The sequence below is a fragment of the Crinia signifera genome, chromosome 8 (assembly GCF_055691185.1).
Source record: "Crinia signifera chromosome 8, ASM5569118v1, whole genome shotgun sequence".
Lineage (NCBI taxonomy): Eukaryota > Metazoa > Chordata > Amphibia > Anura > Myobatrachidae > Crinia > Crinia signifera.
In genome coordinates this window covers 125,143,629-125,287,807 of record NC_139224.1, presented here as the reverse complement: position 1 = coordinate 125,287,807, position 144,179 = coordinate 125,143,629, and the positions used below count along the sequence as shown (strand labels likewise).

Sequence of the window (144,179 nt, the reverse complement as noted above, 5' to 3'; positions counted from 1 at the left end):
GATCACTTTTCAAGGCTTAGTACATCTCACCCTAAATGTGATGTCTGATGAATTACATACACTGCACTGCATTGCACTGAATAGAAGACCTTTTCCCATTTTTCTGGGTGGCAGGGAGTGCTGTCCAATTTTCAGTAGGCTTGCTAATTGTGCCCTTTTTTTGGCCTGGTCATTCTAAAGCCAGGCATCTGGAAACCCCCACTAGAAATCCAGCATTTGCCCCTGCCCATGATTCCTATTACAAAACTTGCTCACAACTTCACCCACCAGCAGTAAATCAGCCTTGTACCAGACTAAAAATATCGATCAGTCCAAGTACTTATTATTATTATTATGTCAGTGTCAGTGTGTAATGATCTCTTACTGTAAAAATACAAAGTACTCAGGACAACAGTATTTTTTGTTTCCAAGACTACTTATTATATGTGTTACCGGAAGACTGCTCAGATTAGATAGCTGTTAATATGACATTTCTGGTGCTTTGCTTGTAGAACTTGGAAACTACTGAAGCATTAAAAACATGCTTGCGTAATGCTATTCTTTGACCCAGAGTAATCTGTAATAGGTAACACATGGATATTCTTATGCCACAGGAAACCGTAATTATTTTCAATAAACTCATGATAAAGACATATGATAACCATTTCCTGTGACTATTCCAATTATAGGCTGTTCTCAAGCATTGTATTTGTTATCTACTGATCTGAGTGCCCCCGTCAAATTGTCAGATTGCCAGATCGGGCCGGTTTGAACAAAAATCTGGTAGTATCTGAATGACAGTTTTTGGCAGCTTTTCAGCATTTCAAAGCAAAGGGTCAACTGCCATCTGCTCTCACCCATTACCAGGTTTTTGCTCCAACCATCCAGATCTAACAATTAATCTGTAGAAGTATGGCCATCTTAAGTCTATAATTACTTTTGTCCTGGATGCAGATGTCCTAAATGGGGGCGGGCACTGACGTCATGTGATGTCAGCCGCCTGTCCCCAGGATGTATGGGCACTCCCAGCATTTCCATATGCACGCTGAGAAAACGCTGGGTGGTCTCCGGCATGTGCTCAATGCCCTCCTCCTTCCCACTAATCCTGGTATGAACACCCCGATGAATGTGGAACTCGCCAAAGGCATTCACTCCCAGGGGATTGCACATCCACATATTCGCGCATGCCTAAACCTCAAACATCGGCCGGGGTAGCGAATTCGGGCCAGAATCGCCCCTCCAATACCTGGTACCCTTGAATGTCCTAGCAAACCAAGGGGGTTATTCTGGTTCACTTGCAAAAGCAAATTCTCTTTCTAATGGACAAAGCCATGTGCACTGCAGGGCTGATGTAACATGTGCAGAGAGAGTTAGATTTGGATACTTCAAACTGATATCTATATTGCAGTGTAAAAATAAAGCAGCCAGTATTTACCTTGCACAGAAACAAAATAACTCACCCAAATCTAACTCTCTCTGCACATGTTACATCAGCCCAACCTGCAGTGCACATGGTTTTGCCCATCTAAGAAGGATTTTGTCAGAAAGAATGATCCAAAATAAGGCCCATGGTTTTGTCCATTAGAGAGTGATTGTGCCTTTCCGAGTGAACCAGAATAACCCCCCAAACCTCTTTAGGCATAAGCTAAAACTACCTGTATAGTCAGCCGTTATGTAATTTTCTTATGTAGCTTCAGTGATGGAAGCTTGGAGACATTATTCAACTGTACCTTAACCATCTGAAATTGAGTTTCCTCTTGGAACATGAGATAGCCGACAAAAGATAATAAATTTACCTCAAATCACAATTGAATTTCTTCTCTCCAGATTGCTTTGTCTGGTCTCCGCTTGCAAATTATTGTCTTCTACTCAATGTTTGTTTTTATTTCTGTTTTTCCGTGTTACCTGGCAGAACCCTCAGCATTTGTTTTGTGTGTGCTTTAATCAACCTATTTTCCTTGAGGGACGAGGCCCTCGCATACAGTGTCGCAGATGTATACAAATAATCTGGACATTTTGTTCCCAGACAAATAGATGCAGCTACAGTATGTGAGCATTTTATAGCAGCCTCACCCACAAACACAACATTTCTAACAGTCCATGTCATGCACAATTAATATGGCTCCATTTCCATCTTCACACTGTCTTCCAACACGGCACAGTTCTCTTGTGTTTACTGTAAATTACTATGCATTCGCTCTGATCTATGGAACAAAAGTAAGTATAAATCTCATATTGCTGCGCAGTAACTAAGATCTAAGAATAGTAGAGCTAGAATTGTTATTGAGCTCTTGACTAAATCTATTATAACTCAAAATATTCCATGGCGCCTATAAAAATAAATGACTGTCTTACAGAGCACTATAAAGGCACTATGAGGCTTTGGGACTGTCTTTTGTCTTATTAGGGTATTTATTTATTTTTTCAAAAACTTTTTTATTGAAAGGTTATAGCAAACAATTCCAAATTATACACACATCATGTACAATCTCCAAAATATAAAATTTGAACAGAGGGTGAGATTTTATTGGATGAGAGATTCAGAAAGTGAGAGATTTAAAGCGGCAATCATTTACACTTCAACATCAAACTGGTTTTGCAGTGTAATGATTGCCACTTTAAAAAACTGGAGATTTCTTACCAAATCTCTCACTTTCTGAATCTCTCATCCTATTAATTCTCACCCAGAGGCCTTTCTTCAGATCTGATCGCAGTACAAATTTGTTTAGAAAATGGTCAAAACCATGTGCACTGCAGGTGGGGCAGATGTAACATGTGCAGAGAGAGTTAGATTTGTGTGAGTTATTTTGTTTCTGTGCAGGGTAAATACTGGCTGCATTATTTTTACACTGCAATTTAGAGTTCAGTTTCAACACACCCCACCCAAATTTAACTCTCTCTGCACATGTTACATCTGCCCTACCTGCAGTGCACATGGTTTTGCTCATTTTCCAAACAAATTTGTACTGCGATCAGAATAAGGGCCAGAGAGTGAGACAAGTTAGATAACAATTCAATTCACTGTATATAGTTGTATGATAGTGCCTTTTAAATTGGATTAAACTTCCTGATCTAAACCACCTATTTTATTTTTTGTCAGTTATGTCAGGTAAATATTTATAAGAAAAGATCATATTAGAAAAAGATTAAAATGGAGCATTGGCATTTAGCACTTCCAGATTATACCATTTTGTGGATTAGAAACATTTCCAGAGGGCTTCTTCATTAAGGTTGATACATACCTGCCGACTTTTCTTAAAAGGTGCCGACATGACGCGATTCATGTCATTTTAGCCCCACCCCCTCCCCGCGGACATGCAAAATTTGGACTTTTATACTGAGTGGAAGGAGGGAGCAGAAGCTGTGCCAAAAATGCGGGAGACTTGCCCACCTTTTCGGTGGGCCGGGAAGGGGATCCAATTTGCGGGACCCTCCCGGCCATTCCGGAAGGGTAGGCAAGTATTGGTTTATAGTGTTAGGACATATGAGAGCCAAACATCAAAAAATTTTCCTTTTAATTTTTCTATCTGTATTGTGGTATTGCGAGTCCACCAAACCCCGCCCAATGAATGGAGGCCCACCCACCGCCCCCTCGAAGTGCGGGTTCGCCCGCACAGGCTGCGAATGGATGTTTTGCATAAACATCCATTCGCATGCCTCGGGTAACCGCCCACATCTTTCGATGGTCTCCGACCATCGAATGATGTGTTGCGTGCACGCATATATAAGTAACTTTTAAGTTACTTACATATGCGTGCACGCTGGTGTGGATATGGCCGGCCAGCTGACATCTGGTGATGTCAGCTACCCGCCCCCCCGCACCAGCGTCACTGCCTCATTACCATGAGAACGCCCAACGTTCCCATATGGTAATGGGGCAGGCCGGCGCCCCACGCCCATCTCCGCCCCTCCCGCATGCCGCCATGGGTGTGTGCACCTGGCGAACCGAAAGTTTCCCGTGGGTGCACGCACCATATGTCTGCACATGCGCAGACGCGCAACATCGGTCCTGCGTGAATAACCCCCTATATTTGCGTTAGGGGATCCACATTTGTAGCAGTCAGAGGTTATTTGTCTGGTGGAAGTAGCGCTAGGGTCATAGTTATTGGGCCTTCTTTATCCTAGTGACTCTTGTTTTAATTGTGTGCTACTAGTAGTACTGATGATGAGGAATTGACTACGATTGATGAGACTGCATAAGAGGTCAGAGGCTGAGAGGCTTGTACTGAGCTCTGATTGGTGGAGCTCATCACATGCTTCTCAGGCCCATGGAGGACAGCAGCAGCGGCTTCATCATGGGAGGGTTTTAAATCAGAGGCAGTGCTGAGCCTGCGAGGTCTCCTACAGAATAAGGTACAGAGGGACAAGCACAGGCTTTTCATGTTGTATATACTGTCTGTGTGTGTGTATATATATATATATATATATCAATCCCCCCTCCCCTGCAGTTACCCATTGACCAAGTTTATACGGCCTTTACTCTGTGTTTTGACAGTGTAATATTCTCCTGTGAAGTTTGCAGCCAGTAATGACAAGTGGGAGGGGCCCCCTTGTCTAAAATGACCCGGGCCCCCTGAAGGCTTAATCCGGCCCTGTTTGGGCCCTCTATAGTCCAGTGACTTGGTTTTGTAGCATGCTACTAGTAGTGCTAGGGGTGTAGTAATTGTGCCCTCTAAATCCTAAGGACTGTTGGTTTTGGTGCGTGTTACTAGTAGTGCTAGGGCCCTCTATATTCTGTTGACTGTTGATAATGTTGGTTACTAGTAGTAGTGCTAGGGGTGTAGTTAATGGACCATCTATATTCTGTTGACTCTTGGTTATGTTGGTTGCCAATAGTAGTGCTAGGGGTGGAGTAATTTGGCCCTCTATTGTAATTGCCATATATGTATTCTGGATAGACTGGGGCCTGTGGTAAATGCTGTGGTTGCTGCACAAAACCATAAGCAAATGTGTGCTTATAAATGGCCATTTGTCTGTTCGACATTATCTGGCGCAGAAATTACTGCTGAATTTGTCCCTCTGATTCCAAAAAACTCTCCATTCGAGAATCCTCCTTGACTCAGAGCCCAATTCACTGAGATGTTCAACTGTTACAGACATCGTTGCTCTAGCTGCTTGCTCGGGACAGCTTTTTCTATTTCTTCCTGGCACGTTGTTACACTTTTCTTGTGATTATGATCATGCACTTTACGGAATTGCTTACTCAAGCCATTTAATTTGTTACCGACCTGTTGATGTGCCTGGTGTATTACTAGGGACGCCAGCCTTTGAAAAAGCTGAGAGACCCTCAGCGAAACACGTCAGGCGTTTTCGCACCCCCTTCCTCCATTGTATGTGGACTACAAACACCACCTTGATTTGGATACCTGAACCAGGACTCGGTTTTGGACTACACCCCTGTCCAGGTGGGATTGAAGCCACCACAGTAAGAACAACAGTTTTGCTACACTCCTAAGGGGACATTTCCATCTGCTGCAAGCCATACAGCAACAATACCCAGCCACACGGGGTGTGGTACAGGGGTCCGACAGTCGGGATCCCGACAGTCATTATCCCGACGTCGGGATCCCGACTGGCCGGACCCAGGCAGCATGGCGAGCGCAACAAAGCCCCTTGCAGGCTCGCTGCGCTCGCCATGCTGCATGCACGGTGGCTTGCTATGCGAGCCACCTATTCTATTCTCCCTCTATGGGGGTTGTGGACCCCCACGAGGGAAAATAGCAGACGGCCATCGGGAACCCGGCTGTCTGTGTTTTGACAGTCGGGATCCTGACGTAGGGTGAATGCCTGTCAGGATCCCGACTGTCAGGACCCCGTCCGGCACCCGCCGCACGTGAGTGACTTATCAATAACTGTCCTATGCAGCTTCACCATCGCAATACCATCTGAGCCCAATAGGAACAGGATCCGCTTTAAGGAAGATAAGATGGGTTCTATTCCCTTAATCAAAAATGCATCTTTCATTTACTGAATTGCACCATTTTTAGAGGTCTTATTCATTGAAGTTTATTAACTCATGTTTTTTAAGTGTGTATTATTAGTATTAAATTAATTTTTACATCATACTGGTTGGTAAATTATTCCTCAAAGCGCAGTTTTTATTTTCTTTTTATCTAGGGACGCCAGTGGCTGGGAAATATTCAGGTACACAACCGCATCTTTTACATTGCTAGCGATCTGATGTCTAATTTCTTCCTCCCCCTAATGAGCAGTAGATCTTTGATCTCTGCATCAGTCCAGTTGGTGGTACCAGATCCTTTGGGTCAAAATTTTGCTAAAGGGACTGGCTGAGGATCACTCTGCGCGTCTGCCTGCGATTATTAGCTGTAGATTAGGCTGTGCTGCAGTTCTGACGGTGTCTGTAGGTCAGATAGATCTAAATGTGGCTGCGGGTAAGTATGGGTGTCATTTAAAGAAATTGTAGGGAAAAAACTTTTTCTGCGCAAATGCGCTGCCTATATTCGAGTGAGATTTAGGGTACCACCCTGACACCCTCCAATTCAAAGCTATAGAAAAAAGTTTATCTCACTATGAGAATATGGGCGCTTATAGGTAAAACACTGTTACTCCTCTGATTATCTCCTTCCAGGATGCTCTTCCCAGGTAGATATATGCAATGATAAGAAAGGAGAGACAGAGGACAAATATCCTCGTGTAATACAACTTAAATGAAATCGTCACCACAGTTGATATAATGTGGGTGGTGTAAACAGAATTCTCAATGAGTAGTGGGGTATTCACCCCCCTTCAAGAAACACTCACAAGATATTAAATCAATAAGTGCGTATCCCGAACCAAAAGTGTATTCAATAGGATATGATGGGGTCAGAACCTCTAAACCAATTACTCCAATACAAGTGTGTCATAAACAGCATATCGGGTGGGTCTTTATCCTCCCATATATTCCTCCGCTTTCAATTGTTTGTGCTGCCCATATAGGGAAAACAACAAATAATGCAATGGGATACTTTATTATTCTAAAGACAAGTATCCTTTTTATAAAAAAAAACATATAAAAAGGTCAAAGCGTGGTCACTTAACTGGAGGACGTTGAAATGGAACTGGATGTTGTGGTGTTTAAAACGAGGAACAAAGGAATGGGGCCCCATTTCCTAGTCCAAGTTCAGATCCAGACTGGGAAAACAGGCTGGGGCTGTGGAACAGGCTCAACACATTTTGGCACTTGGACCGCCAATTAGTGTACCACATGCCTCCACGTGGCTCTCACTTTCCAAGCTTCAGGCCTGTGCATCATTCACTACTGTGGCGATTTACACACTTTACTGTTTCCGATTGTAGTCCACGGAAATGGTAAAATATGAAAAATAAAAAAGTGACAGCGGGGAAGAGAGCGGTTCGTGTGCTTGGGGTCCAGCAGCCAATCGGGAGCCACCACTGATGCAGCACATACTTTTTGAGCTGTGTGATGGGATGTGTGCAGGAGCGCGCATCTTATTGCACCCAGGGCCAGCGCCACCACTAGGCAGCTCTAGGCATTTGCCTAGGGCGCAGGGCGGTAGTTTGGAGCAGGTGTCCCCCTTCCTGGATGGAGGTGAGTGGCGGCGTCAGCGTCCCCGGATCCCCCGTTCCCCCTTCCCTGGCAACCCCCAACCCCCCCACCAGTGGAACATCGCGGCACAATGCCCGGCACCCCCCCTCCCCTGTAGAGAGAGTGAGGCGTGGAGCGGACGGCCTCCTACCGCCGCAATACCCGCGTGCCCTCCCCCCCGTACCTGGGGCACTCCGGTGCCTGATTGGACCCAGCAATTGTACCGTGTATGGGCACCTTTACTGTAATCTATATAGCAGTGATTGCTAGCAGTGGAAGAATTGTATGTCAAAAAGAAGAATTGTCAAAAAGATCACACAAATAACCGATCACCACCATACATTAGCAGTTTCAAGTCTACATACCTCCCAACATGACCCATGCCAGAAGGGATAAACTACTCTGCTGCTAGACTTTCCTCTTAATGTATGATTGCCGTCACCTGTTTTTGAACAGGTTAACTAATAAGAAAGGTGTTTCTCCACACGTGATGGAAATCCAAATTAAGAGGGAAGTCCAGGAGCAGAGCATCGTGTCCCTCCTGGAGAGGTTCTGAGCATCAGGAGCGAAGGCACACTGACTGCACAAGTGTTGCACTGGGAATTGAATTAGTCCCATGAGACTTTGCACAAGAGGTCAAAGGCTGAGAGGCTTGTGCTGTGCTCTGATTGGTGGAGCTCATCATATGCATCTCAGTCCCATGAAGGATAACAGCAGCAGCAGCGGCCTTGTCATGGGAAGGGTTTTAATAAATTTTTCAATTCAGTCTGGTTTAAATGTTTAAATTAATTGTAGGTTTTTTTTATTCAAAAAATGGTCAACATTGAATGGTGAATGATGTTAATGTTCCTATTTTAAAGTGGCTCACCATTGGATCTGCTACTAGCGCTAGGGCTGTTGAACCTGACTAGACGTTGGACCTGAAAGGGTTAAGTATAGATCAGGTGAACACTGGCAGAGCAGCAGAATAGTTAAACAGTAACACAGATGATTTGTCTGACTGCATTTGACCAGAGTAGGATACACACAAGTGAAGTCAGTTAATGAATACACGTACAGTATATGTTGGATATATGAGATTTATTATAATTCACTGCACAAGGTGCCCACACATGTCACAATTTTATGAACAATCTAATCTATCACCCAATTTCCCTTGAAATCCAGAACAATACTGGCCAAACAATATTATACACACACAACAGAACGATTGTGTAAACAATCAGAGGATTTGATGGGTCCTTTAATGACTGCAAAAAATCATTAACACATACTAGGCACATGGTTCATCATGACCACACACAACTATGTATGCCAAATCCTACAAGACAGGCCATTATCTTTCTGCATGCTGAAGGGATCAGCAAGCAAGATGAAATAGCACCGGGTACATGCAGTGCATCGTTATCACGCCCACACCCTGGCAGTTTTTAAACAATAGGTTGTTCTAATTGGTTGAATACGGCCATATCGTTTATAAAATCTATATGGATGTGGGCACCTTTAGTCTATTACTGCTTTTACACCCAAATCTATGGTCAGACCCAGTATTTGGAACACTGTATCAATCAGACCAGGGATTCATCCCATTTACACTGCGGTGCAAACCAGGGATAGTCCCGGGTTCATAATGCACATGGGTTCAGTGCCTTGAAGGCGAGCGCTTGGAAATTACATACATTTCCAGTGCCAGGAAATCTGCCAGCCGGGACCCCTGCGGTTCCTACATCATAGCAATGCAGACAGCAGTGGAGGGGGAGGGGGGGGGGGCAGGGACGTGCAGTCAGGGGAGGCAGGGGAGGCAGTGCCTCCCCTGTCATTAATGATTAATATAATAATACAATTCAAAGAAAATACTTATGACACATATTATGTGTCATAAGTATATGCTTTGTATTATTATAATCATTTTTACTCTTTTTCTTTTTTCTTTTTTATTAGATTAGGAGGCATCATGAGCGATGCCTCCCGCTGTCTATATTAAAGCAGCAGACACAGGGGCGGGCAGTGGGCAGGGCTGAGCTCCGGGGCTGTAAAAGCGCATTTAAAAAAGTCATATAGGCGGCACCTATAGCGGTGCCTCGGTGACAGGGAAGTGCTTGCTGCCTATGTGAAAGCACACCCCTGTCACTGAGACAGATGTGATTGGGCACAGTGGTGTTGTCTCAGTGACAGGGGCGTGCTTTCATATAGGCAGAAAGCACGTCCCTGATGTCCATCACCGTGGCACTGCTATAGGTGGGGTGCCTGCCATGTATAGCACAGTGCCGATTTTAAAGGTGAGCGGCTCGTTCGCTCACCTGTATTGCCGGGGGGAGCGGGCAGAGCTGGGCACGGCTCCCAGCTCCTGCTGTTACTGTATCTGGTCTCCGGCGCACGCTACAGGAAGAGATTCTGCTCCAAGGCTGAGCAGGCAGGCGGCGCGGAGGAGCGACTCCAGACAGCCGAGGTAAGTAAACTTAAGGGGGGACTGGGGGCACATTATAAAAACGGGGAATGGGGCCACACTGCACCGCTAAATCATTTTTCAATATGGGGGGGGGGGGGGGGCTGCCGTAAAAAGATAAAAAGATGGGGCACAGAAAAGTACGTATTTGTTTATATTAATAAATACCTCCATTCCCCCTGCACATTTCTGTGAAATATATATATATATATATATATATATATAGGCACCAGGCCAGGGCCTACAGACACTAGCTGAGGGGGTGACAAGCCGCATCCACTATATATATACACACATACTGTAGGACGTGGCCAGGCACTCCCTCAGCCAGTGTCTATAGGCCCTGGTTCATATATAAATATATATATATATATATATATATATATATATATATATAATTTTATTTTTTTTCACAGAAATGTACAGGGAATGTGGTGTTATTTATTAATATATATAAACATATATATTAATATTATATATATATATATATATATAATAGAGGAAGAACCGGCACTCGCATCCAGCAAAGCCTCAGCAACCGGGGTGCCTTCCAAGTCCAGAGTATGGAGGATAATAGCGGGGAGTAGCGGAGGCACTCGGCGGATTTCACAGCAAATGAACAGCCCACACCAAGGGTCAGTAAATTTAAGCTTTCGGATTTATTTCAATCCTTCATCAGAAAAGTGCAAAATAAATAACAGTGCTTACCTATATACCATCTTAGGATGCGTCTCTCCTCCCATAGCTCGCGCCGGGTTCAGCACGCTGACAGTGCTTCCGGTCACGCCGGGACTTCACAGTGCTTCCGGTCACGACGGAACACCTACGTTGCCGCCCGCCCACGTTGCTAGGGAGACAAAAGTACACAATAACAAATATTAAATTCCGTGCATAATAACATACAGTTAAGTGCATTTAAAAAGCATGAATAACAGAGTATCAGTCTATCGGGATTTTCTATGCCATTATACATAAGTTCCATCTGTGGGAAAAAAATAATTATTTAAAGTACAATAAAGCCTGCTCATAATATCTTTTAAGAGGGACAGCGTACTTATACATTCTCAACTTAAGAAATTACCAGTTAGTGAACCCTATAATTAATGTACAAACATTATATGAAGTTTACAAAAAACAATTCAAGGGCAAATTCTCATTTAAGCCATATGGCTGTACTGAATTCAGTGTATGGATCCATTTTGTCTCCAAACGGAGTAACGCACGATCCCTATCCCCTCCCCTATTGGACTGGACAACCTGATCAATCATTTTATATCTGATTGTTGCCAGTGGATGTTTAAAAGCCTTAAAATGTCTGGCCACTGGTTGTTCACATGCCTTGCCCTCCAATGCCAACCTGATGTTTGATCTATGGGCATTCATTCTTTCTTTGAAGGTTCGGGTCGTTTTGCCCACATAGATAAGGCCACAAGGGCATCTTATCATGTAGACAATATACCGGCTTGTACATGTGAGACTTTGTTTGATGTTGTAAATTTTTCCTGACCGGGGATGGGAAAACGTGCTACCTATCTCCAGGAAACCACAGGTTGCACACCCGGTACACCGGTAGTTTCCTGGTTTTTTTCTCAAAAAATGACTGGGTTGAGTGATTTTTAATTTTGTTAGATCTGTCTTCACTACCAGGTCACGAATGCTTTTACCCCGCCTGAAACAAGGCATGGGTTTAATCTTGGACAAGGATTTTAAATTGGGATCACCACTAACGATAGGCCAGAATTTTTTTACTGCTTGCATTATGTCCCCACTCGCTGTAGAGTAAGTGTTGACATAAGGTATTCTGTCCAAGTTCTTTCTTTCTTTGTTGGTTTTGATCAGGGTATCTGCTCTTGAAATCTTCAGGACTTTCTCCTTAGCTTGTTGTAGGAGTTTCTTATCGTATCCCCGAGTGATGAATTTCAAGATCATATTGTCCATCTGCTTAATGGCATCCTCCTTGTCACTGCAAATTCGATATGCCCTGAGGAGTTGTGAGAAGGGGAGACTTCTCTTCAGTGCCTCAGGATGATGGCTCTTAGCTTCTAGGAACGTGTTCCTGTCGGTTTTTTTGTGGAATAAGGATGTTTTCAATGTCCCATTCACATGGCTAATGCTTACGTCCAGGTAATTGATCTCTTTCGGACTGCAGCAGGATGTAAATTTGATGTCCTCATCCTGCAAATTAATGTCTTGTAACATTTTTTGAAGCAAGTCCTCTGGTCCCGTCCATAACAACAGGACATCATCGATGTATCGAAGATACAATTTGATGAAGCCCGATGTGGATGGGTTTGTAAAAAATAAATCTTGTTCCACCTGGAACATATAGCAATTAGCATAGGTAGGTGCTACACATGATCCCATGGCACAGCCTTTCTCTTGAAGGTAGTACTGTCCATCGAATGTAAAATAATTTCGAGTGAGGCATAACTCGAGCAGCTGCAGATAAAGCATAACATCTGGCCCCTCATAGCTCGTGCTGGACATAATTAGCCTTCTAGTCGCCTCCAAACCCTTCGAGTGGGGTATATTCGTGTAAAGACTAATAACGTCCATAGTACACAATATCAGGGTTGTTGGTATATCTTTAAGATTCTGTAATTTCAGGATGAGGCTTGTAGTGTCCTTCAGGTATGTTTGTTGCCCTTGGACAACCGGCTGCAAGAAATGGTCCAGGTACTTTGAGATGTTATAATATAAAGATCCACGGGCCGAGATTATCGGACGGCCTGGTGGTCTAGCTGCGTCTTTGTGTAACTTGGGCAATGTGTAGAGTAATGGTACTCTTGGGTGTTCCACCCGTAACGAATCTGCACATTTTTGCGTGATTTGATTGTTGAAAACTGCATTCTCAAGGATCCCATCAATCTCTTTCTTGAAGCAGGCTGTAGGGTCTCCTTGGAGCTTACGGTAGACAGATTCATCTTTGAGCTGTTTGTAGATATCATGTTTATAAAAGTCCACATCCATAACGACTATCCCCCCGCCTTTGTCAGCGGGGCGGATGATGATATCATTGTAATCTTGGAGATTTTTCAATGCCACTCTGTGTTCTTCAGACAGGTTATGGTGGCTGTTATGTGGGACTTTTTGCTCAATTGTCGCATTAATCAACCTGCTATAACATTTGATGGAAGTATTTTGTGATACTGGATCGAAAAATGAGGGTGCCTTGATTGGTTGCTTAGTAGCAAGTGGTACAGGGGGAGAGCTTTCAAAAAATTCTTTCAGACGTAGAGTGCGCTCAAATTTATATAGGTCAACTTTACTGTTGAAAACATCATGGAAGTTTGTTGGTACAAATGTCAGTCCATGGTTTAGTACGTCAATCTCCACATCTGTTAAGGCCCTGGACGAAATATTGAAGACTACGTTCTCTTGCCTTTGCCGCCTCTGATCACCCCTTTTGTATTGGCCCCCGCGGCGGGTTTGGCACCTTTTGGGCTGTCTGTGCGGGACCGGGTATTGACCCCTAAAGGGGGCTTTGTGAATTTTGCGCCCCTGGAGCTTGTTGATGGTTCCTGCTCTGTGGCTGATGAGCCCTCTGCACTAGAGGAATCTGTCTCCAGGTTTCTCCGGCCCCTGGGGTTATATCTCCTGCGGCTTCTTCCCACCTGTCTGCGTCCGCCAGCTGAATTTGCCCATTCATACACGCGATTCTCAGCATAATCTTTGTTGACAGTAAGGACTTTGTCTCTTTTAAATTTAATTAAGTCCCTGCGATAAGACTCAATTTGCTCATCCAGTTTCTTGATCCAATCCTGGGATTTATCCTCAGCAAGAGGCTTCAGATGGTCACTTTCAAACTGGGAAATTTTGGTCATTGTGGTCTTTAATTCACGTGTTGCCTCCTCTATGACCAATAATATTAGGTCAAATGAGGCTTTATTTAATATAGCCGCCCACTTGCGGCAGAATTCTGGGCTATGGCGTCCTATCGTGGGGATATTGCGGATTCTGAATCCCCACGGAATTCTCCTGTCACGGAAATAATCCGATAGGGATACTCCGTGCAAAAAATAGTCCACCTCACGTTTTTTCAAACGGAGTAGTTGGGCAAAGATTTGATCTGAGGAATATTCTCCCCCTGTAGTTTTAAGATTTTCAGTGAATAAAATATGATCCACATCTGTATCCGAGTATGAATGCAAGTCTCCTTCTGGCAGGTGTACTTGATTAAATCCCTCAATGACTTCTGGTTCCATACTGGGAAGTGGTGAAAGTGACCAGTGTCCTTAAGTGAGAAAAAAACGTGTACCAGACGTCTCCTGATGATAAAGAGAATAATGGTGAATGTGGCCGTATGCCACAATCACTAGCGGTGCCCTGATAAGTCCACAGCCGGAGGTAACCACAAACGGGGGACCCCAGAACCAGGGAAATATAATAGAGGAAGAACCGGCACTCGCATCCAGCAAAGCCTCAGCAACCGGGGTGCCTTCCAAGTCCAGAGTATGGAGGATAATAGCGGGGAGTAGCGGAGGCACTCGGCGGATTTCACAGCAAATGAACAGCCCACACCAAGGGTCAGTAAATTTAAGCTTTCGGATTTATTTCAATCCTTCATCAGAAAAGTGCAAAATAAATAACAGTGCTTACCTATATACCATCTTAGGATGCGTCTCTCCTCCCATAGCTCGCGCCGGGTTCAGCACGCTGACAGTGCTTCCGGTCACGCCGGGACTTCACAGTGCTTCCGGTCACGACGGAACACCTACGTTGCCGCCCGCCCACGTTGCTAGGGAGACAAAAGTACACAATAACAAATATTAAATTCCGTGCATAATAACATACAGTTAAGTGCATTTAAAAAGCATGAATAACAGAGTATCAGTCTATCGGGATTTTCTATGCCATTATACATAAGTTCCATCTGTGGGAAAAAAATAATTATTTAAAGTACAATAAAGCCTGCTCATAATATCTTTTAAGAGGGACAGCGTACTTATACATTCTCAACTTAAGAAATTACCAGTTAGTGAACCCTATAATTAATGTACAAACATTATATGAAGTTTACAAAAAACAATTCAAGGGCAAATTCTCATTTAAGCCATATGGCTGTACTGAATTCAGTGTATGGATCCATTTTGTCTCCAAACGGAGTAACGCACGATCCCTATCCCCTCCCCTATTGGACTGGACAACCTGATCAATCATTTTATATCTGATTGTTGCCAGTGGATGTTTAAAAGCCTTAAAATGTCTGGCCACTGGTTGTTCACATGCCTTGCCCTCCAATGCCAACCTGATGTTTGATCTATGGGCATTCATTCTTTCTTTGAAGGTTCGGGTCGTTTTGCCCACATAGATAAGGCCACAAGGGCATCTTATCATGTAGACAATATACCGGCTTGTACATGTGAGACTTTGTTTGATGTTGTAAATTTTTCCTGACCGGGGATGGGAAAACGTGCTACCTATCTCCAGGAAACCACAGGTTGCACACCCGGTACACCGGTAGTTTCCTGGTTTTTTTCTCAAAAAATGACTGGGTTGAGTGATTTTTAATTTTGTTAGATCTGTCTTCACTACCAGGTCACGAATGCTTTTACCCCGCCTGAAACAAGGCATGGGTTTAATCTTGGACAAGGATTTTAAATTGGGATCACCACTAACGATAGGCCAGAATTTTTTTACTGCTTGCATTATGTCCCCACTCGCTGTAGAGTAAGTGTTGACATAAGGTATTCTGTCCAAGTTCTTTCTTTCTTTGTTGGTTTTGATCAGGGTATCTGCTCTTGAAATCTTCAGGACTTTCTCCTTAGCTTGTTGTAGGAGTTTCTTATCGTATCCCCGAGTGATGAATTTCAAGATCATATTGTCCATCTGCTTAATGGCATCCTCCTTGTCACTGCAAATTCGATATGCCCTGAGGAGTTGTGAGAAGGGGAGACTTCTCTTCAGTGCCTCAGGATGATGGCTCTTAGCTTCTAGGAACGTGTTCCTGTCGGTTTTTTTGTGGAATAAGGATGTTTTCAATGTCCCATTCACATGGCTAATGCTTACGTCCAGGTAATTGATCTCTTTCGGACTGCAGCAGGATGTAAATTTGATGTCCTCATCCTGCAAATTAATGTCTTGTAACATTTTTTGAAGCAAGTCCTCTGGTCCCGTCCATAACAACAGGACATCATCGATGTATCGAAGATACAATTTGATGAAGCCCGATGTGGATGGGTTTGTAAAAAATAAATCTTGTTCCACCTGGAACATATAGCAATTAGCATAGGTAGGTGCTACACATGATCCCATGGCACAGCCTTTCTCTTGAAGGTAGTACTGTCCATCGAATGTAAAATAATTTCGAGTGAGGCATAACTCGAGCAGCTGCAGATAAAGCATAACATCTGGCCCCTCATAGCTCGTGCTGGACATAATTAGCCTTCTAGTCGCCTCCAAACCCTTCGAGTGGGGTATATTCGTGTAAAGACTAATAACGTCCATAGTACACAATATCAGGGTTGTTGGTATATCTTTAAGATTCTGTAATTTCAGGATGAGGCTTGTAGTGTCCTTCAGAAACCTGGAGACAGATTCCTCTAGTGCAGAGGGCTCATCAGCCACAGAGCAGGAACCATCAACAAGCTCCAGGGGCGCAAAATTCACAAAGCCCCCTTTAGGGGTCAATACCCGGTCCCGCACAGACAGCCCAAAAGGTGCCAAACCCGCCGCGGGGGCCAATACAAAAGGGGTGATCAGAGGCGGCAAAGGCAAGAGAACGTAGTCTTCAATATTTCGTCCAGGGCCTTAACAGATGTGGAGATTGACGTACTAAACCATGGACTGACATTTGTACCAACAAACTTCCATGATGTTTTCAACAGTAAAGTTGACCTATATAAATTTGAGCGCACTCTACGTCTGAAAGAATTTTTTGAAAGCTCTCCCCCTGTACCACTTGCTACTAAGCAACCAATCAAGGCACCCTCATTTTTCGATCCAGTATCACAAAATACTTCCATCAAATGTTATAGCAGGTTGATTAATGCGACAATTGAGCAAAAAGTCCCACATAACAGCCACCATAACCTGTCTGAAGAACACAGAGTGGCATTGAAAAATCTCCAAGATTACAATGATATCATCATCCGCCCCGCTGACAAAGGCGGGGGGATAGTCGTTATGGATGTGGACTTTTATAAACATGATATCTACAAACAGTTTAAAGATGAATCTGTCTACCGTAAGCTCCAAGGAGACCCTACAGCCTGCTTCAAGAAAGAGATTGATGGGATCCTTGAGAATGCAGTTTTCAACAATCAAATCACGCAAAAATGTGCAGATTCGTTACGGGTGGAACACCCAAGAGTACCATTACTCTACACATTGCCCAAGTTACACAAAGACGCAGCTAGACCACCAGGCCGTCCGATAATCTCGGCCCGTGGATCTTTATATTATAACATCTCGAAGTACCTGGACCATTTCTTGCAGCCGGTTGTCCAAGGGCAACAAACATACCTGAAGGACACTACAAGCCTCATCCTGAAATTACAGAATCTTAAAGATATACCAACAACCCTGATATTGTGTACTATGGACGTTATTAGTCTTTACACGAATATACCCCACTCGAAGGGTTTGGAGGCGACTAGAAGGCTAATTATGTCCAGCACGAGCTATGAGGGGCCAGATGTTATGCTTTATCTGCAGCTGCTCGAGTTATGCCTCACTCGAAATTATTTTACATTCGATGGACAGTACTACCTTCAAGAGAAAGGCTGTGCCATGGGATCATGTGTAGCACCTACCTATGCTAATTGCTATATGTTCCAGGTGGAACAAGATTTATTTTTTACAAACCCATCCACATCGGGCTTCATCAAATTGTATCTTCGATACATCGATGATGTCCTGTTGTTATGGACGGGACCAGAGGACTTGCTTCAAAAAATGTTACAAGACATTAATTTGCAGGATGAGGACATCAAATTTACATCCTGCTGCAGTCCGAAAGAGATCAATTACCTGGACGTAAGCATTAGCCATGTGAATGGGACATTGAAAACATCCTTATTCCACAAAAAAACCGACAGGAACACGTTCCTAGAAGCTAAGAGCCATCATCCTGAGGCACTGAAGAGAAGTCTCCCCTTCTCACAACTCCTCAGGGCATATCGAATTTGCAGTGACAAGGAGGATGCCATTAAGCAGATGGACAATATGATCTTGAAATTCATCACTCGGGGATACGATAAGAAACTCCTACAACAAGCTAAGGAGAAAGTCCTGAAGATTTCAAGAGCAGATACCCTGATCAAAACCAACAAAGAAAGAAAGAACTTGGACAGAATACCTTATGTCAACACTTACTCTACAGCGAGTGGGGACATAATGCAAGCAGTAAAAAAATTCTGGCCTATCGTTAGTGGTGATCCCAATTTAAAATCCTTGTCCAAGATTAAACCCATGCCTTGTTTCAGGCGGGGTAAAAGCATTCGTGACCTGGTAGTGAAGACAGATCTAACAAAATTAAAAATCACTCAACCCAGTCATTTTTTGAGAAAAAAACCAGGAAACTACCGGTGTACCGGGTGTGCAACCTGTGGTTTCCTGGAGATAGGTAGCACGTTTTCCCATCCCCGGTCAGGAAAAATTTACAACATCAAACAAAGTCTCACATGTACAAGCCGGTATATTGTCTACATGATAAGATGCCCTTGTGGCCTTATCTATGTGGGCAAAACGACCCGAACCTTCAAAGAAAGAATGAATGCCCATAGATCAAACATCAGGTTGGCATTGGAGGGCAAGGCATGTGAACAACCAGTGGCCAGACATTTTAAGGCTTTTAAACATCCACTGGCAACAATCAGATATAAAATGATTGATCAGGTTGTCCAGTCCAATAGGGGAGGGGATAGGGATCGTGCGTTACTCCGTTTGGAGACAAAATGGATCCATACACTGAATTCAGTACAGCCATATGGCTTAAATGAGAATTTGCCCTTGAATTGTTTTTTGTAAACTTCATATAATGTTTGTACATTAATTATAGGGTTCACTAACTGGTAATTTCTTAAGTTGAGAATGTATAAGTACGCTGTCCCTCTTAAAAGATATTATGAGCAGGCTTTATTGTACTTTAAATAATTATTTTTTTCCCACAGATGGAACTTATGTATAATGGCATAGAAAATCCCGATAGACTGATACTCTGTTATTCATGCTTTTTAAATGCACTTAACTGTATGTTATTATGCACGGAATTTAATATTTGTTATTGTGTACTTTTGTCTCCCTAGCAACGTGGGCGGGCGGCAACGTAGGTGTTCCGTCGTGACCGGAAGCACTGTGAAGTCCCGGCGTGACCGGAAGCACTGTCAGCGTGCTGAACCCGGCGCGAGCTATGGGAGGAGAGACGCATCCTAAGATGGTATATAGGTAAGCACTGTTATTTATTTTGCACTTTTCTGATGAAGGATTGAAATAAATCCGAAAGCTTAAATTTACTGACCCTTGGTGTGGGCTGTTCATTTGCTGTGAAATCCGCCGAGTGCCTCCGCTACTCCCCGCTATTATCCTCCATACTCTGGACTTGGAAGGCACCCCGGTTGCTGAGGCTTTGCTGGATGCGAGTGCCGGTTCTTCCTCTATTATATTTCCCTGGTTCTGGGGTCCCCCGTTTGTGGTTACCTCCGGCTGTGGACTTATCAGGGCACCGCTAGTGATTGTGGCATACGGCCACATTCACCATTATTCTCTTTATCATCAGGAGACGTCTGGTACACGTTTTTTTCTCACTTAAGGACACTGGTCACTTTCACCACTTCCCAGTATGGAACCAGAAGTCATTGAGGGATTTAATCAAGTACACCTGCCAGAAGGAGACTTGCATTCATACTCGGATACAGATGTGGATCATATTTTATTCACTGAAAATCTTAAAACTACAGGGGGAGAATATTCCTCAGATCAAATCTTTGCCCAACTACTCCGTTTGAAAAAACGTGAGGTGGACTATTTTTTGCACGGAGTATCCCTATCGGATTATTTCCGTGACAGGAGAATTCCGCGGGGATTCAGAATCCGCAATATCCCCACGATAGGACGCCATAGCCCAGAATTCTGCCGCAAGTGGGCGGCTATATTAAATAAAGCCTCATTTGACCTAATATTATTGGTCATAGAGGAGGCAACACGTGAATTAAAGACCACAAGGACCAAAATTTCCCAGTTTGAAAGTGACCATCTGAAGCCTCTTGCTGAGGATAAATCCCAGGATTGGATCAAGAAACTGGATGAGCAAATTGAGTCTTATCGCAGGGACTTAATTAAATTTAAAAGAGACAAAGTCCTTACTGTCAACAAAGATTATGCTGAGAATCGCGTGTATGAATGGGCAAATTCAGCTGGCGGACGCAGACAGGTGGGAAGAAGCCGCAGGAGATATAACCCCAGGGGCCGGAGAAACCTGGAGACAGATTCCTCTAGTGCAGAGGGCTCATCAGCCACAGAGCAGGAACCATCAACAAGCTCCAGGGGCGCAAAATTCACAAAGCCCCCTTTAGGGGTCAATACCCGGTCCCGCACAGACAGCCCAAAAGGTGCCAAACCCGCCGCGGGGGCCAATACAAAAGGGGTGATCAGAGGCGGCAAAGGCAAGAGAACGTAGTCTTCAATATTTCGTCCAGGGCCTTAACAGATGTGGAGATTGACGTACTAAACCATGGACTGACATTTGTACCAACAAACTTCCATGATGTTTTCAACAGTAAAGTTGACCTATATAAATTTGAGCGCACTCTACGTCTGAAAGAATTTTTTGAAAGCTCTCCCCCTGTACCACTTGCTACTAAGCAACCAATCAAGGCACCCTCATTTTTCGATCCAGTATCACAAAATACTTCCATCAAATGTTATAGCAGGTTGATTAATGCGACAATTGAGCAAAAAGTCCCACATAACAGCCACCATAACCTGTCTGAAGAACACAGAGTGGCATTGAAAAATCTCCAAGATTACAATGATATCATCATCCGCCCCGCTGACAAAGGCGGGGGGATAGTCGTTATGGATGTGGACTTTTATAAACATGATATCTACAAACAGCTCAAAGATGAATCTGTCTACCGTAAGCTCCAAGGAGACCCTACAGCCTGCTTCAAGAAAGAGATTGATGGGATCCTTGAGAATGCAGTTTTCAACAATCAAATCACGCAAAAATGTGCAGATTCGTTACGGGTGGAACACCCAAGAGTACCATTACTCTACACATTGCCCAAGTTACACAAAGACGCAGCTAGACCACCAGGCCGTCCGATAATCTCGGCCCGTGGATCTTTATATTATAACATCTCGAAGTACCTGGACCATTTCTTGCAGCCGGTTGTCCAAGGGCAACAAACATACCTGAAGGACACTACAAGCCTCATCCTGAAATTACAGAATCTTAAAGATATACCAACAACCCTGATATTGTGTACTATGGACGTTATTAGTCTTTACACGAATATACCCCACTCGAAGGGTTTGGAGGCGACTAGAAGGCTAATTATGTCCAGCACGAGCTATGAGGGGCCAGATGTTATGCTTTATCTGCAGCTGCTCGAGTTATGCCTCACTCGAAATTATTTTACATTCGATGGACAGTACTACCTTCAAGAGAAAGGCTGTGCCATGGGATCATGTGTAGCACCTACCTATGCTAATTGCTATATGTTCCAGGTGGAACAAGATTTATTTTTTACAAACCCATCCACATCGGGCTTCATCAAATTGTATCTTCGATACATCGATGATGTCCTGTTGTTATGGACGGGACCAGAGGACTTGCTTCAAAAAATGTTACAAGACATTAATTTGCAGGATGAGGACATCAAATTTACATCCTGCTGCAGTCCGAAAGAGATCAATTACCTGGACGTAAGCATTAGCCATGTGAATGGGACATTGAAAACATCCTTATTCCACAAAAAAACCGACAGGAACACGTTCCTAGAAGCTAAGAGCCATCATCCTGAGGCACTGAAGAGAAGTCTCCCCTTCTCACAACTCCTCAGGGCATATCGAATTTGCAGTGACAAGGAGGATGCCATTAAGCAGATGGACAATATGATCTTGAAATTCATCACTCGGGGATACGATAAGAAACTCCTACAACAAGCTAAGGAGAAAGTCCTGAAGATTTCAAGAGCAGATACCCTGATCAAAACCAACAAAGAAAGAAAGAACTTGGACAGAATACCTTATGTCAACACTTACTCTACAGCGAGTGGGGACATAATGCAAGCAGTAAAAAAATTCTGGCCTATCGTTAGTGGTGATCCCAATTTAAAATCCTTGTCCAAGATTAAACCCATGCCTTGTTTCAGGCGGGGTAAAAGCATTCGTGACCTGGTAGTGAAGACAGATCTAACAAAATTAAAAATCACTCAACCCAGTCATGTTTTGAGAAAAAAACCAGGAAACTACCGGTGTACCGGGTGTGCAACCTGTGGTTTCCTGGAGATAGGTAGCACGTTTTCCCATCCCCGGTCAGGAAAAATTTACAACATCAAACAAAGTCTCACATGTACAAGCCGGTATATTGTCTACATGATAAGATGCCCTTGTGGCCTTATCTATGTGGGCAAAACGACCCGAACCTTCAAAGAAAGAATGAATGCCCATAGATCAAACATCAGGTTGGCATTGGAGGGCAAGGCATGTGAACAACCAGTGGCCAGACATTTTAAGGCTTTTAAACATCCACTGGCAACAATCAGATATAAAATGATTGATCAGGTTGTCCAGTCCAATAGGGGAGGGGATAGGGATCGTGCGTTACTCCGTTTGGAGACAAAATGGATCCATACACTGAATTCAGTACAGCCATATGGCTTAAATGAGAATTTGCCCTTGAATTGTTTTTTGTAAACTTCATATAATGTTTGTACATTAATTATAGGGTTCACTAACTGGTAATTTCTTAAGTTGAGAATGTATAAGTACGCTGTCCCTCTTAAAAGATATTATGAGCAGGCTTTATTGTACTTTAAATAATTATTTTTTTCCCACAGATGGAACTTATGTATAATGGCATAGAAAATCCCGATAGACTGATACTCTGTTATTCATGCTTTTTAAATGCACTTAACTGTATGTTATTATGCACGGAATTTAATATTTGTTATTGTGTACTTTTGTCTCCCTAGCAACGTGGGCGGGCGGCAACGTAGGTGTTCCGTCGTGACCGGAAGCACTGTGAAGTCCCGGCGTGACCGGAAGCACTGTCAGCGTGCTGAACCCGGCGCGAGCTATGGGAGGAGAGACGCATCCTAAGATGGTATATAGGTAAGCACTGTTATTTATTTTGCACTTTTCTGATGAAGGATTGAAATAAATCCAAAAGCTTAAATTTACTGACCCTTGGTGTGGGCTGTTCATTTGCTGTGAAATCCGCCGAGTGCCTCCGCTACTCCCCGCTATATATATATATAACTATTTTTCTGTGCCCCATCTGATATTTTTACAGCGAACGCCCCCCCCCCCCCCCCCCCATATTGAAAAATGATTGTGCAGGGGGGCCCAGAGCATTTTTTGCACCTGGGCCCATGGTTCGCCAGTTTCGCCACTGGTCCAGGTGCCTGTCCCTGGACGCTTGGGAATCCATGCAGTGCCTGACCCTGAGCCAAACGGTAATGTGTGTCTGGGGGCTGTTTTTTTTTTTTTAAAGTGGCACATGTGTTTGTGTGTGTGTTTGTGTTAAGTGACAGACTTGTTTGTGTCGTGACAGAGGTGTGTATCTGTGTATTTGTGTAAAGTGACAGAGGTGTGTGTTTGTGTAAAGTGATAGAGGTGGAGGTGTGTACTGTCTCTGTGTGTTTGTGTAAAATGAGTGTTTTTAAATGAAGTATATTTGCCCAATGTACTAGCCTCAGAGGTTCTTTTAAAAAGTATTGGGCCAATATACTTCATTTAAAATGACACTTATTTTACACAATCACACAGAAACACCTCTGTCACTTTACAAAACACACACCTCTGTCACTTTACACAAATATACAGATACACAACTCTGTCAGAACACAAACACAGACAAGTCTGCCCCTTAAGAGGCTATTACATTTGGCCACATTTTTTTTAAATTAAAAAATGTATGTGGGCAGACGCCATGGCGGCTTGGTGGAGCCAGCGATGGCAAACGCTGGGTACAGGTTGCTTCTTTCAGCGCTGACAGGTAGGAGCTGTTCTGCTTATGCAGGGGGCAGCTACCGTACCTGCCTGTCAGCGCAGGAGCAACCGGTACCCAATGCTCCCCACAGAGCCTGTCGGCGCTGGTTCCACCAAACCAGTGCCTCACCAACCACAAACCTCACCGCACGTCCCTGGGGGGGGGGGGGGGGTTTGCAGGTACTTTTTACCCAGACCTGGGTCAGATCGAGGGGTCTAGGGGTCCTCCCTCTTTCCAGTGAGCCGGGCAGTGGGGAGAGAGAGGACAGGCTGAAGTTGCAGCACAGCCTCTTGGGGAGGGAGACAGCTGCAGCAGTAGCCTGTCATCTCTCTACCCCGTGTTTATGTTTGTCTCACGAGGATGTGGCCACTCCCTTCTGGTAACCACGCCCCCTCAATTTCCCCAGGGTCCGGCAGACCTCTCGGCACCCCTGGCTGCCTGCACCCTCTCTTAACCGCTGGACTCTGTGCTGTGGTTGGTGGAAGGTATAGGCTTTTCCATTGCTGTAAACAGGTCCTGGGTCGGATGATCTGACAGATTACCTGGTCTTTGAATCCTGGTTATTTTTAAGGGACCATTTACGCTGAGACCCGACCCAAGATGAAAATAGTGTGGTGTAACATGGGCATAATAATAAGAGTTTAATAAATTGATATTGACAGCAGTAACAAAATAATCTGCTTATCACAAACATGTTCTGACAACGCCCCCCCCCCTCCATGCAGCAGAGGCATAGCGACGGCTGGTGGCTGCTGGACCGCGAGCGCCTATTGGCTAGCGGTCCAGCGCGGAAGATATGAATTTTACATAGCAGCAGTGCACGTCTCTCTCCGTCTCCCGGACACAGCGGGGAGCGGGGGACAGGACACAGGACATGACAGGACGCACACTGGCAGGGGGGAGGTGAGCGGCTGGCTATGTAGGTGTACCCCCCCCCCTCCCGCAACTGAACCCACCCTCATGCAGTCACCCACCCTCCTGCAATCTCCCACCCTCCTGTAGTCAAACCCACCTGCAGCCACCCACCCACCCGCAGTCAAACCCACCCTCCTGCAGTCAAACCCACCTGCAGTCACCCACCCTCCTGCAGTCACCCACCCACCCTACTGCAGTCACCCACCCTCCTTACTAAAACTGCACCCACCCTCCCTACTGCAATACTGCACCCACCCACCCTGCTGCACACTACTGCAGTCCACCCTGCTGCACACTACTGCACCCACACTACTGCACCCACCCTCCCACACCCTACTGCCATCACCCCCCACCCTGCTGCACCCTACTGCCCCCACCCTGCTGCACCCTACTGCACCCACCCTGCTGCACCCACCCACCCTGCTGCACACTACCGCTCCCACCCTCCCTGCTCCACACTACCGCTCCCACCCTCCCTCCCTGCTGCACACTACCGCTCCCTCCCTCCCTGCTGCACACTACTGGCGGTGCATTGAATTGAAAATAGCGGCGGGGAGTGGGCCGCTGCACAGTTCTGTCCCCCTTGGCAATGAGCAAATTCAGTCCCCCTTGGCATTGAGCATGAAGCCCCTTGGCATCGAGCATGAAGCCCCTTGGCATCGAGCATGAAGCCCCTTGGCATCGAGCATGTAGGTAAGTGGCACTTTTGTGTCAAATGTGTAATGGGCATTATGGTGTTTTATATAGTATGTAGTGGACATTGCGGAGTGTTATATAGTATGTGATGGGCATTGCGGAGTGTTATATAGTATGTCATGGGCATTGCGGAGTGTTATATAGTATGTCTTGGGCATTGCGGAGTGTTGTATAGTATGCAATGGGCATCATGTGTGGGCTTTTGTGTAATTGGAATTACAAAGTTCACTAAAATGTGTACGGTGTGTGGTATAATGTTGGTCCGTGTCCACTTTTCACTGCGCAGGAGCCTCACAAATTGGGGGGGGGGATGAAACATGCCCTTGCTCCGGGCGCCGTGGCACCTAGCTACACCACTGCCATGCAGCACCCGGGGCGCGTGACACCCCCCCCCCCCCCTAGTTACGGCCCTGTTTAAATACATAATATATAGGGATACATGTGTGCTCGAAAAATCACAGGAGCTGATTGGTTGGTACTTTATCTCTCACAACTTTATCTCGAGACTATGTAAAAACCGGACCCGGACTACACTCCGGACCGCCGGACAGGACATCAAAATCTGCAGTCCGGAGCTTGTAGGGTCCGGTTCGGGGGATGTCCTGTCCGGGACAGGGATAGCTATCACCAGGGACATGGGGGAGGGGAGATTACAGCCTCCCCGGGCGGTCCGGACCTTCCGGTTTTTGCTACATGCCCGAACCATACAGGGAGGCTTTATTCTACCCCTTCTCCTCTACCTGGTGACAGGCAGCCCCCCGAACAGGACACCCCCCAGACCGGACGCTACAAAATGCGGAGTTTGATGTCCGGTCCGGCGTTTTTGTCCTGGTCTGGTTTTCACCCATACCCCTTTATCTCTTTCCGAGCATTGATCAATACCCTTAGCTTTCAGATTAAACAGGTATCAAATATAAGATTTAAAACTATGCAGAGGATCTAGGGATAGGATGGCAGAGTGTCCTATCTACGCCCTGCAGCAAGGATGTGTCTGCATATTTGTGTGGAGGGTTAGGTCATATATTGTATAACTTTGGGGATTGGTATTGTGGTTTCTCATCTCCTTGAGTACAATGTACCCGAGGAAGAATGATTCTGGTATATTAATAGCCCAGACTCTTCCTCTTATTGTTGTCTATTTATATCAGCCCCCACACCCTGCACCTTCATGGCACATGTGTTCGGATGAATGCCAGCCAGGGGAAGGTCTAACTAAGGTCTTGTCTTGTGTGGCTTGCTCATGTCCTGAGCAAGGACCCCCTCTCGCCCCCTCCTGCCTGGTGGCAGCAGCAGCAGCAGCAGCAGCACCGGGGTGGGTGAGGGCGTATGTGCGTCACTACTGGGATGTGCATCTGCGCCGGCGTAATGCAGGAGGAAGGCAGGAGGAGAAGAAGCTGCTGCTGGAGGAGTTACTGGAGACTGGAGAGAGGCAACAGCACGGGCACAGAGAGGCATCCCGCGAGCAGCTCTGTCCCTGCCATAGGGTCACACAGGGAGAGATGAGGACAAGCTAATTGAACGGATTCTTCTGCAGCCTGGATCAGGGTGAGTGAGGGCAGCTGAAGCTCTGGAAACTTTCCCGGGTGTGTAATGCGGGCTGCAGAGCTGTGGTACCCTGCACAATGATTGCACTCCATGTATACTTACAGCAGCATGCCATGCTGGTCCCTGTAGTGCCTGCCCCGCCCAGGGACTGCACCGTTATATCATGTGTGAAGGAATCTGGGGAGTTCCAGGATTACCTAGATACAATGCAGAGTGTGCGCTGAGCTGAGGGGAATGCACAGACCCACGTGTGGGAATGTCCTTCCAGAGAGCTGATCTGATGGTCACCTAGTCACTAGTTCTTCATGTCTTCTCTGGGACCTGTGGCCCTACGCAGCAGGATAAGACCGTGCTGCATACACATAGCAAGCAATAGTATAAAGTCATTTCCAGCGACACTGCTGCTACAGACACTTCTTTCATTTACCCTGAGGTGTGAGATACTTGGTGTGACTTGATACTCCGCAACAGGTAGTGAGTGATTCACATTCTTGTACCACTTTCATTCCTAAAGGATGTTCTTATTCACATAGCAGCTACACAAAGTCTTGCAGAGTGTACAAGTCACATTAGAGTGGTACTTATGTAGCAAAAGCCTTGGTATGATGTCACAGTTTAGGGATAACAATGCGTAGTGGGTGGTTCGACGTGAGCCATTATCTGTGTTTTTTGCTGTTTGTACTCAGTTTAGCGACTTAGTTGCACACAGTACAGTACATTCAGTACATTCAGTGCCAGTAGCTGTAGATAGTGTACACCTGCATTGTACTGTTGTAGTGGCGAAGCAACGTGGACTCTATTAAAAAAAAAAGTTTTTGATAGGACCCTTGGAGTGGCTAAAACGGGGTTCACTCTTATTGGGACCCCTGCTGATTGGATAACGCCCCCGATCAGTTGGCCACTCTTTGACTTCTGTGAGATGGGGCAGCAGGAGGTAGCGGCTTCTCTATAGGAATTGGACCCTACCATTGTAGGAGCTTTATAAACCATTTATCAGCTAACACTCCTGCATCGGCACTGCATTACCCTATATTATGGGAATAGGCCTGCTATTGAATAAAGGCCCCCCCATACACTTCTGCAATTTTGGCTGATTTCATCTGATTCCGAGGGATCGGGCTGAGAAATTGGGTGAAAACTGGCTAAATCGCATGTACAGTATTTGACATCCCATCTGATACGATACGGTGCCCTGTGTAGATTTAACCTCTGCACATAGATATATCGGATGTAGTGTGCATTCTAGCACCCTGCACCTTGTAAAATCCTTGCAGTTGATCCTTCCTGCCTGGGGTGTCCCTGTCTGCTCTGGTGCTTCTAGCACAGTCTGGTTTCGTATCTTAATGCTGAGATACAAACCAGACTGTCATAGAAACAACACAGCAGAGAGTGACACTCCAGGTTGAAAGGAGGAACTGCAAGGATTTTACAAGTTGCAGGGTGCTAGAATGAACAGTAGGGTGTTTGGCCGTTAGGCACCGGCAGCTCCCTGGGAGTCCTTTTTTACATGCAATAAATTGCATGTAAAAATAGCTTATCAAGTTCCAAATCAGATGTAAGGATTCCTGGGGAGCTGCCAGGGGAGTTCAAGAGAAATGAGGTCCGACTTGTGCTTTAAGCAAGTCGGACTAGTGTATGGGGGCATTTAACACCTCCATACAGTACAGCGATTTGGGCTGATTTCACCCGTTCCTGACCGCTAAAGCTGAATTTGCTGTCCCATGGAGTCCGATGCACGGTCCGATGCACGGTCCCGTGCGCACCTGACCTTATTCGGATGTCGGACCTGCATGCAGATCTGACTTCCGACTCGGACCCCCTTCCCGGGGGCGGGTAACAGTGATTGCATGCGATACATCACATGTGATCCTGCTGGCGTCTTGCGGGGGGGATCGGATGGCCATGCACTGCTGTGATCCATCGCAGTAGTGTATAGGTGCGTACACACGTACAGATTTTCTGTCTGATCTATCTGGTGGGAACAAAAACCTAGAAATGTATTTGAGCATATGACAATCAAAATTTCCAAACAAATGCAGGAAAACAGAAAAAAAATATATGCTTTGATAAATTTCTTATATCAGAACGATTAAACAATTTGTCTGACTGACCACTGTCTGTTTTCAAGTGTTTGGAAACAATTTTTTGATTGTCAGTTGCTCCCATACATTTCCAGGTTTTTGTTCCCACCAGATAGATCAGACAGAAAATCTGTACGTGTGTGCGCACCTTTAGTCCCGCTTTAGTCACAGTCTGTGGCTTGCCAGTGTCTGAGCAAAACTGTATGTAGTCACATCTGTAAATAGAGGATCTCAGCATAATAGGGTGCGTATGGATCTAATGTGCTACAATCTCGCTCCTGATATTTTCACTGTGCTTCATTATAATGTATTTTCCATTTTAAACACTCCATTAAATGTTCAGTAGAATAGAGTATAGTGCTAATGGTAAGAGATTTCAAAGAGTTGTACTGTGCATAGAGAATAGTAGAGATATTCAGATTGTACTGTGCATTTGCTTAGTATTTCCAAGGGCAGCATGTTTCAAGGGCAATTCTTTAAAACCTGGGTCTGTGACTGAAACTTAGGGACAGTAACTTGGCAACTATGTAATATATCAACCTAATTACAAAGTCCTGTCCTTGTGCAAGGACAGTGTGCTCGCAGTGTGGAGCCTGTGTAACAACAATGTATTGCCTGTCCGCAGGTAGATTCTGTCGTTGTCAAGGAATTAGAATTACAAGCGGAACAGATGTCCGAGAGTAATAACGATCTAGTGTGTCTCTGCATCTGCTGTGTTTGCATGGTGTATTCTTTTTTTAAACGAATGCCTTGCTATAGAATGGCATGCTATGGGATGGTATACAGTTACCTGTGCAGTAATGTTTACTAGTGTATATCATATTTTATGAGGGGAATTTTCTCTGCTCTACTGGCTCAGCACATTTACTAAGATGGAAGTTCTATTGAAGATGAGATGTTATCCCTAGCAACCAATCAGATTCTATCTATTATCTTCTAGAACAGGGCTGGGCAACACCGGACCTCCAGATGTTGATGAACTACACATCACAGCATGTCTTGCATCAGTTTCAGCATGGCCACATAGCAAAACTAATGCAAAGCATCCTGGGATGTGTAGTTCATCAACATCTGGAGGGCTGGTGTTGCCCAGCCCTGTTCTAGAAGTAGAATCTGGTTGCCATGGACAACATGTCATCTTCAATAGAACTCCCATCTTAGTAAATTTACCCCATTGGCAGGTATTCAATGCGGCCGGCGAGGGGGTTAAACAGCGAGGATTGCAGAAAACCAGCGATCCCCGCTGTTTAACCCCCGCGCCGGCCGTTCGCTCTATTCAACGTTCTGGGGAAATCCTCGCTGTCACAGGACGGTGAGAATTCCCCAAAACAGCGAGACCCGCGGCTAATGCAGAAAACTCACTGTATTTAGCCGCGAGTCTCGCTGGTTCAGGAGCCGCATACGCCAATCCCCCCTTGCTCAAAAAATGGAGCGAGGGGAAATAGGCGTATGAGAGGGCTGCGTTGAATACTGACAGGGTGAGTGGTGACAGCGAGCAGGAAGTCCTGCTCGCCCACAGCATTGAATACCTGCCAATGACTTTTATTATAATTTCAGTTTCAGCAGAATGTGGAAGAACTACATGGAGATTGATCTTTTCCTTAACTGAATTGTTTATGATGTGGCTTTGTATAGTCGTTGGGAAACCACAAGTCCCAATGTGATCAATTTATATGTATGTTTGGATTTGTAGTCCTAGTTAAGCTATAAAGATGCCAGTGGTTTACCTATTGCTGAGAGAAGAAAGAAACACATGAGCAAATGAATATCATTATTAATATAAAGTAGATATTGTTCCCCTGGGCACAATATTACCAGGGGCGAATTTTAAAGTCTGAGAGTGGATTTGGCCTCTTTTCCATCAAAAGCACGTGGATCCGTGGCTATTCTGCCAGTCCACGTGGTTTGCGGAAGGTCGGAGCATTCCTACGTGTCGGAGAAAAAAAAATCAGACCTTACTATATAAGTCGGAACCCCTTCTAACCTATTCAACTAGGAAACTGACATCTTTCCGACAAGACGGCAATTTCGACTACAATTTAATATACACCATAGTGTGTGTCCATCCTTACTCCCTGATTGTACAGATCTTTTAACTATAATACTGTATGTGTTAAATAAAGAAGAATTTACTACATTTTACTGATGTCAATGTCAAATCCTACTTTTCATAAAGATTAAGGGGTTATTAGTCAAAGCTTGGAGATAAAGTACCAGCCAATTAGCTTTACATTGTACAGGCTGTGCTTGAACAATGACAGTTAGGGGCAGCTTGGGTGAGACTTTATATTCAAAATGTATCTCTTTGCCAGACTTTGAGAAATACCCCCTTAATATCTAGGTATTACTTAAAGGTGTGTACACACGGCAGGATATGCTGTGAGATGCGAGTCCCGATACGATCGGATCGCATCGGGACTCGCATCTCACGACATGCTAGTGGGGCACAATTTACACTATATCTGGCTGCCGATTTGCGCTCACATGGGAACATGCGATTTGCATGCGATTTGGCTTCCGATGTTCCCTATATCTGGAACATCGGAAGCCAAATCTTACCGTGTGTACACACTATAAGACAGATGTAGGTTTTTACTATTGATCAGAAACGTGCTTTTTTATCTATTGATAGCGGTGCCATAGTATTGTTATAGTGCATATGCACACAGTTCAATCTCGTTTTTGATTCGATTTAGATTTGGCCTATTCATCCTGTGCTGAAGTTTTGTTTTTACTTGTTTTTGATTTTCACTATTTTCCATTTGGTTTGCGATTAGTTTTCAATTCGATTTCAATGTTCCTGATCCTTCAGGCAGGAGATTGAAATCAAATCTGGATCGAATGGAATGCAGCAGTGAACACATTAGATTTGCACTATCTACTATTAGATTTCTACTATATAGTCTTGCCTGCCAAGACTTTTTTTTCTGTTACATTTTCGGCACACGGGAGCGCTCATTGGGATTGAATCTGCATCGAATGCTATGAAAAGCATTTGACGTGCATTAGGTTTCGATTCCATTTTGCTTCTAGGACTGACTGTTGTTTTCACCATTACCCTTTAAAATGTGGTTCTCGTTCCAAAATGTGAGAACACCGTGCGGGATGTTTCTCATACATTAATGTGCTGGTAGTGCAGTAGGTTGCTTTTTATTACCGCTCAACCTGTGAAAAGCCTACTTGAAGCGAGGTTATGATCTCTAAATTGTGTTTTCAAGCACTGTAATCCACTCTCCCAACACTTGTGCTGTAATAGTATAAGTATTGCAGCTACTGTTAGTCCAATTAGAGAATTATGGCGGTGCTGAATATACTGTCGTTTTGTGTATCCAGAAACCTAAGTCCCACACAATCCAAGCATATCATCCTGCAGCTGTGTGTTCAGACACAACAAGCAGTGATGTCGGGAAGTGACATTCAGAAAACCCTCCTAGCCTATCCGTTTTCCTCTCAGTCCCGTCTTCACTATTTCCCAAACCACGTTCATGCTGATTCACAAAATGAGTCCTTTGCAGTTGCCATGGAAACTAAGCTGTGCACCCTTGGACGTATCCGCAGGTCAGCACTGTTCCTGCAGTCCAGGGCATGATCATTAGGAGCGTAAAAGGACTGTGTGCCTGGATGTGATGAAGCGCAATCAACAACTTTCCCAGGTGACATTTAAAAGTTCTTTAACAATCTCAGATAGACTCCTTTAAAACAACTTTCACTGGGTTTTAGTTACCTTTATGGGAAAAATGAGCATTGGGAATTGTAAAGATCTCACCAAAACTCAAGGTAGGTATATGTTTAACCTCTAACAAGTCTGTCTGTTACCCAGTTTGTTTTATCACTGTCTACTATTGTAAATCGCAACGGAATCTGCTGCGCTATATAAGACACTGTAAATAAATAAATAAACTAGGGCAAGGCAATCCCGGTGATATGTTATTCCTGCTTGAACTTTACATATTATAGTCTAGTGTGTATAGATTACCTGTATATACCAAGCATCCTAAACTTGAGCTGTTTACACTTGGTGTGATTTGGGCTATCGATTTTGACTATTCCAAATTCGATCCCAACACACAGCTCCACGGCATCATACTCAAAAATAGAAATATACTGTGCAGCAGAGTCTATTTCTACTATCTTAGAACGAGGGCCATGCAGCTCAGTGCAGCATAGCCTCTGCTGCACACCCCCCGCCCCCCGCTGTTGCTCCCTCCCAGCTGATGCTGGCACTTTGCCACGTCCTGGCGGCTGCTGATTTTGGTCTCTGCCAGATCGCATCGTGTGTGTGGCACAACAGACTCCAGCAGTGCTATATCAACCCTGAAAGCCTGCAATGTCTGTAAAGGCCTGCCTGCTCTCCCTTTACACCTTTCCTAACTACCTCATCTTTGTGGGCCTAAAAAAGGCCATTTTCAATGAGAGTCTCATAGTAATGTAGGGTCATCCCGGGTTCAATGTGAAAGGTGCTGACCCGGGTTGTCCCTGCTTCAAAAGCATGTGTGAATGTGTTCCAACCCGAGAATTTCCCTGCATGTCATTCCTGGGTTGGTCTCTGCATTTTTGGTGTGAAAGGGGTATTAACCTGTGCTGGATGCAGGAGCAACCCTGCTACCCAGCAGGGTTGAAATCCCGGCAAATTTACCCAGGCATTTGGCCCGGGAACCTTTCACACCAGCGCTAGTCATGGGTTGTTCCCAGACCCAACCCGGGAACTTAGGCTGGTGTGAAAGGGGTATTAGTGTGCTTTGAGGACCCTGTTCAGGAACCCCAGACCTACACCAGTCAATATTACTAACCTGGCACTGCTGGCGATGTGGGAGTTGTAGTTCTGCTCTAGAAAAGGGAGTATCATGGTATATACATCCTTTCATGCTATTTAAGATACTGCTTTTATTCAGTAGAGCAGTGGTTCCCAACCCTGGTCCTCAAGTACCCCCAACAGTGCACGTTTTCCAGGGCTCAACACAGAATCACAAGTGACATAATTAGCTCCACCTATGGATCTTGTAAAATGTGTCTGAATAATGAGTGCACCTGCCGCGTGACCTGGAAAACGTGCACTGTTGGGGGTACTTGAGATACAGGATTGGGAACCACTGCACTAGAGTAATATACAGAAGTGGTTCCCAAATGTGGTCCTCAAGGCACCCCAACAGCCCTAGATTTAGTGATATCCTTGATTGTATGGTAAAATCAAATTGACTGAGGTACTAATTAAGTCGCTTGTGCTTACAGATGGGTACACACCTAAAGATTTATCTGTCTAATCCAGTGGTATCAAACTTGTGGCCCTCCAGCTGTTGTCGAACTACACGTCCCAGCATGCCCTGCCAGTTTTAGCAATCCATTATATAAAATCTGTGGCAGGGCATTCCACAACAGCTGGGGGGCCATGCGTTTGAAACCACTGGTCTAATCCATCTGGTAGGATCAAAAATCTGGTAATGTATTGGATCCTATAAAAATCGAATATTTACTAACAGACAATGGACTTTGTTCCAATTGGTTAATTTGTCTAAATGATTATTTTTGGCCATTTTCCAGCATCGAGAGCAAATGATTGATTGTCATATGCTTTCATTCATTACCAGATGTTTGTTCACATCAGACAGATACATCCAGGGCTATTTTTCAGTAGGCTCCAGCAGGAACTGAGGCCATTATTCTAGTTCACTCTTTCTGACAAAATATTTCTTATGCTGTGAACACACGGGGGAGATAGGTGCTATAATCGCTGGGAATATGGTCGCAGGCGACCATATTGCCAGTGATTGGGAGTTTGCCCCGGAGATAAATCTCCGGGTGCGCGCGCCCGTTTTCTGCCCCATTGTAATCGCTGGTCGCAGGAGCTTGCTCCTGCGACCAGCTAATTACCTCTGCGGCACCCCCAGCAGAGGTTCGTTTTCAACAGCGACCATCTCTGGTCGCTTGTTGAAAAAGAGACACTGAGCAATATATTGCTCAGCAATATATTGCAAGCAATATATTGCTAGCAATATATCTCCCCCGTGTGTACGCACCTTCAGATGGACAAAACCATGTGCTCTGCCGGTGAGGCAGGTGTTACTTGTGAAGAGATAATTAGATTTGGGTGGGGTTTTACACCTGCCTCACCTGCAGTGCACATGGTTTTGTCCATCTAAAGGAGCCCATACACGGTCTGTTGTGTATGGCTCCGTTCTGTACTATGCGATGCGCGCTCCCGTGCATCACATAGTACGGTACAAAAAGTATGTGCTGCACATTCTTTTTGTACTAGGTACACATCGGATCAGATCGCAGTGCATGCACACTGCATGCACTAGGGATGCGATCCGATCCGATGTGTGCTGTTTCAGCATAGAACGGATCCGTTAAACGGACTGTGTATGGGGGGCTTTAGAAATATTTTGTCAGAAAGAGTGAACTAGAATAAGGGCCTCAGTTTCTGCTGGAGCCTGCTGAAAAATAGCCCTGGATACATCTATAATTTTGTACCCAGCTAATTAATGGAAACCTGGACTGTTGTGGTGCTTTGAGGACTGTATTTGGGAACCACTGGCTTACAGGGAAATGTATCCTCTCTTTGAAGATGTTCTGCAGGGACTGGCGTGAGACCTCGCCTGCCTTGTTTATGCTCAAAACAGAAGTTTAATTTGGATTTAGAACCCGGATAAACTGGAGTCTGCTAATGAGAAACAGAAGATTCCTTTGTTGAGCCTCTTTTAGAAGTTTTAGTTAAAGTAAACAATATGTCTGGTTTATGTTTTTAGTTTATATACATCATCATCTCTGCAATAATCTCTTTGGAAGAATGAAGAGCAGATATTCTCAAGGGAAGAGCCTATTACTTTACTGCATTCATTTATATCAGAGGAAGTGTTCTATCTGCAGCGCATGCATTAGGCCATTATGGCTTTCCAATATATTTACTTACTTGTTTACTTCTGCCAAAATATTTCTGGCATGTGGAGTGTTGCAGATTTATGAAGCGAGTCCAGGGTTCCAGATAAAAGATGAGAATAAAAGTAAACAGTAGCATTTCCAATCATTATCCAATGCTAAAGCATTATCGGTAAATGATTTTCAACAAAAAGTAAAAAAAAAAAAAAAAAAAGATTTTTAATGTATATTATTAGATTATTGACATTTCTGTTTAACTCCCTAAATCAGCCATTTCCAAACTATGGCCCACTAGCTGTTGTGAAACTACACATCCCAGCATACCTTGCCATAGTTTTAGCACTCCCTATAAGAAAAACTGTGACAAGGCATGATGGGACTTGTAGTTTCACAACAGCTGGAGGGCCATAGTTTAGACATGCATGCCTGCCCTAAATGCATTGCTTGCTATATCAACCTAGGAGCTACTAATTATGCTCATTGAGCAGATCCAATTAATTCTCAGTTGCAGCGTTTACTAATAACCTGCCGGACCAGTCTAGCAACTGAAGGTTTAAGGCTGGGTACAAATTATGCCATATATCGTTCCTACAGCTGACCATCAATGTATATTACATTGGCAGGCCTGTACAGCCAATATGTCGACATATCAACATGTTGACACATCAAGTTGACTCTGCAGCACGGATGATGTCGATTTATCATGCAGGCGTAACAGTAAACCTACCTGTGGTATGGGCAACCTGTTAATTCACCTGTTGTGTGGCCACGGGAACCACAGACACTGGGCGAGATGCAGGAAATTTAAAAACTTGGCTAAACCTCCGAAAATGCACCAAGCCCAGAATGCGGTACATTCCGTGCTTGGATGTGGTGGGCAATGCATTTGTTTTTTTTTAAACCAGCATTGCCCATATAAGCATATGGGCTTCTTTTGCAGTTTTCTGCTGTGTGGGATCCAACCAGGTCCCTCTCTATATCCCTGCAGAGCACGCATCACTTGGTGCATGCACAGATAGGACTTCCAGATTTTGCATGCACCTATCATCACAGGGAAGGTTTCTTACCACAAGAGCCGTCTTTAGGCAAATTCTTCATGCATACGGCGTTTCTAAATGCTGGTATGCATGCAGAGACTGGCGGCAAGCTGCTTGTGATGCTTTCTGCATTTCGCCCAATGACATGACAACTGGGCAAATATGAAAGTCCACCTTGATGTGCATGGCCAGACATACTGCATCAGACTGATGATTGGTAAGTGTAAAGCTGGGTACACATATGTACAATCGTTGGGCCGTTTTTCCAATCTGGGGGCAAACGGTCGTTCGATTGTATAGGTGTGTACGCTGTCCCAATTGCTGCTGTGCGATCGATAAACGGCCAAAAACGCTCTTGGCCGTCCACGGTCGGTCGGTCGAAGGTTCTTTGCTGCTTAATATTTCATCCGACAGGACGGCTCCATATCGGAACAAAAGTGAAGTGTGTACGCACGTTCGATCGATATGCTTGACAGTTTGACAAAGCACGGTGGTATGCTGCATTATGAGAGACCCTGTAACCCTTTGCCTGCTGTTTTAACTAATGTGTGTTTAATGCCTCACTGCCCAACACTTTAGAGGCATCACTTTAAGACATTAATCAATGTTGAAGTTTTAATAGAGTGTGCTGGAAGCTCTTTGCAGAGCACCATAACACACTATTAAAACTTCAACATTGATTAATGTCTTAAAGTGATGCCTCTAAAGTGTTGGGCAGTGAGGCATTAAACACACATTAGTTAAAACAGCAGGCAAAGGGTTACAGGGTCTCTCATATACTTCTTCTTGTGATTGTTTGGACGGGAGTACATCGGACGTCGCAAGTAAAATTGTACATATGTGTACGCGCAGAACGGTCGTATGTTTTGGACGGCCGAACGTGTATTCGGTCGATCGAACGGTCACAAGAAAAATGAAATTGTACATATGTGTACCCAGCTTAAGCTTGACAGTTGGTCAGCTAGGGTGACTCTGGGGTGTACCAAGCATAAGACACATGTTACAACATTCTCAGATTAAACGATGCCCCACAAAAACAATTAAACCTACTAAATGTGTTCTGATGTGTTGTCAAAATACAAATTGTAAAAGTTTACCAACTTACTATTTTTTTATTATAAACTCACATGTTAAGCACAAACCCATTAATTTACATTTAGTTTTCTCCTAAAAAAATAAAAATAATAATTATCCTATACATCTTTGCTGCAGTCACACCAAACAGCCCCCCTTGGCACGCCAGGTCGCATTAGAATCTTCTTGCTGCTTTTTTGCCAAAACAAAAAAAAATGATTCTTAATTGCAGTACAGGATGACTAGGATGTACAAGGAGACTGCGATAATTTTATAAATGCTTGTATATTTGTGTGCAACTGAGTTTTGGAATCTGTGTACAAAGTGCTCCAATGTAGAAGCTGCAGCTTTATTTTGCAATACAAGTTTTGTTCTTCTCCATCGTACACCGATGTATATATCGGTGTAGCATATATATATATATATATATATATATAAGTGCCATATATCAAATCTGCCCATTCTCCTTGTGCATCCGTTACCTCATGGTTTACATGCATTTCGGTAATCAAAAGACACCTGAAGATAGCAGAGTTGCACGGAACCTGGTGGCTTACTACTACCAGGCATCTCTCACTGCATGGCATATATGAAGACACATCTATATATATGTTGGCACCCCAATACTAAGGGGCATTTCATAATATTAAAATAGCTGCTGTTCTTCTTTTGAATAGAATGCCACAGTCTTTGGGGATGGGACACAAGTAAGAAATAAGGAAAAATAAGGTACTTGTGTATTTTGGCGGCGCCCCCGATGTCCGTCCTACGATGAACGCATCGCATGCCATGTACCCGATGGCATGCGATGCGACGCGAGTTTGACCCCCTATACGATAAAAAATCATATAAGCACCCTAAAGGGTGCTTTTGAGCACCCTAATGGGTGCTTACAATGTTAAATGCACCCCCATGCCACCCCCCTACTATAAACGTGAACCCGAAGCGTGGCGAGCGGTGACGGTACGCGTCCTACGACCTTTTCATACCCCCACTATCCACGTCGGCGTGGAGTTGAGAATAGACTAGTGTGGCGAGCGCAGCGAGCCACCGAGCCCGAAGCGTGGCGAGCGCACGCGGATACCTTCACAGGTAAACGCGTCCCTTCGCGGGCTTCACAGGTATGCGCGTTCCCTCACGGGGCTCGCTGCGCTCGCCACGCTTCGGGCTCGGTGGCTCGCTGTGCTTGCCACACTATTCTATTCTCAACTCCACGCCGACGTGGATAGTGGGGGTACGAAAAGGTCGTAGGACGCGTACCGCCGCCCCTCGCGGGCTCGCTGCGCTCGCCACGCTTCGGGTTCACGTTTATAGTGAGGGTGTGGCGTGGGGATGCATTTAACATTGTAAGCACCCATTAGGGTGCTTATACAATGTTTAATCGCATCGCATGGTATGCCATGTACAATGGCATACAATTTCAAAATTGTATGCCATCGTGCACTATCGTACGATATCGCATCGCATCGCATACCATCGTATGCGTTATGGTATGCGATGCGATGGGCGTCGCCAAAATACACAAGTACCAAAAATAAATATAGAAATCACTTCTGTCCGATGCCAGCAGCCGGGAAAACAATTGTGTGTACCTCATGGTAGGCACAGGGATGGGGGTGAGAGGTGTGGATGGAGCACTGTTGGCACTTGTGGTGCATGCTGTCAGAACAATAGCCAATTCCTTACAAATAATTTAGAGTTCTTGTAGGAACTTTGATGTTGAAAATCCAGGGTGTGAAAAAGGAAACAATGGGTGAAATTTAATTGGGTGATAAAATCAGAAAGTGAAAGATTTGGTAACTATTTTTTTTTAAGCGGCAATCATTTACACTGCAAGAGCAAACTGGTTTTGCAGTGTAAATGATTGCCGCTTTAAAATTTTTTTTACCAAATCTTTCACCCAATGTGTCACATCTCTGATCCATATATGCATTTTATTCTGGTTATATATTAGCAAATATTTGTTATTCTCTGATATAGTTGCATATATATAGCAATGCCTAAACGAAGTGTGGTATAGCTTTATGAAGCACACCTTCCATTCAGTCTATATACCTTACTCTACTGCCAGCAGTGACTCCTGTGGGAGACTGGTCATCATTGGATCGGCAAACTAGGTAATCAGTTGATGGAATCCTACAATACAGGTATTGGGAACTGTGAAGCAAAAGCATGTTGGATACAGCTTCCTCCTCGTACTGACAGAGTTATAGCTACAGATCTGCTCAGATCTGTGTAAGGAAATGGAACAATTAGCAACTGTGGCAAAATCTAAAACTTTGCACCATTTATTTTCCATAGGCTAGCACAGACTACTGTTTTCCTGCATGGATTAGGTCATATTCCTGACAATGATGTGTCTGACCAAAATTACAATATGTCAAATGACTTCACACTGATTTCCCAATAGGACATTCCCCCTTCCACCAGAGACTAGTCACAAGTATGCTTAATTTCATATCTTTTCTTTCCCTGAGAATTCGGCAGTAACATGCTGGGTGACCTTACTTCACCAGCTAGCACAGATTGCAGGAGGGTACTTTGTTGCTGGGAAAGCTGAGTGCAGTTACTATGCCAGTCCTGGGGTATGAGGAATCCCATTCGTACTCGGTAGCTGTGTGTTACTGATTCCTCCTTCGAGCACAATAGGAAGGTAACTCCCTACCACCACCTGGCTCCTGCACAGCCCCTGAAATCACTTCTGGGTATATGTGGTCACACCGCTGCAACACCATCTAGTTGGTGATGCCTTACATCTTACTGGCCACTTGATATGGACCAGTGCTTCACTTGGTAGAAGGCAGTAGGCACCAGGGGGAGGGTTAGGATTTGTGTTAAAAGGGTATATGGTCAATAGGTCCACCACTGAAGGTTGACATGCCTTAGATTGACACCCTCAAAAGGTCGACATGAGTGTAGGTCAACAGGGTCATTAAGCCAACATGGGGAAGGTCAAGAGTCAAAAGGTAGACATGGGGGTTTTTAAATTTTGTACTAGCTGACATGTTCCGACAGGCGCTATTTCATGCTAAACCATCCACTAAGTGGCGGTAGAATAAAAAATTGAGCTGAGTATAGAAAGGAATCGTACCCAAAGCATGGCGAGTGCATCGGTGTGCCAATACGGTGTCCATGTAGACTGTATCCGCATTCGGGACAAAAAAGTGAAAAAGACATGTTGACCTTCACCATGTTAACCTAATGCTTGTGTTGACCTAATGACCCTGTTGACCTAGACCCATGTCAACCTTTTGAGACCCATATCGGCCTAAGGCCTGTCGACCTTCAGTGGTCAACATAATAAATGTCAATCTTCCTGTGTTCGACCCAATGATCCCAACCCGTTAAAAGTCAACCTTTATTGTGTTCACCATTTGCATGTTTGCCGTTGCCCCTGCAGCAATGTGGGTGTTTTCTTGTACAGTAGGGATCTTCATGTGGGGGCATTATAAGGGGTCAGACATTGTGAATGCACTATTAGATCCACCTGGCAGACGGCATAGAGACAAACCGTGCCGCACAATCTATTATATGATCAACTGTGACGCTGACCAATGCCAGGGAACATTTTGCTGGCCTTTCTGACCTCTGGTCTGTCTCAAAATATATTTTACCACTGTCCACTGCAGCAATAGAAGTCCACGCGTAAGATAATGATGGCACATTTTCTGAGGACAGTAGCAACATATAATATCTATATAGCTCTGTTCATATATTTTGCTCAGTGTTTATTGAAAAGTAAAAATATAACATTAGATTGATTGTGGTTTAAAATACTCTTTATGCCTTTAAAATAAATACTGACTTTCTTGCTACATGTTCAATCCAAGGACAGAGCGGTTCCTGGAGTTGTGGTGCTACTCCCTGTGATGTGAGTATCATCATCACGGAAATTATGCATTTCCTGCCACCATCTGCTATTCATAGAGCTGTTCAGTGGTAGGGACAAGAGGGGACCGGAATGCAAATAATTGTATTGCTCACTTACATCCTTCTAGAAATGTGTCGCTATATGGCCGATCTGTAACAGAAAAAAACACTAATTCAAATGATATTTTATTTATTAAATTATACACTAGGGATTATTTTGTGAGAAGCTTTAACCTACCAGTTTCTGAACTGAGGGGTAGATGTATGAAGCAGTGATAAGGAAGTGATACTGGAGCAGATGCATTAAGCCTGGAGAAGAAATAAGCTGGAGATAAAGCAACAGCCAATGAACTGTGTTTGAATATGAAATTTGGGAGTTGATTGGCTGGTGCTTTATCTCCTTTCACATATCTTCAGTTTCTCTTCTCCAGGCTTAATACATCTGCCCCAAAGTGCCTGGTACTTAATTACCATCCAATCAGCTTCTAAAGGTGCCCACACACGCACCGATCCCGGCGGTGCAATGCTATGCAATGGGGTGCGCGCCCCCGCGGCACCTCATCGCACAGTACAAAAAGTATGTGCTGCACATACTTTTTGTACTAGCTTTTTATCGCATCGCATCGCATGCACAAGGCATACGATGTGATGCTATGTGTGCTAGTTAAGCACAGAACGCACGCCAGGATCGATGCGTCTGTGGGCATCTTTACTTTCACTTTTAATCCCAGCCTGTAACTTAACAGTCAGGAGCTGATTGGCTGGTGATAAAGTACCAGGCACTTTATCACTTCTCCTCCCTTATCACTGCTTCATCCATCTACCCCTGAGGACCTAATTGCAACTTGTTCACTAGACTCGCAGCTTTACAAACAGGTCAGCTCCAAACGCCCGCCTTCCCATCGTCGCCATCAGTGTTGCCCGCATCCGCTCACTAGCATATGAAGGGTCCAAGAACACACCCCCTTGCATGCAGCCGAAGTGGACAAAAAATTTGATGGTTCAGACCTGACTTTTATTTCCGTCGGAGATCGGCGAAAAGGGGGGCGGGTGCTGAAGTCTTGTCAGCTGCCCGGCCTGAGTAGGGGACTGCCCAGCGTTTTCATGGGGATGCCCATAAAACACTGGGCGTTCCCCCTGATCCCACTCTCCTCCCTCCCTTACCAGTGAGAACGCCTCAGCGAGTGGGATACTTACCAAAGGCGTATGCACAGGGGATCTGCACATACGCAGACCCCCCACCATCGGAACAGGACCATATTCAAACCTTCCGATCAAGCTTTAATTAGGCGCTTAGCAAGGAAACCATTGCAAACACATGTTCTAGTATTATCATTGTGAAGGTCGGTTTGTTGTAACAACCGGGACTACGCACACACTGCTGCTTTCCTCAGAGACTGTAATGGAATATGCCTTTGAAAAGCATCAGGGATTCAGGGGACGCATCCTAACATTACATTTATTACTAGAAATGTTCACCTTGCATTAAGATTCATTTTCACTGGCATTAAAGAAATATATTTTTCTTGTAGTTCTTGGCCATGTGACAACCAGACATTGCTCATTTTCCTGCGCACCATTATGGTGTATGTGTGAGGAAATATGAGTGACCATACACAGTAGCAGCGTGCCCTGAGGCCCTCCACATCACTGACAATCACAATGACAGTACCTCACAGCTGTTTGTCACTGTACTGCTTATACCATTTATATATGGAGATGGCGATATGCCCTTTCCAGCTTCAGGAGAGCCGTACTTTTATTGCCAAGGTCCCATCGAGTGTAAAGTGGCCATCGCTTAGTAAGGGGCTGCCAGCAACAGATGCCGCCAACAGGGCCCATGCTAGGGTGTTCGGCGCCACCCCTGCAAACTATAAATGTGCACCTTTCCATACTTTAAAAAGGCAGCGTGTGCAAAAAGAAAGAGGAGTAGTTTCACAAAGATGGTGTGTGGCCACACATTTCAAAAAATGCCACAGTCTTATTCATATTACGCCGCAAGTAGTGCCCATGATTCATTTTACACCACATAGTAGTTCCAATAATTCACGTAACACTACACAGTAGTGCCCCTTACACATGATGCCCACAGTAGTAGTGGCACCAGTTCTTTAACTACAAATTTTGGTGCCCTGTGCTAGAATAATAATTGCTGCCCCCTATATACACAAAAGAAGAGTATGTAGGGGTGTGGCTTTATGGGGAAGGGGTGTGGTCACCTAATAGGACCAATAACACCATTCTGCTCATTACGCATTATGCTGCACACTGTGATGCCCATTACACATTATGCTGCACAGTGCGATGCCCATTACACATTATTGTGCACATTGTAATGCCTTTTACACAATATGCTGCAGACTAATGTTTACTACACATTATGCAGCACACCGTAATGCCCCTTACACAATATGCTGCAGACTGTAATGCCCATTATACATTATGGCCCACATTGTAATGCCCCTTACACAATATCTCACACACCATAATGCCCATTACACATTATGCTCACACTTTAATGCCCCTCACATACCACACACTTGAATGCCCATTACATATTATGCGGCTGCCACACACCGTAATGCCCTCTACACAATATGCCACACCGTAATTCCCATATCACATTATGCTACACATAATGCCCCCAGTACTCCTGCTTATACACATTATGCCCGCAGATGTAGCGCCGCTTACACACATTGACAGGCAGGGAGTATTCTGGATGGGGACACCTTTTGTTTATTGGCCGTGCCCCCAAAAATGGTGGGCGCACCCAATGAAATGCTGGGAGGGTCCCAGGTAATGCAGGCGTTCCTCTGCCTGCTTTAGGCAGGTGGATGACATCACATGACATACCGCCAATAAGTAAGTCTTGGGCTACACTTTGGCTGCGTGCAGAGGAAAAGTCATTAGATGGTATGTAACCATTAAATGATTTGTCCTCTGTCTAGGCGCTTGTGAGTGGATGTGTAAGCTTCCCCATTTGCTCGCAGCATAGCGTGCTTGATTCAGGCAGCAGGGGGGCATACATTCAGCGTTAACCTGGCTGGCAGCTCATCCTGTCTTGAGACTCCTCACTCTCGTGTGGCTCCGCCCCTTGCTGTCCATGTAGCTCCTCCCACTGATGCTCATGAAGCTCCTCCCCTTTAATGCTCTGATTGGCTGCGCAGTCTATCACGGGGTGGGACGGAGCTTCATGCTGTGCTGCTGCCTGTCAAACAGTGTGTGACAGGTGCAGCGGGGATTCAGAGCAGGGAGAGTGCCTCTCCAGCCTGGCGCCTCCTTGCTCTGCATCCTCTGTTGAGCGGGTAGTGCCGACCCTGGCCGCCAAGGAGATGAACATCGATGACCACTCCGGAGCAGTAAGTAATGTAAATAGTGAGTGCATATTTGTTAGCATCACTGTGAAACAAAACAAAATATACCATTGGCAATAATTTATTTCTAGATGGGGCCCTCGGTTTTCATTGTTTGGGCCAATCATATGACCTGACTCATGTTTGTCATTTAAGGTGGGCATACATCAAGCCGATTTGGACCGATTTTGGCCGATTGCGATCAATCGGCCCGATAAATCGGACCAAATCGGTTCTTCGTGACATGGGGTCGGGTCTGATGCGCGGTCCTGTGCGTATCGGACCCGGCCCCAGGGGTCGGACCAGCGGGACATACGATGTCAGATCAGTCGGGGCGGTGAGGAGCAGTGGGGGCGGGCGGCTGGGGAGGAAGCAGTGGCGCAGCAGCGCGTTACCAGGTCAGTGCTGGGGCGGGCGGCGGTGACCATCAGTCTCACTCTCCACTGTCCGTGTCCGCGGCTATTACATCTTTAAAATAACATGTCAAATGACTCTCTGGCTTTTGATTGGCTGAGATAGAGCACTCTCAGCCAATCAGCGGCTGCGGAGGGAGGCCACTGATTGGCTGAGAGTGCTCTATCTCAGCCAATCATTAGCCGGGCAGTCATTTGACATGTTATTTTAAAGATGTAATAGCCGCGGCTGCCTGCCCGATACAGCGCTGGACACGGACAGTGGAGAGTGAGACTGATGGTCACCGCCACCTGCCCCAGCACTGATCTGGTAACGCGCTGCTGCCCCACTGCTTCCTCCCCAGCCGCCCGCCCCCACTGCTCCTCACCGCCCTGCAGCTCCCTGTTATTTTTTTTTACATGTGATGAATCGCATGCGATTTATCACATGTAAAAAATGGCACATCAAAGTCCTCATCGTATGTGAGCCTCCCGGGGAGCTGCTGGGCGTCTCGGAGGAGAATTGGGTCCGACTTGTCCTTAGGACAAGTCGGCTCTATGTATGGGGGCCTTTAGAGATATTTTGGAGCTCCATCTGTTCCCCCAAGGGTCAGCCATCCTGCCCATTCAGGATATAGGAAATTGCATTATTGTTCAATCCCGAGTAGTTGCTCAGGTCTAGCTCCGAAGGGAGTTTATATATAACTATATCTATAATACTGTAATCTATTATGCTAAGATAATAATACTATAATAATCTATAATTCTAGATGTCATTAGCACTAATTACCCCCTCCAGCTATGTGTGAGATTGGATGTATGCTTTTCATAGGCTTGTGTGTTTTGTGCATGTAGGTGTCGGGTGTAAATAGGAATTTATATGTATATTTGCTCATGTTTTTAGTTTTCATCCAAACAGTTTTACATTCTTTATCAGGTCATGCTCCTTGAATTAACTGAACTCCTGAATGTGCTTATCATTTTTATATATTTTAAATACAATAAAATACACTTTTTTAAAAATTCGGATCTTTATATTGCAGTTTGTCTGTATTGAAAAATCGTAATAAATGCTTTCAGAGGCAATTCTTTAAAATATTTGTGTGATCCTGGAAATGATACTTAACGGACAACATTGCAATGGTGTGTATGTATGTATGTATGTATGTATGTATGTGTGTGTATATATATATATATATATATATATATATATATATATATATATATATATATATATATATATATATATATATATATATATATATATATATATATGTGTGTGTGTGTTTAAGACAAACCCTCTCATTCATTGGTTTAAATTCAGTCTGAAGCAAGAGGCCCCTTGCTTCAGACTGATGTTACCAATCCACCAGAGATACCATTACAATTCCTTATGTACTTGAAAAAACATTATATGTACTGTACATTGAAAGGTGTTTTTTTATGTGTTGACATTTTTATTCATTTTATGTATTAAATGATGTATGTGAATTTAGTCATTTCACCATCTCAGTGCCCTCTGAAACTCCACTTTTCATATATATATATATATATATCTCTCAATTATTTTTTTTTCACAAAAACACACACACTGTGAGATACAAAATGCATGTTGGATTTTTAATCTCACTGAAGGAAACTGACTTTAGGTCAATGGCTGCCCGAAATTGCATATTGTACCTTATCATTTTGGTAAGCAGCCGTTCTATGTATTCTCTGGGCAGTAGAACATATTCTTCATAGCATGAAATGTACTAGAATACATCTATTCATACTAACAAGAGAAGGTCTAGACCGTATAAAAAAGAGTATTCAGTGAAAAGTCCTGGAAGCCATGTTTACCGGGTAAATGAAAATCTGGATGACTTAAAGAAGTCATTTTGTTTTAACGAAAGGATTACAGATGCCTATCTGTTTCAGGTTTACAGATTCATACTGCACTTGGCAAATATGAACATTTTCCTTTAGGGTTTTTAGAAGTTTTAACAACCTAAAATGTATTTAAATAAGTACTGAAAATAGTGTCTAAATTTAAAATAGTCCTGAATAGCTGTAGGAATGAGGTTTGTTTTTATTCTTGCAATATTCAGGAGTGAATTAAACCGATTTTATCATCACTGGTAATACCACCAAAAATTGGGAACATGGTTATCGCATAAGGCGTAGAGCCATACTTTCCTACTCTCCAGGAAGTTGTGGTAGACTCCTGAATTTTGTGGTAATTCCCCATCCAAACGCCCAGATTAGTGGGTGGTTCTACTGCATCCTGTCATTTCCTATTACAGTAGGCAGGATGGGGTGATAATACCGGGAATCGCAGCTCCATTTGGAGCTTGTGGGGCTAACAAGACTCTGCTAAATGACCCAAAGTTTTAGCCACGCCTCTTCTTCATGAAGCCACGATTGACAGCATTTTGTGATGACAGGGCCTAATCATGGGTCTGCTTGGCCCAGTCCTGAATTGGCTTCATCCAGAGGTAAGACCCATTGGGGTAAATTTACTAAGATGGGAGTTCTATTTCTATGCTATTAGCAACCAATCAATTTGTTTGCAGATCAAATATGTAAAGGTAAGTTCCTCAGTGGCATAAAAACTGTAAAGGCCCATACAAAGTAGCTCAAGTTTCCCATTTTCAGCTACTTTGAGTTCAAAATCTTCAAGTGTGGGTGGGCAATGAGCGGTGATGCTTGCTCCATCATTATTGTCGACTGTCATCCTATTTTACCAGAAGAGTGAACCACTTTCCAGAGTTTTCTACTGTGGAAAGTGGTTCACCGCTCGTGAAAATCACTGAGCCGGGTGAAAATCGGTCAAAGTGTGTGTATGCACCTTAAAAAAACGGTCATAGTGGCTGATTCAGAGTTGCAGCCATGCAATAAATTTGGCGCTCTGTTGGTACTCAGTTAGCCAGCGACTGCACTGCTCTTATCCAGCTGCTTGTGGACATCATCATTGCACAATTGCACAGCCCTATCATTGGTGCAAGAGTTCCATCTGAAATCAGACTGATTCATGTGTTAGCTCACCTGACTAGCCTATAATTCTTTCTACACACCCAGAATCAGACACTCACCTTGTGCAGAGCTTCTATTATGAACATTTTTATTTTAAATAGAATCTAAAAACAGCAAAGTTTTTTTAAATTCACAATTCCAGAGATTAGTCGGAGCATAAAACTGAGTTAATGGGAATGTATTGTGGGAATTTGGGCTACCCTTACACATTTCAGGTTTCATTTAACATGTTTATCAAAGAATAGTCACTTGCAGAAATTGTATATTATTTCAACTGAATTCAAATCAAAAGACTTAAATCACGGATAGCAAAGTAATACATAGAGTAAGGCATGCCATCCCCTTGGAGGGAGTTAAACCCAGCTGTTTGGGTCAAGATTTTCTATTAAGCATTTGGCAGTGAAATTGATTTTTTGGGTTGCTGAACAGATGTTCTAGTGGTTGTTTAATTTAGGGTGGAGCTTTTAATATTTATGTGTGTGTTGAGGACTTTTTGGCCTGTAGGTATTTTAGATAACTGAAGGGCTCACTTATAAATTGGTATTTAAAAACATTTATATAAGGTGGGTGCCTTTTTATATAGCCAATTCTAAATTCTGTTTTCAACGGTTTAATTTTTTTTTAAATAAATAGATATTCGCACTTCATATAAATTAATAGTGTATTAATAGTTTTCCCAATAGTATATTTATTAAATAGTATTTATTCAAGAAGAAAATGTTCATGGTAATCTGCCTTGTCTGGACTGTGAATCCTCGCCATCTGATTGGCCAGATAGAAGGAATGTTTTTGTTTAAAAGACCCAGGAAAAAAACCCACATTACGGCGACAGAAAAAATGAACATCAATTCTGTTTTACGAAATAACTGAATAGTAAATTGATTTGGTTTGGAGCATTAACTTGTCTGCAATACGCAGAGATTTCAAAACCCTAGGCAAAACTGCTGCTTAGTAAAAATACCCTATGGTCTGCCCTCCGCCTTCTGGCGTCCTTCTATCGCGGTCAGAGCCAGATTAAGGTCTAAATGGGCCCGGAGCTGAAAATTATCAAGGGCCTATTATGCGCAATAATAGGGGTTGTGGCCAGCACTTAATAATGTGGGGGGCTTGACCAGTGTTCTGGTTGGGCGGTCTGCTCATGGGTCTCTATTTGTGTAAATACTTTCAACTAATTATATATGCCTGGAAAAAGCAGGAGGCTGGCATAGGAAAAATGTAGGAAGATATATTGGCGGGTGCCCTCCAAAAGGTGCACCCGCAGGATGCCGATGTCCTAAAATCCTAACATACTTGTGGGGTGAGGCGGCACTCCAGTCATAAAAAGAATACTGAAAGTCAAAACTTGATAGACAACATTTCAGCACCTTTTATGTGGTCATCTAAGTTTACCACACCATATACTTGGATGCGGTCAACATGCCGGTGGTCGGAATCCCAGCGGTCAAAATACCGATGCCAGAATCCCGACCACTGCAATGCACTTTGTCCCTTTATGGGTGTCCCCCCGCAAGGAGGAGCGATCCACAGTCCCCCTTGTCGGCATTGCGGAGGTCGGGATTCCGGCGTCGGTATTTTGACTGCCGGGATTCCGACCACCAGCATATCATACCGGACCCCATATACCCCTTATACAAATCATGGAACAAAAGAGTAACCCCTTTATATTGTACTTGCCTCTTAGACATTATGCCACATGGAATGAGCCAAAATTCACACCAACTGAGCCAAAATTCACGTTATGCCACACAGATTAAGGCAAAATTTTGCCACATGGATTGAGCCAAAATACACACTATACCAAACAGATTAAGCAATAATGCACAATATGCTTCATAAACGGGCATTGCGCGCCAAAGGTGCGCATTAAAAATTACACCATAATGCCCATTACATGTTAAGCCACACACCATAATGTCCATTAAGTATTATGCCAAACACCATAATGCCTATTAAAAATTATGCTATATAAGTGCTGCTTACCTATATGCTCATTGCCAGGGGTTAAATGCTCATTGCCATGTGAGATTGCATGCTCATTGCCAAGGAGGAATACATGCTTGCGGTAACTGGGGGGCAGCCGCCGCCGGGCAGAAATGACAGCCATTGACAGCCGGGCAGAGAGCAGGGGGCTGCCCCACTGTATTCAGAGCAATGCAGGTCCCCGCTATTTGAAATAATACCCCTTTCACACGAGAAAATGCAGGGATTTACCCGGGCTGGCCCCTATTACACCAGCCTAGTTCCGGCATTTTCTGGTGTGAGGAGAGAAAACTACCCCCCCCCCTTTAAACTTTAGGGGTAGTTAACCAGCATTATCTTCGGAACCAACTGACCCATTTACATGTGGGCTTGAATGAAATTGAATGATTTTCAAATGATTTTGGTCCTGTGAAACTGGGCCATTTGGTTCCAGAGAAATCTGTCCTCAAACTATTATTATTATTATTATTATAATTTTATTTATAAGGCGCCACAAGTGTTTCGCAGCGCCGTACAAAGGAACAATACAGGGAGACAAAACTTGGCATAACATTGAATAAATAACAAAAATACAGTACAAATAAAGAGCACCACAGTTCAATACACATTACAGCTTGGATATAAGTAGTGAGGACCCAATCAACATACAACTAGAGGCTTGAGGCCAATGATGGAGATGAGTATGAAGATGGTCACTGTGTGTTTGAGTATAGGAGAGCTGTGAGTGAAATGTGAAGAGAAGAGGGCTTTGACAACAGGAGGGAAGAGGGCCCTACTCGGAGGAGCTTACAATCTAGTAGGAAGGGGAGACAGACAGATTACAAGAGGTGCAAGTGAGGGGGTGGTGGTGAGATAGCAGGATGTAAACAGGCAAGGGGTCGGAGAACCAGCTGGTTTATGCAGTGGAAGGGTACGCTTTGATGAATAGGTGAGTTTTCAGTGCCCGTTTGAAGCTTTGCAAGGTCAGGGAGAGTCTAATGGATCGAGGGAGTGCGTTCCATTGAAGGGGTGCAGCACGGGCAAAGTCCTGTACTCTAGCATGGGAAGCAGTGATCAGGGTGGAGGAGAGACGACAGTCGTCAGCTGACCGTAGAGGGCGGGAGGGTGTATGAATGGAGATGAGGTTAGAGATATATGGAGCAATGGAATTAGAGATGGCCCTGTATGTGAGTGTGAGGTGTTTGAAGAGGATTCTGTAGGGGAATGGAAGCCAGTGCAGATTTTGTTGAAGGGGAGTAGCAGAGTTAGAGCTGCGGGAGAGGAAGATAAGCCTGGCTGCAGCATTGAGGACAGATTGGAGAGGAGCTAGTTGGGATTGAGCGAGGCCAGTGAGAAGAGCATTACAGTAGTCAAGCCGTGAGATGACTAATGAGTGGATGATCAGCTTAGTTGCACTCTGTGAGAGAAAGGGCCTGATGCGACATGAACAACCATGAAATGACATTTCAAACATGAAAAAATCGGTTTACCCGCAATATCTCTAGAACCAATGAACCCATATGGACCAACCTGGTATCAGATTGAAGGCCCAGCAATTTGAGTTAAGGTGCATACACACTGTACCATTTTTTTGACCAATTTGGTTGAAAGACATTTCCATTGAACCCAGTGTCCTGGACGAAAGATGTTGACAAAAGATATTGTCAACAAACGATGAATGATGATGCGCATACCCGCCAGTTGTTCATCAAGATTGTTCGTCAACTGTGCATGCAGCTCAATTTGAATATCTTTCAAAAAGAGCCTATAAACTGTAGCTAGATCTTTCTTCTTTCGTCTGTCGTCAATATATTTCGTCAACATCTTTAGTCCAGGACACTGGGTTCAATGGAAATGTCTTTCAACCAAATTGGTCAAAAAAATTGTACAGTGTGTATGCACCCTTAGACTGAGATCAACTTCGAGCTTCTGTGATGCCGTTGGAACCAGGTGGGGGTCGGAATTAGCAGGTCTGGCGGTATCTCCGGTTCCCGGGGGGCTAGCAACGCGGGGCCAGGCTTGTTGGAAAGCCCTGACCCTCAGCTATAAAATTTAGAGAGTGGGCCTGGAGCTGTAGCTCCATCAGCCCCATTGTTAATCCGGCTCTGATCGCGGTCTTCCTTGGTGTGCAAGAAATTAAAATAATGCAAATATGCATAGCTATAATTATTATACAGGCGCTCAACCCCCAAGACTTGCTGTTATTCTCACTACGGATATTTTGGGGTGCGTAACAGCGGTAGAAATTGTGAGTTGTGTCCAGGTGCAAAAAAAATCTGCTTTTGGGTCCCCTCCTTTGCCCCATCCCATGTTCATAATGCATATGGCTATACAGCAGTTGGTCACAGGGAAAGGCAGAAGGTAATGGAGAGGCACTGGGTGAGAGGGAGGCAGTAGAGGGTGACAGGAAGAGGCAGTGGTTGACATGGAGTGGCAGGTACAAGCACACAGTCCTGCATGGAGTGGGGGAGTAGGTTTTACCTTAATGGGGGCAGGAAGACCATGGCATCTTCTCTGTCTGGGAGGGGGGTACTGACCCCTGTGCTTTCCTTAGTTTGTCAGAGAGCACTAGTTATACCCAGGCGTGAGCCGCCTCTAATTCATAAGTCGCTGTGATCATTCATGCTAAGTGGCAGGACTCCCCTACAGAACAGAGCAGCACAGCACTCTACAGCCACTTCACAGTGCTGGCTCACTGCCGCCCAGTTAGGCCGTTGGCAGGCTGGAAAATTAATGATCCAGCAACTCACATGTGTATGATTAATGACATTCACAAAGCTAACCTGGTGGTCCTTAAGGACTAGAGTTGAGAACCCCTGTTCTCTGGTATTATGCACCATCATTGCACACATTGTCACTTTATACATTGGCATATAACTTCTCTCCATCCGTGTCACTAGTGTGTGCCTAGCTGGAACCTTTATGACTTGTTTATACCATGTGAGTGCTGTCTAGATTACAGGCAGCATTGGGACTAATGGACAGATGCCACAGAAACTGCCCTAGGCACTTACCCTGCTATCTGTCCTTGTTTCTTTTTACTATTTATTAGTAATATAAATGTTTAGTTGCTGGTGAAAGAGAATTTATTTAACAAGTAAACAGCACTCTTTATGTCCCGGACCCACTTGCTGACAGTGCTGCGGATTTCCCCTTCTGTTAGGGAGGCGGAGGCGGCATGTTTATATCTTAAAGTACAATATTTTTCACTGAGTAGAAGAATGCATACAATGGGCGGGATGTACTAAGGCGGAAAATGCTCTAAAACCCCCGTTCTCGGGGGTTTTACTGCATTTTGAAATGTACTAAGACCCGGCCGCCCTGTCTTCGCTGGGCAGGGTATCGCCACCTGTGGGTACCCTATAGAAGCAGACGCCGACCCCACTAGTCCCGTCCCATCCTCCATCAAACTCCTCCTCCCCCTAGCAGTATGTCACAGCCGGGAGACGATTTTTTCGAAAGTCAGATCTGTTTTGTCAGAAACGCCCGCGGATTGTTGAATTCACAGCCATTTTTCGAAAACCGCTGCCGTGTTTGCCCATCCACGGATTTTCCAACATTCGGCAGCAGGAATATTAAATTCCGGCAGTCGAGTAACAGTCAGAAGAAACTAAAACAGCCCAAGATTTCAACTGTCAGGACGTTCTGACAGTTGGAATCCCGGGTTGAATACCCCCCCACAGTATTCTTAGGATTGGGTTATCCAGTACTTCTTTACCCAGTCTTTTTTTTTCTTTTTTTTAAATGATAAATAAGAATGCCTATGAAGTATGAGTACTTATGTTTCCCTAGCCAGCAGCCATCATATGACTATGTATCACATTTTAGATGGGCAGGTTTAAGAATTATTATAATTGGGATATGGTCCACAAAGAGAATGAATTGGGTACTTTTCAGTGGAATGTTTATGTATTAATCATTCGTGCACTATGGACCTGATTCCTATTTGTATGTATCGCACAGCTGCATGGAAGCAGCAATATCCTACAACGCTAATGCTAATGCAGCAGGAAGTGTCTAGAGGTGAATGAGGCCTCCTGTATGCATCTGTGATCCGGGCACTGTGTCTCAGCCCCTGGCCATCTCTGTAAGCCACAGCTCCTTCAGGCTGGCTGTCGGTACTGGTCAGCAGAGTCAGGGAGATCTGTCAGGGGCCTGGTCACAGCCCTACTCGGAACTCTCATATGCAGCACCATGATGGATGTGACTAATGTGGAGCTGTGAGGAATCACGCAGGACTCATTCTTTACATAACCATCGGTTTCACATACAAATCGGAACCAGGCCCAATATTTTTTTACAAACCTATAATTGTGCCTTTGTACAGGAAGTTCCAAAAGTCCCTTTGCAAGTCTCTCCACTTACAGTGCATTTTCTCATACACAAGTTTCATATGATTTAAAAGTTCTCCAGCCAATGAGCTCCTAATTGTAATTTTTACAACACATGACTGTTAGGCATTGATCTTTTACACCAATGTTGGCACTCAAAGGGTTAATATAAGAAAGTGTTGCGGATGTAATAAAGTATATAACAAGTGACATGCAATATAAATGCAATAACAGTAAAGTATAAACATCAAATACAGAAAGTAGAACACTTATTACGTGGGCCGGTATAATTTCATTATTTGCTTAAGAACGGCAGAGACTGCGCTCGATTAGATTAATCTTAGCCGTGGACCCATTTTGCAATGTGACTGAGAAGAGACCGTTCCTGTGCAAGTGACGTTTCTGTTAGCCTTTAGTTCCAGGAACACTTCAGACAGAATTCTCATCTCATGTGCTGTGGACTGATTTCAGTTTGGTAGCCAAGGAGTCTGTGATGCTGAAGCATTAGTCCATGCGCCACTCACATAACTGTCAAGACTGACACCTTTAAATACCATTATTTCCATTTATTGATGTAGGTTAATGGCATGAGTGAAATTGAGTAAGCAGATGGAATACTGCATCACACCCCCCCCCCCCCCCCCTCCCCTCATATTCCCTACTGTTACTGGCATACTGTAAAGCAGTTTATCTATCATATCATTATTTACAGTTTGGAATCAGGTATCGCCACAATAATAATATTCATGGTCTGAAGCTGGTGAGGAGATAGATATTCCATGTCTCCTCATATGTCTGGATAGGGGGGCGGAGTCTTCCCCTCCGCGTGCTGATGTCGGAGGGGATTCTATTCATTTTACACTTGCTCGAGGTAGCTAAATCCTCTAAATCCTTTCTGCAATAACAGGAAGTTGACGTCTGTTTTAAGTGGCCTCCATGCAGTAAAGTACAAAACTTAGATACATAATCATAGCACAGTGCTGACTCTTTCCTCCCAAACGTCGCAAAGTGTTGGTTTAGTCTGATTCTAGTAAAGCATTGCTTATTATATTCCTTTGATCTAGTGGGCAATATTTATGCAGCAGTAAAAGGATGCTTTACCTGGTTATATGAAACTTGGGTTTGTTAACACTTTGAGTGCCAAAGGAAATTGTCAAAACAGTTGTGAAAATTGCCAAGCCGACATTGTTATTTATGATAATGACTCGTAATGTTGACCTTACACAGGGTATATAATCTTTTCTACGCAACATTTTTTTATTTGAATCCATGTAACAAATGTGAGAGACACTGGCATTTTGGGTGCATATTTTGTGCACCTCTCACAGATGTTGGCTCTCAAAGGGTTAAGCAAGCCCACTCCATAGTAATCCATGGTTTGTGAATGAGTCTCCTATGTGACACTTGCAAGATTACGTTGTTGTCGGACACAAACAAGTTCTGGCTGTATGTCATTGATTTAGTTTTGGACTTAAGCCTTAATAGTTTTTAAGTGTGTGTGTGTGTGTATATATATATGTGTATGTGTGTGTGTGTATGTGTATATATATATATATATATATATATATATATATATATATATATATATATATATATATATATATATATATATATATATATATATATATACACACATACAGAGTACCACAACACTCGCCATCCCTGCGAATGGGGTGCAAACAGCACTCGCCATTCCCAGGTTGGGGTGAAAGTGGCCTGTGACCACATGCTTTAATAAATACAAATACAGGGACTCAACACTCTCCATAATGAACTAACTCACCTTAGTATACAATTAATCAAATAAATAATGGGGTTTTAGTTCATGAATTGATCAATGCATTTAAGCTTGCAGCCCATCGCCAAGGGACCCCATTTCACTGCAAGTCCTACACTAGCATTTGTTTCTCAAGAGCCTGCCAACTGCTGACACATCATAGCTAAAGTGGACATGTGTTTTTTCCTGGTTTAAAGCTCACCTGCCAAGTGCCTTATGGCTTTTAAAGATGAGGCAGTCACCTAACACAACACCTGACTTAGAATTAAAGGGGCAGCTGTAACAGGTTACAGATAAATTAGCTCATCTGGGGTGAAAGAGAAAGCTATGATCACAGTAACAAGGGTTAATAAAAATTAACCCACAAATATACACACATACAGAGTACCACAACACTCGCCATCCCTGCGAATGGGGTGCAAACAGCACTCGCCATTCCCAGGTTGGGGTGAAAGTGGCCTGTGACCACATGCTTTAATAAATACAAATACAGGGACTCAACACTCTCCATAATGAACTAACTCACCTTAGTATACAATTAATCAAATAAATAATGGGGTTTTAGTTCATGAATTGATCAATGCATTTAAGCTTGCAGCCCATCGCCAAGGGACCCCATTTCACTGCAAGTCCTACACTAGCATTTGTTTCTCAAGAGCCTGCCAACTGCTGACACATCATAGCTAAAGTGGACATGTGTTTTTTCCTGGTTTAAAGCTCACCTGCCAAGTGCCTTATGGCTTTTAAAGATGAGGCAGTCACCTAACACAACACCTGACTTAGAATTAAAGGGGCAGCTGTAACAGGTTACAGATAAATTAGCTCATCTGGGGTGAAAGAGAAAGCTATGATCACAGTAACAAGGGTTAATAAAAATTAACCCACAAATATACACACATACAGAGTACCACAACACTCGCCATCCCTGCGAATGGGGTGCAAACAGCACTCGCCATTCCCAGGTTGGGGTGAAAGTGGCCTGTGACCACATGCTTTAATAAATACAAATACAGGGACTCAACACTCTCCATAATGAACTAACTCACCTTAGTATACAATTAATCAAATAAATAATGGGGTTTTAGTTCATGAATTGATCAATGCATTTAAGCTTGCAGCCCATCGCCAAGGGACCCCATTTCACTGCAAGTCCTACACTAGCATTTGTTTCTCAAGAGCCTGCCAACTGCTGACACATCATAGCTAAAGTGGACATGTGTTTTTTCCTGGTTTAAAGCTCACCTGCCAAGTGCCTTATGGCTTTTAAAGATGAGGCAGTCACCTAACACAACACCTGACTTAGAATTAAAGGGGCAGCTGTAACAGGTTACAGATAAATTAGCTCATCTGGGGTGAAAGAGAAAGCTATGATCACAGTAACAAGGGTTAATAAAAATTAACCCACAAATATACACACATACAGAGTACCACAACACTCGCCATCCCTGCGAATGGGGTGCAAACAGCACTCGCCATTCCCAGGTTGGGGTGAAAGTGGCCTGTGACCACATGCTTTAATAAATACAAATACAGGGACTCAACACTCTCCATAATGAACTAACTCACCTTAGTATACAATTAATCAAATAAATAATGGGGTTTTAGTTCATGAATTGATCAATGCATTTAAGCTTGCAGCCCATCGCCAAGGGACCCCATTTCACTGCAAGTCCTACGGCAGGTGAGCTTTAAACCAGGAAAAAACACATGTCCACTTTAGCTATGATGTGTCAGCAGTTGGCAGGCTCTTGAGAAACAAATGCTAGTGTAGGACTTGCAGTGAAATGGGGTCCCTTGGCGATGGGCTGCAAGCTTAAATGCATTGATCAATTCATGAACTAAAACCCCATTATTTATTTGATTAATTGTATACTAAGGTGAGTTAGTTCATTATGGAGAGTGTTGAGTCCCTGTATTTGTATATATATATATATATATATATATATATATATATATATATATATATATATATATATATACATACAGTGCTGGAGAATAATAGGCGTCACTCCGGGGCTTCGTTGCAAAACTTGTATTTAAATCAGTGTAACCGTTACACTGATTTAAATACAAGTTTTGAAACGAAGCCCCGGAGTGACGCCTATTATTCTCCAGCACTGTACGTATGGGCTAGTCCCAGAGGAAGAAGGCACCCGGGCACCGCTATTCCTACGATAGGAGTGCCGGGCATTGTATCTCACTATTATTTATATATATATATATATATATATATATATATATATATATATATATATATATATATATATATATATATATATATATATATATATATATATATATAGTCTTATCCGGAGAATACCATATTATGTGAGTTCGGTATATTTTGCATATGTTGACATTATAACATGCTGACATGGCCAAAATGTTGACAAATTTTTAGTAATGTTTCACTAACCTTGAAGCTTAATTCTTATGCTAATGTGACATTTGATATGTTTTACATTCTGTCCATGTCAAACATTTTTTTTAAGTTTTTAATCCTATTACCAATAACTGCCAACATTCTTGTATTGACGGTTCATGCAGTAACAATTATTCACATCTGCACCAGCCCCAGCAGGCTCCATTTTGTCTGAAGCCAATAAACTCTGCAAGTCTTTGCAGTGTGGAAGGAATTGGGAAACACCGGGAGAACATGTAAAGTCCAGAACAATTGGGCCCTTATATTAAGGTGTACATGATGTGCAATTGTATATCTCGCAACATAACCCATTCCATGAGGCACAGAATGCTCTGTTCTTGGACTGTCCTCTTAGTTTATGCCTGCTATCACCTGTTTTTAACATGTTAATTGAAACGAAAGGTGTTTAAAAACGTGATAGCAATCATAAAATAACCATTTCAGTGTCATCGCTGTGAGAGATGCGCAAAGTATCTGCTATAAATACCAGCATCGATCACATTTGTTATATAAATTCAAATACAATTTTGTGTGAAAAAAAAAAAAAAGTTTATATTTCCTATGTAGGATAAACGTTACAGGTCATTATGATGAATACAAATGTTTGCTTGCCAATTTTCACACCTATTGTGACAAATTCTCTTGGCAGATTTAAGAGGGATGTTCAGGAATAGAGCATTGTGTCCCTCCTGGAGAGGGTCATATTGGGATGTATGGCAATAGTAGTGAAGCATAGATAGTCATATCTGTAAAGAAAAATCAAAGAACCAAAGGTGCCATTGAATTTGTGTTTTGGGGTTGACCCAATGGCATATATTCAATGCCGTGGGCGAGCGGTGACTGCGAGCAGGACTTTTTGCTCGCAGTCACCGCTCACCCTGTCAGTATTCAACTGACCCCCCCCTCATTCGCAAATTCCCCCTCGCTCCATTTTTTGAGCGAGGGGGAATTTGCGAATGTGCCTCCAAAAGCTGCGAGAGCCGAGGCTAATTACAGCGAGTTTGCTGCACTAGCCGCGGCTCTCGCAGTTTAGGGGAATCCTCGCGGTTCTGTGACGGCGAGGATTCCCCCGGAACGTTGCATAGTGCGAGCGGCCGGCGCGGGGGTTAAACTGCGAGGATCACTGGTTTTCTGTGATCCTCGCAGTTTAACCCCCTCGCCGGCCGCTCGCACTGGCATTGAATACTGCACAAAGGTTTAAGAGGGAAGTCCAGGAATAGAGCATTGTGTCCCTCCTGGAGAGGGTCATGTTGGGGGGTATGGCAATAGTAGTGAAGCATAGAAAGATTCATATCTGTAAAGAAAAATCAAAGAAACAAAGGTGCCATTGAATTTGTGTTTTGGGGTTGACCCAATCTCTTGGTATTTTGCATTAATGCTTGTTTTTGATTGTGAATTAAATAATATATTATAATACAGTGAAGCGTGTTTCTCAGCAGCATCGGGCTGGGAATTTTTCCAAAGCTCATCCGTAAATCCAATGCCTAGCATTCACTGTAGGGTCGAAAATAGTGTTGTATGCAGTGCACACATTTTATGCCGCCAATCCAGTAAGTAACTCAACTGTGTAGATGTATTGTGATTTACGGTACACAGTCACGCTGCCCATGCTGGGCTCACCATTTAGGATGGAGCTCACTGGAAGTTCTCTGGTAACTTTCCTTTGTTTGAACAAAAATCTCGGTAATGAAACACATCATCATTTGCAGCTTGATTCCATGGTATTTTGCAACGGGCACAATTTTAGTAAAACCAATATACATTGACTCGAGGCCATTGGTAACACACTGTAAAGTTTTTATACTGTGATTGAGTTTTATTGTGCTTTGGATACGCACATTGTTTCATATACTCAGAAAAACAAGTCCGTTAACATGATTTCAGCAGTAATAATCAGATTAAGTTGCCAAACATGAATCATGAAAAGCAGCTGTTGAAATCAGCCATTGCACTTAGCAACTTCTTTTATAATAAATAACCCAGAGAATGGCCCATAACCAAGGGTGTTTGGAAATTCCGGGACGTGCTCAAATAATTTAAGGGAAAATGCTTTTTGTCACAGAGCAAATTATCACAGTAGGGGCCTAATTCAGAGATGGACAAAGTAGCTGCGTCTTAGATACAGCTGCTGTGCTAAAATATGCTAATGCAGCAGGAGGCGTCCTGTGTAAAAACACGCCTCCTGCATGCTTGTATCCCGAAGATGCATCATCGGATTACTTGCGTGAACATTGGCCATATCAGTAACCCTTAGGTCACCCAGGATAACTAGTCAGTCTGTTCAGGCTTCTGGGGCCAGTATTTCGGCTTTAGACGATGCAAACAGTGGCCTTGATATTCCCAAAAATTGGGTTTGACTGATTGACAGGCTGCAGGCTTTTTGCCACCATATTGCGATGACACAGAGCCCAGAGTTCTGCACATGTGCAGTCCTCCTATTGTCGTAGTCTGCGGGTTTCCACACATTTATTTATCAGACCCTAGTAGTCTACTCATGAAAAACTCTTGGAGGAAATAGACACCCATGTTTTGCATATTAATCTACATTACTTTCTGTTCCCTGCAGGCGAGATCACAGAGGATAAATGCAGGTGGTCACCATAGTGGTTGAGGCGGTATTGTTGCATCATTATTTCCATATTATTATTGGTAAAGTCAAAACCGACAGGATAACAATCAAATACCTGATTTTTAGGTACCTGTGTCCAAATCCCTGGTTCTACCCAGCGTTTGCAAAGTGAAAGGGGTAACACAGAGGGCGACCTGGGTACCCTTCTTATAAGCCGGGTCGAATTGCTGGGTGGCTCGACCCGGGTTATAAGATTTTTTTTTTCCTTCACACCACACCTTGACCCTGGTCATGGGGTCAGCAACCCGGCAATAACCCGGGTCGAAAGTGCGGTGTGAAAGGGGTTTTAGTGTGCTAGGCCTAAAATGTGATATGGAATATTGGAGAAAATAAAAATACTGGAATAAAATGTTTAATTAAATCTTGTATTACAGTTCCAGATCTGTGGAGATTACTGCACTCTATTTCCTATGCTACCTGTTTACATTTGCACTGTTCCCCTTTGTTTAAATGTATCCCTATAGGTCCATACACACTGGGCAAGTTTGCCCAACATGTATGGAAAACGATGATGGGAAAATCGCTGGGCTGAAAAGGTTTCAATTTTTTTCCACCCAGGGTGGAAGAGTTTCCATAGCAGGATGCTATGGAAAGCCGTCCACTCCACTGCTCATCTGCTGGTAATACCAGCAGATGAACGACCAGGCCAGCGCTCACCTCTCGCCACTGCCCTGTACACACTGCGCAGCTTTTGAGCTAAAAGCAGGTCAGATAAGTAAACTGAGCTGCTTTCAGCTCAGTCGTCCAGTGTGTATGGGCCTTAACTCCTTATGTATATCTTTAGTGAATATCTAGCGCTGTATGGTGTTTTGTAAAAAAGAGAGAGAGGTTCTAAATCTGGTAGGCATTGTGAGATATACAATCAACAACTTCTTGAGTACTAAGGGTTTCCCATTTCAGTCGGAAGTATATGTAGCTATTATTCTAAGTAGCAGGAAGTATCTATTCTCCCCATAGCATTGTATCACCAATTATGTGCCTCATAATTTGTGTGTGATGCAGGCTTTCTGGAGTCTGTTCATGCAATTAGACTTCATCTGTAATGTACTCTGCTCTGATTCTGGATCAGGCATTATCTAATAGAGAACAATAGTACTATAATGGTAATGCTTAATTCTTCATTATGTAACCTTCCAACATTTCAATTTCCATCACAGAGACGGCATTGTGGCTATTACGATCATCAAGACTGACCAGCAACATTAAATAATTAACGTGCCCAAATAATATAAAATCCTGAAGACTAATCCAAGGCAAACCCATATCAGATTCATATAGAGTTACCATGTAATTGTATAATTGTTGCAATCTGGACATATTTAGGGTGGTATCAATGTTAGCGGCGAGGGGGTTTGTGTGGCGAGAATGGCCAGCCGCTCGCTGTATTCAATGTTCCGGGGAAATCGTCACCCTCTAAGGATGGCGAGGATTCCCCGGAACGGCGAGGTTTGCCACAAATGCAATGAGCCTGCTGCATTTTGGGGCAAGCCCTGCCGGTTTAACGGCCACACTCGTAAAAGAAACAGCAAGGTGGAAACGGAGAGTGAAGGGGACACTGTTGATTACTCTGATCGGTACTGCTCACCATATAGTTCGCCATCAGACGTTTGCCAGCACCATTTGAATATACACCTTAACCTGCATTTAACAAATTTGTAAATTTGTAAATTGACATTACGTTTGTTTTTCTTCCGATGATAAGTTTTGGAATATAAAATTCTCCTTTAAAACGTACATTTTCATATTTGGTGGATTTTAATAAGGTAAATGATATGCTCAACTGACACTAGTCCTAAGGATAAGTCTGACTTAATTGCCCCTGAGCCTCCCCAGGAGGCTCACTTACGATTTGGCACTTGATGTACCATTTTTACATGCGATAAATCGCATGTGAACTCCCAGGGAGCTGCAGCAGCAGTGGGTAGGGGTGGGCAACTTGTAGCGGCAGGTGCCAGGAGCTGCAGAAGTGGGCATCTGGTTTAAATGGGGCGGGATGCGGCAGCAGAATTTAAAAAACACTGTCCGGCTGGTTATTGGAGAATTCTCTCAGCCGACCAGTCTTTTGAAAATTATTTTTTAAATTCTGCTGCTGCTTCCCATCCCACTGCCCGGCACCAGCCACTACCAGCTGCTCGGGCACCACCCCTGTCCATAGTTGTGTTCCAGTGGTTCTTTATGGCTGGCACACACCTACGTATTGGTCACAATACATTGTGGGTGCTAAAAGTAACCCATGGTGTGCCGCAGATGGGTCCGATCCGATAGATTGAACCTGCTGCAGGTTCATTCTGTATGGTGCAACCCGCTGCACACAAGACTGCATATCGCGTCAAATGGGATGTCACGCATCCGATTTGGGTTTTGGTTTTACGTTAATCCATTTCACAAGCTTGCAATGCTAAATCTAGTGTCTAAAGCTGGGTACACATCTATACAATCCTTTTTTTTTGCAAGCGTTCGGCCGACCGTACTCCCGTCGGACCGTCCGCAAACAACAGCCGACATGCGCGTACACACCTGTACAATTTACTTGCGACGTCTGATGTACTCCCGTCCAAACAGTCGCAAGAAAAGGATTGTACCACCGTACACACTCTCCCGATTTGGGCTATTCACAATTCACATGTGACCAACATTATAATAATGGGCTGGGTTAGGGCAGCAGTCCCCCTTTTACCTATTAAAAAAAAAAAAACGGCGTGGGGTCCCCCCCACAGCCGTAACCAGCACCAGGCTAAAGGAGTCGGGCTGGTATTAAAAAATCAAGAAACCCGACAAATAGGGCTTCGCTGATTTTTTAAAACCAGCCCCAGGCTCCAGGTCCGGGGCTGGTTCCCAAAATACGGGGGACAAAATGACTAGGGGTCCCCCATATTTTAAGAACCAGCCCCAGGCACAACCAGCCAGCAGGGTAATGCCACAGCCGGGGGACACTTATGATATAAGTTCCCGCGGCCAAAGCATTCATCCCTACTGACCAGTCAGCCTGGCCAGGGGCCCTGGGGGAGTGGGGACCCCCCCAATGAAGGGGTCCCCCCCCTCCAGGACTTACCTGACCAGGCTGAAGCCTGGTACTGTCCCCGATGCCCCTGGGCGGTGGGCATCGGGCTGATGGAATGGTGTAAAAAAATAGAATACAAACTATTGTTTTTTCCTGTGGAACTATGAGTCCCAGCAAGCCTCCCCCGCATGCTGGGACTTGGAGAACCACAAGTCCCAGCATGCGGGGCATTAAAGGGCCCGCTGGCACTTGTAGTTCCACAGAAAAAAAATAGTTAAATAAATACACACTGACACATATGAAAAATAAAAGTTTAATACATACATACATTACACAAACACACTGATACTTACCTATCTTGATCCCGTAGGTAGGTCCCTGGGTCCGGTCCACTGGCTTGGTTCCGGGGCTGGTCCGGGTCCGGGGCTCCAGGGCTGAAGAGTCCGGGGTCCTGGATCCGTAGTAATCCAAATGGGTACCTGGGGAAGGAAATCCAACTCACCTGTCTTCTGGCGACCACCCCGGCATCTGCTGTTCAAGACGCGCTGCTAAAATGTAGACGCAGTAACTGGTCTATATAGAACTTTAGTCACCCTGCCGGCTGACTAAAGTTCTATATAGACGTGTTTGCGCCTACATTTTAGTCAGCCGGCAGGGTGACTATAGTTCTATATAAATGGGTTTGCGTCTAAATTTTAGGCACCCTGCCGGCTGACTAAAATTTTGACGCTAACCCGTCTATATAGAACTTTAGTCAGCCGGCAGGCTGACTAAAGTTCTATATAGACCGGTTACTGCGTCTACATTTTAGTCACCCTTTTACTAGTTTAAAAAAAACCGACGTGGGGTCCCCCCCACTGCCGTTACCAGCACCAGGCTGAAAGAGCCGGGGCTGGTATTAAAAAATCAGGAAACCAACCAGATAGGGCTTCACTGATTTTTTAAAACCAGCTCCAGGTCCGGGGCTGGTTCCCAAAATACGGGGGACAAAATGACTAGGGGTTCCCCGTATTTTAAGAACCAGCCCCAGGCCAAACCAGCCAGCAGGGTAATGCCACAGCCGGGGGGAGACTTTTTATACAAGTCCCCCCGGCCAAAGCATTCATACCTGTGACCGGTCAGCCTGGCCAGGGGTCCTGGGGGAGTGGGGACCCCCCCAATAAAGGGGTCCCCCCCCTCCAGGACTTACCTGACCAGGCTGAAGCCTGGTACTGTCCCCGATGCCCCTGGACGGTGGGCATCGGGCTGATGGAATGGTGTAAAAAAATAGAATAAAAACTATTGTCTTTTCCTGTGGAACTATGAGTCCCAGCAAGCCTCCCCCGCAGGCTGGGACTTGGAGAACCACAAGTCCCAGCCTGCGGGGCATTAAAGGGCCCGCTGGCACTTGTAGTTCTACAGTAAAAGAAAGAGTTAAATAAACACACACTGACAACACAGAAAAATAAAACTTTAATACAAACATTACACACACACATACTGATACTTACCTATCTTGATCCCGTAGGTAGGTCCCAGGGTCCGGGTCTCCAGGGCTGAAGAGTCCGGGGTCCTGGATCCGTAGTACTCCAAAGGGGTACCTGGGGAAGCAAATCCTACTCACCTGTCCTGTCCACCCCGGCATCTTCACTTCAAGACGCGCTGCTCCCGGCTTCTGTGGTACCGCTCTGCCTCCGCTGTATACTAGAGATGCAGAGGTCCTTCTCCCTCGGCGTCTCTCCTCAGAATGATTTCTGGCCAATCAGGAGCCGACTTTCTCGGCTCGTGATTGGCCAGAAATCATTCTGAGCAGAGACGCCGAGGGAGAAGGACCTCTGCATCTCTAGTATACAGCGGAGGCAGAGCGGGTACCACAGAAGCCGGGAGCAGCGCGTCTTGAACAGCAGATGCTGGGGTGGTCGCCAGAAGACAGGTGAGTTGGATTTCCTTCCCCAGGTACCCATCTGGATTACTACGGATCCAGGACCCCGGACTCTTCAGCCCTGGAGCCCCGGACCCGGACCAGCCCCGGAACCAAGCCAGTGGACTGGACCCAGGGACCTACCTACGGGATCAAGATAGGTAAGTATCAGTGTGTTTGTGTAATGTATGTATGTATTAAACTTTTATTTTTCATATGTGTCAGTGTGTATTTATTTAACTATTTTTTTTTCTGTGGAACTACAAGTGCCAGCGGGCCCTTTAATGCCCCGCATGCTGGGACTTGTGGTTCTCCAAGTCCCAGCATGCGGGGGAGGCTTGCTGGGACTCATAGTTCCACAGGAAAAAACAATAGTTTGTATTCTATTTTTTTACACCATTCCATCAGCCTGATGCCCACCGCCCAGGGGCATCGGGGACAGCACCAGGCTTCAGCCTGGTCAGGTAAGTCCTGGAGGGGGGGGACCCCTTTATTGGGGGGGTCCCAACTCCCCCAGGGCCCCTGGCCAGGCTGACTGGTCAGTAGGGATGAATGCTTTGGCCGCGGGAACTTATATCATAAGTGTCCCCCGGCTGTGGCATTACCCTGCTGGCTGGTTGTGCCTGGGGCTGGTTCTTAAAATACGGGGGACCCCTAGTCATTTTGTCCCCCGTATTTTGGGAACCAGCCCCGGACCTGGAGCCTGGGGCTGGTTTTAAAAAATCAGCGAAGCCCTATTTGTCGGGTTTCCTGATTTTTTAATACCAGCCCCGGCTCCTTCAGCCTGGTGCTGGTTACGGCTGTGGGGGGGACCCCACGCCGTTTTTTTTTTTTTTAGTCAAAGCTAGAACGCCCACATGGGCGTTCCAGCTTTGTCAGTATAGTCGCAAGGACGGCAGCATATCGGTCGGACGTGCGTACACACTGCACTTTTGTACCGATATGGGGCCGTCCTGTCGGATGAAAATTAAACTGCAAAGAACCATCGACCGACCGAGTATGGACGGTCAAGACAGTTTTTTGCCGTTTATCGGTCGGTAGGGACAGTGTACACACCTATACAATTGAACGGCTGTCCGACCCAGAACGGAAGAACGGCCCGACAATTGTATATATGTGTACCCAGCTTTAGATTTGTTACTGTTTTGCATGTCAAGGTGATGCAGCTTATCTGTCACACAGCACACACTTTCAATACAGATGCAGAGACTCACACACTGATATGTAAACTGCATAAGATAAACATAATACTTCGGAAATGACTTATGGTGCTAATGTATCACTGAGTGACTTCATTGTTGTGTTAAACGGAAGCAGCCATTGCTAATTATGACAGAACAATACAGAGTCTGGAAGGGTTAATTGGAACTCCTGCTGTCCCATTTTATCCCATTGTGTTTTGTGGTTGCTGGCGAAAAATAACCGGAAACCTGCAAACAAACTTAGAAGCATAAACGCTCCTCTTCTGTAAGATAACTGGATGAGCTTTGTTTTTCCTGCCTGGGTTTATCCACTAAAGGGACGTTATACTGAAACGATATTCGGGAATTTTTATGGCTAATTTATTCTAATATTTTGCCATCTATGGGTAAAGCAGATTCAACTCTTTCAATATTACTAATATGCCAGGAACACTGGGGGGGGGGGGGGAGGGAGCAGACAGGCAACACTAGCTGCAGGTAAGGAGGCCTGAAGGCAAGAAGTGAGGATGGCCAGGACAATAAGGAGCAGGTAGAGTGTGGCCTCTGTACTAGGTTTTGCAGGACGGAATGCTTTGATGAACAGGTGGGATCCCTAGTGATCCAGACTAACAATAGGGCAGATGGGACCACAGCTCCAGGCCTCCACATAATAATAGGCCCATGATCAAAACAAATAAGAGAGCCATTTCCCTAGCTAGGTACAGCTAGCCATCAATTAGACATATAAAATGGTATTTTCTTTACAAAATGAGCCAATGTTCTGTTTTTTACATTTTTAGGTGAAGGGGCCATAGTTCCAGTACAGTAGTGTTCAGATGAATGATTTAGAATGGAGTTGGGTGTACCATAAAATGGGAAGGGGTGTGTGCTATGCATACAGCAATTATTGGGAAGTAATGGAAGTTAAGGAAGGCTAAAATTGTACAAAGTGAATGCGAGCATGGAGGCTATTAGTTAATCAGACTGGGAGTTCAGTGTTCAGGTAGTGCAGTCTGCAGGTGCAGGTTGTAGTGGGTTAGGTAACTCCGTTTGCTGTCCTTCTGTTTCTTTCCATTTACACAACACCCAAACCACATTGTCTGCATCCTCCTGGCAGTGATGTAAAGGTACAGGGGAGGTGCCAGACCAGGAAAGGTAGCAGCACCAGAACCGTGTAGCGCCAACCTTTCCTAGGAGAAACAACCAAATCAGAATCCGCTTTATTGGCCAGGTATACTTGCGTATACTTGGAATTTTTTTCAGTAACAGTGCAGTATCAAGCAGGGAACACTTGGGGAAGATAGGAAGGGCACAACATACATCACAAATTTCTCGTAAATAGAAAGTTCAAATTAGAATATGGTGCGTTCGGAGTTGTTTAGTTGTTGGACAGCTATTGGGAAGAAGTTTTTCCTTGTTCTTGTCGTCCTTGCTGGGATGGACCTATAGTGCCTGCCTGACAGAAGGGGTTCAAACAGGCTGTGGCCAGGGTGAAGCTTGTCTGCCGAGATCTTTCCGGCACGCTTCTTGACCCTTGTTAGGTATAGTTCTTGGACCATGGGGAGGTCCGCCCCGATGATCTTTTCTGCCGTCCTCACCACCCTTTGTAACTTTTGTCTGTCATTCTCCTTTGCTCCTTCATACCAGATTGTGATCGAGGAGCATAGAACAGACTCTACTATGGCTGTGTAGAATATGAGCAGCAGCTCCTGCTGGATGCTGAATTTCTTGAGTTGCCTCAGGAAGAACATAGGAGACACAGTAGCCTCTCACAAAGGCCTGTGCTGGCAGTCCACTATAGACCTACTTGCCTCATTTCAGGGAGATTATATTATAGTCTGTATAGAATGCTCCTCCCAAAGGACATGTCTAGCCCCACCTATGAGCAGGTCTATGTAAAGGCTTGCTGATCATATGTATATGTCCAGTGTCTGTGTGTCTCAGAAATACTGCCATCTGTTGGAAGCAAGTGAAACATCTTTCTCTCACACACATGCACAAATATAAAGGCAATCACGAGGTCGCAGACTAGCTTTCGAAGCATTTGCTTTGAGCAGGCTTAATAGTATTTCCATATAAACATTAGTAACCATATATTTGTGTAAATTTGCCAAGTATTGATGCCAACATTTCCACCTGAAATAAGCCATTTCTTGTTTGCAACTATTCGCTGTGGTTTTTTTCTTCTTATTTAGCATAATATACATCATACATGTGACATCTATGTCATCAATTCAAAATGCATCTGGACTTTGTGTTAAAACAATCCTAAGCATCTATTCCTTGCCGGGTTGACTGAAATACCATACACCTATAGACCTATTTTGTAACATATTCTCGTTGTGCGCACTGGGCTGCCTGCAGCTTGTAAGCCGTACCTATATTGTTTTCCATACCCGCACAGTAACATATTGTTATAGGCAATAAATACTGCACTTTTACCATGTTTAGACTGCTTTTATCATCAGCTCTCCAGCAAATGTGTGACCCCCTCAGGACAATGACAGAGTGGAATGGATGAATTTTCTGCCTTGCTTTTAAGATTGTGATATTCAATTATATATATTTTTTTACAGGACAATGATTCCAGTCACGGAGTTTCGTCAGTTCTCAGAACAGCAGCCGGCATTCCGAGTCCTGAAGCCTTGGTGGGATGTGTTCACCGATTATCTCTCTGTGGCCATGCTCATGATAGGAGTGTTTGGCTGTACGCTGCAGGTATTTATTATTGTACTTGTGATCTGTATTACTGAATGTGTCCTAACGCCTCTGGAAGGATGGAAACAAAGTGTCTGACCCTAGTATGTTACCAATAATTGATGGTGGCGCTCAAACCTGGATTTGCCGGCTGCTAAGTCGAGTGAGTCCCAACTCAGAGAATAATAAATAAAGCTTGGTGACCAGCGCTCAGGCACTAACATTCATATGATATAGTGTGCGTGTACTATATACGTAATATGATGGACAAGTCTATGAGCCAGTGTATAAATGAAAAGTTATTTATTAAAGCGGAGTAAAAAGACAAGAGAAATGACTGCAATGTTCTGCTCTGTGTAGCAGCAGCTGTTGATAGCCGGGGAAGGGCTAAAGGGCACAGCGTGCTGTTGACAAAGTCTCCTGTACGGGATAAGTGCAGTCAGGTGGGGGGGGGGGTGATGCTGGGTGGGGGCAAGTGGGGGGTCGGGGAAGCACAGTTCGGTGGTACTGGGTTTGGGCGGTGCCCAGATAGTCCCGGACTGGCAATGCAGGAGTTAGACAGCTGGATGCCCACAGCGGGGGGAGTACAGTTCTGGGTCAAGGAAGGTGTCAGGGTGTCGTCGAAGGCTGGCGTCCCAAGCACCTCCGGCGGTGCACCGTGCACGTACCTGATACCCGTACTTGGTCTTCTCCCGTCTGGAGGGTCCTCGGCGATGTCCACGGCTTGGAGACTGTACCGGCGTCTGCTGTAGGGGAGGACGCCGGCTGTCAATCCACGCCGCTTCTACAACAATCAGCCGCACTTCCGGGTTCTGCGGGGATCGCGTAATCGGAGGTGCGAGCTGGTTGGTGGAGCAGGGTGGGCTCGACTCCTGAGTAGGAGGAGACTTGGAGGCTTGTAGAATGGTGTTGTGTAGATGGATCCAACGCGTTTCTGCCCTTGTGGGGCCTTTCTCAAGGATACATGGGGTTGCTGGTGAGCCTGGTTTATAGGGGTTGTTGGTCACTCCCCCTTGGTGGGTGGTGGCCATAGGTACCCGGCGCTGTCAATCAGGGAGGTTGTACAGTCAGCTGATTGCACGGGGTTCTGTGTCAGTTTCATCTCTGTGCAGCAAGAATTATAATGCACTGTGTGAATATGGATACTGGAGGTACTGTTCTGTGTGGGGTGATTAGCCTATGGATGATGCCATATATCATCTAGAGGTTGTTCCCAGGTTAAAATCTATGTTCAGCCCTTTAGGTGCTAGTGTCTGTAGTTGGAAAATCCAGAACAGTTCCCTTCTGTCAAGTTGTTGGGCAAAGTCCCCTCCCCTCCAGTTTCTCTTAGGTGCTTCTATGATGGTAAATTCCAATCCCTTGGGATTGGAGTGATGTTTTGCTTTGAAATGTGAGGACACACTATGCTGTTCAAAACCTCTTTTAATGTTCCTCACATGTTCATAAAGTCTGGCACTCAAAGACCTAACAGTTCTACCCACATACTCTAGTTTGCAGGGACATCTCAAAAGGTATATGATACCTGTAGTGTTGCATGTAAAATGTTCCCTATGTGTGAATGTCCTGTCTATAGTTGTGGAGTACCAGGTCATCTGTTTTTTGGTGGTCAGGTCTTTGCATGCTTTGCACCCTGAGCATCTCCCACAATAAAAGAAGCCCTTACTGTCGGTCAGGGTCGTTTGTTTAATGGATGTGGGTTTTAAGTGATTTTTGGTCAGTTTTTGTTTCAGGTCAGGGGCTTTTCTGAAAACTACTGTCGGTCTGTTTTGTATGTGCGTAGTGAGGTCAGGGTCTTCGCATAGGATGTGCCAATGTCGGTTTAGAATTTTTTTGAGCGGGTCAGCTGCTTGGTTATATTGGGTGATGAAGAGTATTTTACTGTTGTCTGTGGTTTTGTTTTTGTCTTTGACTATCAATGTCTCACTACGTTCCATTTTAAGTATGTCTTGTTGTGCTTTTGTCACTAATGCTGGGTCATAGTTCTTTTCTAGGAATTGTTGTCGCATTTCTATCGATTGTAGTTCATAGTCAGATGTTTTGGAGCAATTACGTCTTAACCTGTGAAATTGTCCTTTTGGTATGTTACTGAGCCAGGGTTTGTAATGTCCACTGTTGTATAAAATATAGCTGTTTACATCTACATTCTTTTTGTATGTTTTGGTGTGTATTGTGTTCTGGTCTATGTATATCTCCAAATCTAGGAATTGGACTGATGTCTTGCTGAAGTGTGTGGTGAATTTTAAGTTTCTATTGTTTTCGTTCAGTTGATGTGTGAATTGGTTAATGGAATCTTCTGAGCCTCTCCAAATGAATATGATGTCATCTATATATCGCCGCCATAGGATCAAGTTGGCGCTCCAGTCATGCTCACCCCAAATATGGTCCTCCTCCCACTTGCCCATAAAGAGGTTTGCATAACTGGGCGCCACTTTTGATCCCATGGCGGTCCCGGTGGTCTGTAGATAGAATGCATTGTCGAACCAAAAGTAGTTGTGTAGTAAAATGTAGTCTAGGGATTTGATGATAAAGTCTATGTGTTCTGGCGGTAGTTGTGATGCTGTTTCTAGGAAGTGTCTGGTGCTGTTGAGACCTTGTTTGTGGTTAATTATTGTGTACAGTGACGTGACATCACTGGTTGCCAACCAGTAATCATCACTCCAGGTTGTGTGTTGTAGTGTGTTGAGGATGTCAGTGGTGTCGCGGATGTAGGATGGAAGGTTTTTAACAATGTCTTGAAGGAAGTTATCTGTGTACTGTGCTAGATTGGCTGAGAGTGAATTGATCCCAGAGATGATGGGCCTACCTGGTGGGTTGTGTGGGTCTTTATGGAGTTTGGGTAAATAGTAGAATACCGGTATGATGGGGTGGTCTGTCTTGATAAATGTGTGTTCTGCTTTGTTCAAAATGCCTAGTCGTTTGCCATCATCTAGAAGTGTGTCTAGTTCTTTTTTGAAGTCAATTGTGGGGTCTCCCTTCAGGTAGAGGTAGGTGCTTGTGTCTCCTAAAATTTTATAGGATTCTTTTATGTAGTCTGTTGTGTTCAATATCACAATGCCCCCCCCCCCTTATCTGCTGGTTTGATGACTATTTTGTTGTTGTTCTCTAGTTCTGTAATGGCTTCTCTTTCCCGTCTGGTGAGGTTGGGTTTGTGGGTCCTAGTGTTTTTGAAGTCAAGTGTGTCGAGATCTCTGCTTACCAGTGTTTCAAATGTTTTGATATGGTGGCTTTTTAAATGAGTGGGGTTGAAGTTGGATTTGGGTTTGAGCGTGGTATGCTGGTATTTATCAGTACTGTCTTGGTGATTTCTGACTATGGGGTTAGAGTTGAAGTATTTTTTAATGCAGAGTTTCCTCGTAAATGAGTGTAGGTCGCACATGATGTTAAATTTATTGGGTTTGTTATTGGGTGCGAATTTGAGGCCTTTGGTCAGTAAGGTTTCTTGTTCTGAAGTTAGTGTCGTATCGCTGAGGTTGAAGATTGGTGTGCTGTTGTGTGGTTGTCGTCTGTCTGGATCAGGTCTGTTTGTGCTTTCTGTTTTTTTGTGGTTCTTGGAACCTCCTCTACATCCTCGTCTGGTTCTATGTGTCTCTTTTTGGTTCTGGGGGTCATGGTTGTCTGTTCTGTCAGGCAGGTCTTTCGACCTGCCTCTGTATCTAAAAAATGGTCCGCCCATGTGCCCTCACTTGTATGTGTTTCAATGGATTGTTTTGATTGTGCAGAAGGAAGTGGGATATCTGCTGTGATTTTGGTCTGCTGTTGATAATCCCTTAGTGTGGTAACCCACCCTTCGTCAAAAGATAATTTGGCCAAGTCGTTGTACTCTATGTCCTCGTCAATGTCATGTATGGAGAAGGAGGTATCGGTGCTACTGTCTGTGGAATTCTCAGTGAGTAGGCTGTTGTTGTGTTCTGTGGTCTGGGTGTCCTTTTGCGTGGTTTTGGGGTGATTTTGCACAATGGAATTGATCTTGTGGATCTTTGTCATGTACTCTTGGTACGTTTTACCTGTATTTTTATACAAAGGTCTGTGGGTAGTGAGTCTGCTGTCTGTATTACGGTGTCCAGTTGTTTTTTTCGGGGTTGCTAGTATCCCCTGTCGTTTTTTGTGAGTTTTGGGGAGCACTTTATCAGTCTGAGGTTTAATGTCTCTAAGAATTTTGTTGATTTTTTTCTTTATTAGATAATCCTCTGTGGTTTTAAGTCGGGATTTCGTGATGATTTCTATGTCTGTAAATCCTTTTTCTGTGGTTAGTGGTATTAGTAGTTTATTTTTGGTGTCTATCTCTGTGGCTATTGTCTTGAGGTCGGAGTCATGTTTTTGAATTACCAGTTTAATGAGGTCTTTGGAACAGTTGTGTATGATGTTCCTCCAGTCACTCATAAACTGCTGGTCCTCTGTATGGTGTGCGGGTGCTTTTTTAATCCTAAGCCCTTTTGGGACAATGTTATTATCTATATACCAGCCTAGAATGCGTTTGTCCCACCATATTTTGGTTTCTTTCTGTATTAGTAATTCCAGTTGCCTGAACTGGGTAAAGAATTCAGCAGGGTGAATGGTCTCCTGTGCTGCATGTATATTGTTGATTTCTACAGTGGCCCTCTGTTCCCTATTTAGTCTGACATCTGTGATACCCATATGTGTCTGGATGTCACTGAAGGTGAGCTGCTACAATCGGGGGACAATAAATAGTATGTTACCAATAATTGATGGTGGCGCTCAAACCTGGATTTGCCGGCTGCTAAGTCGAGTGAGTCCCAACTCAGAGAATAATAAATAAAGCTTGGTGACCAGCGCTCAGGCACTAACATTCATATGATATAGTGTGCGTGTACTATATACGTAATATGATGGACAAGTCTATGAGCCAGTGTATAAATGAAAAGTTATTTATTAAAGCGGAGTAAAAAGACAAGAGAAATGACTGCAATGTTCTGCTCTGTGTAGCAGCAGCTGTTGATAGCCGGGGAAGGGCTAAAGGGCACAGCGTGCTGTTGACAAAGTCTCCTGTACGGGATAAGTGCAGTCAGGTGGGGGAGGGGGGGTGATGCTGGGTGGGGGCAAGTGGGGGGTCGGGGAAGCACAGTTCGGTGGTACTGGGTTTGGGCGGTGCCCAGATAGTCCCGGACTGGCAATGCAGGAGTTAGACAGCTGGATGCCCACAGCGGGGGGAGTACAGTTCTGGGTCAAGGAAGGTGTCAGGGTGTCGTCGAAGGCTGGCGTCCCAAGCACCTCCGGCGGTGCACCGTGCACGTACCTGATACCCGCTTGGTCTTCTCCCGTCTGGAGGGTCCTCGGCGATGTCCACGGCTTGGAGACTGTACCGGCGTCTGCTGTAGGGGAGGACGCCGGCTGTCAATAAATAACTTTTCATTTATACACTGGCTCATAGACTTGTCCATCATATTACGTATATAGTACACGCACACTATATCATATGAATGTCTGACCCTAGTACCCAGGTTGTCTAATTTGGAGACCCGAATGCTTTTTTGGGTGGCCGGGATGGGTATACCTTACTATCTGCCTGCTAGATTGAGACCGGGCAGTACAGATTGTGATAATGGAACCAGGGGTTGTTATTCAGAATTGATCGCTACTGTGTGTATTCACATGGAGATTTTCCAGCGACTGCAGAATGCGCGCAGAATTGCACACCGCAATAAAAATCTGCAACTTTTTTATTGGCAACCCGGCTGCAGTTTGATTGACAGGATGTTGCCGTTTTTGGGAGTGTCCGGAATAATAGGTGTTCCCTGGCGTGTGACGTCCGCTCCAGCTATCTGATTCACAGTGCTCCGCAATTACGCCCCAAAGCGATTAGGTCTAAATATGGATGGTTGGAGCAGTGGTGGCCCCAGAGGTTGACTGCAGTGCAGTACAAAATTCACAACAACTATCACTCCAAATGCTGCCAAAGACCGCCGGCCTGGTCTAACTGGCTGTGGTCTGGTCTAACTGGCTGTGGCTTCTGTTTGAATTGTGGACTGTTCTGCAGCCACCCCTCTGGAGCGGTCACTGTTTGGGGATATGGATTCAGGCCAGGTGCTCTAAGCTTCAAAAGTGATAAAGTGGAGAGTGATAAATAACCAATCAGCTCCTGTCTGACATTTTTCAAACACAGTCTGTGACATGACAGGTAGGAGCTGATTTGTTGGTTATTTATCACTAAACATGACATAAGTCAAAAGTAGAATCAGATAATGTATAAGAACCAAAATAACACCAAATTATGAGGGTACTATTCAATTTTTTGAGGGGTATGGAAATAGGGGAAGAAATAATGTGGGTATAGGGGGGTATTTTAGTGAAGTGAGTGTCTGTTAGTCTATATGCGGTTGGTAGGACATGTCTGTATACGTACAGCAAACTGCCATATTTTGGGGTTATTAAGTAAGATAGGAAGAATAAAGGGGGGTCTCCTTAAATTCTAGCCAGGTCATTTGAAATGTAGCATATTTCTCTGTAGCAAAAGTTATAATATCGTCCATATCCACAGAGTGCTCTATTTTCTTAAACCAATCTTTAATCGATGGCATGTTCGACCATCTCCACAAGGTCGGAATAATTGCCTTGGTTGCATTATTTAAGTGTCGGAGTATAGAATATTTGTATTTGTTGATAGGTGCATTTGTCATGTTCAAAAGCCAGAAACCTGGATCTTTGGGATTTTTAATCACTTTTAAAGCTTAGTACATCTGGCCCTCAGTCAGTAATGCTCTGCATTTATGACCCAGGGGTGTGAATGGCTGCACACTGCGTAAAACAGCAAAACTACTTCCTGCAGAAATATTAATATATATGGTAGAGACCGTCATAAAGAAGCATTAGTCTCCCGCTACATTCCGTTATTGCAATGCATCAATTAAAGCCACTCCTCTGGGTAAATAGGTTAGAGGAATTGTGCTTTTAATTGGGTTGTTTGTTTCTTGTGACTGTTTCCTTGTTACTGTAGAGACAACATTGCAAATGGTTCACCTGTATTTTTCAATCTTATGTTCATTTTGTATGTACCAGAACTAACAATGTTAATGATAATGTTATTACAAGACATTTTCTCTAAGCTACGCAAGTATAAAATATTCCTAGCGGAGGTCAGGCTATCTCACCCATCTGGATTTGTTTATTCCTTTATACACAAGTCTCTTTCCATCATCAATTGCTCTACCAATGGACACTACACCCATCTGAACTCCGTTCCAAGGGTTTGTATAGAAACACATTTTACTATGGAGAGAATGAAATATTTTATTTTTTGTTCAATAGCACCAGCCAGCCTATCTTATTTACATAGCTTGTTTCTAAGGCATTGCAATAAAATTACCACATCTGTATGATTCACATTTACTCCATTCCGAATTCTTTCACATATTTAAAATCAGGATAAGGGCCCAGTCTGCCCTGCTGAGATGCATCTTACCAAGCCCATATGACCACAAAGCACCCACATTCTGGTAAACCATGCTTTTGTTTGTGAGGTGTGAGAAATGGGACCGTTTCATCCATACCCTGATACTGGGATAGTTGCCGCTTAGGTGTTCTGTGTTCTCACCTTTATCTCCTGGTCATAGCTAAAACTTTCAATAAAACCACAGGATTACATGGTCTTCATGGAGTAAGAGTTTGGGGGTTCTTCCAGATACCCGGGTACTTCAAACACACTTGGACATTGAGGGGTAAATGTATGAAGCTGTGATAAGGGAGGAAAAGTGATAAAGTGCCTGGTACTTTGTAACCAGCCAATCAGATCCTAACTCTCTCCTTTTTTTAATCCATCCTGTAAGTTAACAGCCAGGAGCTGATTGGCCAGTGATAAAGTACTTCAAAAGTGATCAAATGGAGAGTGGTAAACAGATAGCCAATCAGCTCCTACCTGCCAGGTCACGGACTGTTTTTGAAAAATGTCAGGCCGGAGCTGATTGGCTGGTTGTATATCACTTTTGAAACTTAGTGCATCTGTCCTTATTATTACATCTCCCTATCACTGCTTCATACCATCTACCCCTGAGATCTCTATGATAACGACTTGAGGTGCGTACACTCTGGCTGATATATAGATGCACCATCAACCGGTGTACAAGCGATGTATAACTGAACGGCTTTGTTCACAGATATATTGTATCTACTCTGCAACACATCTGATGCCCAATATATCTAGCAATCTAGCACATCGCGCTGTGTGTATGGGCGATCTGCCAACTGCTCGTACAGCTGCAACGGGAGCTGTCGTGATTGACAACTCAGTGTTCGGGCACATGCATATGCAGCCGCCCACTTGCGATGTCTGCTCCGACGGATCGGGCAGTGTGTGTGAAGAATATGCTGCCTGATTCGTCTGCAGATACAGTATATCTAGTAATATGTACCCAGCTTTAGTGGCTGCAGTAAACATTGATAGCATAATAATCCAGATGTACAGTACTGCTAAAGATCAGATCCCTGGGTATAGGGGGACCCAGATTATTTCCCCACAACACCTTTAGCAATTACAGCATAAGCTTGTACATCCAAGCCTATGGTATGCAGATGTGCTACACATTAATGCATAGTTTAAATAAAAATAGCAAGTAAAAATCAGACCTACAGATTTATTTTCCTTAAATGCTGTATTCTGAACATAGACCAAACCTCCAATAATACATTTTTTTGCATCAATGTAAAATTTGCAAATGAATGAGGGTGTATATTTGTGCATTGTACTGACTTTTTTCAAGTGGCTATAGAAAGAATTGTGAAAAAGAATTGTGGGAGAATTCCATGGTTCAATCCCAAATACATTACAGTAATGATTGCAGCTGAATATATCATTACTTGTAAATGGAAAACAAAAAATCATCCACAATAGTTTTCAATTTGGCTAATACATTGGCAACAACTTTGATACAGATTATTTTCCCAAATAGTCCACATACTAAGCATTTGTTCCAATGATACACCAAGACATCTATCCCAGGAGAAGTCATGGTCAATCGCCTGAGGCCAGCAGATGACCGTTTGCTGAACTTCACTGTGCGTTGCGAATTGTTCCAGGTCAGGGCTGTAGAAACAATGGTAGTGCCATAACAACTCACACGTGCGTTGTCAAAGCAGTGCTCCAAACCCAAAACTGATTCTGTCACATGACGTTATCACTGTACACCTTGACAAGTGGGGAATGAGTTTCAGCTGCAGATGTGCCCTTTAGATGCAGAAAACTGATCATACTACGCACCTCAATATTACAATATTGGACCATGTTTCAGGCAGCCCCGCCATCTTACACCTGATGTTGGGACAGTATGACTGTTTAATTTTATTTTAAATTAAACTTAGTATTGTTGTCAAGACAAAGGGGTTTCTATATACTGTTTCTGCACTCAAAACTGTTGGTTAATGATTTTTCTCATCATGGCCTACTCACTTAAAATTTTTATAGTTGATATTTCTTCAGTACTTTACAGTGCTGAGTCAGATTATTAGCTTACTTTGGCAGTAAGTTAACTTTCCTCTGCCTTCATTTTCAGGTCATGCAGGACAAGATCATCTGTCTGCCAAAAAGAATATATCCAGTTCAAAACTCTTCCAACTATAATGCATCAAGCACTGTGGTCACTAATGTGCCGGTTCCAGCTCCCAAACCAACCTCTCCTCCTGGGACTGTAGAAATGAAAGGATTAAAGACAGACTTGGATCTTCAACAATACAGTTTCATCAACCAAATGTGCTATGAGCGTGCTCTTCATTGGTACGCAAAGTATTTTCCTTACCTGGTTCTCATTCACACTTTAATTTTCATGGTATGTAGTAACTTTTGGTTTAAATTTCCTGGATCAAGCTCAAAAATTGAGCATTTTATCTCTATATTGGGAAAGTGTTTTGAATCACCATGGACAACCCGAGCTTTGTCTGAAGTCTCTGGGGAGGAGCCAGAGGAAAAGGACAACCGTAAGAACAATCTAAGCAAGTCCATTGCCAGTCCTTCAACAGTGGAGAGCCCACTTGTGAAGACTCAATCGCTAAAGTCCATACCTGAAAAATTTGTGGTTGATAAGGCCACTGCTGGAGCACTGGATAAGAAGGAAGGAGAACAAGCCAAAGCCTTGTTTGAGAAAGTAAAAAAATTCCGTCTCCATGTTGAGGAGGGAGATCTGCTCTATGCCATGTACGTGCGCCAGACCATTCTGAAAGTTCTCAAGTTCCTCATTATTATCTGCTACAATAGTGCACTTGTTTCAAAAGTACAGTTTACCGTGGATTGCAATGTCGACATACAAGATATGACTGGATATAAAAACTTTTCCTGTAATCATACAATAGCGCACTTGTTTTCCAAGCTGTCCTTTTGTTACTTGTGCTTTGTTGGTGTCTATGGGTTTACTTGCCTGTATACACTGTACTGGCTGTTCTACCGATCCTTAAAGGAATATTCTTTTGAATATGTTCGACAGGAGACTGGTATTGATGACATCCCAGATGTTAAGAATGACTTTGCCTTCATGTTTCACATGATTGATCAGTATGACCCACTATATTCCAAAAGATTTGCTGTTTTTCTCTCGGAAGTCAGTGAAAACAGATTGAAGCAACTAAACTTAAATAACGAATGGACAGCTGATAAGTTGAGGCAAAGGCTACAAACGAATGCCTACAACCGATTGGAGATACAATTATTTATGCTCTCCGGCCTTCCAGACACTGTGTTTGAGATCACAGAGCTGCAGTCTTTGAAGTTGGAAATTATTAATAATGTCATGATACCAGCAACAATTGCTCAGCTTGATAACCTTCAAGAATTGTCCTTATATCAGTGTTCTGTAAAAATTCACACAGCAGCCTTGGCTTTTCTTAAAGAAAATCTAAAGATCTTGAGAGTGAAATTTGATGACGTTCGTGAACTTCCACCATGGATGTACAGCCTGAGGAACCTGGAGGAGCTGTACTTGATTGGCTCTTTAAGCCCTGAGGTATCCAAAAACATCACCCTTGAATCATTCCGGGAGCTCAAAAGTCTCAAAATACTATTCATCAAGAGTAATTTATCCAAAATTCCTCAAGGGGCTGTTGATGTTTCTGGCCACCTGCAGAAGTTGTGTATCCAAAATGATGGCACAAAACTGGTGATGCTGAACAATCTAAAGAAAATGGTCAACTTGACTGAGCTGGAGTTAATACACTGTGACTTAGAGCGCATACCTCATGCAATTTTCAGTCTTGCAGTTCTTCAAGAACTGGATCTGAAGGAAAATAGTCTCAAATCCATTGAAGAAATACTTAGTTTTCAACACCTCCGCAAACTCACCGTCTTAAAGCTGTGGTACAACAGCATTACTTATATTCCAGAACACATAAAAAAACTCACAAGCTTGGAAAGGCTTTACTTCAACCATAACAAGATAGAGGTGCTGCCTTCTCACTTGTTTTTATGCCACAAACTCAGATATTTAGACTTATCTTATAATGATATTAGGTTCATTCCCCCTGAGATCGGGGTCCTCCAAAGTTTACAGTATTTTTCAATTTCTTGCAACAAAGTGGAAAGTGTTCCAGATGAACTGTACTTCTGCAAGAAATTAAAAACTTTAAAAATTGGGAGAAATAACTTGTGCTCTCTTTCACCCAAAATTGGCAACTTAGTGTTCCTTTCTTATCTGGATATTAAGGGTAATCACTTTGAAACTTTACCGCCAGAACTTGGAGATTGTAAGGCCCTGAAAAAAAATGGACTTTCTGTAGAAGACACTTTGTTTGAAACACTTCCCTCTGATATTCGAGAACAAATGAAAACAGAATAAAACATGGATGTCTACTGTAATAGCCTTTGGGAAATAATGTCACAGCAGTGGGCTTTCTACATTATTACTTCACCCTAAACTTCCTAATGATGTTGTTTTGTGTGTTTTAATGTCCTCGTTCTGGGCATTATGGGTCAGATTCAGAGTTCTACGCAAGCCTAGTTTTTCGCAGTTGCATCTAAGACACACAGAGCATGTGCCACAATGGTCTTTAGAGAACTTTTTCGTAAAGTGGTTTACAGTCAGGGACCATTTGGTGAAGGCAATGGGAGAGTGGCAACAAAACGGGCATGTTTCAACCGTTTTGGGGGCATGTTACTGCTTGCAACTGCAATCTCTTACACAGTAGAAATGTCTCCGGGATATTACTTCCTGCAGCCGTTGGGCTGCTCAGATGGTCGAGGTTTACCTGATGTATGTCTCATGGTTGTGCCTTTATAGACAAGCGATGGATCACCGATTATAGGCATCTCTATAAAATTGCTGGCAGCTGTGGCATTAGCATATCTCTATAAAGCAGCTGTGGATACATTTGCGTACATCTCTGAATCCGGCACGTATTGGTTGCTATTCTTCAGCACTGTATCAGACGGATTCAGTTTATTGACTATAAAACAAAATGGTATTTTTACAACAATCTTTTGCAGGGCAATCTATGTTTTTGGGATCTTAGACATTCATTTGGGTTTTCAAATGCTCAGGTACTGTCTGTAGTTCTGAGAAACAATTCTATTTTAATATAAAAAAATATACTGTACAATTACTTGTGTTTTTATTGTGTTACTGTTACAGGGACCAAAGGTGCAGAAGTATTTAGCCAGGTAAAGTGATAAAGCGGAAGTCTGTCCTAATTGTCCTTTTTCTAACAAAGCTGATTGGCTTCCACATTACCACTTTACCAGGCTTAATACATCTGACCCAAGATATCTTATGTGCATTACTCATATGTGTTTTCTATAACTGAAGGAACTTTAATGACTAGAGCTTTAGGAATGTTCATTCGTGCCTTATTTTGCCTTTACTGAAGCACTATATGGGTGTTTTGGACTGTTGATATTAGGCCCGCCCACACTATCAAAATGGTTTGGACTATGTATAAGCATTGCCTCTCCCCTGTACTAATGATACATGGTTCTTAAAGTTGGTTCTTTGTCTTAGATTTTTATCTTGGCCAGTGTTCATGTTAGTAATATAATATAGAGTGTATATGTTTCTGGTAACATTACACTTCTCTTTTTAAGATGAGTTATCTGGACGTTTGTATGATATAATAAGAGATGGCGGGTTGCACTGAACAAGTAAAACAAACAAAAGGGCAGATTTAACAAGTGATATTCTTGTTCTAATGTTAAATGATGTTCCAGCCAATCCGCTCCAAACAGTAATGTCTTTGAAAAAATTTAATTTAGGAGGCGATTGGCTGGAGCACAAAGAATCATTCATAGCAAGTGATAATAAGATTATTACTTGTTCTTAAATCTGCCATGTAAATTATCTATTTCTCATTAAATTAGTTTTTAACATTTTAATAATGAAGTTTCTTGGAAACACTGAAAACTGCTGTAATATGTAACTCAAAATAAAAAAGGCCAGAACTTGCAATATAGGGTGAAAAGGGATGGCTAAATGCACCTGCTCCTGTCATCTAGAAGTGGTCTACTATCTTTAGGCATCTAACTAGACAGGTTTGATTAAGCATGGTCAATCTAGACATCGTAGATCTGTCGGATACCATCTAACTCTCCCTGCACATGTTACATCTGCCCCACTGCAGTGCAGCATGGTTTTATCCACATGCACACGGTTACTTGCTCTTTTTTTTTTTTACTTACCGTAACTCACAAATCAAAATCAAGCTTGAAAAGGAATATAATTTACGATAAAAATATAATTTGCATATATATTGTATTTCTGCCCATATGCAGACACTTGAACTTATGTTAAAGAACCTTTTATTTTATGTGCAATATAGACTTTCACAATTGGGAATAAGTCTACAAAATCCAATCCTCTCTGGCTCCTCCACAGAAACTCTTCCATCTCACATAAGCTAAAGAGAAACCATTGGCTTAAACATGCTGACAAAAGAATCCTCTAAAGCTGGGTACACACCTAAAGATATGTATACAATCTGGCTGTTTGGCACGCAAATCTGGTACGCAAGCAAGTTACAATCAGTAATCTGCTACCAAACACTGGAAAACAGGCCAATTGCTTAAATCCATTTGATTAAACCAATTGATATGAACTATCATTTTGATCTGTTTTCTGGCATTTGGAACATATGGTTGTTTATTTGCTCCCATACATTACCAGATATTTGTTCCACCAGTCAGATCAGAGCTATTTACACTTATTTGTAGCCTTCTGTTACAAGTTCAAAAGTATAGTAGAACATGTTGCGGGTATATTTTGCTAATTTGGGGACATTATTTCATATTAACTGATTGTGCCACTAGGTGCAAAATATAACAACACTTTACTTGTACCACTTTCAGACGGAAGCTTGGCTTCTACCAGAGAACTTAACTAGATTTTTATAGGCCCCATGACAAAGTTTTGCAGCCCAAGGCTGCTGTTCTGTATATGATGATTTCCCAAATATATAGAGTTATATGTAATATTAATATTTGCAGTATAATATCTGTAGGCAGCTGGAATCATTTTTTGCTGATTGATGATAGATAGATAGATAGATGGCGTTTGAGCTATGAATAACAGAATATTCTGGGTGTTCTAGGTCAGCACCAGCTGAAGGTTCTCTATGTTCTATAGTCTTTTCTGGTTTGTCATGACAGGAATGGAAGTTACAGCTGTAGTCTTTATTATGCCAAAGAAAATAATCAAATCCATTGCTTCACATCTATTTGGAGCATGGAGACCTGCTCCAGGCAATGGGAGCTGGGCATGAAAGCGTTAAAAGCTTTATGTACTGAGAAATCTATTCCTGTATTGAGAATCCTGTATGCTGTTCAGTGTAACCCTATTCCAGTGTTTCTCAAATCTGTTCCTCATGGAACCCGAACAATGTATGTTTTTCAGATCATCTAGTTGGAACATAGGTGTTAATTGAATTACACAGATATACTATTATCCGCCATCACTGATTGCAGGTACCATATATATTCGAGTATAAGCCTACTTTTTCAGAACATTTTTTTATGCTGAAAAAGCCCCCCTCGGCTTATACTTGAGTGAGGGTCTTACTTGAGTCAATGAGTTTTCCCAGTTTTTTTGTTGTAAAATTAGGTGCCTCGGCTTATATTCGGGTCGACTTATACTCGAGTATATACGGTAATTGGCTATCTAATTAGCCCCATTCTGTGACTTATTGGGGTTTTGATTCACCTGCCTTAGGCCTGTGTGTTTTTGCAGTGAAACGAGTCTCTTACTGGGCGGTCCAATCAGATAACCCGATAAGAAAAAACTGTGAAAACAGTTAATGTCATTTTCCACTCCTGATGTTTTACCGGGGGTAATTTGACATACCCGAAGTCTACTGGTAGTACTAATTATTCCTAGGGATACCATGAAAACGTGCAGGTTTAAATATTTTATATATTTTTTTTAACACAGCCGAGAGGAACAATGGCAAAGTGGCATCAAATATTTGGCTAATTCAAGTTAACCCTCCATATAATATACATCCCCTAACGCAACAAACTATCTGTGTCCCTGTAATTAGTTGCCATGGCCGCATTATATAAATAACTACATGTGGGGTTAAATTCCAGTTATTGTGAAAGTACAGTATCTACTTTAAACAAAAAACAAAGAAGGGCCATGGCAACCAATCAGCTGCTCTTTATAATTGTATATTATGCAAATGATAAATGGTAATTCAGTGCTGATTGGTTGCCATGGGCTCACTTCTCTGGCTCACTTCTCCCTTATCACTGCTTCATACATCTACCCCACACTGACAAGTCTTAAGCTGTGTACACATGGTTCGATTTTTTTTTCCCTGTTTTCGATTCGATTTTGCTTATAGAAGCAAAATCAAATCCACATAGAATGGTTTTTAGGACACTTTCGATTTGCATTCGATTCGATGCGCGCTCCCGTTTTTCTCAAAATCGAATAGAAAAATCTACTGTGCAGGCAAGGAAATATCGAATTCGATCCAGTAAATCGAATGAGTACATTGTGCCTACATTGTGAAATCGAATCGAATGCAAAAGTACAGATCTAATGCCAAATCGAATGGGATGATCTAATGCCAGATCTAATAGAAAATCGAATCTAACATCAAATCTAAGCGTGTGTACAGGGCTTCTCACTAATGGGAATCCCTCACTCAGTATTCATAATTATGGCTTCCAAGACATTTGGTTGGCCTGATATGATAATTTCTCAAGAACTTGGTATCCATTATCTTTGTGATAATACAATGGTGAGATACAAGAATGTTGTTAAGTAATGTTTAATGTGCCCATCTCTATAGAGTAAACAGTATTTTTAAGCAAATTTATTTATGGTGCAGTTTTACTTTTTAAGTGTAATTTTTTGGTTATTTTATAACGGTTTATAGCCAGCGGTGCCTGTAACTCATGTGATAACATACATTGTATCTGAATGTTCTTCATGTTACAAGCAAACTGTGGTATGTAAATGCAGACAAGTCACTCAATAAACATATATGACTGTAGACTTTTAATACTGTATGTGTAAGATTATTTTGCAATTGCTGCACTTTAACCCTTTCAGTACCAACATCTCTGTGAGAGATGCTCAAAATATTTGCTAAAAATGCCAGTAGCTCACATTTGTTATATAAATACAAATAAATAATGTTGTATAAAAAAGTTTATATTTCCTATATAAGGCAAACATTACAGGTCATTATGATGAATACATATGTTTTATTGGCAAATTTCACACCTGTATTGACATTCACTTGGCACTTAAAGGGATAAATAATAATCCAGTGGATGTGATCAATGTTTTAAAGGTTTGCAATAAAGTGTTCTACATGGGGGAAATTTATCAAAGCTTGGAGAGAGATAAGCTGGGAACGCATCTGATGGGTGGGTGTGTTCCACCAATATGTCTGTGAAGGACGTTGTCTACAGACATATTTCATTGGCCCATATTACAGCCGATTGCCAATATAAGCTACAGATTTTTACAGATAGCGCTCCTGCGGCACTGATCTTAGTGTAATAGCTCTCAAAGTGAAGTTCCCCTTTTGCACTTTTGTTGTTGGAGCATGAGCATAACATTCTGTCAGTGCTGTCTTTCCCATTGGGCTTAATGTGCACTTGCCCAAGGATCCTAGTGGCCCACCCCAATGGGGAAGATGGCACTGCCCCGTGGAGCTGCTGCGGCATCGGCCAGCGGGGTCCAGGCAGCAGTGGCTGGAAGCTTGTAGCAATGCGCTATTTGCTGGATGGCAAGCTGATTTTGAGAAGACTGGACGGATGCTGATTGGCTAAATTCTCTAAGTGTGCTGCTCCCCCCCCCCCCCCCCCCCCCCCGGCTGTGGCCAAAGGGTTCTGGGAACAGCGGCAGCAGGTGTCCAAGAGCCTCCTTTCCCCCCTGCCCCTCACACAGCAGCCAGAGCACCGGTTGGCCACTCAGTGATCTGCCCGTGCTGCCCATACCCACCACTCTGCCCGGGTAATGCAGCTAGGATGGCAGCAGCCGGGGGAGGGGGTGGGAAGCACTGCACAGCTGGAGAGAGAGGGAAGCGCAAGCTGGGGATCATGCGCTGCGGTGGCTGGAAGCTTGTAGAGCCATTTGCCAGGCGGCGGGAAGCGCTGCTGATTTTGAAAAGACTGGCCAGACACTGATTGGCTTAGAGAATTCAGCCAATCAGCGTCCGGCCTGTCTTTTCAAAATCAGCAGCACTTCCTGCCCGGCAAATAGCGCAGTGCTACAAGCTTCCAGCCGCCGCTGCCCGGACTCCACTGCCCATAGGTAGGCGGAGGGTGGGGGGCCTCACTAATGTTCTGCCCAGGGGCCCCCGACAATGTTAAGATGGCCCTGCATTCTGTGGAGTATATTAGTCAGTGACACAGGGGTTAGAGGCCACTACATCACTGGTAGGAAGCTGGATTAGCAGGAGGATATCTGTTCTGCATTAATGCACTGGTGGACGGAGGGGTGTACATGGGTATGGGTCATTGGGTCGATCAATATTAGGTCGATATACATCCGGTTATCCACTGAAGGTCAACATGGCATAGGTCGACACAGGAAATAGGTTGACATGGGTGGAAGGCCCACACACGCATTATGTCGACAGTCAAAAGGTTAGTACGTGTTTTTCTTTTTTTTGGTACTGAATGCCGACATGGGCACCACGTTGGTGCACCACATCCCCTCGCATGGCTCCCTGCGCTCGGCATGCTTCGGGCTTGGTGCCTTGCAACGCTTGGCACACTATAATTCTCTCGCTCCATGCCCTAGGGACTTCCCATTACTTCTCTTTTTCTGCCATAATATACAGTCTGTCGACACATGTCAACGTTTTGACTGTCGACCTAATGCTTGTGTTGACCTTTCATCCATATTGACCTTAAGCATGTCTACCTATTCACTGTGTGGAACTATGGGCCTTCTTCTAGTTCACTCTTTCTGATAAATCCTTCTTAGATGGACAAAACCATGTGCACTGCAGGTGGGGCAGATGTAACATGTGCAGATAGAATTAGATTTGGGTGAGTTATTTTGTTTCTGTGCAGGGTAAATATTGGCTGCTTTATTTTTACACTGCAATATAGATCTCACTTTGAAGTAAAACCCCACCCAAATCTAATTCTCTCTGCACAAGTAACATCTGCCCCACCTGCAGTGCACATGGTTTTGTCCATCTAAGAAGGATTTTGTCAGAGTGAACTAGAATAAGTCCCTATGTTATCTAAACCTTCAGTGGTCGAACCAATATGTCGGCCTTTTATGTGTCGACCCAATGACCGTATACCGGGCGCATGGTATGTGACCATGTCCAAGGAAGCTCCTCTAGCTGCAGTGGTGCCGGTCAGGATCCTGACTGTCAAAACACAGACAGCCGGGTACCCGACGGCCACCCGCTATTTTCCCTCCTGGGAGTCCACGACCCCCATAGAGGGAGAATAGAATAGGTGGCCACCGTGCCCGCAGCGTGGCGACCACAGCAAGCCCGCAAGGGGCTTAATTGCGCTCACCATGCTGTCTGGCTCCGGCCAGTCGGGATCCCAACGTCCGGATAATGACTGTCAGGATCCCGACGGTCGGACCCCTATACCACACCCAGCTGCAGTCCCATCCCACATGACTGTCAGATAAGTGCTTGAAAAGAAAGAATGAAGTATGTATAGCAATATATTTGTTCTTTTACACCTGTGCAAAATGCATCCTATATATGACACAATAGATACAGCAAAAAATGATGCATCCTAGGCATTGTAGGGAGGTCATACAGGGACGGGGAGGCCACACACAATACTGAGCCTCATTTGACTTGTTTTAAGGACATTACATCAAAGTTGTATCAGCCTGTTGTATGTTTTTCCACTTTAATTTTGAGTGTGACTCCAAATCCAGACCTCCATGGGTTAATAACTTTGATTTCCATTGATCATTCATTTTTGTGTGCTTTTGTTGTCAGAACATTCAACTATGTAAATAAAGTATTTAATAAGAATATTTCATTCATTCAGATCTAGGATGTGTTCCCTTTATTTTTTTGAGCAGTGTATATTGTAAGGCACAGGTCTTCAACCTGTGGCCCTCCAGCTGTTGTAGAACTACATGTCCCATAATGCACTGACCGTTTTGGCATGCTCTGATAGGAAATAATGTGGCAATGCATGTTGGAACATGTAGTTTCACAACATCTGGAGGGCCACAGGTTGAAGATCCAAGGCATAGCAGTCCTCTCAGGTGTCTGGTTGCCATTTGTTTCATGGGTAGATATGGTACTATAACCTAAATAAGAATGATAATACTAATAAATGTGAAATATGTAGTCATTTATATGGACATAAAGAATTCCCAGATGTATTTAAGATGTGGTTTCATGGTTAAGTATGAAAATAACTACAGATAAAGCCCTTCCTTGTGTCTCAGATCAGACTGTGCACTGTCCTCTCCCACCCTTCCGTTCCAGAATCCCTCAGAGACTTGGACATAATGTGAAGGCCAAAGACACAAAGGAGGACAATTTCCTGTGTGTTTAAGACAGGACGAGAAAGGACAGAAAGATCAAATTCACTCACACTGACTTTGCAACTTCTTATTCATTTACAGGCCATTTTTTACAATAAGAGGATATTCTGGGGGAAAAAGATTTATTACCTTTTATCTGAGCCGGATTTCCAGTAGGTGGCAGAGGTGGAGAGGCAGCTACCGATATGCCATGTCAGTTTTTCAGTAGGTGGCAGAGGTGGAGTGCCATTATCGATATGACGTGTCTGTTTTCAAGTAGCTGGCAGAGGAGGAGTCTATAAAGTTGATCTAAGCCAATGGCATGATGTACTAAGACACATGTGGAGGAAAGTGCACGTTTACACCCTTGTCTCCACACTGTATGAACGCCTGCTGGGGAATGTCTAGTAGTAATATTGGTGAAGCAAAGGCTCACATGCATGACAATAAGAGTAATCATTACCATGGGGTGTATTGTGACACTCTGTCCTCTCCTCCCTGTGCTATTATTGTTAGTGCAGGAGTGCACTCCATTACGATCTTCACATTGCCATTACTGGGGCATTAGGGCTCCTTACCAACGTAGCCACCTATAATGCTACTGCACAGGCAGCGCCCTCTTGTTACTGTGTTGGATCTAGTCCCTACGTTTATTGTGGATTTACTGCTGTGTACACATTTTAGTTTGGGATGCAGATGATTAGATGCTCGGAGAGCCCCCAGCCTCCACCAACCACCTCAACATGGCGGGCTCACCGCCCAGGTGACACCTGCCTACTGATATAGCCCGGGGTACAACCTCCTTTTTTACTGCCTGCAGAGAGCCCTGACCTCGGGGTGAGGTGAGCAGGAAGTCGGGGTGGGAACTACTGTACACCACCAGGTAACTTGCTTCAATACCCATAATATATACTAACATTTACAGGTAAGTGGGGTATCCCCCCGAAATACCTGAAAAGTATTTTTGTTTGAGGGACAATCTGCATGGGATAATGCACAAACCTTTGGTATTTTGATCTGCGTATTCTATACCACATACAGGAACATTCTTCCCAGGAAGAGGAGCAACAGAACACGAAGACATGCACTGAAACTAGAGGGAGGAAGATTCAGGGGAAATGTGAGGAAGAATTACTTCACAGAAAGAGTAGTAGATAAGTGGAATAGCCTACCATCAGAGGTGGTAGACGCAAATACAGTAGTACAATTTAAACATGCTTGGGATAGGCATATTGATATCCTTACAAAAAAATAAGAATCAAATATGGTTTGAGGTAACATGTTTAACCCCTTCATGACAGAGCCAGTTTGTGCCTTCGTGACAGAGCCCTTTTTTTCAAATCTGACATGTCTCACTTAAGTGGTGATAACTTTTTTTTGCTTTTACTTATCCCAGTGATTTTGAGATTGTTTTCTCGTGACACATTGTACTTCAAGTTAGTGGTAAATTTGGGTCGATACAGTCTGTGTTTTTTTGTGAAAAATACCAAAATATCGTGAAAAAATGGAAAATTTAGCAATTTGCAAAATGTTAAATTTTCTGCTTGTGAGACAAATAATCATACCACTCAAAATAGTTAATAACTAACATAGACCATATGTCTACTTTATGTTTCCATCATTATTTCAACTTCCTTTTAATTTTTTTGGACACTAGGAGGCTTACAATATGAATAGCAAATTTTCAAATTTTCAAGAAAATTTCAAACACTGATTTTTTTAGGGACCAGTTCAGTTCTGATGTGACTTTGAGGGACTTGTATGTGAGACACCCCCATAAATGATGCCATTTCAAAAACTGCACCCCTCACAGTATTCAAAACAGCATTTTGGAAGTTTGTTAACCCTTTAGGTGTTTCACAGGAATTAAAACAAAGTGTAGGTGAAATTTCTAAATTTCTTTTTTTTTGCAGAGTTTCAATTTTAATACATTTTTCTAACGAATACAGTAGATTTTACTAGAGAAATGTGACTAAAAATTGATTCCCCCAATTCTTTTGTTTTCAAAAATATCCTATATGTGGCCCTAGTGTGCACGTTGACCAAACCACAGGCTTCATAATAGAAGGAGCACCTACTTGATTTTGGAGCCTCCTTTTTATGAGATTTTTTTTTAGGCACCATGTAGGTTTCTAGGCACCATAAGTGCTAAAAGTTAGGAACCTCCCCCACAAGTCACCCCATTTTGCAATCTACACCTCTCAGGGAATTCATCTAGGGGTATAGTGTACATTTCAAACCCCCAGGGGTTTCACCAATTTTGGTACAACTGGGCTGTGAAAATGAAAAATTACATTTTTTTACACAAACATGCACTTCTGGCTCAAGATTTTTCATTTTCACAAGGAATGAAGGAGACAAAGCACCCCAAAGTCTGTGCCCCAATTTCTCCCGAGTACGGCAATGCCTCACATGTGACCAAAAAATACCAGTTGGGCGCATGGCAGGACTCAGAAGGGAAGGAGTGATTTTTGGATTTTGCAGCACAGATTTTGGTGGAATGAATGGTGGGTGCTATGTTGCATTAGCAAGACTCCCAAAGCACCAATACAGTGGAACCCCCCCACAAGTCACCCCATTTTGCAAAGTACACCCCTCAGGGAATTCATCTAGGGGTATAGTGTACATTTCAAACCCCCAGGGGTTTCACCAATTGGGGTACAACTGGGCTGTGAAAATGAAAAATTACATTTTTTTACACAAACATGCACTTCTGGCTCAAAATTTTTCATTTTCACAAGGAATGAAGGAGACAAAGCACCCCAAAGTCTGTGCCCCAATTTCTCCCGAGTACGGCAATGCCTCACATGTGACCAAAAAATACCAGTTGGGCGCATGGCAGGACTCAGAAGGGAAGGAGTGATTTTTGGATTTTGCAGCACAGATTTTGGTGGAATGAATGGTGGGTGCTATGTTGCATTAGCAAGACTCCCAAAGCACCAATACAGTGGAACCCCCCCACAAGTCACCCCATTTTGCAAAGTACACCCCTCAGGGAATTCATCTAGGGGTATAGTGTACATTTCAAACCCCCAGGGGTTTCACCAATTTTGGTACAACTGGGCTGTGAAAATGAAAAATTACATTTTTTTACACAAACATGCACTTCTGGCTCAAGATTTTTCATTTTCACAAAGAATGAAGGAGACAAAGCACCCCAAAGTCTGTGCCCCAATTTCTCCCGAGTACGGCAATGCCTCACATGTGACCAAAAAATACCAGTTGGGCGCATGGCAGGACTCAGAAGGGAAGGAGTGATTTTTGGATTTTGCAGCACAGATTTTGGTGGAATGAATGGTGGGTGCTATGTTGCATTAGCAAGACTCCCAAAGCACCAATACAGTGGAACCCCCCCACAAGTCACCCCATTTTGCAAAGTACACCCCTCAGGGAATTCATCTAGGGGTATAGTGTACATTTCAAACCCCCAGGGGTTTCACCAATTGTGGTACAACTGGGCTGTGAAAATGAAAAATTACATTTTTTTACACAAACATGCACTTCTGGCTCAAAATTTTTCATTTTCACAAGGAATGAAGGAGACAAAGCACCCCAAAGTCTGTGCCCCAATTTCTCCCGAGTACGGCAATGCCTCACATGTGACCAAAAAATACCAGTTGGGCGCATGGCAGGACTCAGAAGGGAAGGAGTGATTTTTGGATTTTGCAGCACAGATTTTGGTGGAATGAATGGTGGGTGCTATGTTGCATTAGCAAGACTCCCAAAGCACCAATACAGTGGAACCCCCCCACAAGTCACCCCATTTTGCAAAGTACACCCCTCAGGGAATTCATCTAGGGGTATAGTGTACATTTCAAACCCCCAGGGGTTTCACCAATTGTGGTACAACTGGGCTGTGAAAATGAAAAATTACATTTTTTTTACACAAACATGCACTTCTGGCTCAAAATTTTTCATTTTCACAAGGAATGAAGGAGACAAAGCACCCCAAAGTCTGTGCCCCAATTTCTCCCGAGTACGGCAATGCCTTACATGTGACCAAAAAATACCAGTTGGGCGCATGGCAGGACTCAGAAGGGAAGGAGTGATTTTTGGATTTTGCAGCACAGATTTTGGTGGAATGAATGGTGGGTGCTATGTTGCATTAGCAAGACTCCCAAAGCACCAATACAGTGGAACCCCCCCACAAGTCACCCCATTTTGCAAAGTACACCCCTCAGGGAATTCATCTAGGGGTATAGTGTACATTTCAAACCCCCAGGGGTTTCACCAATTGTGGTACAACTGGGCTGTGAAAATGAAAAATTACATTTTTTTTACACAAACATGCACTTCTGGCTCAAAATTTTTCATTTTCACAAGGAATGAAGGAGACAAAGCACCCCAAAGTCTGTGCCCCAATTTCTCCCGAGTACGGCAATGCCTCACATGTGACCAAAAAATACCAGTTGGGCGCATGGCAGGACTCAGAAGGGAAGGAGTGATTTTTGGATTTTGCAGCACAGATTTTGGTGAAATGAATGGTGGGTGCTATGTTGCATTAGCAAGACTCCCAAAGCACCAATACAGTGAAACCCCCCCACAAGTCACCCCATTTTGCAAAGTACACCCCTCAGGGAATTCATCTAGGGGTATAGTGTACATTTCAAACCCCCAGGGGTTTCACCAATTGTGGTACAACTGGGCTGTGAAAATGAAAAATTACATTTTTTTACACAAACATGCACTTCTGGCTCAAAATTTTTCCTTTTCACAAGGAATGAAGGAGACAAAGCACCCCAAAGTCTGTGCCCCAATTTCTCCCGAGTACGGCAATGCCTCACATGTGACCAAAAAATACCAGTTGGGCGCATGGCAGGACTCAGAAGGGAAGGAGTGATTTTTGGATTTTGCAGCACAGATTTTGGTGGAATGAATGGTGGGTGCTATGTTGCATTAGCAAGACTCCCAAAGCACCAATACAGTGGAACCCCCCCACAAGTCACCCCATTTTGCAAAGTACACCCCTCAGGGAATTCATCTAGGGGTATAGTGTACATTTCAAACCCCCAGGGGTTTCACCAATTGTGGTACAACTGGGCTGTGAAAATGAAAAATTACATTTTTTTACACAAACATGCACTTCTGGCTCAAAATTTTTCATTTTCACAAGGAATGAAGGAGACAAAGCACCCCAAAGTCTGTGCCCCAATTTCTCCCGAGTACGGCAATGCCTCACATGTGACCAAAAAATACCAGTTGGGCGCATGGCAGGACTCAGAAGGGAAGGAGTGATTTTTGGATTTTGCAGCACAGATTTTGGTGGAATGAATGGTGGGTGCTATGTTGCATTAGCAAGACTCCCAAAGCACCAATACAGTGGAACCCCCCCACAAGTCACCCCATTTTGCAAAGTACACCCCTCAGGGAATTCATCTAGGGGTATAGTGTACATTTCAAACCCCCAGGGGTTTCACCAATTGGGGTACAACTGGGCTGTGAAAATGAAAAATTACATTTTTTTACACAAACATGTACTTCTGGCTCAAAATTTTTCCTTTTCACAAGGAATGAAGGAGACAAAGCACCCCAAAGTCTGTGCCCCAATTTCTCCCGAGTACGGCAATGCCTCACATGTGACCAAAAAATACCAGTTGGGCGCATGGCAGGACTCAGAAGGGAAGGAGTGATTTTTGGATTTTGCAGCACAGATTTTGGTGGAATGAATGGTGGGTGCTATGTTGCATTACCAATACAGTGGAACCCCCCCACAAGTGACCCCATTTTGCAAACTACACCCCTCAGGGAATTCATCTAGGGGTATAGTGTACATTTCAAACCCCCAGGGGTTTCACCAATTTTGATACAACTGGGCAGTGAAAATGAAAAATTACATTTTTTTACACAAAAATGCAGTTCTGGCTCAAAATTTTTCATTTTCACAAGGAATGAAGGAGACAAAGCACCCCAAAATCTGTGCCCCCATTTCTCCAGAGTATGGCAATGCCTCACATGTGACCAAAAAATACCAGTTGGGTGCATGGCAGGACTCAGAAGGGAAGGAGTGATTTTTGGATTTTGCAGCTCAGATTCTGGTGGAATGAATGGTGGGTGCTATGTGGCATTAGCAAGACCCCTGAAGCACGGTGAAATGATGAACCTAATAATCCATAGATGTGTGGTATATTTTGAAACACTCCTTTATACATAGGCCGGGTTTGTCGGGGCAAGTTTCACAGTGGAAAATAGTTTCCTTTCTTATTCCCTTTTTATAGCAAACTTTGCACCTTTTTTGTGTCCTGCCCTTTCTTGCAGTGGAGGGGATTTCGTTGGGAAAATGCTGCCCTGGTACAATACAGGGGCCAGTACTAGAAGTACTGGGGCCCTCTGCCTGCTGGTTCCCAAATATTAGGCCCTTTATGACTTCCTCTTGAAAGTGCATAAATGTCCCCCTCTGGCCGGTAGAACGGAATAGCACGTAAGCGTTATACAGTGCCATCTGGATGATATACACGGCCAGCTTCTTGTACCAGATATTTGTTTTCCGCAGGGCACTGTACGGCTTCAGTACCTGATCTGAAAGATCCACTCCGCCCATGTACTTATTGTAATCTAGGAGACAATTTGGTTTTGAGGTGTGGGTACTGGTACCTCGTACAGGGATGGAGGTGGTACTGTCTCCATGAATTGTTGTCAGTATAAGGACATCCCTCTTGTCCTTATATTTGACCAACAACATATTTTCGGTGCATATTCCCCTGCTTTCACCCCTTCTTAGTACTTGGGCAATGTGCGTTTTGGGGAGGCCTCTTTGGTTCTTGCGCACAGTACCGCAAGCTGCTGTACCTCTTGAACCAAGGGCCTTAAACAGGGGGATGCTAGTGTAAAAGTTATCCACATAGAGGTGATAACCCTTATCCAGGAAGGGGTGCATTAAATCCCAGACAATTTTTCCACTAACACCTACGAGGGAGGGGGGGCATTCTGGCGGTTCAATTCTTGAATCCTTCCCTTCATATACCCTAAACTTGTGGGTGTACCCTGTGGTGCTTTCACACAGCTTATACATTTTTATGCCATACCTTGCCCTCTTACTGGGAAGGTACTGGCGGAATTTAACCCTTCCTTTAAAATGTATAAGGGACTCGTCGATACTAATACATTTATCAGGGATGTATAGCTCTGCAAATTTGGCACTGAAATGATCAATGACCGGCCTGACTTTGAATAGCCTGTCAAAGGTGGGATCATCTCTGGGTGGGCACTGTGCATTATCGGTGTAATGTATAAATTTATGGATCGTCTCAAAACGAGCCCGGGGCATGGCCATACGGTAAAATGGGGTGCTGTACAGAACATCTGTACTCCAATATTGCCTAATTTGTGGCTTTTTTACTATGCCCATATGAAACACCAGACCCCAAAACGTCATCATCTCTACTGCATCTACAGGGGTCACCTAGCAAATGATGACGTGGGGTTTTGAGCAATAAACTGCTGGGCATATAAATTAGTTTGGTCCACCATTAAATTTATAAAATCATCAGAGAAAAATAATTTGAAAAAGTCAATTTCTCTGAGACCTGTGGAATCAAATTGGATTCCTGGCATGGCCAAAAACTCAGGAACCTGGGGCTCAAAATTGTCTGGTGGTGGGGTCCATACGAGATCAATTATTGGGGGGGGGTCTCAGCTGCTCTACGGGGGCGTCTTTGAGGGGGTCCCTCATCACCAGAGGAGGAAGAGGAGCTTAAGACGAATCCTTCAAATTCCCCGCTTGCCTCACTGGCTGTGTCAGAGTCAGAGGCAAGCATGGCATATGCCTCCTCCACTGAATACATTCTTCTGGATGACTGGGATGACATTTGGGATGACATTTTTATTTTTGTGTTACTGGTAGTGAAATGTTTCAACACGTGTATAGTGTAGGGGGGGGTACAAACTTTATTTCAACCAGGGGGGTATGTAGTGTGTAGTGCGTATGTAGTGCAGAAAAAAAAAATACTTTATACAAAAAAAAAAATTGAAGGGGTTAAAAAAAAAAAAATTGAAGGGGTTAAAAAAAAAAAATTGAAGGGGTTAAAAAAACAAAAAAAAAGGTCCTGCGCCAAAAATTGAGCACAGATGTTGGTCAGTAACGTCCGTCACTGAACAGCGCTCAAAGGCAACAGGAATTTGATCAAAAAAAAAAAAAAAAGATCAACCCTGTGCCGAAAAAGCTGATCAGTGATGTACGTCACTGATCAGCGCACAGTGGCCACAGGACACCCACAAAATCACAGTGTGTGTAAAAAAAAAAATTAAAAAAAGACCACACAGCACCCACAAAAAAAAAAAAAGGTGATCAGTGATGCGACACAGATTACCAGTGAGGGGCAGCAGGTGCACAACCTTTGGTGCAACTGACAGTGCAACTGGCAGCAACTGACAGGTATATATATAAAAAAAAAACCTCTGCGCCCCCAAAAAGTTGCTGATCACCTCAGATATAGTGATCAGCACAAAAGGCGGGGGTAGCAGACACAAAATATACACTCTCTATCACTCTCTGTCACTATCTCTCTCTATCTCTCACTATCTATCACTATCTATCACTATCTATCACTCTAGGACACTGCAGCAGCAGCACTGACAGTTATATGTATAAAAAAAAAACCTGCACCCCCAAAAAGGGGGGGTAGCAGACACAAAATATACACTCTCTATCACTCTCTGTCACTATCTCTCTCTATCTCTCTATCTCTCACTATCTATCACTATCTATCACTCTATAACACTGCAGCAGCAGCACTGACAGTTATATATATAAAAAAAAAACCTGCACCCCCAAAAAGGGGGGGTAGCAGACACAAATCTCTCTATCTATCACTATCTATCACTATCTATCACTATCTATCACTCTATGACACTGCAGCAGCAGCAGCACTGACAGTTATTTATATATAAAAAAACCCTGCACCCCCAAAAAGGGGGGGTAGCAGACACAAAATATAGCTCTCTCTGTCACTATCTCTCTATCTCTCTCTATCTCTCTCTCTATCTCTCTATCACACTGCAGCAGCAGCAGGAAGTCTCAGGAAGTCAGATCCAGGAAGCGTCCAGCACGCTACAAGCAGTGATCAAGTGATCAGGTAAGGTATTTGCAAGGATCAGGTAAGTATTAGCAAGGATCAGGTCAGTATCACGGCAGATAGGCACGGTGACCGCTCTGCACGCTATTCCAGACCGGAATGGCGTCTGCAGCGCAGTCACCGTTAGTTTAAATGTCGCGCCTTGGCTGTGATTGGTCCGTGGGTCCCACGGACCAATCACAGCCTTGGGGGCAGGTGGGGTGAGGGTGGGGTGAGGTGTCATCGTCACCGATGACCCCCTCATGCCCCCTGACGCCCGGCGGTGATTGACACCTGTGTTACCGAGCGTCTGATTCGCTGGTAACACAGGAAAACGCTGTGAATGGCTGTTCACACTGAACAGCCAATCACAGCGATCGCCGACGGGGGGGCGGCATCGCAGCCCCCCCTGGGCATGCAGGGACATGTCTGCTGTCAGGGACAGCAGACATCGTCCCTCTGTCACTGCGTCTCTAGACGCAGTGACAGTTTAAAGTCATGACGTATATATACGTCATGTGTCGGGAAGTACTTCCCGGCCATGACGTATATATACGTCAAATGTCGTGAAGGGGTTAAAAAAGGGGCAGACTAGATGGGCCAAGTGGTTCTTATCTGCCGTCAAATTCTATGTTTCTATGTTTCATACCACCATACTATATTGCCTGTTTGTGCACCATTGGGTTTTCATTGTGAATCTCTGTACAGTCCAGCACTGTGACCGGTATACTCAGTAAATTGTTTCTCCACACTTTAGGTCATCATATCAGATTCCTCCATATCAGAGCCAGAAACTCAGCACAACGCACTTTAATACATTTATCTTAGTGAGCCATGGTACCCTCCTCACACATATCAGCCGCACAGCTGCTACTATACTAACACGGGGAATGGGCCAGGCACAGGTATTCTGCACTCAGGTCCTGACTGTGTGCAGTGAACAAACATGGTGGAAACCTTGGGTTGGATCACTTATATGATCCAACCTGAATCAGCCTCAACTGTGTGCAAGGCCAGGGTATCCTCCCCCAAGAACCTTATCACCCAAATCCATCCTACTTAACCACCTATGAGTACTGGTAGTTTTCCCACTAGGCTGGTTATTAGGGACACCACTTGCTGGAGGGTGGCACAGCAGACAGCCTTGCATGACATTCCTGATAGGCTCATGAGATCCCCCCCCCCCTTTTTTTTTGTCATTACTGCGCATTTTGGTGCAATAGGTGGTGGTGGGGAAGCGGGACCATTTGTCTACAGCAAAAAGATAGACAACCATTACGTCTACACCATTAGTTAGACAAGCAAATAGGTTGACATGCCAAAAGGTCGACACTGCCATTAGGTCGACAGTGTCACTGTTTCACTGTTTTTTTACCCAAATGTTGACACAGTTGACATGGACACGGTTTGAAGTGAACCGCAGCCCCTCGCTTCGCTTGCGATGCTTCGGGCACACTATTTTATTCTCACACCTCTCCCTAGTGGATGGTAGGGCATGAAATACCGCCTATCGGCACATGTCGGCTCAAAAAACAGTGGAAAACCCCATGTCGACCTTTTGACTGTCGACCTAGACACTGTCGACCTAATGGCAGGGTCGACCTTTTGGCATGTCGACCTATTTGCTTGTCTAACTAATGGTGTCGACCTAATGGTTGTCTATCTTTTTACTGTAGACAAATAGTCCGGATACAGGTGGTGGTGGGGGTAAAGGTGCCCATATACTTGTCCGATTTTCACCCAATCCCGACAGAGGTGTTTGACGTCGCCGTTGGGTCTGACGTGTGTTTCTGTGCACATCAGACCTGAGCTGGAGGTCAGACCGATGACTCGGCCCCCCTCCCAGTGACGGGGGAACGAGGTCGCATGCGATACATCATATGTGAAAGGCTAATTTGGTGGTCTGGAGGTATTGTGACATGAAGGGAGTACAGGGGGTTAGTGCTGTCTTGAGGACAACCAATTATGTGCCTTGGGTGGCCTCTGCCTGTGAGTATCTTTTCAGGATCCTGTTTGCAAAGCTTATCCCAGACCTACTATCTAGTTCTGGTGCAGTGCATCCCCTATCTGCTGTAGACAGCCTGAATTCTGGCATGCTTTTAACTTTTTTGATTCACCAGAAAGTAGTTATTTCTCTGTGACTCCATTTCATTATCTCCCAGCTATAGCATCAGCATCTATATTCACCAATACCCTTAGAACATTGTTGGTACTTTCACTGCTTCCCTAGGCCCCAGACTCCTGTGATTAGAACCTATTCCGAAAAGAATCAGAATCCTCTTTATTGACCAGGTATACTCGCATAGCATATACTAGGAATATTTAGCAGTAACAATGCATCGCCAAGCAAGAACACAAAATCACACACATTACATTTATTACACATGCAGGATCAGAGTGGACATTGCTCTGTGTGCATTAGACATGGTAAGCATTCTTTATACATAATAGACATTGTTCATTGTGTGGGCTGCTATTGGAAAGAAGCTTTTTGTGGTTCTTGTCAACTTCGCATGGATGGACTTGTAGCTTCTTTCTGATGAAAGCATTTTAAACAGGTTGTGGCCAGGGTGTAGCTTGATACAGGGTGAAGCTTTGTTCCTTGGGGTTGGGTAGGTGATCTTAGTTCTTAAAATACCAGCAGTCAAAAGATCAAAACAAGCATCCCAGCGCTAGATCCGACGCTTGATAGGTAAGTATGCTAATCCTCTTCCCTCCCTAAACATAACTCTTCTTAAAACCTACCACAGCCTAGCCCTAACTATCCTCCTGGTAGTGCCTAACCTGAATCCTCCCTGGCATACTTACATCCGGGCTGATAAGGAGGACCATTGTGATATTTTTTACAATAATGGTACAATTACCTAAAGAAGTAAAAATTACTTTTTATCAAGGGTGACTATAGCACCTATGGTGTTCTCCCCTAAAAAGGACTAATCAAGTTTTAAATGATATGGGTGAGAAAACCATCATATAAATGTTTGTCTTGTACATTGTAGAAAATGAAAGCAAGAATGTAATTAGTTGCTATAGGCAACGCCACGGCTTTTCCTTTTTAGAAATGAAAAAGTCTGATCCTATATGAGAAGATGTATATAAGTTTTAGCTTTAGGATGTCACATCTCTGTACACCAACCTATAAAGTTACTTCCTTCATTTTATTAAGGCTTAATATAGTATAACAGAAAATGTTACTAGGATATCAGAATAGCCGAGAAGAAAACCGTGAACTATGTAGCGATAAGAAACCCCTAAGGCTGCATCTACGCATTGCGTTTTAGCAGGATATACTGTAGTTGAACAGGATCCTGTAAAACGCAATGTGTAGACACAGCCATAGAATTAAAGAGGCAGGCTCTTTCCTGCCAAACATGTCCCTTTTAAAGGGACCTGTCAAAAGGCAATGTGTAGACGCAGCCTATCCAGCAAACTATATATCAGACCAGATAGCATTGATATAAATATGAGAGGATATAACAGATTTTCTAAGCGACAAATATTTTTCAATATTTTTGTGAAAAGACAAACCGAGAATGGACAGGTTGTAATTTTCTACTTAATGTTACTGAATCTAATAAGGTGATCAGATACTTAACCCTCTCCTATTTCTTAAGAAAAATAATGTCCCATAAAGTCTGCATATCACCTTAATATGCCCTCTTGTCTCCTCTCAGTCATTGTAGTCTCCGTGAGAATCACCTGAGGCCCTTAATACAATGGGCAATTTACCTGCAATTTTGGATTTGCAGGTGACTGACAGCGGGTCTGATGCAATGCGTGGTCCAGTGCAACCCTCCGAGTTACTTCTGCTGCAGAAGTAATCTCTAGGGTTGCTTCTGAGCCAGCTCGGCTGGGATTACATGCTATATAGATGGAGCCGGGCTCCCTCTTGCTGGCGAATCGCCAGACTGTCACTGCTGGTGATCCGCCAGCAGCCCGGTGCTCCATCTGACTAAGACACGCGTGCGTCTCAGTTTCCGTGCGACAGGGGGTGCGGGGAGGCGGTGGGGACCCCGGGTGACCACCGACAAGCCGGCGGGGACCCGGGGGAACCGTGCGAAAGGGGACGCGCGCGCATCTCGTGCGCGCGTCCCCTTTCGCAGATACAGATGGCGAGTGGTGGGGGATGGCGGCTGGTGTTGCCATCGCCATCCCCTGCAAAGCCGAGCCCGGCTCCATCTGTACATCACATGCAATCCAGTGGCTCAAGGTAGCACTGCATGCGACATCTAGGGGAGAAGTCACCGCAGTGTATGGGGGTCTTTACTGCTATTTGTGAATCCTCTGCACACATTGAAAGCAGATGCTCTTTAGTCAGTGCCAACCTACTGCCATGAAAAAAATCTCAGGAGCAGGACATCAAACCTTCCATTCCTCCATCATGGAATCTTTATGGATCTAACAGAGGAGTTATGCCATTTTCACAATCTGGGGTAACGTGGAGTGATGCCACCTTGGAGCCTATCTCAGTGATTGGGAATTCACTTTAGCACCCAAGAAGGGTCCACTACCATCCTCCTGCCACAATCTATACGGCTTTATTTATCATGTAGATCCCCAAGTCTTGAGCTATTTTATGAATGTGGGATTTTTCCATAGTTGCAGCCTCTATCTTTCAAAAAAAGGGATTTTTGTAAGAACTTACCGTTCGAATCCCTTTCTCTGATATGGTCCTGGTGACACAGCTCAACACTGGGATGTAGGAGGGTCCGAAGGAGCCAGGCACCTATCCTAAAGCTTTAGAGGGTAGGCTCCTCCCCTACTGCATCCCGGACTCTTCAGTTCAATCTTTCAAAGCCACTGGAATACATTAACTCAGTACAAAACGCCTGCACATATTATATGCACATTTTATAACAATAACTGTTAACTTTAACCAATTTAACATGAACATCATGAAACTTCTGGCATACTTACTGAGCGTAAGGGAGGGATCGCTGTGTCACCAGGACCATATCAGAGAAAGGGATTTGAACGGTAAGTTCTTACAAAAATCCCTTTTTCTCTTTCAATGGTCCTGGTGACACAGCTCAACACTGGGACGTTCCAGAGCCGGTCCTTTGGGTGGGTACGCTCAGGTCTGCAGCTCTCAGCACTGCTCGCCCGAATGATGCGTCCTCCGACGCGAACTCATGGAATCTATAGAATTTGGCAAAGGTATGAACAGATGACCAAGTGGCAGCTCTGCAAACCTGCTCAGCTGTTGCCCCGTGTCGAACCGCCCAAGAGGTGGCAACTGACCTGGTGGTATGCGCATTTATTCTGGCCGGTACAGGCCTACCCACTTTGGTGTATGCAAAAGCTATCACAGACCGCAACCACCTAGCAATAGTCTGCTTAGATGCAGGCCAACCAATTTTGTGTATGTCATACAACACCAACAAGGTGTCAGTTTTTCTGACACTCTTAACTCTGTCCACATAAATGCGTAAAGCACGCACAACATCCAAACTCCTCAACTTGTCCCTTTTCTTAGAACCCTCTGGGGGTTGAAACACAGGCAGAATTATCTCCTGATTTAGATGGAAGGCAGAGACTACCTTTGGCAAAAACTGAGGCACTGTCCGAAGAACTGCCCTGTCATCATGAAAAATTAAGAAAGGAGATTTGCATGACAAAGCTCCTAACTCTGACACCCTCTTAGCTGAAGCCACTGCCAACAAGAACACCAGCTTCCATGTGAGAAACTTAAGGTCCGCCGACCTCAAAGGTTCAAAGGGTGCCTTCTGAAGGCATTCCAAGACCAGTGACAAATCCCAAGGTGCTACTGGTTGTTTGTATGGAGGTTTCAACCTAGATACCCCCTGTAAAAAAAAAAAAATCTGAATTTCCGGTAAAATGGCTATCCTCTTCTGGAAATAGATGGACAAGGCCGAGATCTGCACCTTCAATGACTGAAGGCTTAGGCCCGATGAGAAACCATCTTGTAAAAATTCCATCATTTTAGATAACTTAAAACGAGATGTGTGTGACTTCCGTCTCTCACACCATCGAATGTAAGTTTTCCAGACTCTATAATAATTTGCCGAGGATACAGATTTCCTGGCTTTAATTATAGTGTGAACCACTGCGTCAGAAAAACCCTTACTTTTCAAAATGGCGGTCTCAATAGCCAGGCCGTCAAAACTAATCGAGCTGAATCCAGGTGATTGAATGGGCCTTGTCTTAGAAGGTCTGGCCTCAGAGGTAGACGCCACGAGTCCACAGACAATCTCTGAAGCCTCGAGTACCAGGACCTCCTTGGCCAATCTGGGGCCACTAAGATCACCGGAACCGCCTGTGCCTGTATTTTCTTTAAAAGTCTCACCAGCATTGGTACTGGTGGAAAAGCATAAAGGAGATTCCCCTCCCAGGGGATCGTCATGGCATCCACCGCCTCCGCTAGTGGATCCCTTGTTCTGGCATAGAACCTGGGCACTTGGTGGTTGAACCTGGATGCCATCAGGTCCACATCCCCACTTCAATGTGATCTGCTGAAACACCTGAGGGTTTAGGCTCCATTCCCCTTCCTTGAGCTCCTCCCTGCTCAGGAAGTCGGCCTCTATATTCTCCACTCCTGGAATGAATATAGCTGATACAGCTGGAACATTCTGTTCCGCCCACAGGAAGATTCTGGACACCTCCCACATGGCCAATTTGCTGCGTGTAACTCCCTGGTGATTCAGATACGCCACAGCTGTGGCATTGTCGGACTGATTTCTTAAAGGGAGGTTCTGTAACCTGTCTCCAGCCAAGGAAATCACTTTCCAGACAGCCCTCAGCTCCAAGATGTTGATCGGTAGAGCCGACTCCTCTGTAGTCCACAAGCCCTGCAGCCTGAGGTCCAAGACTACTCCCCCCCCAGCCCCTGAGGCTGGCGTCGGTAGTAACTACTAGCCAGTTCCAGGACTGCAATGACCGACCCCACTGAAGGGAGTCCACTTCTGTCCACCATTTCAAGGAGTCTCGAGTGTCCGAAGACAGCACTATCAGCTCCGACTTCATGGTCTGTGTGTTTCCTGACCAAGCCGTCAAGATGTTCCATTGGAACGCCCGAGAGTGTAACCTGGCCACCATTTTCCCCAGCAGCTTGAGGCACCTCCAAACTGAAATGCTCCGAGCCCTGAGAATCTCCTGGACTAAGGCGACCAGATCCCTGGCCTTTGCCTCTGGGAGAAATACCCGATGGAGATGGGTATCCAGAATAACTCCCAAGAATTGGAGCCTCTGTGACGATACCAACTGAGATTTTTGCAAGTTTAAAATCCAGCCGTGAGCCTGCAAGAAACTGATGGCTTCTGCCAAATGACTCTGAAGCATGGCTGCTGACTCTGCTTTGAACAGCAGGTCGTCCAAATAAGGTATCACTGTGATTCCCCTGAGCCTTAGCACAGCCGCCATCACTGACATTATTTTTGTGAATACCTTCGGCGCGGTGGCCAGACCAAAGGGCAACGCCTGGAACTGTAAATGCAGGTCTCCTATTGCAAACCTCAACAAGGCTTGATGTTCTGGGTGTATAGGAACATGCAGATATGCGTCCTGGACATCCATGGACGCCAAAAATTCTCCCTGGTCTAGGCTCAGGAGCACTGACCGTAGAGACTCCATTTTGAAATGGTCTACCCATAAATGGACATTTAGAGACTTCAAATTTAGTATTGGTCTGAAAGACCCGTCTGGTTTGGGAACCAGAAACAGAGTGGAATAAAAGCCTTTCTTCCACTCTGCCCTGGGAACCAGAGTAACCACCCCCTTCTCTAACAGGGAGTGAGCTGCTCTCACAAGAGCTGTACGAAGCCGAGCTTCCTTTGGCAAAGATGTGGGGATAAATCTTTTCGGAGGCAGACCTCTGAAAGGAATTTTGTAGCCCTGGGCTATAATGTCTAACACCCAGGCATCCTGGTCTAGAAAAGCCCATGCGTCCCTGAAATGTGAGAGACGCCCCCCCACCTTTATCACTGCCGGGCAAATCCCCTGACAGTCATGCGGAGGGTTTGTCCTCTCCTTTGGTGGCAGGCTTCTTGTGAAAGGAGCCAAACTTGGACTTAGGGGCCTTGCCCCTGGACAACTGAAACTTTCCCCTAAAGGACTGTCCTTGAAAGGACGCACCACCTCTAGGGGAGGGCCGAAAGGACGGCCTAAATGCAGAAAATCTGGATGTCTGCTTAGCTGTGGGTGCCGGCAGAAATGTACTTTTGCCGCCCGTGACTTGTTTAATGATTTCCTCTAATTCTGATCCAAATAATAACTTTCCTTTGAAGGCTAAAGTTTCTAAGGCCTTCTTAGACTCATTGTCTGCTTCCCAGGCCTTAAGCCAGAGCACTCTCCTGGCATTAATAGACACTGTGGACACTCTGGTTGCCATTTTGAGTGATTCCTCCTCTGCTTCCAACACATACTCCGCAGCCTTAAGCTTCTCCGCAAGCAGCAATACACAAGAGTCAGCCTGTAGCATGGTGCACAACTCATTAGCCCACTCAATCATGGCCTTAGATACCCAGGCTGAAGCAATAAGAGGACGTAGGGTGAATCCCACCCCCTCAAATATAGCCTTGAGGTTACCCTCCAGCTTTTTGTCCACCGGATCTTTGAAAGCTGCACCGCCTTGCACTGGTAATACAGTAGCCTTAGACAAACGTGCCACAGATGCATCCACAACTGGCACTTTTTCCCAGAGCTCCGCATGAGACTCTGGCATGGGGTACAGACTGAGGTATCTCTTAGGCATCTGTAGCCTCTTATCAGGGGTTTTCCAAGCCCCTTCCAACAATTCCTGTAAACCTTAATCCGAAGGAAAAGTAACAGCCTCCTTACGCTGTCGCTTAAACACACCTTTAGCAGGAGTCTTATCCTTCACTAAAAGTTTCAAAGCCTGTTTCACAGCTACAATAAGATCCTCTACTCCTGCAGAAGAGGTATCTTCCAAATCATCACCCTGATCCCAGGGGATGTCAGTGTACGCTCCCTCCTCCTCATCTACCAATGTAGGCATAGCATAAGACCTTTTAGGGGTCCCTGCAACATCAACATCAATCTTGTCTAGTATCTCACTAAACCTGTTGATACCCCTTGCAGTATCCTGCATAACCTGAATAAAGGCAGGATCTGCCTGGGTAAGAGGCAAGGAGCCAGAGGACTGCTGAGATGATGGCATAGGTCTCTGAGATTCTACCAAGACATCATTCTGTCTGTCCAGTAACTGCACCAAAGCGTTCACTAACCTGCCTAGGGCACTAGCCCACGCGGGTTCAATCTGCTCTGCCCTCTGAGGTTCACTCCCCATGGGTCTCACAGCAGCGCAAGTATTACATAAGCCCCCCTTGGTCATCTGCTCAGGGACAAATTTTTGTGTACACACATTACAAGCGCTCAGTGCAATAAGGGCTCCCTCCCCCAAAACCACAGCATGTTGCTCAGACATGATGAAAAGTGAACTATACAGTGCATACAATGTACAAGCGATTATACAGTTTTAATGCACCCAGTCACTTAGCTGTCTGTCGGTTTCAGATGCGGGGAAACGATGCCCAGGAAATCCAAACACTCTGCCAGGATCTGTAAGCCAGCTCAGCTCCGCTGCAAGCGTTCTGAAAGGCGCCAAACACAGAGTGAGGGAAGAGACCAAAGTCCCTGCTGCTGCGGGGTCCGTGACTTTTGGCGCCAACCACCCCCAGTCAGCCGCTCCCTTGGTAGGATTTCCTAGTTCCAGTATCTCCCCCTCGGCTGGGGACCACTTGGAACATGCCTGTAACAACACTGCTGTCCTCTCATATAGGAGCTCAGTGTGTAAGCTCCGCAGAAAATGGCCACCGCCATCCCGGAGCGCCTGTCCCCCATGATCCCCACCTAAACGTGAAGCCGGTTTCAGGACTCTCCGGAGCCCAGGCAGCTTCTTAAAAGAAGCTGTAAGCGCTGCACAGGGAGGCCAGACAGCGTCTCCCTTGTGCACAGTGAGCTGACCGGACACGCTTCTGTCAGCTCCTGCTGCGCTCTCAGTGTGAGGATTCACTATGAGAATCCTCGGTACTTATGTAGTAACTGGGCTGCCGATTTTGAAATCGGGTCCATCGCATCGCATCGCACCCGACCATATCGCATGCGATGCGATGCGATGCGATGCGATGGACCCGATTTTTCCATAGGATTCAATGTTAAAATGGACTGAGTCCATTTTAACATGGAATTCAATGGGAAAAGGGGTCCTTTTCATACCCCTACTATCCAAGTGGGCATGGAGTTGGATATAAACCTGTGGCGAGCGTAGCGAGCCACCGAGCCCGAAGCGTGGCGAGCGTAGCGAGCCCCGCGAGGGGACACAGAATACCGTCCCCTCGCGGGGCGCGCTTCGCTCGCCACGCTTCGGGCTCGGTGGCTCGCTACGCTCGCCACAGGTTTATATCCAACTCCATGCCCACTTGGATAGTAGGGGTATGAAAAGGACCCCTTTTTCCCATTGAATTCCATGTTAAAATGGACTCAGTCCATTTTAACATTGAATCCTATGGAAAAATCGGGTCATCGCATCGCATCGCATCGCATGGTCGTATGCGATGCGATGCGATATCGCATCGCATCGCATCTGATTGTATGCCTTAACTTAAGGCATACAATCAAAAAATCGGCAGCCCAGATACTACATAAGTACCGAATCCTCACACTGTGCCTACCTAGCTAGAGTACAATTAATAAAATAATAAAAATTCCCCTAACTACTCTAATTCTTCAGCTGCTCCAGCAGCCCTTTAGAATAGCACCCACTCCAGTGGGCACCTAACACGAACAGAAGAGTCCGGGATGCAGTAGGGGAGGAGCCTACCCTCTAAAGCTTTAGGATAGGTGCCTGGCTCCTTCGGACCCTCCTACATCCCAGTGTTGAGCTGTGTCACCAGGACCATTGAAAGAGAAATTTAGCCTACAGCGAAGGTGTATGGGTTGCTAGGTCGACATGAAAAATGTTGACATGGGAAAAGGTCGACATTAGATTTTCATGTATTTTTGATGCGCTCACCATGCTTCGGGTGTGGTGCCATCCTGCACTCAGCGCACTATTTGAACAAGTCGGTTTCAAAATCACTTAGAAATGAAGCACGGATCGCTCCATGTGTATGCTCCGCACGACGACATTGCACGCTCAGATCTAGTTATATTGCGCTGCATGTGTATCACAGATCACTCAGCACACATTGCTATATATAGTGCGTGTATAAGGCGATGTATGTTAAGTAATCTGTGCTACTTACATCGCGCAGCACATGCCAGTATATAACTCTGTGTGTGCAGAACTTAACTGTTGTTTCAGTATGAGTCCAATGTCACCTTGTTGTAAAAAGCACAGATTACAGGTGGCTGAGACCGTTCTCTTATCCCATGCTGTTTGCTGTGTGGCATAATAAAATAATCCTTTCAAACAAAGAAAAAAAATAGGAAAAGGCTCCATCCAACACTCCTTGCTTTATCTCCTCTGATTACAGTTCTAAAGGATTACTGATGTAATTTCTGACTGTTAACACAGCATATTGTTTATATTATAACTAGTGCAAAGCGCAGCAAATGCATCCTTGAACTTCTCTGTATAAATCTATTTTTCTAACCCCGTGATCCCAACCCTGGTCCTCGAGTACCCCCAACAGTGCACGTTTTCCAGGTCACCCGGCAGGTGCACTCATTATTCAGACACATTTTAAAAGATCCACAGGTGGAGCTAATTATGTCACTTGTGATTCTGGGTGGAGACCTGGAAAACGTGCACTGTTGGGGGTACTCGAGGACCAGGGTTGGGAACCACTGCTCTAGCCAATGGCGGAACATGTGAATGATGAGCCTAGGTCCAAATATATAAATTGACCTCCCCCTCCTCCACTCCAACCATAGTTCACAATATTCCACACGACAGGGAGAGGCAGAGGGTGACGGTGAAGGGCAGGGGGAACCAGTGGGACACAAGGAGAGGCAAATGATGACCGCATAAGACAGAGAATGGCAGCAGAAGGCGCATTGGGAGAGAGAGTGAGGCAGAGGGTGACCATGTAAGGCAGAGAGTGACAGGGGGTGACAGTGTAATGCAAGGGGAAGCGGAGGGGGACAGTGGAAAGCAAGTGTAAGAAGGGAAGGGGGAACCAGTGGGTGACCAGGAGTGGCAGATGGTGACAGCACAAGGTAGTGGGAAGCAGAGGGTGAAAGCAGAAGGTAGTGGTGCAGGTGGAACACTGGGTGACAGCGAGAGGCAGAGGTTGACATAGAGGTAGATAGTGACAACAAAATGCAGGGAGTCAGAGGGTGAGGGCGGCTGGCAGGGGAGGTAGATGGCGATTGGGAGCAGAGGATGACAGGGATTACAAGCACAATGTCCTGCATGGTGTGAAGAACAGGGGTCATGTACCTTGGTGGGGGCAGGAACACAGTGGTCTCTACTCTGTCTATGTACATGTGGATGGGGAAAAAATGTACTGTGGTCTATTAACTATAGGCAGTATATGGCTGTGATCAATGGTGGTTGTGATCCAGTTACAGCCCTGCAGCCTTGAGGTAAGGGCCATGCCCCTCAGACAGTGTTGTCCAAAATGCTCCTTGCACTGTTTCATTCATCTGACATTGCTCAAAATGGCCTGCAGGGGACCCAGGAGATAACACATTGCTGGTCTGGTTAGAAGTGGGCCCCTTATTGCTCAGGGGGCCTGGGCAGTACACCTGCTGCACCAATGTTAGTTCCACATACCCTCCAACATCTGCAAGCCAAAATCCAGTACAAAATACAAAAGGGGGCATGGCCACGGGTAAAGGGAGTGTGGCCATACTTTGAATGGCGAGTCAGAGACCCAGAAAATCGGTACAACGCCCTTTTTTGACCATTACAGGCCAAAAAAACTCTGTACTGTACCTGCCAAAAAGGTACAGTTGGAGAGTATGGTTCTACCTCGGGTTCTAACCAAGCCTAATCGATGCATCGGTACTAGAAATTATCATACACTTTAACCCTAGAAGTGCCAGGAGAAGTGGTACGCTCCCACTACACACAGTCTAGGACTCTGAGAGTGGGGTGGCATTCTCCCCTTTTCAAACCTTCAAGTGAAGATGTTCCCCATAGCAAGTAGTCATGCTTTCCATATCCCCCCCCCCCCCCCCCAACATTTCTTGTTTCAAATCAGAGACCATTCTGTCCCAAAAGTCTCTAGGAGTGATGACAATGAAGATTCCTTGCCAAACAGTGACAGTGTGCAACACTAACCTCCCCCACCCCTAAAAAAGTGGAACTGAGTTTTCAGTGCCCATTTGAAGCTTTGCAAATGCTATATATCACAAACACCCCACCAGCACTCATTAAGTACACACAAAAACACATGCGTATTTTACATTACCAGCACTCGTTAACCCATAGACTGGGTACATATCAGATGGCTATCTGATGGATGCCCAACCACAAACAGCATTTTGTCCCTCCTGGAATGGCCAATGTGTCTGAACTATGACTGAAAGAGACAGCCTTCCTTCCATATGGAACCATTTCCCCTCCTCAGTGGCTGGCTAATGGTAGAGCCAGTGCCAGTAATGCCAAGGACCTGCACAAGGTCAGATGAGGTGCCTGGAGGCAGTATAGGTAGTTACACAGTAACATCCACTTGCAGGCTTGTGGGATCCGCCCACATCACTCGATGGTCGGCAACCAAAAGATGGTGAAGGTGCACTCATACAAAAGTGACTCTGAAATTACTTATACATGCTTGGACGCTCAGGGGGAGGGGGGGGGGGGGGGGGAGGAGTGGCCGGGCAGCTGACGACCAGACCTGAAGAATAAGGTCCTTTATGTATCCAGCTGGGATTAGTAGAATGGTACTAGTGGCATAATTATAAATACTGCGCCCCCCCTGTCGGAAATATCTGCAGCGCCCCCCTGTAAAATAAAGCCCACCCTCCCCCAAGCCTGCCTTACCCCGCTGGTGCTGCCGCCGCACCGGGTGTGTGGCGGGGACCCGTGATCTCCTTGTCTGCAGTCCCGGCTCCTGATAATGGCAAAAATAGCTCTCAGAAAATGTCCACCCCCTTACAGCAGACACTTTTTGAGGATTCTAGAGGAGCCTCCTCTAGCATCCTCAATAAGTGTCTGCTATAAGGGGGTGGACATTTTGTTAGTTATTTTTGGCATTATCAGGTGCCAGCCTGGAGGAGAGCCTGGACTGCAGACAAGTATATCTGCGGGTCCCGGCCACACAGCTGGCGGCGTCAACAGCAAGCAGCGCCAGCAGGGTAAGGCAGGGCTAGGGAAGAGCATCAATAGCCCTGCAGACCCCCGGCGCCAGGGGATAAGTGAGGGGGAATGGGGTGGAACTGAGTTCCACCACCTCTAATGGTGAGGTGGAACATCCACATTGGCTCTGCACAGTAATTCTTACAGAAAAGCATTCTAGTTTGCAGGGGATGCCAAAAACCCTACCACTGGCCCTGCCTCTGCCTAATGGGGGGAGGGGAGAGTGGGTAATTAGGTGGCATAGAGAAAGGAATTCCCCCACCTCTGCATGACCACTTTAAGCCCTACTCAGCGCCTCCCCGCGGCCGCGGGGTCTGCGCGGCTATTGTTACGCCACTGAATGCTACAGAATCAAGGTCGTAGGTGAAAGGTCAGTTGCACCAAACATTAAGGTCACCAACAATGGTTCACAAATGAGGAAAAAGACTCGTATTTTTTCATTCAACACAATTCTGAGATGGCATTAAATAACAATATCTTTTACACATTTTAAAATATTTTGCTGCTACCTGAACAGTAGAAAATATTGGTCCAATTTGCCAATAATTGGGACATCGCCCTGATTTGTCATATAAGGTGGTATTCAATCCGTGCTGGATTTTTTGGAAAGCGACAAATCTGCAATTCTTGAAAGTTTTTAGGGCAAATTAGATTCACCCTATTCAATATCTGTGCCAATTTTTCACCTGGGCGAAAAAATCCAGCACAGGTGTAAACTACGTGGATCTGTGAATTTGCAGCTGATCCACATGTTTTGAGGATTGTGTGGGAGTGTTTGCCTGATTTTCGGTCCACTTTCGTATATGCCAATTCAACTAAAAAAAAAGTGCAACGGTATCTGTGAAAACATACTAAAGAATAGTCGAAAATGCCTGTGAGTGAGTATAGATTGGTGAATCATTGCCTTTTTTTGTCTGGTAAAAATGATTGAATTACCCCCCCCCCCCCCCCCCTTCATAGTGTGTATGAACGATCATTTTGGTGTTTAGTTGATAAATTGGGAAAATCTTACACACAAACAGTAATTTTTTTAGATCTCGGCCATAATCTCCCGATATCGAGCAGTGTGCGTGCATACTCAATAATCTGCCTATATTTCCTTGTCACTATGGGCCTTATTCTGGTCGATGCGTAAATTTCCGAATTCTTTCGGATGGCGTTTTTTAGCCGTCTGCGCATGCGTGGGCAACGCTATGCGCATGTGGCACGCACGGTCTCCGTACTCGTTCTCACTAATACCGTACAGAAATGTGCACCGCATTCACTCGTGAAATATGGGCATCATTCGGAACTACACAGGGGCGTAGTTTCAAAGTGGGCTAAACTGGGCGTAAACATGGGCGTACACTAATTCTGGTAGGCGTGCATTCGGATAGAACACCGACTGCAAACGAACCAACAGGCAGGAAATATGCGGTCTTCATAAGCAAGTTTCACTTTGCGGACACCACTCGGTCATGCGCTAGGCATTCGGATCGCCCAATTAGTACGGCCGCACCTGAACCACTGTCAGCTGAACACAATACAATCCACTCCTCTACTCATTACTCATTAATTACACTCTTTTCATTGCTTCAATTGGAACCATTGCAGCCTAAATGGAACATTACTAAACACACAAATATATGCTGAAAGCACGGCTGCATTTTTTACACACATTTACACTGCAATTGATGACCAATAAAAACAATCCCTTTTTAATGAGGTAGCCTAATTGCATAAGTGTGTCATGTGTGTGATGTATGAGTTCCGATGATAGTAGTATGTTTTTCTGAAATACACCGCATCGGTGCGTACGGGCAGGTTCACGTCCGTTCTGACGCTGTAAGACCGTGCAGAATCTTTGTGTGTCCACCGCACACGCAAGGTTTGGATGTAGTCCGTAAACACACCCTCTTCTTAAAGTGTAAGTCCGTCCAAATGCGGAGGACCTGTGGGCGTTTCTTCTTACAATGTCCGCACAGCGTGGCGTGCGGCCCGCTCCGAAAGAATTCGGAAATTTACGCACCAACCAGAATAACCTCCTATATCTTCCTGCCTTTTGGCAGACATATTCAGTGTGGTGTGGCAGAAAATCAGTAGCATAATTTTTTTTTTTAAAGTGTAGTACAGATATTGGGGCCTACAGACATTTTTTTAAAGAATTTTGAAAAATTGTCCAATTGTAAGGCCGACCAAACTCATACCTCCCAACTTTTGAAATTCCCAAATCTGGACCTGTTGCGCCGAAGGTGTGGTCGTCCCAAAAAAGGGGCCTCCAGATAGCAGGACTGGGCCACTGTAGTCAGGACAGTTGGGAGGTATGCAAACTGACTGTGTGATGTACTTCGCTTAACCCTAATACGTCTGGATCTGTTGGGATTGTGAGCATGGGTATTCTTTGTCCGCTGGGATCCTGGCTACATTCCCTGTAGAGGGCAATGGCTTACTCTCTACAGTGCGATATTGTAAGAGCAGGCTATATATGGAGACGCTAATTGTGTTATCTTCTCTGTTAACCCTTTGGTAAATAGAGGGAATACTTATATTATATGGAAACACTAATTTCTGCATTAAATTTCAATGCTCGAGTCTAGTCTCTTTAATACATAGGGGGAAATGTACTAAAATTGTTCTATTTTACATGGGATATTGGGCAACCGAGCGGAATCTACTTCTTATTTATTTAACACCTTCTAGAAGATAGTAGATAGTATCTGATTGGTTACCCATAGCAACATCCCATGTGAAATAGAAGTCCCATCTTAAGGTGCCCATACCCGGTGCGATCCTGCTTTGCGAGGCAATGCACACTCCCGCACATCGGACAGCACAAACATTATGTGCTGCCAGTGGCGGAACTCCCGGAGGCAATGGAGTCATCTGCCGCCGGGCAACGGCCTCAAAGGGGGCACTGTCTCCATTGCCTCCTGTTGTTCCGCTCAGTAATGCTTTATTTAGAAGTGCTACCCGCAGCCAGGCGGTACTATTCTATGCAGCAGCAGGGCCAGTACCGTTATTATATTCAGCAGCCACGGCCGCAGCACCCCTGTTCTCTCTCCCCTCCCTGTCACCTGGCTGCTCACTGCTCTGCGGAAGTCGCCTCGCTGACATCCACCCGCAGCCTGAGAGCATGTGAAAGCCAGGCCAGCAAACAGTGACGAAGAGCCAGGAGTCCGGCATGAGAGTAGACACTGTCTCCACTCCACACACAGCCAGTGCGGGTGAGACTGCAGTGTAGTCTGAAGAAGCTTTGAACCGATATATATGTATATAATGTATGTATGTATGTATGTATGTATGTATGTATGCATCTGTATATATATATATATATATATATATATATATATATATATATATATATATATAAAATGAACAACGGATGCTGGCACTCGCTCCCAATCAATAAACAATGCCCGGTGCCTCGATATGCACAGGGGATACGTGTGGCACTCGGGACCCAGGTAAATAAACGACAATCACACACTCAGTGTAGTTTGTGACGTTTCAGCCTCTCGGCTGTAAGCTGTTTCATAAAATCCGAGAGGCTGAAATGTCACAAACTACACTGAGTGTGTGATTGTCGTTTATTTACCTGGGCCTCGAGTGCCGCACGTATACCCTGTGTATATATATATATATATATATATATATATATATATATTTACTGTGTCTATAAATATATATTTATTAAACTATACTTCAAGGGTGACACTAATAGACTTTGAAATGACATCAATGTCTTGGGGAAAGTTTCCCCTTCACCAGGACACTGCAACAAATACAAGTAAAATAAATACTGTATTACCCATGTAAGTCCTCCCCAGCGCCTGTCACAGCCATGCCACCCACAGCCCTGCCGCATTCATCGCCGGTCCCGGGATTCCGCTTCCAGTGCAAGTGACGGCAGCATACTCGGCTACATCGCCGGGCCACGGTGTAAATAAATACAAATACGTACATATGAGCAGATTTATAAATCTGTAAGCTGCTTTGACAGAATAGTTTTTGCCCAGACAGTGCGGCAACAACATGTATCTTGCCTCCGGGCAACTGGGATGAACTTACACCACTGTGGGGTAGATTTATGAAGCAGTGATAAGGGAGGAGAAGTGATAAAGTGCCTGGTACTTTATCACTGGCCAATCAGCTTCTGACTGTTAAATTACAGGCTGGGTTTAAATAGGAGCTGATTGGCCGGTGATAAATTACCAGGCACTGTATCACTTCTCCTCCCTTATCACTGCTTCATAAATCTACCCGTGTGCTGCCTGTATTTTTATAACTAGATTCCATTGCAGTTCAAAACGCACGCTGCTTTAGCACATCGCATGTGCATACCTCCCAACAGTCCCGATTTTATCGGGACAGTCCCGATTGTCAGGGCCTGTCCCGCTGTCCCACCCGCGGGCGGCAGTGTCCCGCGGTGTGGGGGGGCTGTTGGGAGTCCCCCCTGTCATCTGCTAAGCAGCGGGAATAAACGCTGTGCGCATGCGCACAGCGTCTATTCCCGCAGCCAGGGGGCTGGGGGCATGGCTAGAGGCTCACAGAGCCTCTGGGTCATGCCCCCATAGCGGCAAAATGGGGGCGTGGCCTCGTGGGGGTGCCGCGAGTATAGGCCACGCCCCCAAATTAGGTCACGCCCTCGAAAATTCCGGCGCACCTCCGGCGCGCAGCAGCAGGGTACCGCAAGCTCAGCTACCAAAGTTGGGAGGTATGCATGTGTTTTGAGCTAGATCACAGTGCATCTAGTTCAAAACGCACTATGCGCATCGCACCATGTGTGGGCACCTTTAGTTAATTTCCCCAATAGAGGTCTCATAGATCTATCGAATACATAGAGACCCATGTATGGTTTTTCCTAGCCAAAGAGTGTAACATTATATGTAATACGAGTGAGTGATTGTGGGCAGAACACTAATATATGTTTTTTGACATTTTTTACCTGCACCATTATGGAAACTTTTTTATTCCATATAAATACAAAATGTAGATGATAATTACCATGATACCGGGCTTTACACTCTTAACTGCTGTCAGCTGCACTATTATACTTTGCTGCCATCTCGTGGTCAAATAGTAATACTACACAGGGATATATGACATATTCCTCCAGACTTTCTGCGGTAGGGATACACAGTGTCGGACTGGGGCATGAAGGGCCCATCAGGTAAATGCACTCATAGGGGCCCACTGAGGGGTGTGGTCATTTGTTGAAGAAGTGTGGCTTCCTGACCAGGGAGGCGTGGCTAGTCATTATAGGTGCCAAATGTGCCTTTCAAAGAAGGTCAGTTTCACGCAACTGGTATAATAATTTACAGATGGGGCCATCCCCATCATTGCTGGCAGTTCGCCAGCTGCTGGGATCATGTTGCTCGCAAATAGCACAACTGTAGATAAGCGAGTGTCTCACACACTTGCGTGTCCATATTCGGGTATGGGGTGCACGTCACTGACGCACGTGTGCCACATTCCTACATCGCAGGGTGGCGATTACCACAATGGGAGCTGCTCCAATGAGAGCAACTCCATCTGTTCAGGTTGCTTTGTGGACAGTGCCATAGTTATATGAATGTCCAATAACATACCAAGCCACTGATTGCCATAGTTGTCATATCTTTGCAGATCTGTATCTGTGCTGGAATAGTGTTTACAGTATCATAAACTGTACTCCAGCACAGATACAGATCTGCAAAAATATAAATTAGAATGAAAGTAACAGGGAAATACATTCTCCCTAGAGCCTTAAAAGAAAAAGCTGGAAAATAAAATAAAGTACAGTAACAGGGCTTGTCCCAGTTCCTTAATTTTCCAACTTCTTCCATCAGCCTCGGCGATTACACTGACACAAAAGTGGTGGAAATACTAGGGGTGCTAGGGTACAACATTTATCAAACCTGCTTGTGCTCCAACAGTGGACTGCAGGTCCAGCGTAGCATCTGGGAAGCTGATCTGGCCGTGTGTACCACGGGCCATCTGCTCTGTGCACACTGGGAATAGGCGTGCGCAGCCCATTTTATTAGAGGGTGCATGATTGAAGGGGCATGTCTATCACCGCCTACTGGGCGTGTCTATTACTCAGTAATATATTGCTGAGTAATATATCGCCCCTGTGTTTGCACAGCTTAAGAGTCAAACAAATAAAAAATAGGGACAGTGCACGCTGAAGGCATGCAACAACACCGTAATGCCTATAACACATGTCTCACAACCATTACATGAGATAATGCCCATTACACGTTATGCCACACACCATAAGGCCCATTACACATTATGCCACATGCCATAATACCCATTATATATTATACCACATGCCTTAGTGCCCATTACACCATGTTCAACCAAACAACTGTCAAAGTCGAGTTGCATACACACCACAATAGAATGGTATGGCTGCCATTTTGGTTTGCAGAGTTACGTAAATGGAGTATAGGAACCAGGTTAAATAATAATGCGAACCCCGTGCGCAGCCGTACTACACATAAATTCATATCCCACATTGACAAATAATAAAATATAGTTATATGGTTTAATACGGCTACACATAGTATTAAGGATAATACACGATTATGTATAAACATTCATACAATTCTTTTACACATCTCCCCACCTCCTCCTCTCCCCACTCTCGCCGCTACTTGCTCAGTCTGCCACTGAGTGAGTACTGTAGTGCTGCTGCAGTGGCTCAGTGCTTCCCTTCTGTCCCGATTCCCAGCCTGCCCCCGGCCACCCATACTGTACACAGTAGCCAATAGACTCTGTGTACAGCTTCACAATGGGATTGTCTGTGACACTGACAGGCAGTCAATGCTCAGGCCAGCGGCAGCGCAACTTCATGCCTGTGAACTGGTGCCATGGCTGGGCAGAAGACTGTTCTGTCAATGTCACAAACACTGACTGTCAGCTCAGCCAGCGGCGCCCAACACAGACCCCGCTAGCAGCGTTCCTCCAAGCCGTGACGGGGTCTGCCACATAGTAGCTACACCACTGCATGTATATGTCCCTTTAGGGTGCGATGAATCACCTTGTAAAATATATTTAATGATATGCATCTCCCTTGTTAAACTAACCTCTGTAATCAGGCATCTTCCAGCTAAACCTCTGGCTCCTCACCACAGCCCCAGTCTTGTCCTGCTGCTGCCCAGGGTCCAATATCTGCGGTGAAGCTGCCCTGCAGCAGCTACTATATGCAGTGTCGGTGGTGAGCTGGCGCTTGTGTCATCACTGCAAAGTAGCGTCAAACACTGTGCGCTGCACAGGAAGAAAGTGTGTGGGCGGGCCAAGGTTTGGGAGTTAGTGCTGCAAAACCCACTCCACCAATGCTATTTTGTGCAGGCAGCTTGGCTCAGAAGCATGAGCAGAGGCGCCAATGTTATCAAGCGCCCCTGTGTAAGCAACAAGCGGGTGCCCCATGCATTTAGCCCACCGTTAAAAACAGCAGCCACTGCGTGCAGGGAGGTGGGTCTGGCATTTTACATCATGGCACCGCGGACACATGACCCACAGGATCCACCTCCTGAGGAAGCCGCTGAATTTCTAAAAGGCGGAGAAATGCATAGCGGACACAGGGCACAGCTGGCCACGATAAGATTTGGTCCATTGACCACTCTCGGATAAGACCGCACACTGGGACTGCACCAGTAGTCGGAGAACCGTCACTGGAGACCATCCCCCCTGTTGTATCCTGATACACTTGAGTACCGAGCAAGTTGAAATAAGGGGGAAAATTTACTAAAGGATATTTGTAAAAAAATAGGTGTATTTGTATCCAGAAATACACTTATTTTTGACATTTACTATCCCGAAAATACGGCAATTCGTATTCGTATTGATGTGCTATCAATACGAATACGAATTGCCGTATTTTCGGGATAGTAAATGTCAAAAATAAGTGTCTTTCTGGATACAAATACACCTATTTTTTTTACAAATTTCCTTTAGTAAATTTCCCCCAATGTATCACTAACCTGACCTTAACTAACCAATAATACTAATGGAGTATAACAGAGGAGAGCTCTATACAAGTCTGCATGCATTTACTAACTGCTGAAAGCCTACTAACAGAGGTGTAATCTACATTTTAATAATTTTATAGAAATTCCCCTTATTGTATGCGAGTCTTGTTTGTCTTATGGTTGGCCACAATATTATATTGTAAAAATAATTTTATAATTAAATGTTTAGTCAGTACAGCGCTATTCCATTTCTTCATTTGGTACTTGTGCCTGCGATTTTAATTGTATCCATCGGGTCCTAAAAAATTGCGTCGATCGCATCGCATGCAACCAAATCGCATGCAATGCGATCAACGCGATCAATGCGATTTTTAAATTGGAACCAATGTAAAATGGTCCCTGAGACCCGATTTTACATTGGGCCCAATGTTAAATGCCCCCCAGACCCCAATTTTCATTGTATACCCACCCTGATGGGTCAAATGCCTCCCATTGTTACCGCCACCCCACGATGAACGCCAAACCGAAGCGTGGCGAGCACAGCGAGCCCGCGAGGGGTGGCGGTACGCGTCCTCCAACCTTTTCATACCCCCACTATCCACGTCGGCGCGGAGTTGATTTTATATAGTGTGGCGAGCGCAGCGAGCCACCGAGCCCGAAGCGTGGCGAGCGTACGCGCATTACTTCACAGGTATTACGCGATTTTTTAATTGTCGGAGATAAGACTAAAAATAGCCCTAAAATCGCGTCGGTCGCGTCCATCACATACCTTAAGTTAAGGTATGCGATCAACCAACGATGGGCACCATGCTAGGAAACAAGTACCCTTCATTTTTGGGGGTTTGTCTACATCAAAGGGGTTTGGTAATCCCTCTTTTTGGAAGTAGCTGCAGTACAGAATAATTTTCAATCAACGCTCAATATCAGTGATATCTAGTTCTGTCTGGTACTAATCCACAGAAGAGCTATTGTAGCACAAATTGATAATGCTGGCTATGAAAGGTGTCAGAACACACAATGGGCCAGATTCAGACCCTTTTCCTGGGCTGTGAATCGCAGAATGAGCGATTATCGAACGACTGCGCATGGTATGCCGTGCACATGCGTGAGCCATCCATCTGAACACAGCCAGCAAAGGCTGGCTGATTGACATCCTGCGGGCATGTGGAGGCAGGTGTTCCCCGACCGTTGGGCTTCTCCCTGCGGCCTTCGCAGCGCTGAGTAAGTCTAGTCTTACTCGGTGCTTGCGAGCAGGGGGGAAATCATTCAATGGTGATTTTCCCCCTGTGTGCAAAGCTGTTAGGGTGAGAGAAAAGACCGGACACGTGTGGGATAAGGGGAGTCAATCAACTAAAGATGCGGTCTGTAATCCTGGAGCAAGACTAAAGGCATACACACAGGCCAAGGCCACTTCATGTAATCATCTTCCTCTTCTCTTAATGCAAAAAGTAATCCAATATGGAGGTGGTATGTTTGTAGCTAGCTATAAATCGAAAAACTTGGTAAGCTTTTTCCAGGGGGACCATTTGTCTCTGAAATGATGGGTTTATTAAACTGGGCATGTGCTACATAAACAACATAAGGGTGGGAGGACAATTCCATCTTGCTCCTCTTTATGTGCTCTTTGGAGCATTGCCAGCTTGTTTTGTAGGGGCCCAAATAAACCAACAACGCTATGATGCTGTACCCTAATCTCAGACCTGCCTGTATCATACTCCAGTATGTCTTCATCAGCTCCTCCTCGTCTTTGCAAGCTCCTACCAAGGGCGTAACTACCATAGGTGCAGGGGGTGCAGCTGCTATGGGGCCCAGAGCTAAGAGGGGCCCACTTTGCCTGTCAAAGTATCATATGCTGTATACATTTTTCAGCATTAGGTGATAAATAGGGGCCCTTACAAACTTTTGCTATGGGGCCCACATGTATCTAGTTACACCACTGGCTCCTACTATGACACAGTGACATTATCTCCACTTGCCCATATCATACTCCAGGATGTCTTTGTCAGCAAGGCTATGAGCATCCATTTTTTTCCTCTGCTCCTCGTCATCATCTTTGCCAGCTCCTACAAAGACGCAGTGACATGGGGGGTTATTCTGGTTGGTGCGGCCAAACGTGCGTACGTTCCATATTAACGTACGCTCTCCGTACGCGGCCGTTGAGGTTAGGTCCACCCACAAATCTGCCGCATACGTACGGCCAGAAACAACGTCGAAGGGGAGTGGCGTACAATTGAGTGTACGCCAATGTACACGGACGGATCAGCCCTTAGACTCCGACAACTGGCGTACAACAGAGCGTACGCCCCCGTTTACGGACGTCTCTCGTCCGTCTTCCCACTGACTTCTTGCGGCTATCTGAGCGTACGCCACCGTGCACGGATGGGTCTCTATTGTTTTCAATGGAAAACTCAGCGTATGTCACCGCTCATGAGAGTGAGCGTACGTCCGTGCACGCTGGCATACCCTTCACATATATGGACCTGCAAATCTAGCCTTTCAACTATGATTAAGGCAATTAAAAGAATTATTCTAATTGTTATTCAATTATTGTTTTATATTACCTCAATTGTCTACCTTAATGAACACCCTAATAAAAATAAATTTTAACCCTCCTTACATGTATATTTATTATGTTCTAATGTTGCATTTTAATCACTATCTATGTGTCCCCACATTGCTGTTACTTTTAGATCAACTTATGTTGATGTTACAGTGAAAACGTTGACACATGTCGACTTGTGTAGATTGAGTGTGCTACTGTGTAAAGTCTATGAAAGCACGTAGTGAATGTGTATAACTGTTTAACAAATACCTACCTTAGCATATATAAACAGGTCTTAAAAAGATTCTTACCTTAAATTAAACAATCCTTTAAATGTCGAGAAGTATAGAAAGGTAAGCTTCCAAGGTGTTTGAGTGCTGTGTGTGGCTTGCAGGTAGTGAAATAATGGTTTGGACTTAATAGACTGCAGCATTACTTATTACATTCAGGTGTATGTGTTTGAGTAGTAATCAGCGTAAATTAGCAAACCCAGGCGCACGCTGTCATGCGGTATCTGTAGGGGTGGTCTGAGGTGGCGGTTGGCGGCCGCCTGTTTTGTGCCAGAAATGAACGGTGCTTTAGCCGATCGTGCGGTAGAAGCACCGTTCATTTTTGGTGCACACCCCCGTGTACGCCCATGTTTACGCCCATTTTCCCTCATTATATCGGCCGCTCCCCTCAACACGCCCCTATGCCGCCCCCAATGCCCATACTCTCGCGTACAGGTTTTTTCGCACGGAGAGACCCGTCCGTAAGTGTTGTGGAGTGTTCGCGCCTGCGCATTGGAGATGGTACGCATGCGCAGATCATTAAAAACCCCGGAACGTACGCGTACGGCCCGCCCGCACCAACCAGAATAAGGCCCATAATCTCCTGCCTAGCGCCTGCAATCTCCACCACCAACATCTTTTTTTCAGAAGGACAGTTCCATCATACACCTCTTTTCTTTGCATTATGTTCTCTTTGAAGCATTGGCAGCTTGCTTTGTGGGGGCCCAAACAAACTATTCATAGTATACTAGTCGTGTGTCAGACCCTGTTGCTGAAATTACTGGTTTGTTAAAGTGTGCATGTTCTATTTACACAACATAAGGGTGCATGGGTGGGCCCAAGGACAATTCCATCTTGCCCCTCTTTTTTGCATTATGTGCTCTTTGGCATGTTTTTTAGCACCGTCTTTAAAACTGCCATCCTGTCTGCCGCTGCAGTGCCACTCCTAGATGAGCCACGTGTTTGTGCTGCCCACTTATGTTGCTTAGCATAGTCATCCAGCCACCTCGGTGCAACATATTGTTCTAAAAACAATATAGTGAGCTGTGAGGTGTTCAGGATAGACTGGAAATGAAGGTTATTGAGGTTAATAATACTGCAGGAACAAACAAAAAAAAAAGTCTGTAATATTAGCAGTTTTTAGGATTTTTTTCAAAAAAAAATTACAGATCCAAAAACAAAACCCGGAAGGGTAGTTTTGGCAAAACTAATCCCTATCCAAAACACGATCCAGATCCACAACTAAAACACAAAACCCTATAAAAAGTGTCCGGTACACATCTCTTAGAATCATACTTGCCGACTTTGAAGCTGAGGGCAGCCAGCTCAGGCCCTTATTCTGGTTGGTGCGGTCGAGCCGCATATGCGGCTCCGACCGCACCAGACGAATCCCCGCCCACCCTACGGATCGCCACGGCCGTCCGTACACGGACGGCTGGCGATCCGCATAAAAATGGTGGAGGCTACGCCTCCACCATGGTGGGAGCTGCCCCCTGCATTCGATGGTCGTCGACCATCGAAGGCAGGTCCGCACGCCGCGGCAGCTCCCGCAAGCTGAGACCACACGGACAATCGTCCGTGTGGTAGCTTGTATGGGGGCTGAAAGCTGACATCCGGCGACGTCAGCTTTCCGCCCCCATGAGTTGCGTCATGCCCTCATTAGCATGCGTACGCCCCGCGTTTGCATGGGAACGCCCATGAAACGCGGGGCGTATACATAGGGAAATGAGGGCATGAAGCCCCTCACTCCCCTATACGCCCCCTTTGCGGCGTAGTAACGTTATGTGCGGCGAATTCGCCTGCACATGCGCAGATTGACCTCTGCGCATGTGCAGACGGAAAACATCGGCGGTACGGCCGCACGCGGGCCGTACCGCGCGAATCAGAATAAGGGCCTCAGTATGGCAGGGGTGCCGGGCCAAATCTTTGAGTAAAAAGGGCTGGGCAGGGGCGGAGCCACGGCAGTGATGAACTGTTTAGGGGTGTGGCTAGATCGATTGCATCATTTTAGCCACCCCCCCTGCTGTGCAATGCCGGTATTTCAGGCATTGCACTGGGGGGGGCTAAAATGGCATGATCGCGTCATTTTACCCACGGACCCCCCGCCGATGGACGGTTTGTGGGAGATGGGGTATTATGCGGGAGGGCTGCCCCCCTTTCCGGGACCCTCCTGGCCATTCTGGGAGGGTAGGCAACCCTGCTTAGAATAATACACACCAAATAGTTGTTATTTACAAAGCATCGGGTTGTAAAACCTTCTGATTCTGTCTATACCTGACTATAAAAAGGGCACTTATCTTATACATTTCTGGCATAAACATGATCTGAAGAGCCGATGCGTGTGAGCTATAGTTGCTGACTTTCTGGCTCAGGATGGGGCATTCAGGTCAACATATCAACTGAAGATGTGTGGGGGCATGGCCTGGTATAGTGGGCGGGGAGGGGGCGTGATGCAATGAAGCAGGCTGTGGTTGGTGGTATGGCTTCACAATCGCATCATCATAGCCAAACCCTTGCTATGCAATGCTGAGAATACCCGTATTATCAGTGCTATTTTTGTAGGAAAATAGGTTCAGGAACTGTGGGCGGGGGCAGAAAGTGGGCTGTGATGTGGGAGGAGCTACAAAAGGGGCGGGGCATTACATAAAAAAAAGAGAGAGACAAAAAAGAAAAACACAATTCCTCACTCCGTCACGCTTATTATACATATGCCACACACAGAGATTTGCATTATACATATGCCACACACCGTCAAGCCCATTATACATATGCCCCACACCGTCAAGCCCATTATACATATGCCCCACACCGTGATGCCCATTATACATATGCCCCACACCGTGATGCCCATTATGCATATGCCCCACACCGTCAAGCCCATTATACATATGCCCCACACCGTGATGCCCATTATACATATGCCCCACACCGTGATGCCCATTATACATATGCCCCACACCGTGATGCCATTATACATATGCCCCACACTGTAATGCTTATTATACATATGCCGCACACAGAGATGCCCGTTATACATATGCCACTCACAGAGATGCCCGTTATACATATGCCACTCACAGAGATGCCCGTTATACATATGCCACTCAGAGATGCCCGTTATACATATGCCACTCACAGAGATGCCCGTTATACATATGCCACTCACAGAGATGCCCGTTATACATATGCCACTCACAGATATGCCCGTTATACATATGCCACACACAGAGATGCCCGTTATACATATGCCACACACAGAGATGCCCGTTCTACATATGCCACACACAGAGATGCCTGTTATACATAAGGCCCACACCATGATGTCAATTATACATATGCCCCACACCGTCAAGCCCATTATACATATGCCCCACACCGTGATGCCCATTATACATATGCCCCACACCGTCATGCCCATTATACATATGCCCCGCTCCGTAACCCTTATTATACATATGCCACACACAGAGATGCCCGTTATACATAAGGCCCACACCTTGATGTCCATTTTACATATGCCCCACACCGTCAAGCCCATTATACATATGCCCCACACCGTCAAGCCCATTATACATATGCCCCACACCGTCAAGCCCATTATACATATGCCCCACACCGTCAAGCCCATTATACATATGCCCCACACCGTGATGCCCATTATACATATGCCCAACACCGTGATGCCCATTATACATATGCCCAACACCGTGATGCCCATTATACATATGCCCCGCTCCATAACAGTTATTATACATATGCCACACACAGAGATGCCCATTATACATATGCCACACACCGTGATGCCCATTATACATATGCCACACACAGATGCCCGTTATACATATGCCACACACAGATGCCCGTTATACATAAGGCCCACACAGATGCCCATTATTCATAAGGCAAACACAGAGACGCCCATTATACATAAGGCCCACACAGAGATGCCCATGTAGCCCACACAGAGATGCCCAAACATATGGCCCACACCAAGATGCCCATGCTGCCACACTGAGATGTTTCAGACAGCAACAGCAGTGTTAAAGATAAAATTGCATTAATCAGTGATGTTCAGTAAATTACTGTACCAGGTTATTGAGGCTGCCGCTCGGCTTGAGGGATCAGATGGGAGTGGAGAGCTCCCTTAGGCAGGCAGGCGGAGGGATAGTGGATCCTGGGAGCGCTTCAGACAGGCGGGCGGGAGAGAGGAGCAAGAGAGGCGGGCAGGCGCCCGGCCAGAGCGAGCAACAAGAGAGGCGGGCGGGTGCCGGGCGGGACAGCGTGTCTCGGCGGGTGGAGGGCGCAGGAGTCACCATGGACGCGCACTGACGTCAGTCGCATCCATGGAGTAGGAGGCCAAGGGGTGGTGCCAGGAAGTACATCTTCCTTGCCACCGCGGAAACAGAGATTATCATTGTAGATAATCTCTGTGCGTGCAGCCTGCGCCCGGCGTTGAACTTCCGGAACACCGTTCCTGGTGAGATCATTTTTCAATTGAACTTCAGGAACGGCGTTCCGGACCGTTCCGCCACAAAAATAGCCCTGGGTATTATACAGCGGCAGGGTGTGTGTGCGTGTTGGTAGCTACGGTAAGGCAAATCAGTGTGATTTGTGTAATCAGTCACACAGCCTGCCCACTTTACTTGGTGAGTTGGAAGCTAGCTGTCGGGGTGAGGGTGAATACGGGAGACTTGCCCACTTTTATGGTGGAGTAATACCCAATTTTTGGGAGCCTTCCAGGTGTTCTGGGAGAGTAGGCAAGTCTGATGTGAGATACACAAAGTGAGTGGAACATGATCTTAAAATCTTAGCAAAAACAATAGACCTTTGTACAGAAAAATGAAGGGGGTTATTCAGACCTGTGAACAGATAGACACCACCCTGCCAAGGTGAAAACCCGTTCTATGCTAGTCCGCAAATGGCTATCAAAAATATTGACGATCGTCGCACAGCTGCAAATCCATTTGCAACTTACTCACCATCAAATTATTTTTCCACTGTATGCAGTTTGTGCGAAACCCTGACCCTTCCACAACTCCGGGATAGAAACATTCTGATCGAGGCCACAATTTACCTCACACGCCTTCACCTGAAAATGCCTGGGCACGCCTGCGTTTTCCCTGAGACTCCCAGATAGTTGGCCAGATGCACTAGGCTTCAAAAGTGATAAAATTGAGAGAGAAAAACAACCAACCAATCAGTTCCTGTCTGACATTTTTCAAACACAGTCTGTGACATGGCAGGTAGGAGCTGATTGGCTGGCTGTTTATCACTCTTCATTTTATCACTTTTGAAGCTTAGTGCATCTGGCCCAATGGCCAGTTTACACCCCCAAACAGCGGATTCCTGTCAAACAGTGGCCGGGTTGCAATAAAAAAAAAAATTGCTGAATTGTGACGCTATTTTGCGTCATTGGATAATTGATTACCCAACTGTGATCCGGTCTGATTAAAGTCTCGAGAAAAGGCTAGACAGAACACTGCTATAAAATTCATCAATAGAAAGTAGGGCACGATATAACCTTTCATTTAAAAAAAATTGGCTGAGGGAACTATAAATACATTATTGTGTTCTTATTATTAGTACAAAGGAGAACAGCAAGTCTGGCACTGAGGCAGGAAAACAGCTGGTAAATTGTAGCTAGGGGACAGCAGAACATCCATTGAGGCGGCCAAATTAATTCTTAAATGCAGTCATTTCACTGATATTTACTTTCCACTTTCTCAGATATGTACAAGTATTATCAATCTTCAATCTTCATACAAATCAGAGACATTTAACCAAAAACATATTTAATAAGTGTTCTTAATGAAAATCTTCTAGAAAACTGTTACTTATGGTTATTTTAAACCTGTGCATATTACATAACACTGGTAAATACAGATTTAGAATGATATATAGACTTATTAATAAGCAAGATGGAATTATATTTATTGTGTACAAAGAACATAAGGTATGTGCATATTTGTATTTATTAATAACAAAAGGCACATTCCATTTTCATCTTTCTATATGGAGTTGCTAAATAATAAATAAATATTATAATGCCTTCACCAGTTGGTATGTGACACATGATTTACGAGACAGCCGCAGTAATTACATTGCTCAAGTTGATAGGAATAAACCCAGCGCTGCACTTTTGAATGTATGGTTCCCTTACCACCAACGGCACCGGTTATAACCAATCTGTGAATTTTGAGAGTTTATATATTAACAAGTTGTTTACAGCCTTAGCTTCAAAATGAGGACAATATATATCCTCCCCCCCCCCCCCCCCCCCCAATATATGATTACAAACCCTATCTCAGCTGGGCATGGATCATTGGACAGACAGCAACTAGGTCGACACCACTAGGTTGACATGCTTTAAGGTCGACATGGGTTAGGTTAAGAGGTCATTTGGTCGAAACAAGAATTAGATTGACATGATTAAGGTCGACAGTCAAAAGGTCGACATGGGGTTTTTCACCTTTGTTTGTCCCGAATTTCGACATGGACACTGAAACATATCACTGCTGCGCTCGCCATGCTTTGGGCGAGGTGCCGCGCTGCGCTCGGCACACTATTTTATTCTCCCACCACGCCCTAGTGGATGGTAGGGCATGAAATACCACCTGCCGGCACATGTTGGCTCCAAAAAAAGTGAAAAACCCCATGTCGATCTTTTGACTGTTAACCTTCCCCATGTGGACCTAATGCTCCCACCAATGTATATATTTTAATATATCCACTGCCCACCAATGTACATATTGTTATATGCCCTCTAATGTTTATATTTTTATATGCCCGCTTCCCACCAATATTTATATATTTGTATTTTTAATATATATATATATATATATATATATATATATATAAAGACAAAGGAACAGAGTGCGCTTATAAGTAAAGGTACATAGCTTATTCCTCACATTTGTTTAAAACATTTATTCAGTAAAAGCCTTAACAGTTCGGCTCATATAAAATACACAAATACATATAGTCTTTGAAGGTGACAATTGTCGTAGTATACAATTTTTTCCAATATAACAACAGGGCCAGTTGTTATATTGGAAAAAATTGTATACTACGACAATTGTCACCTTCAAAGACTATATGTATTTGTGTATTTTATATGAGCCGAACTGTTAAGGCTTTTACTGAATAAATGTTTTAAACAAATGTGAGGAATAAGCTATGTACCTTTACTTATAAGCGCACTCTGTTCCTTTGTCTTTATCTCTATCTGTCTTAAGTCCCGGCTAACAGGGGACTTTCAGAGTTGCTGCTAGCCATCTTTAAGGCGCGGACGATTAGGTATTTCCCTTTTTTTATATATATATATATATATATACCAATGTATATTTAAACACCACTGCCCACCAATGTTTATTAATAATAGGTGGTAACATATAGATTACTAGCGCAGGCCAGCAATGTATATGTTACCGCCTATTATTAATAAACATTGGTGGGCAGTGGTGTTTAAATAAACATACATTGGTGGCAGTGGGCATACAAATATATAAATTTTGGTGGGCAGTGGGTATATAAAAATATATACATTGCTGGGCAGTGGGCATATAAAAATATAGGGTACTTGTGTATTATCACGGCGCCCATCGCATCGCATACCACTAATTAAGGTATGCGATGGCATGAGATGGACCCGATTTCAGCCTTCTCCCGGGCTGAGTATACAATTTTAATATTGCGTCGCATCGTATGCCATTATAATGGCATGCAATGCGATGCGATGAGACGCGATTTCCCATTGAGTCCCATGTTAAATGGCACCCCCAGACCCGATTTTTAATTGTATACCCACCCTGATGGGTAATGAGTGTGTTAAATGGCCCCACATTGGTAACGGTCCCCCACTATGAATGCCAACCCGAAGCGTGGCGAGCGCAGTGAGCCCGCGTGGGGTAGCGGTACGCGTCCTCTGACCTTTTCATACCCCCACTATCCACGTCGGCGTGGAGTTGATTTTATAAAGTGTGGCGAGCGCAGCGAGCCACCGAGCATGAAGCGTGGCGAGCGCAACGCATAACTTCACAGGTATACGCGTCGGTGGCTCGCTGCGCTCGCCACACTTTATAAAATCAACTCCACGCTGACGTGGATAGTGGGGATATGAAAAGGTCAGAGGACGAGTACAACCGCCCCTCGCAGGCTCGCTGCACTCGCCATGCTTCGGGTTTGAGTTTATAGTGGGGTGGTGTTAACTTTTGGAGGGGCATTTAACACACTCATGACCCACCAGGGTGGGTATACAATTAAAAATCGGGTCTGGGTGCCTGTACAATGAAAAATCGGGTCAAATCGCGTTGCATCGCATCGCAAGCGACTATATGCGATGCGACGCGATTTTTCATGGTACAATGCCCTACGATGGATATCGTGGGCACTGTGATAATACACAAGTACCAAATATAGACATTGCTGGGCAGTGGGCATAGAAAAATATATGCATTGCTGGGCAGTGGGCCCAAAATATCTGACTAAAATATTTATATATATATATATATATAAATATATATTTTTAACAATGGTGGGGGGGGGGGGGGGGGGCTTCCTATTCTGTCAGTCCTGGGCCCCACAATTTCTGATGGCAGCCCTGTGCAAGCAGATAGCTAGGGCCACATCACATTTGTTTAGAGAATAATCATAGAATTCACCTACTACAGCATGCAGGACCGTTACTAGGTGTGTGCCAGCGGTGCCTTGTACACAGTGCATCTGCATTGCTAGCACGGACCTAGTTTGCAGAGCAGGGAGCACCATGCATAAGAAACACTCTACTTGCTCGCCATTCTGTTGCAGCCCACCTGCTGAAGGGAGAGGACTGGCCCAGCACCTGGGAGCAGAGGAGTGGTGGGTAAAGGTAGTGGTGGGCAGTAGTCATGGGCAAGACGGTTCATTGGAATGAGTTGAGCCGCACGGCTCAGCTCAGTTAAGTGTGTTGAGACAGTGACTCGGCTCTCGAGTCACGACTCATATGTAATTACAGGCACAGGGAGACAGTGCAGGGCTCACAGCACACTCTGTCCCTCAGTGTGTGCTGTGTGCCGGCAGACAGGAAGTTAGTCAGTGGCTGGGCTCATGAGTAGTGTGGAATTGCAGGCACAGGGAGACAGTGCAGGGCTCACAGCACACTCAGGGAGTAGCATACCTCCCAACTGTCACGATTACAGCGGGACAGTCCTGATTTTCGGGTCCTGTCCCGCTGTCCCCCCCGCGGCAGGCATTGTCCCGCTGCGGGGGGTGGCAGTTTGGAGACCCCCCAATCTAATAGAATATACGCTTTGCGCACGCGCACAGCGTCTATTCTCGTATGAAAATAAGGTCGCGGCCAATTAGCATAAGCCTCACCCTCATTTGCATATGCCCCGCCCCCTTTTCAGACGCTTGCTAGTGTCCCTATTTCATCATCACAGAAGTTGGGAGGTATGGAGTAGCAGAGGCTCTGTCCCTCAGTGTGTGCTGTGTGCCGGCAGACAGGAAGTTAGTCAGTGGCTGGGCTCATGGGTAGTGTGGAATTGCAGGCACAGGGAGACAGTGCACGGCTCCCATCATAGACTTAACTTGGACTCAGCTGTTACTGCACTTTCCTTTCTCCTGCAGAGCCTGACGATTCAGAGAGGAGGGGCTGAGCTTACTATGCTATAATGCTGCTGCTGCTGCTGTCTCGGCTCTTGCCACAGTGACTAACTCGAATCATGTATTCAGCTTAATGGTTCGAGTCACTGAGTCGAGGCAGCGATTCACTAGCCATCTCTAGTGGGCAGGCAAGAGGTTTCAAAAGTCCCATTGAAATCAATGGGCAGCCACCTGTCACGGGTATCAGCCAATTAGCGGTTCCCCATTGACTTCAATAGGACTTTTGACATCTCCTGCCCACCCGCCGCTGCCGGCCCCGGCCCTCATTTGCTCCCAGATGCTGGACCGGCCTCTATCTCCGCAGTAGCCAGGCAGCAGCAGCATATCACTGATGACTGTCTTGTCGGCACCCCTGCTCTGCTGACACTGCCAGCACCCATACATTACGGAGACTGCTGGAACTGCCAACACAGCCACCCCCTGCTCTGAGGATACTGCTGGCACTCTTGCCCTGCTGACACAACCACAACCCCACATTGCACACAACGCCGGCACTCCTGCACTTCCAACGCCACACCGCATGGAGGACACTGCCAGCACACCTGTACTACTGACATCCCCTGCCACAGTAAGTATACTACTGGTGTATCCAACCAACACTAAATGCCACACTGTGGGGGAGATTCTCTAAAGCAGAAATACGGAAAAAAAAAACGTTATCTGGGTTTTTACCGCATTTCTGTATGCTCTATGGCCCCTCCGCAGTGGCAGCGCTGCGGAGGAAATCACCAGCAAAAGCTGGCGATTACCTGTTGAAGCCTATGGACTTCTTACCACAGCACTACTATGAGGGATCCGTCACAGATCCCTCCCGGCATGCCCCCCACCGTCACCGTCACTCTGCGCATGTGCAGATGGACTCCCAGGTCACAGACCCGAAAGTCCAGTGCCGGCACCGCATCGCAAGGGACAGCTCTTATCCAGGGCCGGTGCAAGCCTTCCCCCCGCCCCAGGCAAATCCTCCGCCCGCCGCCCAATGCACACCCCCCCCTGCGCGCGCGCGCGCTCCGGGGGGGGGGGGGCGAGCGAGCGATGCTGCGGCGGGCGGCCACGCTCCGGGAGGAGAAGGGTCCGGGCGTTACTGCAGCCGGCGCTTCGGGGGGGGGATTGCAGGCGATACTGCAACGGGCGCCTGTGCTCCGGAGGGTGTGCGGGCTATAATGCGATGGGTGCCCGCAGCCTCCGTGTCCAGGGGGGGGGAGGATAGCGTTAATTCACGGGCGGAATGGAGGGAGGGAGAGGGAAGCCCACTGTCTTACCTGTCCTGCTCCCAGCTTTCTATGGTACCTCTATTGTACCTCTCCTAGGTGGCTCATTATCGCCCTCCAGTGGCCGGCGCCCTAGGCAAATGCCTAGCTCTGCCTAGTGGTGGCGCCGGCCCTGCTCTTATCGCAAGAGCTGTCCCTTGCGTTAATAACCGCATATGTTAGAGCATATGCCGTTATTAATAATGCGGTGGCCGGCAAAGGGGGGCGATAATGGGCAGCGGATGTTAGAACATCCCGCCCATTATCTATCCTGCTCTATATCCCACACTGTGTCTGACCTGCATTGTATCCATCCCACACTGTATCCAACCTGCATTGTATCCAGGCAGCACTGTATCCTACATTGTATCCGATTCAAACTTTATACAAACTGTACTGTATCCTACATTATATGAAACCCACACTGTATCCACCCCACTCTGTATCCGACTCACACTGTATCCAACCCACTCTGTATCCTGCATTGTATCCAACTGTGTCCCGCTCAATATCTAATCTGCACTGTATGCCATATTGAATCCAACCTGCTCTATATCCCGCACTGTATCCCAGTCTATGGGCATGATTCATTACTGATTGTTGCTGTGCCACTTCACATGCCGTCTGATTATCGATAGACTTTGCATGCATACAGGTCATAGTACCCATGGGTTAGGCCATCCTGCAATCAATGCTTGCTACTTTTTTTTTACCGCTGGCCATTCACAGGCGTGCCTAGGGAAAAACTATGGAATGGAGGGTGTGTGACGTTAGCTCTGGGATCGATAAGGCTGATTTCCTTGCAGCTGCTGAGTCCAGGGCTACGCCCAGGCTGCCCATAGTGATGAAATCATTTGATGGTGAGTGAGCTGCCGATTCACAGGTTTGCGAAGGGAGGGATTATACTCTGGTGGGGTGGAGGCTAACTGTTATCATGGTGCTACTAATTTGCTGCTGGATGATGAGTTCTGAATCAGGCCCATGGAGTGCAGGCAGAGGAAGGAAAAGTTACCGGTGGAGGGATCTGTGCGCTTCTATCTATGTTGGTTACATCGAAAGGAAAGTAACATTGGCATTTATTGCTGCCTGAGAACAGTTCTGTTGCCCTTGGCGATGATGCAGCTGTACCCAAACCTTAAGCGCAATGCTGTGTATTTAGGGTCCTGTTATGTGAGATATACAGGGATGTGTACACGCGTGTGTGTCATTTCCTCACTTCTATCATTCACCCATTTCTATACTGTATAACAATCTTTATTTTGTTCCTGATTTATTACCTGAATCCACTGCACCATTATAGAGCACATAGGGAAACAGTTACTAAGATGGGAGTTCGATTCCACATGAGATGTTTCTATGGGCAACCAATCAGAATCTACTTCTTATTTATTTAGCACCTTCTAGAAGATAATAGACAGTATCTGATTGGTTTCCCAGAGCAACATCCCATCTGAAATAGAACTCGTATCTTAGTAAATGTCCCCCATAGAATAAGACACAATAGGATACTTCATGTCTTTGTCTTACCTGAGGTCTTCCCGGCATTCTATAAACCTCTGGTGGTAACAGTGGGTGGAAGTGGTTCCTCACAAGTGTTATATTATGGCAGGAGATCCCATATACCCCATACACCCCCATATACCCTAATATACCCCCAAATACCACCATACACCCCCATTAACCCTCATATACCGCCATATACGCCATACACCCCATAAACCCTCATATACCACCATACACTTCTATATACCACTATATAGCCCCATAAACCCTCATATACTGCCATACACACCATACACCTCTTTATACCACCATACACCCCCATAAACCCTCATATACCGCCATATACGCCGTACACCTTTATATACCACCATACACCCCATAAACCCTCATATACCACCATACACCTCTTTATACCACCACACACCCCCATAAACCCTCATATACCGCCATACACCTCTATATACCACCATACACCCCCATATACGCCGTACACCTTTATATACCACCATACACCCCATAAACCCTCATATACTGCCATACACACCATACACCTCTATTTACCACCATAGAACCGCAGATCTATACATCTGCCTTATTGTCACCTTCTCCCCATACCTGGTGGTGTATCTGGCTGTGAGGCCGTGGCCAGTTATACACATTATTCTCCTCTAGCTGATGCTGTACATACACCGATGTGCACCATTGGCTGCTGGGGATCCCGCCCCTGTCTAACAGATTTGTATTGGATCATTGGATTGTCTACTCATTGGCCAAATACACTGTACCTAGTGGAAGTGACCCTCCAGCTGCTGTGGAACTACACATCCCAGCATGCCCTGCCCTAGTTTGCGGTTTAGGTGTCTCAGACTGTATGCCAGCTTCACCAACTCATCATGTTGCAAATCCGTTTCCATTGTTGAACAATATGACCAGGGCCAGTTCTAGGGCCATTCCAATGGATCATCACATCTGGGTGCAGTGCAGCCAGTGGTGTATTTATAATGGGTGCCTCTGACCAGCATTCTGTACAGCTCCCTCCTCATCTGTCGGTTCCCGGTGTGACTCCGTTGGATCTTACATGGCTGCAGCTACACATGTAGACTTAAGGGCTTCAAGACATTAAATAGGAGGCCCAGCCTGTGAGTTTGCCTCTAGTTACATAATGATCTACAGACCACTTGTGGATCTCTACAGTATGTCAGTTAGCAATGAATGCAGCACATATTGGGGTAGGTGTGTGAAGCAGTGATAAGGGAGATAAGATAAGCCAGAGAAGAAGTAGAACATGGCATCCAATCAGCTGCTCTGTATAATTTCATATCATGCAAATAAAATATGTGACTTAAGTGCTGATTGGTTGCCATGGGCCACTTCTCCTCTGGCTCACTTCTCCTCCCTTATCACTGCTTCATACCTCTTCCCCAGAATATGGTGTCAGTTAGTAATGACTACACCTGTGTACTGGCTAGCATACTTGCCTGCCACAACTCTCTCCTCTCCGAGATGAGACTCTCTGCAGCTTGTCTGGGGGGCAGATGCCGTGCCGTAAATGCCGTGATTCGCTGCTCGTCGAGGAGGGGGTGGTAATAAATTATGCGATTTGCATCATTTTAGCCTCGCTCCCTCCCCAAAGAACCACAAATGCCGGTATTTGCGGGAGGCTGCCCACCCTTCCGGGGGGCTGGGAGTGGGACACGATTTTTGGGACCCTATCAGACATTCTTAGAGGGTAGGTAGGTATGCTGGCTAGGCTATAAGGAAAAGATGCACTGCTGGGACCCTGAGGACTGATGCTAAGGGGCGCTGCAGCAGCCTTTCTCCCCAGCTCAGGAGATAGTACTGAGCAGCATGTGCTGAGCTGGGGAGAGAGGCAGTTGCAGTGACAGTTGGTTCTCTCTCAGCCTGCAATGAAGGAGGAGGAGCAGGACTCTTTAACAGACCCAGGCCCAGGTAGAAAGTACCCACTTTGTAGGAGTGCGCCAGCAACGCGTGCGCCAGGGCTGTGTCACACACATCACACACACGCACGGACTGTTATTGTACAGGGTTTTATTGTACATTGGTTATCTATAGATAGATAGATAGATAGATAGATAGATAGATAGATAGATAGATAGATAGATCTATAACTATGTACAATATTTACAAATTTACATATATACAAATATACACAAAGGTATACACTGTCCATGTCACCACCGACCTGCAGCAGTACGGATATATATACACATATATATATATATATATATTATATATATATATATATATATATATATATATATATATATATATATATATATATATATATATATATATATATACACAGTCTGATTAGCCAGTTCAGCATAAGCATCAATATAATGATGTTATAGGGTACAAATCCCTCCATTTCTGGTAGCCCGATGCCAGGCGCCAAGTTGCCAATACCCGGGCCAACAGTATCTCAGGCTCCTCCTCCTCCTCTATGGGGGTCAGTCTAGGTGTAAACCTGGGGAGCTTGCGCCTTCTGCTCTTTCTGGTGGTAAACCTATGGCGCTTGAGCCATCCGCTCCTTCTGTGGCTAAATGCCGGTGGTGTGGAAATGATCTTCCACTTCCATAACAAATATCTCTGATCTTCAGTTGGGAAATCGCCGTCTCTATCGCAGACATCAGCATTCTGGGATCTCACAGGTGCAGCGCACTGCACATCAGCATCGTCATCACAACACTTGGCCAGACAACAGCCCATCTTCACGGATAACGTCTTCCTTCATCCAGTTTCCGTGAAGATATGAGCCCAGAGCCAAACAGCTCAGACCATGTGATCAGTAGTGCACTGTGACATCATCACTCTGGGACACCATCACTCTGTGAAGCCTCAGAGTTTCTCACATTTGCATATGGCAAAATCCTTTAGATGTTTATGGAAAATAGCGATCTGCTGTAGTTTTGGTAATTCATTTGCAGGCTTGCACGGGGCGGGTTCTCTTTCTGTCTGGGCGGCAGCTATCTACTCGCAGTCATCTGCAACTTTTCAGATTAGTGATCCATTTCGAATTAGGCCCTACAGTATGTCCCGCAAATTATACAGTATTGCCCACACAATAATGCCCCACACAGTATTTCCCACACAATGATGCGCTTGCAGTACTGCCCTGCACATTAAGCCCCTCACAATTATGCCCTGCACATTGGGGGTATTCAGACCTCAGCATTGTGCATGTACATATGGATCACCGTACGCCTGCCTGTAGCCAAACCGCAACAAAAATGAGCAATTTTTTTTCATCGCTATTTGACTGGCAGGAAGCCGATGTTTGGGGGGTGTCACCCAGCCGTTATCTGGGAGTATCAGGGAAACCACTGGCCTGCCCAAACATTTTAAGGGAGGGTCCTGTGACATCAGCTCCGGCCTCAATCAGTCTGTCTCTGTCGCTCAGTAGGATCTGGGTTACGCACAGACTGAAATCCTAATTCAATTGTGAGTGAATTCCTAATGCAGCTATGCGCTGATCGGTGTGATTTCCACATGTCATTTGCAGGGTAGGATTTCACTCTGACTGGGTGGTGACTATATGATCGCAAGGCTCTGCAATTTCAGACAGCAGCGATCAGCTCTGAATCAGGCCCATTATGCCTCGCATAGTAATGCCCTACACATTTTGTCTAATTGAAAACTAATTTATCGATAGACTGCACACGATGATAAAAGCCTGTGATAAAAACCTGCTGTTTATAAACTCTGGCCTTAGGCAAGGTGTGGGTCGTAGTTGGCCATTTTATGGGAGTATCAGGAAACAAAAAAAGAACAGAGTTACTGCGCTATTCTCTACATAAATATGCACCATGGATGAATACACTCACACAAATATAGGTAATCAATGGTATATCACATTTGTTATAAAGATATTTTTTTTATATAAAATAAATAATATATTCCAGGTGGCCACCTAGGGAATAAACATAAATATAGCAGATATTGAAATCACTTTAGCTACATATACAATATAAAATATAAAGTGATAAAATATTGGAATTAAATACGTGTATATTTCTTTAAGACTTAAAGTACTCCCAGTCCAGCATCCACAACCTGCTAACTTATTAGGTCAAATGTAAATGTAACCACAAGTATTATATCTGTGGGCACTACAGTTAGTGTCTCTGGATGGTATTTTTCCAATTAATTGGATATATAGCAGCAATCCATTAGAATGGTGACCCTGTTATGGGTATTGAATTTTGTATGCGCCAATTTAGCGCTTCTCTCACCTTTAAAAAAGCCCTCTGTTAGGGTGAAATGCGTTAGGGGAAGCCCAGCAAGTTTCTCCCCGACTTCCAGCACACCTAACCTGCACCTCTCAGCGCTCAGCCAAGGCCGCACAGGAGAGAGCACCTTTAACAGACCAGACGCTAACCAACTGAAGCGAGAATGCAGCAAGTGACAGCGGAGAACTCCAGGGTGAGAGCCGGCAGTCGGCTGCGCCGGTAAGAGAGACGCCAGCCACTGCTTATCCAAACAACAGGCTCGGGTAAGGTGGGTTGAGCAGTGACCAGCCAGAACATCCAGGGTCCAGCTCCCCACTCACCGACACCAACCGGAGGGACACTCCAGCTTTGACTCACTCCGGCTTCATTGAGCGCACCAAAGCGCAGGTGAAATTTTCCTGGAATGCTAGTGTTAGCACTGAAACATAGCCCGGACATTTTGTGGGATTACCAGTGAAGGGGTTAATTTGGTCAACCCAATGACCCACACCCTTACCAGCATCATATTAAAATAGCATTTAATCAACTTTTACTTTCACGCCAGTAACGGGACTGCTACATTGCCATCTACAACATGGAAGTCAATATTCTGACTAGATTTTCACCAATGTCTGAATTCAGGCCTGTACAGATCTCGTCTGACCACATCGTGGTTGCCTCACCTACAGGCTTACAGATCAGAAGCATACATTAGTCACTATTTACATTAATAGTTTCTAAAAGGATGGAAAAACGGCCAACATTTCCAAACGGTGTTTAAAGGCTACATTACTATCAATAGAGAAGGGCATACCTCCCAACAGTCCCGATTACAGCGGGACAGTCCCGATTATCAGGGCCTGTCCCACTGTCCCTCCCGCGGCAGGCAGTGTCCCGCGGTGAGGGGGGCTGTTGGGAGTCCCCCCTGTCGGCTGCTAAGCAGCGGGGAATAAAGCCATGCCCCCAGGGGGCTGGGGGCATGGCTAGAGGCTCACAGAGCCTCTGGGTCATGCCCCCATAGCGGCAAAATAGGGGCGTGGCCTCGTGGGGGAGCCGCGAGTATAGACCACGCCCCCAAAAATTAGGGCACGCCCCGATTTTCCCGGCGCGCCTACGGCCTGTGTCCCTCCTCGGACTCCTCCAAAGTTGGGAGGTATGGAAGGGGGATTCTCAAACTCGGTCCTCAGGACCCCACACAGTTCATGTTTCCAGGTCACCCGGCAGGTGCAATCATTACTGATTGCACATTTTAAAAGATTTACAGGTGGAGCTAATTATTTCACTTGATTCTGTGAGGAGACCTGCAAAACATGCACTGTGTGGGGTCCTGAGGACTGAGTTTGAGAAGCTGTGCAATAGAGGATTCATTCTGCAGAATACAGAATAGAACCCCACAGTGGGGTAACAGCGCCCAGGCTAGGGTTACCAACTCATCCCTTTAATCCGGGACACATATTAATTACACAGGTTCTGTGGCAGATTAAAACCAGGTGAAATGGAGTCTTGAGGTGTGGCAGTTTAAAACCAGGTGAAACCCAGCCACAGAACCTGTGTAATTAATATGTGTCCCGGATTAAAGGGATGAGTTGGTCACCCTAGCCCAGGCGCTACAGACACATGAATATTATTCTGCTATAGCTCAGGACACATTAGTATGACTGAAACCCTGCGCTTTCCTCAAGCTGTTGCTAGCACAAGAGCCAGGAGATGGAGAACCGGCAAAGACTTGACAATTCCCTACTGAAGCTTCGATGCTCCACTCTTATCCTCTCTAAGAGCAGAAACAACCAGGAACAAGCAACAGCATCCAAAACTAACCGGCTGACACTCATAACCTAATCTATTGATAGCCTAAAGGAGGGCAGGCACAAAACAGCGGGCGACACAATCAACACAGTAAACAAAACGTGAATACACTGCATTTTAATAACCACACAATTTACATGCAGGTGCTGTGTAATTTGGCAGAAGAGCAGCGTCACATGCTGCGGCCATAAAGCATGTCTCTGTTTATCGATGGGGCTTGTCTGTATGCACATGAACGCTTAACATCCGAGGTCAGGTCGTCTTTGGGAATGGGCGCATCAGACAATGGGCCTTATTTTGGTTCATTCTTTCTGACAAAATCCTTCTTAGATGGGCAAAACCATGTGCACTGCAGGTGGGTCAGATGTAACATGTGCAGAGAGAATTAGATTTGGGTGGGGTTTTACTTCAAAGTGAGATCTATATTGCAGTGTAAAAATAAAGCAGCCAGTATTTTCCCTGCACAGAAACAAAATTACTCACCCAAATCTAATTCTCTCTGCACGTTACATCTGCCCCCCTGCAGTGCACATGGTTTTGTCCATCTAAGAAGGATTTTGTCAGAAAGAATGAACCAAAATAAGGCCCACTTTGGGCAGTATTCAATGAGAAAAATTCGCTGTGATTTCTGGAGAGTTTGTGCTTTTCACGCGGTGGAGAGAGGTTTTTTTTCTCCAAAGGCGAGCCACCCTATTCAATGTGAAATATTCTCCGTCTTTCTAAGTGATTCTCGCCGTCTCTCTCCGTGTAGAAATTCTCCATCTTTTGATGGAGAGCAGGAATGTGAACTTTTAAACTAAAAGGGTGTTTTTTTTAATTTTGGTGTCAAAAAATCAGGGTTTTTTTTCTGTGAAGGGCCATGTTATTTTTATTCATGTGCCTATAGCACATGAATATATATTTAATTGTAAAAAAAATATTTTTTTACATTTTTTTTTTTTTTTTTTTT

The 144,179-nt window shown here is 44.8% G+C and overlaps 1 protein-coding gene across 1 annotated transcript; it reads left to right on the top strand.

The window, feature by feature from the left end:
- The first annotated feature begins 27,018 nt into the window (after positions 1 to 27,018).
- Positions 27,019 to 87,311, top strand: LRRC8C (leucine rich repeat containing 8 VRAC subunit C). Its single transcript, XM_083157135.1, has 3 exons — positions 27,019 to 27,288; positions 70,766 to 70,907; positions 80,387 to 87,311. The coding sequence occupies exons 2-3, from the start codon at positions 70,770 to 70,772 to the stop codon at positions 82,652 to 82,654; spliced, it is 2,406 nt and encodes an 801-aa protein (XP_083013261.1). The 5' UTR covers positions 27,019 to 27,288; positions 70,766 to 70,769; the 3' UTR covers positions 82,655 to 87,311.
- Positions 87,312 to 144,179: the final 56,868 nt, after the last annotated feature.

Bases quoted from the DNA above. Each gene is read 5' to 3' on its own strand.
- LRRC8C (XM_083157135.1), top strand. From the start codon at position 70,770: ATGATTCCAGTCACGGAGTTTCGTCAGTTCTCAGAACAGCAGCCGGCA. The intron at 70,908-80,386 runs GTATTTATTATT...CTTCATTTTCAG, and splicing joins TGTTTGGCTGTACGCTGCAG to GTCATGCAGGACAAGATCAT.